The sequence below is a fragment of the Homo sapiens genome, chromosome 2, assembly GCF_000001405.40.
Source record: "Homo sapiens chromosome 2, GRCh38.p14 Primary Assembly".
NCBI lineage: Eukaryota > Metazoa > Chordata > Mammalia > Primates > Hominidae > Homo > Homo sapiens.
In genome coordinates this window covers 28,955,134-29,076,808 of record NC_000002.12, presented here as the reverse complement: position 1 = coordinate 29,076,808, position 121,675 = coordinate 28,955,134, and the positions used below count along the sequence as shown (strand labels likewise).

At 49.6% G+C, this 121,675-nt stretch overlaps 2 protein-coding genes across 17 annotated transcripts, besides 8 other annotated features; one reads left to right on the top strand and one right to left on the bottom strand.

Moving 5' to 3' along the window:
• Positions 2,286 to 15,114, top strand: PCARE (photoreceptor cilium actin regulator). Its single transcript, NM_001029883.3, has 2 exons — positions 2,286 to 6,215; positions 11,742 to 15,114. Exons 1-2 carry the CDS (start codon positions 2,548 to 2,550, stop codon positions 11,938 to 11,940), a joined length of 3,867 nt encoding a protein of 1,288 aa, NP_001025054.1. The 5' UTR covers positions 2,286 to 2,547; the 3' UTR covers positions 11,941 to 15,114.
• Positions 9,196 to 9,696: an enhancer, noted in NCBI's record as "H3K27ac hESC enhancer chr2:29289979-29290479 (GRCh37/hg19 assembly coordinates)". NCBI's record gives its function as "activates a minimal SCP1, AML or CMV promoter by ChIP-STARR-seq in naive H9 embryonic stem cells {active_cell/tissue: H9 hESC(naive)}" and the evidence as "EXISTENCE:reporter gene assay evidence [ECO:0000049][PMID:30033119]".
• Positions 10,998 to 11,680: an enhancer, noted in NCBI's record as "H3K4me1 hESC enhancer chr2:29287995-29288677 (GRCh37/hg19 assembly coordinates)". NCBI's record gives its function as "activates a minimal SCP1, AML or CMV promoter by ChIP-STARR-seq in naive H9 embryonic stem cells {active_cell/tissue: H9 hESC(naive)}" and the evidence as "EXISTENCE:reporter gene assay evidence [ECO:0000049][PMID:30033119]".
• Positions 13,024 to 13,938: an enhancer, noted in NCBI's record as "H3K4me1 hESC enhancer chr2:29285737-29286651 (GRCh37/hg19 assembly coordinates)". NCBI's record gives its function as "activates a minimal SCP1, AML or CMV promoter by ChIP-STARR-seq in naive H9 embryonic stem cells {active_cell/tissue: H9 hESC(naive)}" and the evidence as "EXISTENCE:reporter gene assay evidence [ECO:0000049][PMID:30033119]".
• Positions 23,344 to 23,854: an enhancer, noted in NCBI's record as "NANOG-H3K27ac-H3K4me1 hESC enhancer chr2:29275821-29276331 (GRCh37/hg19 assembly coordinates)". NCBI's record gives its function as "activates a minimal SCP1, AML or CMV promoter by ChIP-STARR-seq in primed H9 embryonic stem cells {active_cell/tissue: H9 hESC(primed)}" and the evidence as "EXISTENCE:reporter gene assay evidence [ECO:0000049][PMID:30033119]".
• Positions 24,579 to 120,291, bottom strand: TOGARAM2 (TOG array regulator of axonemal microtubules 2). 16 transcript variants are annotated; one of them, XM_047443568.1, is made up of 20 exons: positions 120,112 to 120,291; positions 81,947 to 82,084; positions 78,556 to 78,666; positions 77,341 to 77,628; positions 74,062 to 74,273; positions 73,127 to 73,317; positions 65,308 to 65,354; positions 62,248 to 62,414; positions 59,505 to 59,655; positions 58,853 to 59,017; positions 54,501 to 54,651; positions 53,618 to 53,723; positions 52,435 to 52,670; positions 49,798 to 49,956; positions 43,758 to 43,875; positions 43,246 to 43,340; positions 41,153 to 41,345; positions 40,052 to 40,268; positions 31,399 to 31,485; positions 24,579 to 25,053 (listed from the first exon to the last, which is right to left on the bottom strand). In XM_047443568.1, exons 2-20 carry the CDS (start codon positions 81,972 to 81,974, stop codon positions 24,716 to 24,718), a joined length of 3,060 nt encoding a protein of 1,019 aa, XP_047299524.1. In that variant the 5' UTR covers positions 81,975 to 82,084; positions 120,112 to 120,291; the 3' UTR covers positions 24,579 to 24,715. The 16 variants fall into 16 exon arrangements, 15 of the variants coding, with proteins under 15 accessions (XP_047299524.1, NP_954974.2, NP_001308467.1 ...); NM_199280.4 differs by lacking the exon at positions 120,112 to 120,291 and adding an exon at positions 95,271 to 95,511; XM_047443566.1 differs by lacking the exons at positions 24,579 to 25,053; positions 120,112 to 120,291 and adding exons at positions 28,974 to 30,162; positions 95,271 to 95,511.
• Positions 34,273 to 34,894: an enhancer, noted in NCBI's record as "H3K27ac-H3K4me1 hESC enhancer chr2:29264781-29265402 (GRCh37/hg19 assembly coordinates)". NCBI's record gives its function as "activates a minimal SCP1, AML or CMV promoter by ChIP-STARR-seq in primed H9 embryonic stem cells {active_cell/tissue: H9 hESC(primed)}" and the evidence as "EXISTENCE:reporter gene assay evidence [ECO:0000049][PMID:30033119]".
• Positions 52,581 to 53,082: an enhancer, noted in NCBI's record as "H3K4me1 hESC enhancer chr2:29246593-29247094 (GRCh37/hg19 assembly coordinates)". NCBI's record gives its function as "activates a minimal SCP1, AML or CMV promoter by ChIP-STARR-seq in primed H9 embryonic stem cells {active_cell/tissue: H9 hESC(primed)}" and the evidence as "EXISTENCE:reporter gene assay evidence [ECO:0000049][PMID:30033119]".
• Positions 61,442 to 61,491: an enhancer, noted in NCBI's record as "active region_15530". NCBI's record gives its function as "activates an Ori minimal core promoter by ATAC-STARR-seq in GM12878 lymphoblastoid cells {active_cell/tissue: GM12878}" and the evidence as "EXISTENCE:reporter gene assay evidence [ECO:0000049][PMID:35858748]".
• Positions 65,518 to 65,647: an enhancer, noted in NCBI's record as "active region_15529". NCBI's record gives its function as "activates an Ori minimal core promoter by ATAC-STARR-seq in GM12878 lymphoblastoid cells {active_cell/tissue: GM12878}" and the evidence as "EXISTENCE:reporter gene assay evidence [ECO:0000049][PMID:35858748]".
• Positions 120,292 to 121,675: the final 1,384 nt, after the last annotated feature.

The window sequence follows — 121,675 nt, the reverse complement described above, 5'->3', positions numbered from 1 at the left end:
GCAAACACTTTGATTTTGATCATTGGTTTGGAAATAATTTTAGTCACTTAGATAAAAGTTTTTCACAAAGATGAGTCAAGCAGGGGCCCAAATCCCAAGAGAAGAAGAATTTACATAAAGCATCCTCCAGATGAGTTTTTCACTCTGTTAAATGGATGACCCGAAGGGAAAAGAAAGCCTTCCCACGTGGCACCCTTGTTTACTGGGCCAGCTCAGCACTGTGACAAATGAAGCAACGTCTTGATGCCTAACGCAGCTCGCCTGCAGGCACTGATTCGGCTTTGTGTCTCGCCTGAGTTCTGCTTCAAATAAACAGATCGGGGAAGTTTATTAATGATGCACTCTGGGGCATCGGGCTGTGATAGGCAGCAGGCGCTGCACACAGCCCCAGTGGCCAGTCTCCAGCTAGTACAAGAGGCAGCTCTAAGTCCTGCCTGTTTTGGAGACATCCTGACACCCATGGTGTTGTTTTCGTTGGTTGTATGAAGTGGGAAAAAATGAAGACTGGAAAGCCAGAATAGCAACTCCAATCTCAGCAACTTCAGGGGGATGCTCAGAGATGCTCAATGCAATGTTTTTCTATTTGGAAAATTTCGAAATTGGCAACAACCTAGATGCCCAAAAATAGGAAATGGTTAAATAAAAGCCCCTCTCCCTCCTGCAGACAGTGGGAATCATTGTGTTTGAGAGCCGAGAAATTAAACAATGAGGCCTTAGAAAAATCCTGAGGCAGCAGTGGATTGAGCACAGGGTGGGGGTGGGGGGCAAAAAGAACACCAGATTCAGAGGGCTCTAAGTGCATCATAGGCAATTATTTCCAGACCATTCAGGAATAAACCAACGCAAACCAATGAAATTCTTATGACTTTCATTATTATAAGTGCCCTAGCTTCCAGGGGGAAAGGAGTAAGAAACTTTTTTTTTTTTTTTTTTTTTGAAGACAGGGTCTCACTTCCAAAGTCCAGGCCAGCTTGCAATAGCACTATTACAGCTCACTGCAGTCTCAACTTCCTAGGCTCAGGTGATTCTCCCACCTCAGCCTCCGGAGTAGCTGGGATTACAGGTGGGTGCCAACATCCCCAGCTAATTTTTTGTATTTTTAGTAGAGACAGCCTCACCATGTTGCTCAGGCTGGTCTCAAACTCCTGAGCTCAAATGATAAGCCTGCCTCAACCTTCCAAAGTGCCGAGATTTATAGGCGTTGAGTCACCACACCTGGCTGAAACTGCATGTTTTTGAGTACCTACCTTGGGTCAAGCACTTACCAAGTATTAATTGACAATCCTCACAATGGCTCTGTGAGGTAAGTACCGTGGTCCTCATTTCAAAGATGAGCTCTGCCTCAGGAAAGCTTAAAAACTATCAGAAGTTTCCTCAACTAACAGGAGAAAGACTCAGGATTCAAACTCCAGTCTTTCTAGGCCAAGCTGTTGTTCTAGATTTTACTGACAGCAAATAAAGTTTAAAAGGAGGTTTTAAATGGGCAGCTGCTACCCTTAGCCACAGGCAGGAGCCCCATGCTCAGTTTGAGCAGAAAAATGGGCTTCCCCTTGAGTTCTCCTCTTAATAATGAAATGGCTCTCCACTGCCCAGTTTTTAGCTTGTTTTCCTATGAAGAAGTTTGAATAAGAAGCCTCTTCCCATGAAAGCATTGCCTTCCTGAGCGTAGTGACCAGCCTTGAGCTTTACATGGCAGTGACTTTTCCTGCTGTCCCCATCCAAACTGGGGGGGATAGCTTTCCTGCTACCTAACTCAATTTTCTAATGCAAAGGAAAAGCAACCTGCCTTCTTCATTCACTATCTTATTTAGAGACATTCTCTATACTAGAGTCCCGGGGTTTTTATAAGCCACACAAACAATAATGCATTACTTCAATTATTATCTATTGTGTGTTTTGGGGGCTTCTTGATAACAGCAGATTGGAGCACACTTGGCTGGTTTGCCCTTATTAAACCGTGAAGGTCACTTCTCTTCCAGGGCCTGTAATCAACGAGCCCTCTCTTCTCTTCCACAAATGCATCTCTTCCAGAGCCTTTGCAATTATGGCTCATTTCTCTAGGTTTCATATGGCAGGCGTCTGAACAGAATTAAAAGCATGAGCACGTGCAAAAATAATCCGCTTCCCAAGATAGTAAATGCTGAGAAGTTCTATATTAGAACACACTGTGAGTGCTGACTGGCTAGGGCATGATTAACCTAATAGGCTTAAGCTGCACTTGCTATCCACATCTGTCAGGACGCGAGCAAAACACAGGCCCGTAATCCACCAGGCTGGGAGCCTTCAGAATTGTCCCGCTGCTCACTAACAGCAGAGGGTTCCAAACTTAGAACAACAACAGGACGACAGGTACCACTCCCTCTTCACATTTGGACCAAGAAAATAAAGAAAGCTGGTTCCAAGTTTAGGATATTGTACCATGGACTTCAAAGAATTCTGGCCTGAAAATTGCCTGGATGGACTAGTAAGATTGCCTTTTGTTCCTATTTCAAATATGATTCTTGGAAAATTGTGAAGGTGGGTGGAAGATGACTACAAGCTGAAATCATGGGGTGTACACCTTCACACAGTGACCTTGTAAACAGCGTTGCAAAGAGTGGCATTCAGTTCTTGAAAAAGCCCAAAGCAATTCGGCCAGGATGTCAGGGCGGAAGTGAAAGAGGTTCCATCCCTTTGCTGGTTAAAAACTCCACCTGCTATGACGCTGGGGAGGGCCTGGCAGAGGAGCAGCCAAGTCCCAGGAGGAACCAAACCACAGCTAAAGGTCTTTGTCAGCTCATGGGAGATCCTGCTTCAGGCAAAAGGAAAGATATGGAAGGACTGATCCCAGGAACCAAAACCTCTTCATCCCAGCTGAACAAATCACAAAGCCACATGGCTAAGGATATTCCGTTCAAGACACAGGGTTCCCATGGATCACAAGGGGCAGACTTTTCTGGAGATGAGAGTGAGGAAAGTAGTACCCAAGATACTTCCAAATGGAAAAGGACAGCAAAATGTCACACGTCAAGCACACAGAGCCACTGCTACCAAACCATCCACCCTGCTCATGAGCCTGAAGGCAAAGTGGACTTCCCGGAGCCTCTGGTAAAGGCCCACCAGCAGGCTTACACCTATCTACACTCCAGCCTCTCCAAATATGAAGCAATTCTGTGCATCATCCATCAGGCCACCCAGACCCGGGAGCTGCTGCAGCCCATGGTCAGCTTCTTGCTGCTGTGCTTTGAGGAGATCAGCCAGCTGTTGGGGGAGATCTCCAAGGATGGAGAAGTGCTCCTGCAGGAAGTCAGGGAGGATCTGGCTTGGCCTTTGAAGAAAAGAGAGCCCCAGGAGCAGCCAAATCTCCTGCAACAGCTGCTACAGTACACAGTCAGCAAGCTGCAGGTGCTCAATGGCACAGTGGCCTCGCTCACCGGCAGCTTCCTGGAGGGCTCCAGCAGCTACCTCCACTCCACTGCAACCCACTTGGAAAATAAGCTGAGCACAAAAAGGAATGTGGATGAACGCCTCCTGAGGGCTCTGAGGCAGCTAGAGAGCCTGGCGAGTGGCTGTGGCGACCCTGGGGTGCAGGGTCTCCCCTTATGCTCTGAGGACAGTGGCATTGGTGCTGACAATGAGTCCGTGCAGTCGGTGGACAAGCTGGGCAAGCAAACCAGCTGGGACCTTGCACCAGAGCCCGAAGAATGGAAGTCGGTGACTTCACCCCACACAGAGGCCAGGCAGTCAGGACACACCTGGCAGCAAAGTCCATTCTGTTTGGGCTCAGGCAGACCCCAGGACTGCCTGCTCTCAGGGGCTCCTATGGCAAAGGTTCAGCCACGAGCACAGGACGAAGCAAGGAGCCCATGCCTCTCCAGTACAAGCCCAGAAAATATCACCTCCCCACCTTTGAAGCTGGGGACAAGCACCCCATGTGATTCCTTTGGGATTGGGGTCTCTGTGGAACCACACCTTTCCAAAACCTCCAGGCCGATGGACGCTTCATCTCTTAGTGACAGCGAGGACAGCAGCCCAGAGGAGGAGGAGGAAGACAAAATGAGCAGCATGAGTCTGTGTGCCTGGCAGGAAAAAACTCCACATTCAAGGCCACAATCTTCACCTGCTGACCGGGAAAGCCCATTTCAGGCCCGCACCAGGAGGCTTAGGAGCCTCCAGGCCCAGGAAATGATTCTGAAGATGAAGGAGTCAATCAGCGAAAGGATCAAGTTTGTCCCTGTGCCCTGTGGGCACCAGGACTGGTCTGAGGAGGAGGAGGGGAGGACAGTGGTCCCCCCAAGACCTAGCACGGTAAGTGGCAGCAGGAGGGCCCCTGAGAGGCAGACGAGGTCCCAGTCAGAGTCGTGTCTCCAGAGTCACGTGGAGGACCCCACCTTTCAGGAGCTGCGAAGGGTCCAGAGGGACCTCAGTCAGAAGCTGGAGGCATTTTATGCCCTGGGTGCCAAAGGGCAGGGGCAGAGCCAGGAGCAAATTCTGCAGCCCAGAGCAGCCGCCGTGTGGCCCAATGGCACCTGCAGGGTCAGTCCAAGCAACACCACCAGCAGGCTCAAGGCATCCCTCACCAAGAACTTCAGTATTTTGCCTAGTCAGGACAAGAGCATCTTGCAGAAATGCAATCCCCATCCTGAGGACGAACAAGGCAAAGCTGGGAAGCTTCCAAATGCCATCCCATCAGGAGAGGTCAGTGAGGCTGCCAAGGCCACAGACTGGAATGTCAGAGGCTGTCCCACCAGAACATCCGTCAAGAAGCTTATTGAAACTTTCAGTCCCACGGAGAGTCTGAGGATGCTGGGGGACTCTAAGGACGCTGGGGCAAGTCCCTGCCTCAGGAATTGCATCATGCCCCCCAGATTTCCCAAGTACACAGGGCTTGCCCCTTTGTATCCGAAGCCCCAAATTTCTCCAGCATCAGGCAGAGAATCTCTCAAAATGGGCATAGGCTGGAAGCCCTTAGCACCTATCTTTCCCCCTCTGCCTAAAGCAGAAGCAGCCAAGAGTGAGGAGCTCAGCTGTGAAATGGAGGGGAACCTCGAGCACCTCCCTCCACCGCCTATGGAAGTTCTGATGGACAAATCATTCGCTTCTCTGGAGTCCCCAGAAAGCAGCAAGTCCACAGAGAACTCCCCCAAGGAAACCCAGGAGCCAGGGCCGGGAGAGGCTGGCCCCACCAGGAGAACATGGGCTTCCCCAAAGCTGAGGGCCTCTGTGAGCCCCCTGGACTTGCTGCCCAGCAAGAGCACCGCCAGCCTGACCAAGCCTCACAGCACAGGGCCAGGGAGTGGCAGGAGCAGCTGCCAGCCCAGGAAGCCAGCCCTGGACCTGAGCAGCCCACCAGCCACCAGCCAAAGCCCCGAGGTGAAGGGTGGGACTTGGAGTCAGGCAGAGAAGGCCACCAGCCTCTACAGGCAGCCCCGGAAGGCCATCGCCTGGCACCACTCCGGCCCTCCATCTGGACAAAACAGGACCTCAGAGTCCAGCCTGGCCAGACCAAGGCAGAGCCGAGAGAGAAGCCCCCCTGTGGGCAGAAAGGCCTCTCCCACGAGGACACACTGGGTGCCTCAAGCAGACAAGAGGCGCCGGAGCCTTCCCTCCTCTTACAGACCTGCCCAGCCAAGCCCCTCTGCTGTGCAGACGCCCCCCAGCCCACCTGTGAGCCCCAGGGTGCTAAGCCCACCCACCACAAAGCGGCGAACTTCCCCACCGCACCAGCCCAAGTTGCCCAACCCTCCCCCCGAGAGTGCACCTGCTCAGTGCAAGGTCCCCAGCCCCCCAACCCAGCACCCAGAAGCAAGCCCCCCTTTCTCGATTCCCTCCCCATCACCCCCAATGTCCCCTTCTCAGGAGCACAAGGAAACAAGAGACTCTGAAGACAGCCAAGCAGTCATAGCCAAAGTGTCTGGGAACACACATTCCATATTCTGCCCAGCTACCTCCTCTCTGTTTGAAGCTAAACCGCCACTCTCAACAGCCCACCCACTGACCCCACCATCGCTGCCGCCAGAGGCTGGGGGCCCTCTCGGGAACCCAGCAGAATGCTGGAAGAACAGCTCAGGGCCTTGGCTGAGAGCAGACTCGCAGCGGAGAGCAGCTCTGTGTGCCCTCAACCCTCTGCCTTTCCTCAGGAGGACAGCTTCTGACCGCCAGCCAGGTGGCCGACCGCAGCCTCCCACCTTGGACCCCACCAGCACCTCTTATGAATCCCAGCTCGGCCAGAACAGGTAAGGAGTGTCCTGGGGTCACTGCCCTTCAGCGGCTTGGACTAGAGAGGAACAGAGCGAATGGGCCAAAAGATCTTCTGGGTCTCAGTAGTTTTCAAACTGTGCTCCAAGAGAAGAGGCAGTTGGGAAAAAGGTGTAGGGGGCAGTTCCAGCTCCCCCACTCTCCAACCTTGAGTTACTGTGCTCTTATCTGTTACACATTCCAGCTGCCTAGGAAATATTTTAATTGAAAAGAGGCCCTGCTGTATTAAAAAAAATCAAGTTCAAATGAGAACACATGGACACAGGAAGGGCACACACCGGGGCCTGTTGGAGGGTAGGGAACAAGGGGAGGGAGAGCCTTAGGACAAATACCTAATGCATGCGGGGCTTAAAACCTGGATGATGGGTTGATAGGTGCAGGAAACCACCATGAAACAAATATATCTATGTAACAAACCTGCACGTTCTGCACATGTATCCCAGAACTTAAAAATATATATATATATCTCAAAAAAATAAAATAGTAAAGTTCAAAACACTCAAGTTAGTTCAACCCCACACACCCCATGTTTTACAGCTGGGGAAACTGAGATGAAAAGGCTTGCCCCTGTGGCTGGCTCACTGGTGCCGTGTCTCAAACCAGCAGCCTGGCTCCCCATGTTTCTGGTTCCCCGCAGGAGACCAGCATCTAGTTGGGAGGTTCTCAAGCTATTTGGTCCCAGGATGGCTTTAAACCCTTTAAAGTTATTAAGAGCCCAAAAGAGCCTTTGCGTGTGGAGGCTATATCTATCAATGTTTACTGTATTGGAAGTTAAAACTGAGAAATATGTAAAATATTTATTATTTTTTTAAAAAATACGTTAACACAAATAATATACTCTTATAAAAAGTGTGTATTTTCTTGTGTCCACTTTTTTTAAAGCTTTTATTTTAGGTTCATGGGTACATGTGCAGGTTTGTGATGTAGGTAAACTTGTGTCACAAGGGGTTTATTGTACAGATAGTTTCATCACCCAGGTACTAATAATACACAATAGTTATTTTTTCTGCTCTCTCCCTCCTCCCACCTTCCACCCTCAAGGAGGCCCCAGTGTCTACTGTTCCCCTCTTTGTGCCCATGAGTTCTCATCATTTAGCTCCCACTTATAAGTAAGAACATGCAGTATTTGGTTAGTTTGCTAAGGATAATTAATGGCCTCTAGCTCCATCCATGTGCCTGCAAAAGACATGATCTTGTTCTTTATTATGGCTGCATAGCACTCCATGGTATATATATGCATTACATTTTCTTTATCCAATCTGTCATTGATGGGCATTTGGGTTGACTCCATATCTTTGCTATTGTGAATAGTGCTGCAATGAACATTTGCATGCATGTGTCTTTATGAAAAGAGTATCTTCTACAACAACAAAAAATTTAGGGAGAAGAGTAGCACTGTCTTACATTTTTTCAAACCTTTTTAGCATCTGGCTTAATATAAGATGACCGGATTCTCAGCTCTGCTTCCATTGTCAACCTGTTGGGATCTCACACCTCATGTAGACGCGGGGCTCTCCACCCTGCATTCACAAAAGAATGAGTGAGAAAGAGAAGTGACATCTTAGTATTATGATGAAAATAGTTTTGACATCGTGGGCCCCCTATAAGTGTCTCAGGAATAACCAGGGGCCCCCAGACTACACTTTGAGAATGGCTAGTCCTGGAGGCATAGAATATAAATGTGTGGCTTCCCATATCCCCAAGGACCTAGCTCCACTTCTCCTCTAACTTCAAAAGTTTGTAGAGTGAGAACAAGAGTCTTCATGAGTGCTGAGCACCAGAATCCAGGGGTGGGGCTGCTACCTCTCCCCCGGGCAGGCTGAGTTCCAAGTGTGCCTTTCTCATCAGGGCAATGGACGTGCATGTCATTGGTCCAGCCGTGCAGACAGGCCCAGGCATGCAGCCGCAATGGGGCGTGAGTCAAAGTGTAGCCATTACTGGACACTGAAAGAAGAACTCGTATGCTCAAGTGGTTATTTTACAGAATACACGGGGAAATGTGCCTTTTCCCAACCTGGCATAGAAACAAAAAAAAAATGTCTGAGGTCTATTAGAGAAGAACTCTTATTAATGTGTCTATCAAGATCAGACAAAGCTCAACTAACATCGGTCCTTGCTATCTTTGCATAGCCCACGATTGTGTAAATCAGCAGTTAATTTCTGCCAGAGTGATACGTTTTGCAGACTTCACAATCTGTCCAGGCACAAATGGTAATTTTTTACAAAGTACTCGGCAGTCAATGTAAAATAAAGATATTATCTTGGGAAAGTTGTGCATTATTACAGTTAGATAAACTTCCCCAGCCACTTGAAAGAAATGAAATATTGATTATTTTTGCAAGAATCTTAATGTAACATTGCTCTTTTCTTAAATCTAAAATGAGCTTCCTACAGTACAGTGGTTTTCATCTGAGAATCTCTATAAATGTTAATGCATTATTCCTCACTCCCGCCACTTATTCAGTTATTAGATTTCTAGAACTGTGCCCTTCAGCAGAAGAGCTTGAGAGAACAGGGACAATAAAATGGCATTAATTAAAAACACTAACATTTTAAAACAGCAGGAGCAATAATAAAGTAACATAAAATTGTTCAAGAAGAAAATGATGCCCTTCTCTCAGCCTTCTCCTCAGAATAGGGCAGCCTAAAAGGTTGTTTTGTGTCCTGAATCTCAATACTTGGGGCAGGGGCGGCAGGGAGGTAACAGTGGCTTGAAAGAGAGAGGACGGTCAGGTGCAGTGGCTCACGCCAGTAATCCCAGCACTTTGGGAGGCTGAGGTGGGTGAATCACCTGAGGTCAGGAGTTTCAGACCAGCCTGGCCACCATGGTAAAACCCCGTCTCTACTAAAAATACAAAAATTAGCAGGGTATGGTGGCACGCACCTGTAGTCCCAGCTACTCGGGAGGCTGAGGCACAAGAATTGCTTGAACCTGGGAAGTGGCAGTTACAGTGAGCCAAGATCGTGCCATTGCACTCCAGCTTGAGTGACAGAGTGAGACCTCATCTAGAGAAAAATGTAAAAAAAGAGAGAGAGGGGAGGGTTCATAAACAGGACGCTTCCCAAGGTCACGTGGAAGGTTGTATAATGACTCGCAACCATTCCCCCGCCTCTTATGACACCACACAGCTGTAAGCCTTCCCACACTGTGAGCATGTGATGGGAAAGTGCTCATTCCCCAGCACCCCTGCCCCCAGGTATAAAGTTGGCATCTGGGAGCAGAAGTGCACCTGCTGTAAGCATATCAAGCCTTTGCCACCCTGTGAATGGCAAGCATTTTTTTCTGCCATCCTGCATATGGGGAAACACCACCAGGGACTAGGCATGATTTCCCCAAGATCATGCAACAAGCCAGTGCCAGGAAGCCAGAGGCTGCTCAGAACGGGCTGTTTCCCCAAGCACGGACATGCAGGGACACAACCACACCCATGATGTCTTGCAGCTGAGGCAGGCCTGCAAGCTGAACCAGCCTGCCCTTCCAGTCACTCCGTGCAGGCAGAAGCCCCCTTTTTAGAAAAATGGATGATGTTTATATCTCCTGATCTTGGGGACCTGGGGATTGGGAACAGCCCTTGGAGGCTTACCCAGGAAGCTCAATTACTGAGCTTCAACTGTTATTTCTGTGCCAAATCCCCCAGCAGAGCTACCAGCCTCTAGGTCTCAGGATGTTGGGGCACTGTGTGCATTTGAGAAGGCTCCAGACTTTCTCCCCTCAATGTGGTGTTTTCAGTCTTCACCTGGCCTGGACTGCCCAGGCATGCACGCTCTGCCGCCCTTACTCAGTCTCCTGGATCAGATACCCAGTGGGCCCTGGGCCCTGAACTCCTGTAGGGACCTGTGATGGGGCCGGAGGCCAACACAGATGAGATTGGCTCCATGGCACAGTGAGTTGGGTTCCTTCCTGTCTGACAACCATAGCTGTGTGCTGGTCTTAGCGCCCACCCCACTTACCCACGACTCCTACCACCCACCTCGATCTTGTTCAGATCCAAATGCAAACATATTCTCCACTGGTTTGGCATCCCATGTAAGCCTGACCTCACAGAGCTGAGCACATTGTGCAATAAAGCTCACAGATCAGGCAAGAATGTGCTGTCGCGAGCAGAGAGAAGGGCCTTCTTGCCTGTGCATGTGGGGAACTAGGGTCCTGTCCTGGCCCTGAGGCAACTGATTGAGAGCTCTGACCAAGGCCTCATAGTCCCTGTAGTAGGATAGTGTGGTCCCTAGAGTCCTTTCCTAGTGTGACTTCCTGTTCATTCAACAATGCAGCTCCATAGTGTCACTACCCACCTATGGGGCACTTATGCTATTAATACAATAGTATGCCAAGGGTCTTCCATGCTTCACCCAGTATTGATACCTATGAGTGCCTGATGAGCTGGGTACTATTATTACTTCCTTTTTTAATTTTTATTTTTATTTTAAGACAGAGTTTCACTCTTGTTGCCCAGACTGGAGTGCTATGGCGCAATCTCGGCTCACTGCAACCTCTGCCTCCCGGGTTCAAGCGATTCTCCTGTCTCAGCCTCCTGAGTAGCTGGGATTACAGGTGTCCACCACTATGCCCGGCTAATTTTTGCTATTTTTAGTAGAGATGGGGTTTCACCATGTTAGCCAAGCTGGTCTCAAACTCCTGACCCCAGGTGATCCGCCCTCCTAGGACTCTCAAAGTGCTGGGATTACAGGTGTGAGCCAGCACGCCCGGCCTATTACTTCCATTTTATAAGGAAGGAAGCAAAGATTCAGAGGGGTGAACTAATAAGCCAGAGAGTCAGGACTTGAAACCAGGCAGTCAGCCTCTAATTCCCACTCTGGGAAGCCTCAGGCTGTCCTGCCAGCAGACGGCCAGTGTGGTTTCCTGGGCAGGTCCCCTGCTAGCCAAAGCTTGCTCCATGCTCAGGGCCACCCTCCATTCTGCACTCCCAAGGCACTCCCAAATCCCACTCAGGCTCCTGTGGGGGTCCTCTCCCCATGCAAAGCCCCTCTTAGCTGTGTCACTTGGCAGCTGAGAATCTCTGTTCCAGCCAAATGCGGGGCCTGCGCTGGGCCAAGCTGTTTGCATTTTTCTCTATTCGGGAAAAGGGTGGCAGCTGAGCGAAGCCGGTTTTTTCCTTGTTGTTGTTGTTGTCTTTAATTCAACTGGCTAAGCCTAACCCTTATTAAACAAGAAGTGCTTTAAAAACAAAAACAAAATAAAGGCCCAGCTCCCAGAGCTTCTGAGGGAGTTGCTTTGTTCAGAGCAGCAGGATCCAGGGCTTCAGGGGAAAGAACAGGACTCAGCCAGTCACCCCAGCTCCCACAGCGCCCACCCCTGCAGGCACACGGCAATGGCGGCACCAGCCTGGCAAGCCTGGTACAGAGGGCAGAGGCCTGGCACCCAGGGTGAACAGGCTTGTGGGAGAGGGCTGGGGAGGGACAGAAAGGGAGAATGGAGGACAGGGGTGGGGCAGGAAGGAGCAGCAGAGGAGGAGTGTCTGACCTGCACTTGTCCTTTCTCTCGGCAGCAGCAGCGAGGAGAGCCCTAAGAAGGACACAGAGCCGGGGAGCAGCCCCTGTTCCCCTGAACTGCAGGGCGGCACCAGGCGTGCATCTCCCCCAGAGTTCTGTGTGCTGGGCCACGGGCTGCAACCGGAGCCTCGGACCGGCCACATCCAGGACAAATCCCAGCCAGAGGCGCAGCCCCAGCAAGAGGAGGTGTCCTGACAGGCTGACGAGGGGGCCACACTCACGCAGTCACCCCAGAAGGCCAAGTGTGACAGCCAAGTGTCCAGCCTGACCCAGAGATGATGGGCAAACCAAACTCCTACTGAGGTGTCCTGGAAAGGCCTGGAAGGTGCACTGCCCAGTGGGTCTGCTGAATTTTAAACAATCGCCGTTTTCAGTCCCAGATCTTGCTCTGCCTTGGGGTTCAAAGGTTAACCAGAACTTTTAGACCCCACAATGACAGTATTTAATGCTTCAAGTGCTGGCCTTAATTTGGGGTGGGGTGGGGGGTGGAGAATGTATAGTTGCATGCTTGATAGGGTTTTAACTGGGTTCATTCCTTGAGATCACTTAAGCCTCACAACAGTGAATGAAGCACATAGCATTCTTCAGTTTTGCGCATATGAAAACCGAAGGTGTGGGGAGAGGCCCCCTCAAGTGTCTGGCTGAAGGTCATACAGCTAAGAAGAGAATAGAGCAAAATTTTGCACAGATGAGTCTGGTGTTAGAATCTCTCTGCTCTTTTTATTACATTCCATTGCCCGTAACTATTGCGTCACTCCACCTGCCTAAAGCAGACATGGGTGCGCAAATGGTCGCAAAGCTTCTTTGTTGTAAGGTTAAGTAGCGGCACAGCATTGACAAAGTCCCTATTGAGAGCTTTGTTTAGAAGTGCATGGCTCCCAAAATGAGAAGGCTGAGTGAGCCAGGATTAAAACACACAGCCCCACCCGTCCTCTGTCCTCTCCTCCTTCCCAAGCTCAGTTTCAATGCTGTAAACTTAAAGCTGACAGCTCACAATACCAGCCACGCTGCCTCTCGGCCTAAGCATGTAGCAAATGCTCTCACTGCCCTACGCATTACATGCTTCTCGACGGAGTAGGGTAAACCAAGCCTCCCAAACAAGGCAGCCCATTCTCCACATGCCGTGGGTGCTGGAGCTCAGAAGATAGCGTGGGTGAGGCATACGTACTCACACGCCGATCTCCCCTCGGAGGCTTCTTGGCCAACTTTATTCCCAGGTCATCTTGCAGAACTTCTGCTGGAGTCGAAATCAAAGTGAAAAACAGTTGTTCATGCCAAAAACCTGCTTCTGCCAATGAGCTAGATATTTGCTGCAGATCTTGGAATGCTTCCACTGGAGGCTGTGGTGTGCGTTCTATTTAGAAAAGATTTTGCAGTAATTGAGTGATTCAATGCCGGCTCAATGGGTTGGCAAAAGACAAGAATTCTTACCCACTGGGGTACAGCAAAGGGACGATCCTCCAGATCTGCTGCAAAGCTGATTTTTAAAGTTTGGGGTAATTATAGACCTCAAACCCATTCTTGCTGGGACTGTGGGCTCAAAAACTTGTTAAACTGGGTCCCTAGGGACTATAGCAACCTCCCCCAGAGAGAGGCTATGACTCTGAGTAAATGAATCCCACCTTGACTTGTCCAATTATTATTCAAAGGCACCCAAAGAACAGCTGATTAAACTACCAAGAGGGGCCACAACCCACCCCTCTGCTGGAAAGGGACACACCCAGCTGTCTGCTCGCATTTGCTCCTGTTGCCGCCCTCATCTCAGAGAAGTGCTCAGGCAGTGCCCAGGCCAGCCGATTCTAGAGCCAAGCCACACCCACTGCTGGGTGGACACTTAGGAGCTGCCTGGACTGCAGGCAACGCAGGGAAGTCCAGCCACCCAGGCAGGGCAGGGGCCAAGGTAAGCACGTGAGGATGGACCAGGTTCAGCAAACTTGCCCGACAGAGATCTGGGCATTCTCCCTAAATGGTTGGGCAGACCAACCATTGGGTCACCATGGGGTGAGCCTTAGGTAAGCTGGGCACTGAGCTGAGTGAGCAGGAGACACACAGTGTGAGCGGCCTTTGAGGTCTAGCTCACAAGTAAGTGGCTTCAGGTGGGACTGCTCAGAAAGTGGGCCCTGCCTGGGCTCAGATTTAGGGGCAGGATTCCTGGAGGTCCGAGGAAACGAAGCTGTTCCCCAGCTGCAGGGAGACTGGAGTGGGACACAGTGGGTGAAACTGGGGTACCATGAGGGGTGGAACCCCAGGAATTATACACATTTTCATTACTGGAACCGGGATATGAAGTGGAGCCACTCCAGCAGTGAGGGGAAGCAAGGCTGAGTCTCCAGCCCAGGCCTCCTTCCGTAAAGGGCCTCATCTTAAAAGTCCAGGGCTGGGTAGAAAGTGGAAAGGGTGGCCGAGTGCCCCCTGCTGTGGCCATGCAAGCTAGCGGCAGCAGGGAGCCAGGCAGATTATTCCACCACAGAAGGGGTCAGTATCATGGAGAACACGCAGGAAGGGTCCGGAATGAACAACGGTGCTTTCCGTGAGCATGCATGGCAGGAGGCTGTCTGAGACTAGAGGTTGTCCCTCGCCAGGCTAGGCTGGCAAGCAGCAGGAAGTGCCCACCCACCATATTGCAGGCAGCAGACGAAGGGGTACAGGGCACCCGGGATCCTGCCATCAGCTGTGGAGATGCCCATGATGCCTCCTTGTCCCTCTGGAGGACCTCCACGTTTGCTTGGGGCCAACGTGTGCCAGGACAGGGCGAGGCTCCTGCCATAGGTCCCCACACACGATGTCATAAAAGCCCCCAGCTGCCACCAGACCCAGGCAGCCGGGACAGTGAGCTGGTGACACCATTGTGTTGCCCAGTAACCTTAGGCTACTGGAATTCCAAGTCAGCTTCCCCCACTCCAGGGAAGATGGGGAGGGGTTGCCAAGGTGCTGGGGGCTGGGGGTCAATTAGGTCAAAGGTGAAGCAGTGCTGAGCCGACATAGGAGCAGGCGGGTCAAAGATGTGTTTTTGGCTACCATACCAACTACCAGACTTAGCTCAAATTACATGTGAATTAGACTTTGTACAAAAGGAATTAAATCCACAATGGAACAGTTTTGTGGCATCTGGTCAGTTTTGCCTCCTAGAGACCAGGTCTTCCACAAACTTGAGTCTGCCTTGGAGCACGCATTGCTGGTGGCAGGAGGGGCAAACCCAGCTGTACAGCTTCTCAGACAAGGGCTGCTCACGCCCACCATCTCCCTTCTACCCAAGAATGGTATCCTTGCTGGGCCAAATCCACTTCCTTTGCCCAAGGGGGAAGGGAGGACAGTTTTTCTTTGTTCTGCTTTTTGTTTTAATAAAAATTATTAAGCCAATGAACCCAACTCATTGAAGACCCATGAGTCTATACTTTTTCTTCATAGAGTTAGAAACCAAGGACTGTCCGGGATGCAGAGAAGGAGGAACCCACCACAGATCAATCTAAGGGGTACATGTCATACCCATCTTCTCACTCGGGCCAGCTCCACTCTGGAGGAGCACAGCTTTCATCTTCCCGACCATGGAGACCCCAGAGCTGTGGAGAGGGAGGTACTGAGCCCAGCCCTTTACCCAACACTTTAGTGACACTGTAAACAGTTCCACCCCAGGGAAAAAAACAGAATTTTCTGCTCCCATCAAAAGGATTCATGGAGAAAAAAAAAAAAAGTAAACATCATATTCTGGCAGAACAGTGATAGCTTTTTGCAAGTATAAATACAATCTTCAAAATGAAATATAACCTCCCTCCGTGGCTGGGGTCTGAGCTGCTGTTTACTTTAAGCCGTATCTATTCTCCTTCCTCACATCGTATGCCCAGTTCAGAGCCTAAAATAATCCATGTTGTAGGAAACGCAGGGCAGACAGACCAAAGAGACTTTTCTTTCATTGTGAAGGGCCTAGGATTGACAAGACTTGCCTCATAAACCTTACAATGTGAATGAAAGGGATTTTGAGAAATATATTCTTTTTCTGAAATAAACCAGTGTTTTGCATGTATCAGGGGAGCCGCTGCAGTGAATTATAAGTGCTGACGTGTTTGTCAATTGATCGTCTGGCTGACGGCTTACAGGCTGCTAAAGCACCCACTCTATCTTTCAAAGGAAATCTTTTCAAAGGTAATATATTTTTAAGTAGCCCTACATCAAAGATTCAGTTGAACTGCCATAAAGTACATGTGTTCTGAGCCTGTATTAACAGAACATGTTATACTGCACCATCGTCTACTCCCCCTGCCTACCTGAAGTTTAACTAAAGCTCCATCAATCCATCCAGACGTTTTTATGAAATGTAATTAAAAATGCATCACACAAGAAGAGGAGCAAACAGTTAATTCACTCAGCACTCTAATTCAATTTTAGGAAGGACCCTGGACACTGCAGGCTTGATCGCACTCCTGGACTTCACAAAGTAACTTTGTGAATGGTCGGTGGGCCCTGCATCAGGTGGCTCTAGGATTCCACTGATCTAGTCACCCGCTTCTGAACGCTGTCACTGCAGACAGCCTTGAAGTCTAGCACACGAGGCAGCAATCGGTTTTGGCTGGAGTGATAGCACTGGCGGGGCTCAGTTAATGCCCATAGATAAAGCTGACTGGCCTAAATTGGAGGAAGAAGAAAAAGAGGAGGAAGAGAGCAGGAGGGGAAAGAAACAAGGGGTATGGTAAATGGGCCACGCATTCTCAGGAGCCAGAGGGTATCACGCTCCTGAGAGTTGGAATTAGAACACCAGAGCCTGAGTCATGACACCTCCATCCCCTGGCTCTGTGACCTGGCATCTCTGAGCCCGTGTCTTCATCTGCAAAGCAGTGATAATAATGTCAGCCTATTTATCCTGCCATCTGCACAACAGGGGCAAACCTGTCTTTTCTAAGGCATCTTTTTGAGCCACCTCGGGGAACGGAACTCATAATCCTGGCCATTTTGGTCTTTAGTGTTCATCTCTGCTGCCTCCGCACTTTAAGATCCCGATTGAGAAAAGAAGCCAATATCATTTCCCCCTCATTCCTGGGCTGCGCTTTGATCTTTGGAGAAACTTAAAAACAGCTGTCAAACTCAGCAAGAATTGACTTCCTTCTTTGAAGGTTTTCATGTCTTTCAAAGTGAAGAGAAAAGACTTTACAATATTTGCTTGCAATTGCAAGTACATATGTCAAATATACCACATGGAAAAAAACAAATTAAGCCTCTGAATCTCTCATCTTTCCCATGTTGAGTCATGAGGCTTGTCAGTCAGTCAGATAGATGACTGGCAATTACTCTGAACACTGCTAAACAGCAGGCTTTGCACACAGTGTGGGATGAGGCTCCAGTTAATAATTCTACCTTTCTTTGTATGTAACACTCTACTTTTTCAAAATGCAATCATGTACATTGTTTCATTAAATCTTTAGAGGAAAAAAGACGCTATGAGATGGACAAAGCAAGTGTTTTTTCAATACCTTTTACACATGAAAAAAAGATCTCACTCCAAAGATACATTGCCAGTGAGGGCAGAGCAGGCCTCTTACCCTGGCCAGCCTTCCTCCTGATACCTGCTGAAAGCAAGATCTAGATTATTCCATAGAGGCAGTACTGGAAGGAGACAGCATACCTTTCTATGGAAGAAATTCTCCATTTTCTCCAACATTTACAAATAGGAAATTATTTTTCTTTTTAAAGATACAGGGTCTCACTCAATGTCGCCCAGGCTGGAGTGAAGTGACACAATCATAGCTCACTGTAGCTCAGTGCAGCCTCGAACTCCTAAGCTCAAGTGATCCTCCCACCTCAGTCTCCTGATTAACTGGCACTGCAGGCATGCACCACCATTCCCAGCTACGATTTTTTATTTTTTTGTAGAGATGGGGTCTTGCTCTGTTGCCCAGACTGGTCTCAAACTCCTAGACTCAAGCAATCCTCCCACCTCAGCCTCCCAAAGTGCTGGGTTTACGGGTGTGAGCTGCCACACCTAGCCCAGGACATTACTTTTCATATCTAATCAAAGTTCAGCTGAAATTCTAGCCATTCCTCAAACTAGCTTGGATGAAAACTCAAAACAATGTTTCCAAGAGTTTTTAAAATAATTCCCTCTATGAACCTCAACCACTCCCATCATTTTCCACACACACACACACACACACACACACACACACACACACACACACACAACTGCTGCTAGCATTAAGAGAAAAAGAAAAGTCTTTTCCAAAAATCTTTGCTTCTCATTGCCATGAACCCTGAAGTGGGCTTCCAGATGAAAATTGGCAGGAGCAGACGTGGCCTCCTTCTTGAGACAGCTCTTTATTGCCAGTGCCCCACAGCGGCAAAAACCAGTGGATGAGACAGAAAATAATATAGACCCTGGGAAACAAATTGCCTTCATGAAAATTATTTATCTAGCAATTTTTTTTCCTCCTTTGGAAGGGGACAGTATTGGCTATGTTTACAAAACCTGGTGACATTTTAGAGCGATTATTTAGTTAACGGCTTCTGACTTCAGCTGCAGAAGTGCCGCATCACTTTAAGGATGTAAAAATTCTCAAGGAGAACCCAAGGTGATGTTAATAACAGCTGTCAACTCACAGCGAGGTAATTATAAAGATGTGATTAAAATAAAGCAAAGCCTTCAAATGTTACAGCCAGCTTCACTGAAACACCAGGGGACGGAATATGGCGAAACCAGCACGCCCCCTGAATAAACCCCAGTAATCATAAGGACCAAACCTGAGCCCCCAAGAGGTCCCTGACTCAGAAACACCCACCAGGGAGCATCTGTGCACACAGTGATGCTGCCGTGCTGTCTGGAACCCGGCTGGGAGCAGGCAGTTAGGACGCTGCTTCCCAGGCTTCCTGATCCTCAGAATCAGCTGCTTGATAATTTGCAGATTCCCAGGCCTTCCCCCCAGTAACAGATCTACAGCTGAGACTAAGAGTCTGAGTTTTTAAAAAGCACTTGTTCCCGTCTCTCTCTCCCCGTTCTCCTCCCGCAAGCAATTCTTTTCATCAACCACATTTGGTAAAGACTGATTTAGGGATGCTGACTCCCAGGTGTGGGCTAGCCTGGGAACCTAATAACCACTGAAAGCTTTGAGATTGTGACAGAGGTTCTCAACTTTGAGTGATCAAGGCTCTGATTCGGTAGGTCTGCAGTACAACCCAGGGATCTGTACTTTAACAAGCACCGTGGGTGATACTGTAACAAGCAAGCCACAGTCCACACTTCGTGCCTACAGCGTCCCCAGGCCAACAGCTTCCAATCAGGGCATACCTGAAGTCTCCCCTTTTTCCACTATGAAGCTGCAGCATTACCTCTGCTTGCATATGAGTCTCTGCCAAAACTCAGGTCGTCATGGCAGGCTCCCTTGCTATAGCAAGCTCTGAATAGGCTACACTTTGCTCATGTAGCCTTCATTTGTGTCCACAAATCCCGTCCCCACCAGAGGCCAAGTGTTCACAGCATGTCCTAATGATCAGAGCTGACCAAGCAGACCCTCTCTGCCCTGAAGCTTTTGGGAGCAAAACTCTGGGACCAGACTAACTCCAGAAATCCATGGGGTTTCCGTGGCTTATTTCAAAGGGCTCAAACTGACCCAAGGGGAGGTAAATGTCTTGGAGCCATAAAACATCCTGGAACAGAAAGTCAGGGGCTTTGGAGTCAAACAGGCCTGGACACACACCCAAGTTTCAGCCACTTTCTTGCTGTCTTAGGACCTGACGCCTCAAAGTGTGGTCCCTGCCAGACTCACAGGATTGACCTCACCTGGGAATTGAACACTACAGACTCTCAGGCCCCACCCAGACCTGCTGAAGCAGAATCTGAACTTTACCAAGATTCCCAGGTGATTCCTGTGCACTGGCTGCGGTTATTCATTAAGCATCGCTGAGGCCCAGTTTCCTCATCAGGAAATGGAAGAAATAATATCTTCCTTATAAGATGTCAAGAAGAATGGCAGACCTGGAACACTGCAGAATTTAATGAGGAGGTTGGCTCTTCCTCTCGGCTTCCCTTTCTGGGCCCCCATCTTCCTCCCTCCATCACAAGGAGAGCAGGAGACTTATGGTCATTTCCCCCTTTCTTTTCCTAATGGCAGAACCAAGTTATAATAAGAGGAAAATGCTTTAGGCAAGAAAGCACTCTGCTCCCCTGCAAATCATCCCCTCTCCAGTCTCAAGAGTCAGAAGAGTGGAGGGGAAGGAACAGCCACAAGGAGAGAAGAGCTTCTGGGTTTTCTTCTCTGGGGGGAGGGATGGTTCTGAGGGCGTCTGGAGAAAGGGTAAGACAGCTGGAGAAATGGCAGGCCCCAAGCAGAACAGCTCCCTGTTTTCGTGGCCTTATGCTAAATGCTTTATGAGAATGTTCTCAGTCATCGTCACCACAGCCAGGTGTAGGTGGGCATTGATGTCATCCACACACTAGATTGATATGGAAAGATCAGAGAGGTTGATAGATGGGTCCCAAGCCACACGCCAGCAGGCCACAGGCCTGACTCCAGAGCCTGGACTCAGTTTCTACCGTCAACCCCAGAATACTCTAGGGCTGTGAGGTAAGGGGAGCTGGCAGGCCAGGAGCCCACAGGGCCTAAGCCATGGCCAGTTTCCTTTTTTATCTGATATTTTATTGTGGTTTTTGAATTCACCCAGCCATTAGAATCACCTGGAGTTAAAAGAAAAAAAAATACAGCTGCCTAGGCTTCACCTCAGACCAAGTGAATCAAAATCCCTGTGGGGTGGGGGTAGACCTCAGTATTTTTTAAGTCTTGCCAGATGATTCCGAAGCACAGTGAGAGGGTAGAAACGTTTATTATCTCAGCAGGTAGGAGATAATAAAGGGAGGAGAAAACAAGATGAGAGATTTTGTTCCTGGACCAAACTGAGGGTTGGGCTGCTATTTCTCGTGGCCCAGTAACAAGATGCAGATGAACTGGGGAGGAAGAGAGTTTTTTATTTCCATAACCGGTTACAGGGAGAAGGCCTGGAAAATATCGCCAGACCAACTCAAATTACAAAGTTTTCCAGAGCTTGCATATCTTCTAAGCTACATGTCTATGTGTAAGTGTGCACTCATCTAAAGACATAAGCGATTAATTTCTTTTAATCTGTAGCTAACATCTAAGTCCTGAAGACCTTCCTCTGGAGCCTCAATAGATTTACTTAATCTAAATGGGTCCAGGTGCTGGGGTGATTACCCTTATCTTGTCTCCTGCTAAATCCTGAAGGTTTGGGGAGTTCCTTCAGACCTCCAATAAACTTGTTTTTGGAGGCCTGGGGAGTTTCTTCAGACACCCAGTAAAGCTTGTTTAATCCTAAACAGGTCCCACTAAGAATTCCTTCATTATCTCATCATGCTTCAAGGCCCAGCAAAGGCCTAGGCAAACTCTTGGTGGGCTTTTGTTACATTCCAGCCTTTGTATAAGGCCACCAGCTCTCTCAGCTTTTAATGTTTAACTTAACCACTCAGTCAGTATTGAAACAGTTGTTATGGATGCCTGCATTAGTGATACCTGGCCTGCCACAATGGGACCTATAGGAAAAGTTTCCTAAAATCTCAAAAAAATTCTCCTTGATGTAAAAGGGAATCCTGGCAGTTACAGCTCTCAGACAAGTCTTCTGTCTATGAGTCTCACTCTGAACTGAGTACACTCATTTTTCTAAGAAAACGAGTTTTTAAAATTATTTCTCTTCTCTTTTCCCCATTTCCCCTTGTTCCCCACTTCCTACTTAGCCCTTTAGAAATGCAACTATACGGCACTACTCACAATAGCAAAGACTTGGAACCAACCCAAATGTCCAACAATGATAGACTGGATTAAGAAAATGTGGCACATATACACCATGGAATATTATGCAGCCATACAAAATGATGAGTTCATGTCCTTTGTAGGGACATGGATGAAGCGGGAAACCATCATTCTCAGCAAACTATCGCAAGGACAAAAAACCAAACACCGCATGTTCTCACTCATAGGTGGGAATTGAGCAATGAGAACACTTGGACGCAGGAAGGGGAACATCACACACCGGGGCCTGTTGTGGGGTGGGGGAGGGGGGAGGGATAGCATTAGGAGATATACCTAATGTAAATGACGAGTTAAGGGTGCAGCACACCAACATGGCACATGTATACATATGTAACAAACCTGCACGTTGTGCACATGTACCCTAGAACTTAAAGTATAATAAATAAATAAACAAATAAACATATATATAAAAGAAATGCAACTATAACCTTTTACCTCCCCTTTACCAGACACTCCCTCCAGGGCAGGCTCATCTAACTGTGTGCTTAGAAGCTCTAGAGCAGAACTTGCACCCACCAGGAAACTGCCTGGAGACACAACAGTCAATTAATAACCCAAAATATGCCCACTATGAAACTCCCTCCCACCCGGAGAGCTTCAGCCACTTTACAACCTAGTTCTGCCCACGAAGATGCCAACTTGACCACCCGTTACATAAGTCATCAAAGCAAGTATGTGGACTCCCCCACCTGCCCGCTTCCTCTCCTGCATGCCATTCGTGCCAGCACCCCCCCCCCCGCCCCTTTAAAAGTGCCCACTTTCTGCTCCAAAAACGACACAGTACCCTTCAAGGCAGCTTCTTCCCCTAAACTAGCTTTGGAATAAAAAGTCAGTTTCTTTATACCAGGCCTCCCTTTTGTTCACTGGAGTCTGCAAGCAGTGAGTGACTGCACCTGCATTTTTGTTACATGGAGAGAGAGATTGAGAGAAAGAGAATCTTCCATCATTAGAGGCTGTATTCCCACCCCCAAGAGCATCTCATGTAAGTGGAGTTCCTGGCCACACACAGAACCAAGCAAAGTATGTGTGGGCTTAGCTCCAGCCCCAGCTCTTAGGAAAATCTTCATGTCCCATGACAGGCCGTCCCATTAGATTCCCACAGGTATTCCCAACAGGCCCAGGGCCAGGTTACCAACATGCTGTCTTCCCTTCATTTTAAAAGTAATGAGGTAAGGAAGTCTTTGGAGATGGAAATTTCTCAAGGTACACCAGAGCCACCCAGTGCCTCCCAGCAGCGTCACACCACAGGTGTGGTTAATAAAACCTGAAATAATGAGGGAAAAGAGAACAGTGCAAAGATGTATTCTGCACTTTTCCACTGTTTTCAGCTGTTTTCAATGCCTCCGCCCCTGAGAGTGGGTGGAGGCCCATGGGATGGGAAGCTTCCTGTGTGAGAACACACATGGAAGGCAGGAAGACAGGACAGTACTGCTAAGCTTCATTTCTGCCGTCAAAATCCTTGCCAGACTCTACGTCCCTGGCCTCCTAGGGATCTAAAAAACCCTGAAATGTTCTGATACATTCTAGGATAAAAGCAGAAAATGCAAGTCTCCTCACCAAACCAAAAACATTTGCTCAGATGACAGGCAAATGCAATTCATTAAATTGTTCAACACTTAAAACATTTACTGTCAGCCTCTTGGGCATTTTTGGATGGCTGCCTGTCTAGCAGGCCTTTAACCTGGTTCAATCAGAATCAACAAAGAGCTAGATGGTCGCAGGGAAGCCCCTGCTGGGGTCACAATCAGGTGAGAAGCAGCTCACTGGGCTAGAATTACCCAAAGTCACTCTTAAGCCGCCTATGACAAGCCCAAGGCCCGGGATGACTCGCAGGCCCAACCTCACCCCAGGGCGTAAGGAGGGGCCGGACTAACTACACCTGCCACAGAGGCAAGATGGGAAAGTGGCTTCCTCAGCCTGGTGGGGTATGGAAATACATAAGTGAGTAGATTCGGGGCTTTCCAGAGCCAGACTCCCCAGGAGAGGCTCAGAACAGGGATGTGGAATGGATGTTAGGCCTGGGGGGCAGATGACAGTGGAAAGAGGTTCCACTGGGGAAGGGCAGGGGAGGGGGGTGTCTGCCAGAAAACTTGCTGGCATGAGGCTGGGCCCTCAGGGCCTCGGTCGTCTGGATCTGCCCCAGCACGTGGCTGCAGGCTGGGCTCCCCTGCAAGAGCTGGGATGCTGCCTCTTCAGCCTTTGCCTTACCAGGCCTGCCTTGCCTGTGCATTTGAGGTCATGGCCTTAGCTCTAACTCTTTCTGGTCACACAGTTGTTAACCTGCCACTGGCCCCAGCCAAGGCAGAGCCACTCCTACCTAAAGTGTCCAGAGCCTGAGCCCCAGACTTCCCTCTCCACTGCCGGGACTTCATTTCACTGGCTGTTCCCCCAGGGGCCAACACCTTCCCTGCTTCCACAAGTCCTGGCCCGTGCTGTGCCCACTCGCCCCTCCAGCCTTGTGATGTGGCCCACAATTGCAGCCTGTGCAGTTTCAGAGACTCGGCAGCATCTGCACACTGGTAGCACTTTACGCTCCACATGCATCTCCATTTAGGGTGTTTCAATGGCAAAGCATTGTCTAGTCCTCTTCAGAACTAGCCAGAACTCCAACTTCTAGAGAAGGCTTTTAGTGATGCAAATCTCAAATTCCCCTTGTCTTTTGATAAGCTGGGCCGATCAGAAGGTTCCCACAGGACCAACAGACACGTGCTGCAGCTTTTGCAGGGCAGAAGCACGATGTCCCTGAACACGTTTGTTACACTCACCTCCAATCAGGCCCATAACAAATGGACTGGATTCGATGACCAACTCAGGCTGCGGGTTTCAGGAGGGCTTGCCCAGCAGCTCACAGATGGGCAACTATCGTCTCGAGCGGGCTGCAGCTTGCAGGGCTGTGCTACCCTTTTTCTTCCTAACTCTTTGTCTCAACATTGTCTGCAACTGGTTTTGCTGCTGTCACATTTCATTTCGTTCATCACAAACCTAGTTACTGGAAAATTCTCTGTGATTAAAAAAGTACAAGATAATAAAACCTTAGAAAAATAAGTAATTCTTTTATTTCTACTTCAAAATATACCATGTACATCTGGAACTCTAAGGGGGAAAGTAACCAGGAGAATAGTCCATCAAAAAAATAAGATAAATAATAATTGCCCATTTCAGATCCATCTTTAATCCAGCTGAAAAGGGTATGAGCTGCCAGTTGTCTTGCTGTCAGGGGCCACCCCTCTGTCAGTGGCCTTGCGGCTGCCTCCCAAGGACTCTGAGTCTAAGAGTTCCTGGAGCGTCTTGAGGACGTGCTTTGGCTGGCTGGCGGCAAAGTCCAGCAGGCGGGAGCCCATGTGCTCCTGGAGGCTCCTGGACAGCCGGCACACCACCCCGCGGATGTTCCCGCTGGGTCCAGGCAGGGTGCCATTCCTGGTGGCGGTGTTCAGGAAGTGCCAGAGGATGGGAAGGACATGCCGCTCTACAGCTTGAGGCTTCCGGGGGTAAACTGAGGCCACCAGCACTGTCAGGCAGAAAAGGAGAGTCACTTGAGCCAGGCACTCTCTCCCTCTCCCACTTCCCTCTCTTGGGACACCAACTTTGTCCCCCAAAGGGCTGGCAGCCCAGCAGGCACAGCAACTAAGGATCATGACACATTTAGCAGCCTATGAAAATGTGTTAGCTTCTTTTAACATTAGTAGAAAATATATGAATATGTCCAACCTGGTTTATATCTGTGCTTATACCAACCAGTCAGAAACTATAATTTTTAAATATTTTTTATGGAGAAAGGGGCACGCAAAGGCAGAAATATGCAGAATCTCTGACAATCATAATGGTTCCTCCAGCCCAGGGAACAGGAAAGAGGCAGGCACGCCTGGTTACAATCCTGCCCCCATCAACTGTGTCAGCATGAGGAAGCCACCCGACCTTTCTGAGCCTTTTCCAAACCCATAAAGTAAGGATAAAAATGCTGAACCAACCTCTCCAGATTGTTAGAAATTCGATAATATACATAAAGTGCCTACCTGTAGGCAGGCAGGTGACAAATAGTAACTATAGTAATACTGCATTTATCCACATCACCACCTATGGAAGTCCACACAAATACAGAGAAAAACTACTGGGGAGGGAAATCAAGACCCTCTCACATGAAGCATGCTGGCAGACAAGACAGCTGGCAGGGGAGAAGCCTAGCACAGCCTCCCCGGTGCCCGGATGCCAAACCTCAGGACGAGACCAGCAGCAGAGGCATGAACGTGCTTGTGAACCAGCAAGCTCTGCACAGACCATTCCAGTGATAAGCCCCCATATCTGGTTTCCCAAGGCCCCCAACCCTCTCTAAACCCCGGAAAACCCAGAAGCCAGCTGAATCTGCCAACCAGCTCTTCATCACCTGAGTAAATGCCAGGGCTGTGGCCACATTAAAACCACATCAAGGGCTCTCCTGGGTCCCCAGAGGGGCTGCTCAGGCCTTCAGCTGTGGCCGCATTATCCTAAGCGCATTAGCACTATCGAAGCTGGCTTTGCGATTCACATGCTCTGCCTGTCATCCAGCCGAAGGATAAGTGCTGGGGCAGGCAAACAACACTAACAGCAGCGCTTTATTGATTCTGTGGGCCGGGAATTCTGTGGAAAACAGTTTCCATATCCTGGAAACTGCCTGAGCCCAGGGCTCAGAGCTTCACATCACAGCTCCATTTCATGCTCACAGCACCCCTGAGAGGCAGGATGCTTGTCCGTTTTCCAGAGGAGGAAAGCAAGACTCAAATCAAGGCAAAGGGCAAAGCAGAGGACAAAGGCCTAATCTGCCTGGACTCCAAAGTCCACACTCTTTCTACCGCATGCTGTCCCCAAATTTCTAGGGATTCCATATTTCAGAGGTGATCTGGAGCTTTATTTTTTGTTTTATTTATTTATTGAGACAGTGTCTTGCTCTGTCACCCAGGCTGGAGTAGAGTGGCACGATCACGGTTCACTGCAGTCTCGACCTCCTAGGCTCAAGTAATTCTCCTGCCTCAGCCTCCCCAGTAGCTGGGACCACAGGCATGCGCCTCCACGCTCAGTTATTTTTTTAAAAATTTTTTTTGTAGAGATGGGGGTCTCATTATGTTACCCAGGCTGGTCTTGAACTCCTGGTCTTAAGCAATCTGCCCATCTTGACCTCCCAAAGTGCTGGGATCATAGGTGAGCCACCTTGTTTTATTTTTCATGAAACTGCAATTTGTCCTTCCTTCATCAGGACCACATCATCTAATCCCCTAGGATACCTTCCCCTTAGAGCCCCACGGGTCCCTCTGATTTCAAAGCCAGCCTGGAATAAGGAGGAACCAGGGAAGATGCCCTGGGCCACCCTCTGGTCAGCCTGACACTCTCTTGGTGACATTTATCAAGGAATGTTGGCTTTGAGGCTGCACCCTTGGGGCTCTTGCAGGGAACCTCCGAGGGTCACAGGATCCTCAGAGGTGAAGGTGGTCCTGATAACTGGAAGGGCAGGACTGCACCTTTTGGGTCACCCCAGCATTCCCCAGGAAAGGATCCTGGGGTAAAGGGCTTGGAGGAGCTTTCTAAAGTGGAGCAAAGAGGTACACTGGTTGGAAAGAGTTGAGAGTTCTATTCCTTGTGCTTGAAACAGGCTGAGTAGGAAGAGAACAGGTGACAAGAAAGCAGTCCCTGTCAGCCCCAGGGTGGGAGATGAGGGGAAACTAGAAGGGGGACAGTGAGAGGGAACCAAAAGAAAACGAATGACCCTGAGTAGCCGCCTACACTGAATAACGATAACTCAAAAGTATCCTGAATCCCTATGGAATGCAAAAATAGGTGAGAACACAGAGATTTCTATGCCCGTGTTTATACCAACCTTTTTCACAATCGCCAAAAGGCAGAAGCAGCCCAGTGTCCATTGAGGAATGGATAAACAAAATGTGGTATATACATTTAATGGAATGTTTTTCAGCCTTCAAAAGGAAGGGAATTCTGGCCAGGTGCTGTGGTTCATGACTATAATCCCAGCACTGTGGGGGTCCCAGGTGGGTGGATCACTTGAGGTCAAGAGTTCAAGACCAGCCTGGCCAACATGGCAAAACCCTGTCTCTACTAAAACTACAAAAATCGGGCCAGGCGCAGTGGCTCACGCCTGTAATCCCAGCACTTTGGGAGGCCAAGGCGGGTGGATCACGAGGTCAGGAGTTCAAGACCAGCCTGGCCAACATGGAGAAACCCCATCTCTACTAAAAAAAAAAAAAAAATACAAAAATTAGCTGGGCATAGTGGTGCGTGACTGTAATCCCAGCTACTTGGGAGGCTGAGGAAGGAGAATTGCTTGAACCGGGACCAGGGAGGCAGGGGTAGCAGTGAGCTGAGATCGCGCCACTACACCCCAGCCTGGGCAACAAAGCAAGACTCTGTCTAAAAAAAAAAAAAAAAAAAAAAATTAGCTGGGTGTTGTGGTGGGCGCCTGTAATCCCAGTTACTTGGGAGCCTGAAGCATGAGAATGGCTTGACCCTAGGAGACAGAGGTTGCAGTGAGCTGAGATCTCATCACTGCACTCCAGCCTGGGTGACAGAACGAGAATCTCTCTGAAAAAAAAAAAAAAAAAAGGAAGGAAATTCTGACACCCGCTACAACATGGATAAATCTTGAGGACATTCTGCTGTGTGAATTAAGCCAGACACAAAAAGACAAACTGTACAGTTCCATTTATATGACATACCTAGAATAGCCAAAATCGTAGAGACAGAAAGTAGTTGGTGGTTGCCAGGGACTGGGGAAGGGAGGAATGGGGAGCTAGTGCCTAATGGGGACGTAGTTTCTGTTTTGCAAGGTAACAGTTCGGAAGATGACTGCAAAAATCATGGACACTACCACTGAACTGTACAACTAAAAATGGTTAAGGTGGTACATTTTATGTTGTGTATTTTAACACAATTCTTTTAATGGGGGGTGATATAGTTTGGCTGTGTCCCCACCCAAATCTCATCTTGAATTGTAGCTCCCACAATTCCTACGTGTCATGGGAGGGAGCCGGTAGGAAGTAATTGAATCATGGGGGCAGGTCTTTCCGGTGTACTTCTTGTGATAGTAAGTCTCATGAGATCTGATGGTTTTAAAAGGTTATAAGGGGGAATTTTCCTGCACAAATTCTGTCTTCCTTGCCACCATGTAAGATGAGTGGCATGATTGTGAGGCCTCCCCAGCAACATGGAACTGTTCGTCCATTAAACCTCTTTTTCTTTATAAATTACCCAGTCTCGGATATGTCTTTATCAGCAGCATGAGAACAGGCTAATACAGCAGGGAAAAGTGAGAACTATCTCAAGAGCCAAACCCAGGCACGCACCCTCCACCCCCACCCCCACCAAAGGCTGGGGGGGCTCTACCTGCCCCCCAACAGAGCCTCCTTCCCCATCCTGCTACATTTTATCCACTCTTGCTCCTTGAATTCTCTTCCACAGAGTGAGGCGTGTTTACACTTCAGCCCCCAGGAAGCTCACTCCACAGGAAGAGTAGCAGTCCCCACCCAAACTCAATTCCACAGCCCAGGCCACCTTCTCTGATCACGTCTTGGCTAATAGAACTCAGGCTACTTCAGAGCCACATTCCCCAGGTGCAAGGATGTGGCAGTCGCCTGGCTGGCAGGTGTTGACTCTTAAGCTGGCAAAGATGGTGAGGCCCTTCTGGGGGCCAGCATGCGGGAGCAAGCCCCATTAAACTCAAGCTTAGAAGCAGCTGAAGTAATTAGCAGAAGATTTACTCCTATTAAGCTGTGCTATTATTAGGCCTCGCCTGTGTCAATAAAAATTTTCTTCTGTGTTCCTGGTGGACACAGAGTTAACAGAAGACCTATGGAGAAGCTCTTCTTTTGAGGTCTCTTGGAAATAGACAAGAAAAAATTACAGTAAGTGGATAAGGTGAAGATACTTGCCCACCTCTGGGCCCCGTAAATTACCCAGACAAGGACAGGTAAACCTTTCATGCAGAAAATGCTGACTTTGAGCAATGGCAAAGGGTTCCTTGTCTGGTGTCTAGGACCATCTTACTTACATACCCTGTTCTCCCCCAGCTCACCTGCAGCCAGCCCTGCCTCACTCGCACCTGCCTTCCCGTAAGGTAAGAGGCCACTCCAGGAATGCTGGAAGGACAGAACCTGCATAGAGGCAAGGCCAGGCGCAAGAGATGGGGCAGGGGAGAAGCTGAAAGGGCAGCTGGTGCCAAGGTCCTCAGCCATGCAGCATGTGCCAGGCCCCTCTCTGGATGCTCACAGCTGGGCTAGGAGGGGAGGGCAGTAGACAGACCAGTGATACCATGTGGGATGCAGTCTTGAGAAGCACACAGGGAGAAGGTAATGCCAGAGCCAAGCAGGCATCCCCCAGGTAGAGGAAGAAGAATGGAGAAGGCTTTCCGGGCAGGGCAGCCACAAGTGGGCAGAGCAAGAAGTTGAGAGACCGGCCACTGCATGCAGGCACCCAGGAGGCAGAGTGCCAGGGGGAAGCAGCACAGCACAGGGTTGGGGTCTTGGCCCTTCAGCCAGGCTCCCAGGACACATCCTGGGCTCCTCACCAAGAGACCTTGTGCATTTCACTTTTCTGAGCTCCATTCTCCTTTTCTCCACCAAGTGGAATCTACATCCTCCTGTGGGGTGGTCATGAGGATTCAATGAGCATAGAGCTGGGGTGGGAGGAAGGCGGCACATCCTAGAGCAGCAGTGACAGCTGTGGGCCACTCCAGGGGGCCTGGACACTATCCTGAAGACAGCTCAGGAGTCTCACAAAGATTAAAGCAGGGCTGGTGCATGATCTGTCTGCATTTCAGGGGGACCATCGGGAGTCTAGGGAACAGAGTCCCTCTGCCCCCCTCCCTAGATGGGACCTTCCCAAGGCAGGGGAGGAGGCTTTGTGCAAGCAAAAATGATCATGAAACCAAGATAAGTAACCTGCCCAAGGTCAGGGCTGGTGGTGGCAGATGGGTGTGTGGACACCAAAGCCTGTGTCCTTTCTGTGTTGCCACCTCAAGGACCACAAGAACAGATTTCAGCCCTGGAATGAAGTCACTTGGACTTCTCCTGCAGACTCAAAGCAGAAACAGGATTGGAGCAACCCTTCACCAGCTGAAGCTTGAGCAAGGCTGAGTAGACTCAGGCTAAGGCCCCGTCTCCACATAATACAGTCCCAGCACTGGCCAAGGGGTCCTGAGGGGTTGAAACCCAGCTGGTGCCTGCTTGCCAGGCTGCACATGCTAAAGTTGTACATGGCAACTTTTTCTAATTCTCTTGATGGTGCTGTCAACTGACCAAGCCATATGCACCCACTAGGCATGGTCTGTCTGAAAAAGGAGGCTTTTTTCTGACTCACACAAAGGTACTCTATAGGCTAGAAGCAGCCTTGTTTGCAAGGAGGAAGAAACGCACACAGGTTGAGTGTCCCTTATCTAAAATGTTTGGTACCAGAAGTACTTCGGCTTTTTTTCTGATTTTGGAATATTTTCATGATACCAGTTCTGCATCCCTAATCCAAAAATCTGAAATCGGAAATGCCCCAATGTACATTTTCTTTTAATGTCATGTCAGCGCTCAAAAAGTTTCAGGTTTTGGAGCATTTCTAATTTTCTGATTAGGGAGATTCAACCTGTAACAGTTTTTTAAAAACACTTTTGCTTTTGTACAAACCTACTTCATTTTGATCAAAAACAAAGATTGTCTTCTGGCAATATGGAGATTGTCACACACAAAAAAAGCAGATTTTCAAAATTTTAAATGATTGGGGGGGATTATTTCAGGTCTAAGATAACTGGGTGAATGGTTCAACCACAGACCAGGAGAGAACAGAAATCTGCCAGGAGATGGGGTGGGGTGGGGCTGGGGGTGCTCACCTGCCAGGCGATCTGTGACATCCAGCACCGCACGGCCACTCAGGAAACGCACTCGCCCAGCAAGCGCTGGTAGAAGGCAAAGGTTGTCTGAAAGAGAAGGGGGATGTCAGTGGCCACACTGCTGGGGGCTGAGTGACAGCACTAGGGGTTTGCAGGGCCACATACCCACAGTACCTGCAAGGGGATGAGGCCTTTGGGGGAGCTGAATTAATTTTTCCAGGTCACAAAGGGGCCACTTAAAGTGAATGTATGTAGCGTGTTTGGGAAAGAATCAGTGGCCTGAAAGAGTTAAACTGGCTCCCAAACAGGCCTCATTTATTCCCACAGATCTGGTTCATATTGCCTGTGCGTCTCAAAATTGACAGGAGTTTTGGGGCAAAGCAAAGTAGACAGGTAGGTAGGTAGGTAGATAGATGACAGAAGATGGATGGATGGATGGATGATGGAGAGAAGATGTTGGAGGATGGATAGATAGAAGATAGATAATAGAGATGGATGGATGGATATACAGATATGTTTTAGGGGAAACAGAATCACTGAGCCATGATTACACAAAGGTCAGTGAAGGGTTAGGATTAAAATTCAGAAAGTATAGCTCTTCTCAAAGCCTGAATTTGTGCTCTACCCACCAAGATGTACCCACAGCTGGTGGTGGTTCATTTCTACACTGAACACATACTGATATCATCTATGTAACAGGCATAGAGCTAGGAGCCAAGTAAAACCCAGTACTCCCATCCCCCTCAAGAGGCTCCTCTGACAAGCAGACAGACGCTTAGACATGAACCCTGACACCAGGTGAGAAGCACTGTGCTCTTGTAACCAAAAGCCTGCAGGTCTGAGGCCAGGGTGACTGACTGGTCCTGGTGGGCCCGGGCTCTCCCCATTTCAGCACTGTCAGTCCCGAGTCCCGGGAACCCAGGATGCTTGGTCATCCTATCCAGAGCAGAAGCACCCGGCTGGCTCTGGCAGGGTCAGAGGAGGGAGTTTGTGGGCTGAGGAGCACATATTATCATCAATGGTTTATATATGACCTCACTGCCCTGGCCTGATTTTCTCCTTACTTGTAAACTCCAGGTGGTCTGAGTCTCAGACCCAGCATGAATGTACTTGCAAAGATGGCTGAGTTTATCGTCTATATGCCCCAATATGCCTTTCGGGAGGTTTGGGAAAAGAGGTGTTTTAAACCTTTTTGAAAAAATTGTCCCAGTGTGCCCGCCCCCAATCCCAGCTCCACCAACCATCCAGCCACACCCAGCTGCGAGGCGCAGCTCCCTGGCTGCCCAGCCATGCCCATGGGTAAAGTTCTGGGGACTGAGCACCACCCCATTTGTATCTTGAAAGAACTGAAATAGTATGAGTGTTTATTACAGAGATGAGCCACTAATGGTGAAAACACAAGCAAATGGGGTGGGGACATTTCCGGAATAAATTGGCTGTCTGGCTCCTTCATATTCCCGAAGTCGACTGCAGCAGGACTCCGTATCTACTGAATTTAGAAGCTGCTTGTTCCTCTCCATTCTAGCTGACACCTCCTGGTTTCTCAAACTATTAAACTTGAAGAGATGCATTTCTCACAAAGACACACAACGTGAGAAAAATGGGCCTGTCCTAGAAAGGTGTGCTAAGCTGAGAAATACACACCATCATCAGAACCTTCTCCTTGTGGACTGCAGAGAAACCAGCATGCCAAGCTCCCAGCATTTTGCAACCACACTAGTCACAACTTAATTCAGTAGGAAGTTGGGCAAGTAACAAAATGCATTTTTCAGAGATGTGGCTTTGTGTCTTGCCTGCACCTGTCAGGTAGGTGAGGGCAGGTGGCCTATGTGGTGTTACCACAGCAGCCCAGCACGTGTATCCTGGGACCCAGGAGCTGACCTTCTCCAGGCCAGACTTCTCTTTACAGGGGACAGAGTTTTTAGAGTTCTGCACGAGGAAGTCTTTCCAGTCTCACTTTTTCCAAGTTCCTTCAATACCTCAGCACAGAGCCCCTGCATTCCTGGAGAGGGGCACTCAGTGCTTTGTTTTTCTCATCAGGCACAAGTTTATCTAAGAGCTCATCCCTGCTTCCCTTGCTGTCCTCCTGAGGGATACAGAGGAGAAAATGTACCCAGGTACATCTCTGCTGTTTGCAAAAGCTCCATCCGCAAATCAAGCGGCTTTAAAATAATTTGCCCTGGGAGATAAATGAGATGCCAGCTTCTAGAATATAGTAATTAGCAAGATAAGGTCTCGGGGTGCATTGGTAAAGCTGTCAATTGCGTTAAGAATAGATTTTCATATGAATGGCACCTGTTTGTTTCCAGGTGTTTCTATTTGTCCCACCCCATCATTTACCTGGGCTCAGATTTGAAGACAAGGACTTCTTCCTCCGTCACCTCCCACAATGCTCAGCCTAGAACATTCTCTAATGTAAGGAACATGGCTGTGCTTTGGTCAAGGATAGGCCAAGGTAAACATCCAGAGTGACTCAGCAAGTTTAGAGCACAGACGTATAACTCCACTTGTTATCACAGTCGTAACATGGGAAGGCCATGCCTTGGCCCTGTGCCACTATGGTCTGTAAAAGGCATAATTGCCCTGCTGACACTGTGCAGGCTTGTGTGTGCCCAGAGAGAGAGTGAAGCTACTGCCCCCTGTAAGAGAGAATGCCCGTCTGGCAGTCGGACACGGAGCTAGGAAACGGCTTGTGCCCAGAGGGAAAGAGTTAAGCTGCTGACCCTGAAGGCAAGGGAGAGCCGGCGCAGCTGTGTGTGGGAGCCAACAGACTAAGCAGCTGAGACAGGGCAGATGGTGTGAGAGTAAGCTGCTGCAGAGAGCTGCTGCTGAATAAAATCATCTTTCACCTGCCTGTAGCCCCCCCGAGTGTTCTTTCTGCTCATCCACCCACTCCCTTCAGACCTCAGCATGAGCTGGAACCTGACCCTAGACACATCTAGACCTGACATCTAGACACAGCAGGGGCTCCCGCCTCTGGCCCCAAACATCCCCTCTCCCCAGAGCCAGAAAGAAGTGAATTTGGGGAACACTTAAAAATGCATATCCAGCAGAGACCTGTGCCAGACCATGCTCCCACGGTGCACAGCACACTGCAGGTGCTGAATAAATGCTTGTAGCTGCAGGGCAATGTCAAAACAAGACACAGTGTGCCTGGGCTGGTTTATGAACCCCAGAGCACTATGCCCAGGCATTTGGCCTGTCTTTCCGCTGGCCACTTTTAGAGTGAAGGCTCACCTTTCAGGTTACCTCCAGGTTCAATAAGACACACTAAAGCATAGCAGTTGTAAGAGCTCTGAATACAGATTGCCTGGGTTTGAATCCTGGTTCTTCCATATTTTACTGTGGAACATTGGACAAGCCACTTATCTGCTCTATGACTCAGTTTACCCAACTATAAAATGGGGATGATACTAATAGCTTTCTCATAAAGTTGCTGTAAGGGTTCAATGAATAAACAGTGCTTAGGATAATGCCTACAGCATATAATTACTATGCAAGTATCAGCTATTATTGTTACTATTATTACCTTAAAACTCTGAGAGCCCAGCAACCACAATGGTAGAGAGACCAATGAAGAGGCTAGAATCTAATTTTTAAAAGCTGAAAATCTACACTCCATTAGCCTAACCTGGTGCTTTCCTAGGCTCCTTTTCTGCCTCACAAGGAGGCAAAGACTGGCCTTGAATTGGAGAGAAAACAGCCACTAGCCGCAGCCCAGAGACTGTCCTTCCTAGGCTCAGACTCCCCTCTCTACAATGAGGTGGAGGTCTAAGGGGCCTTACACCTGTCCCATTCAGCCAAGCCCTGAGGCTACCAGGCCACATCATCCTCCAGCTACTGGGAAGCCAGATAAGAGCTTTTAAGAAAGCGTAGAAAACATGGTAGCAAGGAAACTGGAGTCGGACTGGAGTCCCCTAAATAAGCACAAGACTTGGTAAGTTATGACGCGCTGGTTTTACCAGATTCACCATGGCTACCAGCACTAGGGATGTTCATCTAAAGAAAAAACTGTGACTGATTCACTTGCACAGAAACATGCAAGTTATGATGCAGTCACGTGATGGAGCTGTTAAAAGTGACTCAAGGCCGGGCGCAATGGCTCACACCTGTCATCCCAGCACTTTGGGAGGCCGAGGTGAGCAGATCACCTGAGGTCAGGAGTTTGAGACTAGCCTGGCCAACATGGTGAAACCCCATCTCTACTAAAAGACAAAAATTGGCCGGGTGTGGTGACATGCACCTGTAATCCCAGCTACTCGGGAGGCTGAGGCAGAAGCATCGCTTGAGCCCAGGAGGCGGAGGTTGCAGTGCGCCCAGATTGTGCCACTGCACTCCAGCCTGGGTGACAGAGCCAGACTCCATCTCAAAAAAAAAAAAAAAAAGTGACTCAAGAGTATAATCATCTGCAAATGCTTATGCTATGATTTTTTTAAAAGCAGGATGCGAATCCAAATGTATAACACCACAACTGCTGTGCTGAACCCCTATTAACCCCTATTAATAGGAAGGGTATCTGGTTCAAGAGGCCAAAAAAGAGACTCAAAGCCAACAAACGAGACACGGGGTTTTATTAGGGGCTTACCTACAGGGGAGAGAGTCTAGTGGCAGCAGGCTGAATGGGAGAGCCTTATGGCGCAGTGGCGGAGGGCTGGGCAGGAAAATCGCAACTGCCTGCAAACAGCATGCAATTTACATAGCACTTTCACTTAACACCTTCCACCTGGCAACCTTCATTTACCCCAAAATTCAGGGCCTCAATCCCCTGTATGGCTCATGTTCCAAGGGAAGGTCGGGAGCTCAGATGTGCCTCATAAACAAGGAATGAATCTCCAAGTTGGCCACTCCCAGATACCCTAGCTCAGAACACACACTCATTGTGTCTGCCATTCAGGATCATTCTAAGGGGATGCTAAAGTTATTGCTATCAGGTGGATTTACCCTACAACAACCATGTACACAAATGTGCACAGGAAAAAACTCAAAAAAATGCCAAATGTTAATAATGGTTTCTCTGAAGAGTTGGGACTATGAGTGAGGGATTTTTTTCCCCTTTCAAATGCTTTGTATCTTCATTTATTCAAAATAAGTATGACTTCTTTACAGTGGTAGAAGTGAACTTTCGGTTTTCTAATTAACTAGAAAGACTGCCCAGTAGCATGTGAAACTGGGTAGTGTTAAATGAAAGAAGCAAAATCAAAACTATATTTACATTATGATTTTTAACAAGGGAAATTTGTATATAGACAAAAATAGAAGAGATATTTTTAAGCAGTTGGTATATTGGAGGAGCACCATGGATGCATTTTTAAATTCCATTAACATTATAATGTTGATATGATTTATATAAGGTAATAAATTTAAAGTCAGAGAGCAAAATAGCAAAAGTAGACCTGAAGCCACCCGCATTCCAAGCTTATCTGCCCTCTCCAGTACTGACCAGGGGCTGGAGTAAATTAAGAAAGTTCCTTTTGGCACAGAGAAGCTTGAATGCTGAGGTCTGATCGGGAGGGGATGAGCTGTCAGCAGCCTGATGTTTTCATTAGCGAAGTTTCTTCTGTAACTAACCCAATAAGAGCCCAAAGACAGAGCCAACCAGTTCTACTCAGGAACTTCCTTGATCCCAGAATAATTCCCCTGAAATCAGAAGGTCTTGGTGCTGAGTAGGAAGAATGCCACTTGAGCCCCAATCCCAGAGAGGCCTCAAGGCTGGCAGTGAGAGATGGCAGAGGTCAGGGAGCAAGCTGCAAACATGTCTCATTCCTTACTACCTCCCATGAAAAGGACATGGGCAGAAATCCCCACCTGCTCTGCCAACCAATACTCCATTCAACCCCACCCAGCCTGGGGAAACCAAGGGATTAGAAGCGATGATACTGGCTTCTTTATCACTGAATTCTAGAATTAGTGAGTTCTAGAAGGTCCCCCCAAGAAGGCCATCCTCCCGACTTGGCTGTGCCATCTGGACTTTATGCCAGAAGGCATCCTAGCTTGGCATTATTCTTGATCCCCTTGACCTCCAGTTTAGCAGGAAATAAACAGTAACCTGCTGAGCTGTTGCTTTGTGACTTTCCACATTTAAATATTTCACAGCATTCAACAGTCGTCTCCAGCCTGGAGCCCAGAATTTCTTATGGAGCATGAAGAAGGAGGTTTGGGGAAAAGCTCCTTCCCATCAAAGAAACTGGATCATGTCCGATCCAAGCCACTTCCAAGAGGGGCCTCAGGTGTTAAAGGTCCCCCAAGAAACCACTAGAACCACCAGGCTCAGCTTGGGTGATTTGGGAAGACTTCATACCCCTTCTCTTCCGTCCGATTTGATGCACTCTCTGCTGCTATCACCCAATCCCCTGGGACAGCGGGAAATTTAGTTACTTCCATCTGCAGGCCAGGCTCAGACCATGACAGGCAGATAAGAACCATTCCCAGAGGCAGATTCTACCCTAGGTACTCCCTGGCAATGAGTCCCCCTTGTTGGTAACCTACTCCCTCCAGTTCTGACCTACATGGATGTGGAAATCAGCTGGTCACTTCAAAGTTAGGAACACTTTCAAAACCTGTTTTGCTGGCTGGGCTAAGAGGGTATGGCTTGCAGCAAAGCCATCAGGCCCAGATAGCCCATGCTTCACCTGCTCAAAAATTACCTGGATCCAAAACAGCATATTTGGCCTGACACGGTGGCTCACACCTGTAATCCCAGCACTTTGGGAGGCCGAGGCAGATGGATCGCCTGAGGTCAGGAGTTCAAGACCAGCCTGGCCAACATACTGAAACCCCATCTCTACTAAAAATACAAAAAATTAGCCAGGCGTGGTGGCACACACCTGTAATCCCAGCTACTTAGGAGGCAGAGATTGCAATGAGCTGAGATCATGCCATTGCATTCCAGCCTGGGTAACAACAGCAAAAATTCCATCTCGAAAAAACAAAAACAAAAACAAAAACCAGTATATTTTACCCTTTGGGCTCCACCTGAGCCTTTTGCCAGGGATTTACTGGACTCCATTCATCCCTTTGAGGGCCACACCATTCCATTCCAGCCTAAGCCCTGACCTATGGATTAGAGAGGAAGAGAGCCAACCCTTCCCATTGCACCAAAGCCTCTGGATGATGAACCAGAGGGTACATTATCAGCCGTACCCAAGGAGGCCCTGTCCCAGAAGGGAGAACATAGGCATCTTCCTAGTAGCTACAATCCTGCTACCAGGTGAGTTCAGATCACAAAAGCAGGCCACCCCCAGGCTCTCCTTTCCAGGATGCCCAGTCTAGTAGGGGTACAACAGGGCCCCAAATAAGAGGGACCTGAATCTTGTGACAGTATGAGACACTAGATTTTTTGCCCAAAGCGCCACAATTCCAGAGCTCAAGGAGGCTGGCCTGATGGCAAAAAGTGGAAACTAAAACACCTGGAGGGGGAAGAGTTAAAAATTCCTCTCCCTAGACAAGGGTACTTATCCTCTTCAAATAGCTAAAGCCTATTTTGCTTGGTACAGGTTTTCCCAATAAATCCAAGGCCCATGGTGATTTACCAAGAGCCTTGGTTATTGGCAAGAGCAATCTCACTTACCCAGAGCAATGCTGAGAACAAGCCGTAATTTAGAGCTGGATTTATATTGTTTGTTCTACAGCAACAAACTCAGCAAATCATAAATTCCCTCTGAGATGAAGAGTGGAAATTGACAATATTTATGAACTCAAGAGGCAGAGAGGGACCTGACCAGGCCTTTGATTTGTAACTGAAACTTTTCCTGGAGCCTCCAGCCAAGGACACGGTGCCTGTCCCAGCCCCAGGGAGCTGGGCTCAGGCCAGGAAGTGGGGTGGGGTCGGGGGGAGGGGGACAGCAAGTGTATCAGGAGGGGTGTCCAGCCTCTCTAAAGGATGGTCTTTGGATGCTAAAGGCAAGACGTTGCTCTATGCTCATGAGGACACACAGCAACAAGGCAAACACAGGTGGTTTTCAGACCATGGCTTCCTCGTACTGAAGCAAGGCTTGTTTGGGAAAGCTCGTCCTTGTACTGGGCTGGCCATAAGTCTACTCATGTGCTACTTTCTCCACACACCTAAAGTTTGGAATTTGCACTTTGGTCCACGTACTGGGTACACCAAACATCACCTTTTAGCATCCATGAGAGGAATAAGAAAACACAAGCAGATGCACCAACATTTCCCTTAACGTTCCAGAAGCAAGATGTCATACCTAGAAGCTCTCACCTTTCCTGATGGCTCTTCCATAGCTCCCACCGTTTTTTCTTCTATCCTTTTTCCCCTCCCTCCACTTTCCCTCCCTGCCCATCACCACAAACCCCACGCCAAGCCCCAGCCCAGCTTAAGCCTTCCCAGCACTCCTGACTCACCCACTGGGGTGCTTTGTGACCCTGGGGGGTCATTTCCCTCATGTGTCTATGAGGAGGCTGGACTGGATCATCTCCACATCACCTCCACTTCCAGCCGTCCAGAGGTGTGGGTGGCTGTGACATAGAAAAGCCCACTGGCCAAGAGCCTTGGAGGCCCTGGGCTCCACCTCTGCCCTACACAGCCTCTGGTGAAACATCTGGCCTGGGAACCAACCAAGGCCTTATCCACCTTGCAGATTTCCAAGCAGGAGGGTGGACATGGTGACCAGAGCCACACAGGCCCACGTGGGACACTCACCCAGGCTCTCAACCATCGCATCCAGCACAGCCACGGCAGCAGCGTAAATCCCTGAGTTCTTGGAGTTGAGGTTGTCTGCAACAGTGATGATGATGGAGAGCAGCATGGGGTGTAAGCTCTCTCTGAGGAGGGGGATCATCTTGGCGAAGGACTCCAGCGCCCACTGGTTCACTTTCTTGTTGGAATCCTGAAGCCTTGGGGTGAAAGCATCAAAGACCTATTGAAGAAACAGAAACCAAGAGCCCATGGGAACCCAGGCTGGGCAGGACTCCCACAGTGCAGGCAGCTTGGAGCTCACCTGGCCCAACTGAGCGACCTCAGCAGAGACTCCTCCTGCGTCCCTGACCTATGCCACAGCACTCTCAAAAATGAAGAGCTCACCTCAAAAGGGTGGGAAGAGGGGAGGAACCAACAGGTATTGAGCACTCATTGCATGCCAAGTGTCCAGGGCGTCTTGTTAGTTGCTGTGCAATCATTTTTACTGAATGATCTTAACAACCCATGGAGCACATTTTCACCCCCACTTTCCCATAAACAACAACAACTGGGGCTCCAAGAGGTTCAATGATTTGCCTGAGATCACACAGCTAGTAAGAAGCTTGGATGGAAACCCAGGTCTGCTGACTCTGAGCTGTGTCTTTGCTCAGCTGTGTAACTGACTGTCAGCAGCCTCAGTCCACCAAGAAGCAGGCACCCACCTGAGTGTTCAGCCTATGAAGGGCTTGTACCTACTCCTAACACACCTGTCCAGCCATCACAGCCAAGTCACCTGTCCAGCCACATGCTCTGCCCCCAAACATGATGCACCTAGCTCCCCAGAAGCAACCCAAGGCCTCACCACAGTATCCTCCACCTCTACCTCCTACCCTCCTCACTGTAAATCTGCTAGAAGGACAAGAGACATCTCTGAGCATTTCCAAGCTGCCGGCAGGAGGCGGTGCCCTTGCCCACTCAGCCACTTCCAGGTAGTCTCCATGTTACAAAGGCCAACTGCATAGCAAGGGGTCTGACACATGTCCAACGCCATTCAGAGTTTTCAAACTTCAAGTTGCACCCCCCAGAGGAGAGACAGGTGGGAGAGTAAAAGCAAGCGGTGCTCACCTGGACCAGGTGGGCAGTGACAAGCTCCGTCTTGGCCTTGCAGAGCTCCAGGAGCTGCCCCACGCCTTCCATCCGGGACCGGAAGTCCTTGGCCTCCAGCAGCCGTGTCAGCTCCCGTAGCTGCTCCACCATCTCCCCGCGGCCCTGCAGTGTGGAGCGCAGCCCCACCAGCCTTGGGCCATTGCAGCTGAGCCTAGGTAAGGAGCGTGGCGTCTGAACCCCCCAGGGAAGAGCCCGGGGGAATGAACCCACTTCTGGTCCCATGCCACCTCCTACAGGCAGGTGGGGCAGAGACAAGAGTGTCACCTGCAGGTTAGTCCACCCCCAGCTTCCCCTCCACCTACAGCTTGTTGCCCAGGGCTCCATCCCCTTGTCAGGGGCCAGGGCTCTCTCTTCCTACCTTTTTCTCTTTTCAGAAGATATGTAAGCAATGGGGGAAGTCAGAGTGAGGAAGTGGCTATCCACAAAAGAATGACTGGTACACATTTTTTTTTTTTTTTTTTTTTGAGGCAGAGTCTCGCTCTTGCTGCCCAGGCTAGAGTTTAATGGCCCAATCTCAGCTCACTGCAACCTCCACCTCCTGGGTTCAAACGATTCTCCTGCCTCGGCCTCCCAAGTAGCTTGTATTACAGGCATGTGTCACCATGCCCGGCTAATTTTTGTATGTTTAGTAGAGACAGGGTTTCAGTATGTTGGCCAGGCCGGTCTCAAACTCCTGACCTCATGATCCACCCACCTTGGCCTCCCAAAGTGCTGGAATTATAAGTGTGAGCCACTGCACCTGGCCAACTGGTGCACATTTAATGTAAGAGTGGGGAAAGACCTTGGAGGTCATCACAGCCAACCTTCTGCCCAGCTCCTATATCCTGATCCCTGGCTGGCTAGGCTCTGCTCACACTCCCCCAGCAACTGGGGACATTGTAAAAAGCCCCATTTTCTTACACTGGGATCACATGCCCATCACAGCCCCCTAGCCCCTTCCAGCCAGCATAAGAACAGCTCTGTGCAGAACTACTGTCTCCCACCTTCAGCTCCAAGCCTGGGTCACTGGCTCATGCCCTACACCCAGGTCCCATCCAGCAGAGCCCACTGTCCCTCATTCTGTGATTCACTCCTGCATTCCACACTCATTGTCTACTGAGAGCCAAGAGCTGTGCTGGGCACTGAGAACCGTGAGATGAGAGCACAGCCTTTGCCGTTAGGAGCTCACAGACCAAGGGAAGATAGATACATCAACGGGGCTGACAGAGGTATGAAGAACAGGCCAGCCTGTCACCCTGAGGACATGAGGACACAGAGTGGTAGAGCTTCCTGGAGAAAGTGACAGGTGAGCTGAATCTTGCAGAACCAATAGACATGTTCTAGGTGCAGATGGTGTCTAGGATAAGCAAAGGCACAGCAGGGAGAGAGGATGTGGAGGGGCATGAATACCAGCTGCTCTCATGTTTTGCTTATCCCAGGTGCTGCTCTGGTCAGGCCGAGACAGGAAGAGTGGGAGAGTAGGCAGGAAGTTACCTTTGAAGAAGTGGGCATGGGGCTTCCCTAGTGCCCTGCTAAGGAGTTCAGATGGGATCAGCCCAGGACATTACAGAAGGGCTTCAGTTTTAAGCACAGGCGTGACCATCAGACTCCTGCTTGGTTTCTAACTGCTCCCAGCAACCCCACACCCCCTCCTCCCAGCCCCTCAGTCCATGTCTTCTCATCTGCCTTAGTTCAGGCTGGGCCTCTGAACTAGTCCCAGGCTGGCCACTCTGGTGGTTAAAGGATCTGCTGGTCTAAGCGAACGAGGAAACACTGAGCTCACACAGAGAGTCCAACCACCGATGCTAGTGGAACCCCGCCCACTCAGCTGGGACTGCAGGAACCAACTTCTACTGGCAGATGCTCCCAAGCCCAGGATTTGGTCTCCCTGGGATTTGGGTTGGGGGGAACACATCCTGCAAATTCATCTATTAGTATTGCAGCCCCAACTAGGTCTCAGCGATACCCCAGATCCATATGTCCACCCCAGAGCCACCCCTGGCCATGGACAAGCAGGATGCCTCTGTCAGAAGTCTTAGATGTGAAGCCCAGAGATACAGGAGCAGCCATACCCCTCCTTGATGGGCAGCCCGTTCTCACACACCACCAGACTCCTCAACACCTTGCGGCCTTTGGCAGAGGGAAGTTCATCATTATCTTCTATTCCCTTGAAAAAATACACACAGAGCATGAGCCAAAAGGAGTGGCCCTCCAGGGAAATGCCAGACATTCCAGTGGAGACATAACAATGGCAATAATCCCTTCCACCTAGGAGAGCTTCAGATGTCACAGTTGAGCCTTCCAGAGCCCTGAAAGCAGCTGGGGCAGAGATCAAGATCCCTGGTTAACAGATGAAGGCATGGAGGCCCAGGGAGGCTCAAGGAACATGGGTAGTGTGAGGTTAGAACCAGGTGTGAGCACAGAGGACAGAAATCACATCTATCTCACCTATCAGGAGTAGTGGATGAAATCAACATCTCTGGAATCCACTCCCCACTCCCCTGACCCACATGAAGGCTACCAGGCTCAGCACTGTCACCCCCACCCCCAAAAGGCCATGACCCACTTATGCCCCACAGCTCACCTGCTGTTTAATGGCCGCCATGACCTTCTGCAAGTCGTAAGATGGGAGAGATTGCTTCAGAAATGCATCAAACTTAGTGTTCGCCATCAAGATATTCACCATCTTCCGGCCATAAAATCTGCCACAGGAGAGAGAGCAAGATAAAGAAACAGCCTCTGAAATGCAAAATAAATTTGCTTTACAGCTTTACATAATCTTCCTAATTAAAGAGAGTTTTTAATACTTTTTCTAATTACAAAAGCAATCCCTACCCAGTTAAAAAATAGATTAATAAAATAAACATCATCTATAATCCCATTACCAAGAGAAAATCCCTATTAAATTTTTACATATTTTCCTATAGTCTTTTTTCTGTGGCATTTACTTTCTAGTTGATATCAGAATGTATATACAAGTTGTATTCAGCTTTTTCACTTTATCATTCATTAATCATCTTCCCAAGTCCCTTAAAACTCTCCATAAACATCCTTTTTAATGGCTACAAAATATTCCGTTGAATGGCTATACCAAAGTGTACTCAATTTTGTTCTAATATGGAACATTTAGAAGTCCCAGAAAGGGTAAAGCGGGACAATATAGGAGGGTGTAGTCAATCTACCTGATGAACAGTGGTGGCAGGTGAGGGAATCAAGGAGGGCTTCATAGAAGAGGTGACCCTTGCGTTGGGGCTCAACAGATAAGTAGGAGTTCACAAGTTGGGTGGGATTTGGGATACGTCGGAGGAACAGGGTTATTTAGGTCTATAACACAGTGTGACATGTCAGCAGGGGGATATATTGGAGAATAGTGAGCAGAGGTTGGACACAGGAAGCAGACAGGCCAGAGGAGAACACAGGACCCTGTTTAGGGAGACATGAAGGAGTTAGGCTTCAGTTTGCATGCAATAGGAAGCTGAAGAATGATTCAATTTGTACATCAGTCAAAATGTCTCTAGCAGCAGTGTGGAGGATGGATTGGTGGAGACAAGGCTAGGGGCCAGGAGACTTATTAGGAGGCCACCATAATAGTCCAGGAAAAAGATGGTGCAGGCCTGAAATCAGGCAGTACAGTGAGGATAAGGAAGCACAGTCAGATCCAAGAGCTGCTGAGAAGATGGAAACCACAGGATTTGGTAGCTGGTGGGAAGTGAAGCAGGAAGCATCTAAAATCTTAAATCATATTTCATTCAAACTTAAGACTCCATTAATTGTAAAAGGTGCCCTTACTTTATTTTCCACTAAGGAAAATCAGAAAAATAAAAACTGGTGATTTCCATAGCCTCCAATGACACTGCCCCATGTGTGAGGGCAATCTTTCTATGTGCTATCTCAGAAACAGAAGATAGCATTGCTTGTCGGTATTTTTCTTCCTTAGGTCAGGTAAAGTTCTTAGTGATTGCTTTGCAAAAAATGTGGGACTTGGTCATTCCTTCCACAGTGAGAGTTTGCTTCATTGATATCTAATGGATATCCACTGACGTTGCCATGCCTTTTCTCATATACAATAATTATTCATTTCAATTGCAAATAATAGTGTAATATTTCTAAGAAACTTTAAACAGATTAAACTCAATGATTCTCCAGAGAGCATCCAAAAATCACTTCTGAAAATAAATTTAAAAATTTACAAAGAAAGGCTCATAGTGTAGTTCCTACAATGGAAAATTTAATTCAGAAAATAATACTCTGAGCAACACTGACTAAGTTTGTGAAGGTGCAGATAGTATAACTACATCATAAACTGGGCACAGTGGTGCACACCTATTGTCTCAGCTATTTGGGAGGCTGAGTCAGGAGGATTACATGAGCCCAGGAGTTCAAGGCTGTAGTGTGCAATGATCACACCTGTGAATAGCCACTGCACTCCAACCTGGGCAACATAGCAAGACCCCATCTCTTAAAACTACAAAAACACCTATGTCCTAATCACTGCCTAGCCCAACTGAAGCCCAACAGCAACTGTGAAATGCCTGTCATTGTAAGATACATGCCAATTTTAAAAATATTAAAACCAGGGAAGGATGTGTGTCTTGAAATCAATGAAGTATGGGAGTCCCCATTGTGCCTCTTGGGTGGCTCAGTAAATAACAGTCACTTTTAATGATAGAGAGAACACAGAGAGGCAGACTTGGAGAGGAGGCAATGAGTTCATTTAGGGACACTCAGCACTGCAGATGGCAGTAGGACATCAGATGGTGGGTCCCATGGAGGCTTTAGAAATGGGGACTGATGCTCGAAGAAGGGTCTGGAGTGGAGGGCAAGAATTGAGAAGCCTCCAACTTTGCTGGTGGCTGGAGCCACCAGAAGTAAAAGCCAGGAGAGGGAGATGAGGACTAAAGACACCTTGGCAGCACCTACACTCAGGTGGCAGTCAGGGGCAGAATGGTCACAGAGGGACAAGGAGAATCCCCGGAGTACAGTGCCATGGAAACCAGGAAGGACAGAGTTCTAGGAAGGAAAAGGAAATGTAGTCACCATCATCTAGTGTAAGGGATGGGTCAGAATGGAGAGGAGTAGCAGATCTGGAGAGACTTTAGACCTTGATTTCCATCCCTCTAACAACCATTTAAAACCAACAAGCAAACCAAAACCTTCTACGTCCTTTTTTTTTTCGTTGCATGGCAGAGTTACACAACACTTTATTATATAGTAGATGCTCTAGTAGATGCTACACAAAGAATAGCTGTTTATAGACATTTCATCCCATTCTTCCAGTCCCCCTAAACTCACTCTTCAAAGTATTTGCTCCAAGTTTAATGGCTATGTGATTTGTGATTTTTTTATTTATTTATTTTTTTGAGACAGGGTCTCACCCTGTTGCCCAGGCGGGAGTGTAATGGCCCTATTTCAGCTCACCGCAACCAGTGCCTCCTGGCCTCAAGCGATCCTCTTATCTCAGCCTCTCAAGTAGCTGGGACCACAGGCACGTGCTACCATGCCCGGCTAATATTTTGGTATTTTTTGTAGAGACAGGATTTCACTGTGTTGCCCAGGCTGATCTCAAACTCCTGGGCTTAAGAGATCCACCTGCCTTGGGTTCCCAAAGTGCTGGAATTACAGATGTGAGCCACTGCACCCAGCCAGGCAATGTTTTGTTTGCCTGTTTTTGTTTTAATTTTTTATTTCCATAGGTCATTGGGGAACAGGTGGTGGTTGGTTCCATGAGTAAGTTCTTTAGTAGTGATTCGTGAGATTTTGGTGCACCCATCACCCGAGCAGTATACATTGAACCCTATTTGCAGCCTTTCATCCCTCACCCCCTTGCCACTAGTTCCTCCTGAGTCCCTAAAGTCCATTATGTCATTCTTTTTTTTTTTTTAGACAGAGCCTTGTTCTGTCGCCCAGGCTGGAGTGCAGTGGCGCGATCTCGGTTCACTGCAAGCTCCGCCTCCCGGGTTCACGCCATTCTCCTGCCTCAGCCTCCTGAGTAGCTGGGACTACAGGCACCCGCCACCACACCTGGCTAATTTTTTGTATTTTTAGTAGAGACGGGGTTTCACCGTATTAGCCAGGATGGTCTCGATCTCCTGACCTTGTGATCTGCCAGCCTCGGCCTCCCAAAGTGCTGGGATTACAGGCGTGAGCCACCGCACCCGGCCCATTATGTCATTCTTATGCCCTTGCATCCTCATAGCTTAGCTCCCACTTATGAGTGACAACATACGATGTTTGGTTTTCCATTCCTGAGTTATTTCACTTAGAGTAATAGTCTCCAATCTCATCCAGGTCACTGCAAATGCCATTAATTCATTCCTATTTATGACTAAGTATTCCAGTGTGTGTGTGTGTGTGTGTGTGTGTGTGTGTGTATACACACATACATACATACATATCACAGTTTCTTTAGCCACTCGTTGATTGATGATGAGGCATTTGGGCTGTTTTCGCATTTTTGCAGCTGAGAATTGTGCTGCTATAAACATGCGTGAACAAGTATCTTTTTCATATGATGATACCCAATGGATACCCAGTAGTGGGATTGCAGGATCGAATGGTAGTTCTACCTTTACTTCTTTAAGGAATCTCCACACTGTTTTCCACAGTGGCTGTGCTAGTTTGCATTCCCACCAGCAGTGTAGAAGTGTTCCCTTTCACCACATCCACGCCAACATCTATTATTTTTTGGTTTTTTGATTATGGCCATTCTTGCAGGAGTAAGCAAAACCTTCCACTTCTCCACTGATATTCCTCATTTCAGCAAATGGCACTATTATTCACCATTGTTCAGGGTAAAAACTTAAGAGCATCTTCAGTTCGTCTTTGAAACCCTTACCACCTGCATCCTGTTGGCTCTGCCATCCTGTTGGCTGTTGGCCGAAGCCACCCACCACTCTCCAGTCTGAGCCTCCAGCCCCTCTTGCCTGGACTGTGGGGCAGCCATCATCTGCTGTTCCTCCTGCCTTTCTCTCTCACTACCAGTCCTGCGGCAGCCAGAGAGGCTTTTTTTTTTAATTATAAAGGCTAACACGCATGTAAAGAAACACTCAAACTCATTATTAATAAGCAGGGGGTCAAAGCACTCTAAAACAATGATGAGCTATCATTTTTACCCATTAGATGGATAAAAATTAGAAATCTAGAAATTGCCACATGCTGAGAGGCTGTGCAGGAGGGAGGCAGATGTGGACCCCAGGCAGGGCGGGGCTGCTGGAGCACACACATGCATCTGACCCACGGTCCTGCTCCTGGGCACGTCCGAGGAGGTGCCATGCAGCACAGTTTGCAGCAGGGGAGAATGGGAGGAACCGCAGGCACTACATCCCTCAGGGAGCACCCTCAGACGTGGGTACCCTACGAGAATGTCTGGCCTGGAGCTCACCCATCCAGGGTGGGCATGGCCTCTGGAGCCCTGACAGGTGCCACATGGTCTCCAGTTGGGGCGAGGATGGAGTGAGGGGTGGAGACCTACACACTCATCCAAATGGATGTGGTAGTAATAAGCCCTGAACTGAGGAGTGTGAGGAACTGGGCTCCAGCCCTAGCTTTTGAAGACAGTCAACCAGATCCTCTCGCTCTCCTGCTTAAAATCCTCCAACACCTCCTCATACTCCCACTAAGAAAACACTCCAATGACTTCCAATCACACACCATCCAAAATCCCAACTCCTGACCTTGGCCTAGGAGAACGTCTCTGACCTGGGCCTGCTGCCCACCCTCACCCCCACCCCTCACTCACTGTGCTCCACCAGGCTGGCCGTCCCCACCCTTGGACACCAAGCTTGTTCCCATCCAGTGGCCTCTGTGACATTTGCTTTGCCTGATCCTCAAAGAGCTGGCTCCGTGTAGCCGTTCAGCTCTCAACTCAAATGTCACTCTTAAAAAAGGTTCTCTGAACCCTCAGTCTAAAGCAGCCCCCCCACCAACTCCATTGCATTGCAGCCTTTACCTCCTGGGCTCAAGAGATCCTCCCACCTCAGCCCCTCAGTAGCTGGGACTACAAGTGTGCAACACCACCCCTAGCATTTTTTTTTTTTTTAAGTAGAGACAGGATCTTACTATGTTGCCCAGTCTCAACTCCTGGCCTCAAGCAATCCTCCTGCCTTGGCCTCCCAAAGTGCTGGGATTACAGGTATGAACAACCACATCCGGCCTATTTTTTCTTTATATCCCTGATATGTATCTAAAATTACCATAATTATTTATTTATTATCTGTCTCCCTCGACTAGGAAGTAAGCTCCAATACAATAGGGACTTCATTTTTCTTATTCACTGCTGTGTCCTTAATAAGAAAAAGAGTGATCATTAAATATCTCCAGAAAAAAAGGCCTGAATGTTCTTACAGAGAATGGTGCTGCGGTGAGGTAGAAACAAGAGCAACACTCAATGGGTAAGAGGGGAAATGGAAGACCAGAAAGTGGAGGCAGGGAGTAAGGACCCCTCCCTGAATGGGCTTGGCTTGATGGAAGGGATGGGACAAGAGCTGAAAGGAAAGGACATAGCTTCCGCCTACCTGCCTGTCCCTCTGCAGGATCCCAGGGAAGCTGAAGCTGTGTGCCCCAGGCCCCTCAGGGCTGGCTGGTTGGTTGCCTTCTCTGCCCCCAGGCCCCTGGCCCTGCCCTACCTGGTGTCCTGGTTGGAGTCCTGTGCCAGCCTCACCAGGTTGTGCACCAACATGTCTGTGCTGTCTCTGGTGCCCGAGAGAAGCTTCTCAGCGCCGATCTGCTCCAGCACAGCTGAGAGGTGCTCAGCCGCGTATTTCCGGATCAAGGGGTTCCGGTGGCTGAAAGGAAATCATGGCCCAGGGGTCAGTCTCAGGATAGTGGTGTGGGAGTCCCCAGGCTGGCAAACATGGATCTACCATTGCAGACCCATGCTTCATGCCAGCCAGGGGCTCCAAAAATACCTGTCCCCATGTGAGCTGAGGGGAATCTTTGAGGAAAGAGCACTCACTTTCTACGAACAGGGTGACAGCAACAACGGGAGAGGGAAGGAAAGTGACATGAAGCTACACGAGGTTCCCCAATACACCGTATGCATACCGTTCTTGGGAGCTTCCTGCACACACATCCTTCCTTTTGTCTAAGTACTCTTCTCCATCTTCCCTCCACCTAGAAAAGTCCTACCTAACCAGTGTCTCTTCTTCCTTCTTTCCCCAGCCCCACAGGCAGAATTAGACATCCCACCCACTGCCCAAGGTAGCGCTGTCTTTGTCCCCGGGGAAGTACAGTTGCACCCTTAGGGCCCCCATCAGGCTGCCAGCTCCCTGTGGGCGGGGACCAGGTTATCTGTCTCCCTTGACTAGGAAGTAACTCCAAAACAACAGGGGCTTCATTTTTCTTTTTCACTGCTGTATCCATAATGACGAAAAGAGTGATCATTAAGTATCTCCAGAAAAAAAAGGCCTGAATGTACAGAGAACAGTACTGGGGTGAGGCAGAAACAAGAGCAACACTCGATGGGCAGAGGGGAAATGGAAGGCAAGAAAGTGGAGGCAGGGAGTAAGGACTCCTTGCTGAATGGGCTTGGCTTGACGGAAGGGATGGGACTAGAGCTGAAGGACATAGCTTTCATCCACCTGCCTGTCCCTCTGCAGAATCCCAGGGAAGCTGAGCTGCATGTTCCAGGCCCCTCGGGGCTGGCTGGTTGCCTTCTCCGCCCCAGGCCCCTGGTGCTTCCCTACCTAGTGTCCTGGCTGGAGTCCTGATTCCCTCTCTGTGGCAACCCCACTGCCCTGCTGTGCCTGACACATCCCTGGTGCTTGGCAGGAGCTTAATGCATGTTTGCTGAACTGAACTGAGACAGGAGGGAGAAGAGGGATTCATGGGTGAGTTGGTGACCATAACAAGTGGAACCTGAGCTCTATAAGAGAAACCTGTCAGAATGGCACCTCTTTCTAAGGGCCTCTGTGTCCACACTCCATCAGGAAGCACTGACCCTTTTGTCCCCTAGAGTCTCACCCCAGTGGAACACAGTGGGGGACATCAGAACTCTCCCTACTCAGCATGGTCCATGGACCAGCAGCACTGACATCTGAACCAGAATCTGCATTTCAGCAAGATCCCAGCGGACTCAGATGCACAAGCCATGACCCTGGTTCTTGTTGACAGTGATCAATTGCCTGTCCCTCCATGCCAGCACCTTTTATCCATTATCTCACATCTACCTCATTAGCTACTATTATCATCACTATTCTGCAGGTGAGGAAGCTGAGCCAAAGGGAGGCATCCAGAAAAAAAAAATACAATTCATTTCTCCTAAGTTAATTATAGACACAGTAAGCACTCAGTGAATGTCAGGAATGGGCAGGCACCTTTCTAAGTGCGCTTTCGTGAGTCAATTCAATTACCTCTCATAACAACCTCATGAGGTAGACACCATTATTATCTCCATTTTACAGATGAGTCAACTGAGACACAGAGAAGTGAAGTGACAATCAGGATGTGAACCCAGGCAATGTGGCTGGGCAGGATCTCACCCTTTGCAGTATGCTATGGTGCAATTACTAAAGGTCTCCCAGCTGGTCCAACAGGCCCCTGGGGCTACTGAGAAACCTCACGCATCAGTGTAATGATCCACTTATGGGGTGGAGAGGCCTTTTGCTGTGCGGGAGAAGCAGCTTGGGAAATGCTTTTGGTTTTGCTTTTAGTGTGGGTGTTTAATGACAGGGAAAACAAATCTGCAGAAAGGCTCCAACAGGAACCCAATACCTTCCCCTCCCCAGGAGCAGGTCCAGTGGGGCAAGCTGGAGAATGAAATTTTGCGACTTTCTCTTCTCACTGGCCCACATTTCATCAGAAAGCAACACTGCTCCTGGGGGTGACAGGAGCTCCAGGGCCCATGCTCAGGCTGCCTCTGCAGCCCTGTCTCCCGGGGCGCTCCCACAGCCACGGTGTGCTCCCCAGCCTTGGAGTGCAACGGCCCCCTCCTCTTCCAGCCAGAGGTCCCTGCATTCCCCCGGCCTGGCCGATGAAAGGTTGGGAGAGAAGCCGGATGCCCGGCACAGGGAAGCAGGGGTCTTCCTCCCCCAGCTAAGTGGGAAGCACCTGCTGTGAAGTCTGAGATGGGCCCCTTCTTCACTCAGAACCTCTGACCCATCACCCTGTCCTCTAGCATCTCAAGGGACCCCCTGCAGCCTCACTTGCCTGCTTCCCTCCCTCCCTCCCTGCACCCTTCCCTCCTTCTTTCACATCCCAGGGCCTCTCCCCTTGCCTTACCTTCCCTGACTTCCCCGCCCCTCAGACAACAGGCAGCCACATACTAGACACCCGCCGAGGTGAGGACCACCAGGGAGCGGGCAAGGGTCACATTCTCCACCATAGCCCTCAGAGACTGGCCGGCTGCTCTCTGGATGAACTCGTTGGTGTCCGCCATCTTCTGCAGCAAGCAGCGGGCGATCTCCTCGGCCTCCTGGTCCATATTCTTCTTCAAGGCCTGGAAGAGGTCTCCCAAGGTGCTGATGGCCAGGTGAGACACCTTGGACCGCAGGTTGGTGACCTTGGAGAGAGGAGAGAGGCCCTCCAGGGTGCTGGACCCTGCCAAGGGCTCTGGGACGCATGGAAAATGGGCCCTGCACCACCCTCTTCCTCCACCCCCACCCTTCCCCTGACCTAGGCCTTGCCACGCTGGAAACAAAAACCCTGCAGCCACTCTGAGCAAAACTGTCCCATTTTGTTATCATCTCAATTATTAATCCCATCATTATCATGACCATAGGAAATGTGTACACTCTGTCTTCAAAGCACTTTTACAAAGAATGTCTGATTTGATCTTTGCAACTACCAAGTGAGAAATAGGTACCATGAGAAGCACAGTAGTGCTGACTGAGGCTCTAATTAACCTGGGAGAATGTAACTGTATTTTTTCTGGATGCCTCACTTTGCAGAGGAAACAGAGACCCCAGGCCACATGCAGGAAGGCAGATGCTCCCCACACAGCCCAGGCCCCTGTGTTAACAAAACAGCGTCCTCCGTATTCATCCCCACCCCACCCCCACTGGAGCAGCCCACTCCCAAGGGCAGGGCACAGCCTCCACATGAGAACAAATGTAGCCTCCTGCCTCTCTGGACCCAGCTAGACCAAGCCACAGAGCCATGAAAGAAACGCTTTGGGAAATACTACCACTGCCCTGGAGTTGGGGATCTGGCCCTGGACGCTCCATCCCTCCTTAGGCATTTTGAGTACAGAGGACCATGCAGGCCGACACATGGGCATGTGGGATTCTAATTGTTTCCATTCTCAAAGATTACAAATAAGGAAACCCTAGGCCTCAGTTTTCCAATCTGAGAAATGGGTGGCTACCTCCTACCTCAGTGGCTGAAGGCTGAGAAATAAGCAGGGATCCCCATGTCCCTGAAGCCACAGCCCCTCCACAGCTGCTAGCGGACTGCATCCAGCAGCTGCAGTGGGGCCAAATGCACAGCACACAGGCTGGGGGGCCTCACCTCCCCAGTCACCACCAAGCACACGTCGTGCAGCTTCCCGGTGAGGACCTCTGAGTGACAGGCTGCCAAGCGCTGGATGCTCACCAGACCCTTCTCCTTCATCTGCCTGAGAAGCAAGGCCAGGCCCTGTTGCAGAAGGGTGGAGAGGGAGGAGCCCCACCCCTCTGCAGACTAGGGGCCCCACATCACACACCATCACGGTCCACCGTCACCCGCAGCAGGGTGCCATTCCATGGCCTCAGAGCAGGGTTTCCCGGGGTAACACCCTGGCCTGGAATCCTAACCACTCAGTAAAAGCCAGTTTTATGTGGCCTCTGGCCAGCCCTCAGCTCTGACAGTGCTGTATGGAAGCCCACCCCCCTCCAGGACCTGTCTGGGTCCTTGACACAAAGCCAACACCTTCAATAAAAGGCACTTGAACAGGGAGGACTGAAGGCAGGGAGGGCTTCTCACAAATGTTCTGGAGGCCGAGGCATTGCTTTGCTCATGACTACGGTCCTGCATCCCCACAGTGGGAGGAGCGCTCGGAGCAGATTCAATTTCATTCAGAGAAATAAAGGGCTGCGGCCTTCCTGGGCCCCATGGTGTGGAATCAAATGCATCCTTGCCATGCCTGGCTTTGGTACACCACAGAGCCATGCATAGGCTGCTTGGAGGGTCGCAGGGCACACACATAAAGCCAGGAACACCACACACTCATGCACACACGCACATAAACACACATATCTATATGCATGCACAGTCCTCCCTCCAAACTGGCTTTTATGCTCCATGGTGCTGGAACCCCAGAGTGGGAGAGGAGGGAAGTTGAGGGGCAGAAGCTATTCTGCAACAGCCCCTGCTTCCGGCCAGAACACAGCACGTGGTGGAAGCATCTCCTCACCAGTCACTGCTGTTGAGGCACTGGAGTGCATCCCTCAGCCCCAGCTCCGGGTTCGAGAAAGGCCTCAACTCCTTACAGGCTCTAAGATCCATCTCCTCCTCTTCTTCCCATTCAGGAGACCCCAACGTGAGCACCGCAGGTAATGAGTTAGCTGCATTCACAAGAAAGAAACAGCAGGCTTCACGCAGCAGGACAGGCAAGAGCCCGAGTGGCCGCTCCTGCCACCGCTCACCATGGGAGGCCGTGCCACCACCCTGAGCCCACCTAACAGGGAGGGTGTACAAGTGGAAGTGCCTGGTGAGGCTAAGAACCCAGCGCCTGGGCCTCCCTCCCCAGGAGCCATGAAGACCTCCTAACTCTACCTTTGGCTGACTTTTCCCCTTCCTGCCCTTGCCAATGCGATTCTTATAAACAGATTTGTGATAAGCCACATGATGTCATGGGACTAAACCCCCCAGTCAGGGGGACACCTCCAAACCTGCCCCATCTGTGGTGGGGTGGGGCCCCCTGAGCCATCAATGAATGATCTCCCTACTCACTTTGGTGGCGGTCTAACCTCATTCCCAACCAGAGGCCTGTATGGTCAGCGCCTCTTCCTTCCCTCTTGCTATCCAGCCTTTTGTGAGGTTGCCCACAAGCAGGGAAGAGTCCAAGAGCAGATGGCTAGAGGAAGACAATGTAGCTAACTGGCACCCACACAGTCCAGATGCAGCCACACACACAGGGACCCACAACAAACAGGTTGTCGTGTTTTCTAGGCTCTCCTTCCCAGGAGACAGATGCTGAAATCATAAACTCCTAGGACAGGAAGGAGTCTTACAGGGCCTCTGTCTAGCCAAATGCCCTGATCACACAGTTGAGGTCCCAGAGGCCCAGAGAGGGTGGGGGACCCTCCACAGCCCCTCGGCTCCTCTGTCAGCACAGCCAGGACAAGAAGATCCCCCTCCCAGTCCAGAGCTCTCACTACCACATCTTCCTTCCTGGCGAGTTTTCTCCCGAGCTTCACCTCCACCAGGATGATTTTCACCACAGTACATCTGGAGGTCCTAGGCAAGTCTGAGTGGAGAGGAAGCCCTTTACTGAAAGTGGACGCACAGCCGGGCACAGTGGCTCACATCTGTAATCCCAGCACTTTGGGAGGCCAAGGCAGGCAGATCACCTGAGATCAGGAGTTCAAGACCAGCCTGCCCAACATGGTGAAACCCTGTCTTTACTAAAAATACAAAAATTAGCTGGGCATAGTGGTACATGCCTGTAATCCCAGATACTCGGGAGGCTGAGGCAGGAGAATCGCTTGAACTCGGGAAGCGTAGGTTGCAGTGAGCCGAGATCATGTCACTGCACTCCAGCCTGGGCGACAGAGTGAGACTCAGTCTCAGGGATTAAAAAAACAAACAAACAAAAAAAGCGGAGACACAAAGCCCTCACTCTTGGACTCTTTTTCAGCACTGCCCTTGGCAGGTGGAACAGTCTCTTAATCAGTTATTTCAGTCACTCTCTGAAAGGCAGGAGGTAATATCCAACCTCCCCATCCTTCCCTGGGCAGCACGGACGTGAATGACATGCTGTCTGCAACGCTCTCAAAAAGAGGCTCAGTCTTCTGGAGCGAGCAATACAGCCACCTGCCCTGCTGCCCCCCTTCCTCGCCTTCACCGCACCCCACAGGGGCATTTAGCATCCACTGGATTTAAAAACAAACCCACAAAAGGCACTGGCAGGGGGATTCCAGCCTCCAGTGTCTTGAGGGCTTGTGTGGCCTCCCCCTTTGCCCTACCTCTGACAGCTTTCCAGTCATGTTCGTATTTGTGCCTTCTGGTTCAGTCATTTCTATTTTTCACACACACAACAGAAGAAGTTGAACAGATCCTGAGCTGAGCTCACCTAAACTAACCCAGTCTCCCAAGAAAGGCCAGCTCCTTGTTGGAAACAGTGAGTTCCTCTTCAAAGGTCCCGCTTGTCCTCTATTTTCAAAGCTTAACTTCCTTGCCTCCTTGCCCCTAGTTACAATAAACAACTTTCCAGCCACTCCCAATCTGTAACCCACATCCATTCCCAATCTGTAACCCACATCAGTTCCCAATCTGTAACAACCCACATCTGTTCCTTATTTGAGGCCCTTAGTTCCAAAACTGCTCTTCCCACCGCTAGAGCCCCTGATCCATTTGAAGTAGCCAGTCGGGATCAGCTTAGATTGTGCTGTCCAACCCCAGCCAATGGGGACCGGACACAGTAGTAGGGACTGACTGCATTAGGGATAAAAACCCCTTCCCTCCTTTGTTGGGTGTGCTCTCGCAGTGACCAGAAGAATGAGCAGCAGCCTTCTGCGGAAGTAAATTTGCCTCGCTGAGAAATCCTTTATTTGAGTGCTCGTTTTCTTTGTGACTCCTAGCTCTTATTTCCAACACTCTCACAGGACATATTAGGAGAATCAGGAGGACAAGCAGGTTTACAATCCTGAAATACTATCATTTCCAGCCAAACTAAAAACCCAAACTATACAGCAAGTTAAGGGATTATTTGTTCACTGTGAGGAGAGAGGAAGAAGAGGAGGATTCAAATACAGCTTCCAGGATGGTTGTAAGAGGAGAATGTTGGCTTTTTTTCCTAACTCCAACAACATAACCTACTTGATTTTATTTCTACCTACCCGCTCACCTGCCAAACATAAACAGTTCAAATAAAGAGGGACAACAGACTATCCTGGGTCAAGCATCACTAGCCAAAGTCTCAGTCTAGTGATCTTTAGATGGTGGTACTATGGGGCACCATGACCTTGAGTGATCTTGGGTGGCTTTTACATCACTAGGTCTCAGTTCTGCTGCTATAAAATGAGTGGGTTGGCCAGGCATGGTGGCTCACACCTGTAATCCCAGCAATTTGGGAGGCTGAGGTGGGCGAATCACTTGAGGTCGAGAGTTCGAGACCAGCCTGGCCAATATGGTGAAACCCCATCTCTACTAAAATACAGAAATTAATCGGGCCATGGTGGCATGCACCCAGCTACTCAGGAGGCTGAGGCAAGATCACTTGAACCCAGGAGGCAGAGGTTGCAGTGAGCAGAGATCGCACCACTGCACTCCAGCCTGGGCGACAGAGTGAGACTCTGTCATAAAAAAAAAAAAAAAAAAAAAGAGTCAGTTGGGTTATATACATCAATAGTTCTCAGTATCAATCATATTATTCAATTACCACTTTCATGATTTTTGCCATATCTCTCAATAGCCTGTCCTTTCATTTACATTGCACTTCAAATCACAAAAGAATTTCAAATCCTAAAGAATTTAACTTTAAAGGGAACTTTCTGTCACTACCATAAACTAACATTGTTTGTCATAGAATATGATAAATATTTACAATGAAAGTAAAACAATGTTAAAACTCTAGCTAAAAAATTTGTAGGCAGCTTCTGTCTTTGAGCCTGAAAGAGGATCTCCTTGTTTAAAGAGAGAGGTGCCACCATGATTGCAAGTTTCCTGAGGCCTCCCCAGCAGCAGAAGCAACTATGGTTCCTGTACAGCCTGTGGAACTATGAACCAATTAAACCTCTTTTCTTTATAAAAAATAATAAAAATAAAAAAAGAGGTGCTAAAGACTAGCACCAAATTCAGACTTTCTACTTGAGACAATTGAAAGGATAGAAAGAGGATTGAAAAGGGAGATGAGCTGGCATTATTTACAGCATGGAAATTATGCTCTAGTCCATGATCATTTACCATCACATCCCACACTTACAGAAACTCTGAACCAAGCTGACTGTTTTTAAGTTTTTTTCAGTAGCAAAATCTTTCCAAATGAAATCTCACATGAATGCCCAGTATACAAAAAAAAAAAATGAGGCAACATAGAAGCTCCTCTGGTAGAATGGGGACAGAGCGTCCCCATGTCCCAGGCACGATTCCTGAGGTGCCCTGGTAGAAGCTCTGGACCCTCTGATTCCTGTCTGTAGCCAGTGCTGTCCAGCCCTGACATTTTATGAAGCAACAGGAAAGAAACCGAGGTCTTCCCCAATCCTCTCATCCTCTTTCTGCTGTTCACAGCTGCTTCCTTGGGTGCTATTGTCTAGTGTCTTTGGCCCTCGTGCACTGGTCACTCCTCCGGACATGTCACACAGGCTGAGGACATCACAACTCCAGTTGTGACATCCTGGGTCCCAAGCCCAGCCTGTAGACAATGATGAGTCCCTGACACTGTTTCTCTCTCTGGCAAGGCAACCACCACCCCAGGCTGCCTCCTGGTCTAACATGGACAAGGGGCGGAAGCAAAGCCACCGAGGTCACCTCTGCCATGCCTCAGGGCATCCTGAGGCAGCATGGGCAGAGGGACACGTGTGCCTGCCAGTCGGGCCTGCCCACCTGAGGCGTGGCGGGCAAAGCGGGGCTCCTGCCGGCTGATGGGGATGCTGGGCAGGGAGGCCCGGCTGGCCCACTTCCTCAGGATGATGCTGACGTCGTTTCTGCATGGGCCGCTCAGCCTAGTGGGCACAGACAGTGTCCCGCTGCCCCGGAGGGGAAGGAGGCCTGTGGACACAGAGAAAGTCCTAGGACTAGGCAGGTCTGTTTTCCCCTGGCCTCAATGTCCTCCTTTGAAAATGGACCCATGGCTGGCCAAAGTAGCTCATGCCAGTACCCCCAACATGTTGGGAGTCCGAGGTAGGAGGATGGCTTGAGGCCAGGAGTTCAAGACCAGCCTGGGCAACATAGGGAGATGCCCATCTCTACAGAAAATTTAAAAGAAATTAGCCAAGCATGGTAGCACACGTCTGTATTTCCCACTACTTGGGAGGCTGAGGTGGGAGGATCCCTTGAGCCCAAGAGTTTGAGGCTGTGGTGAGCTGTGATTGTGTCACTGCCCTTTAGCCTGGGCCACAGAGTGAGGCTCCATCTCTAAATAAATACATAAATACTAATAAAAATTTTAAAAAAGAAAATGGGCCCATCAGCAGGCTATGAGAGAGTGGACTCAGCTCCCCAGGCCTGAGCAAATCCCACACCAGGCACCCAGTACCTTCCTTCATGAAGGCTCTCTGGGAGCCCAGGCACTGGGAAGTGAGCTCCTGCCCTGTCCTGGGCTCCTCCAGCCTCCGAAGCAGCTCCATCTCCTTCATCTGCTTCAGCTGCATCTTCTCCCGGGCAGACTTGGAGATGGTGACTTGGATCTGGCACAAGGTCAAGGCAAACTCTATTAACCTCCCATTCATTCAATCATCAACATTCAATCATCAAAAATGTTTCTACTGTGTGCCAATTGCTGTCCTGGAAGTGAACAAAAAAGACAAACTCCTTGCACCTTAAGAGCTTTGAAGTGTGGGGGAGAGACAACAAACAGACCAAATGCTGATATCAGGCAGTATGTGCTGAAAGAAAAGTAAGGAGACAGAGATGATAGTGGCTTTTAGCCTAGAAGGTCCCTAGGGACTCCCCGAGGAGGTGAAGCTTAAGTGGAGACAGAAATAAAGGAAGGAGACCAGCCCCACAGATTTCTAGGAGAGAAGTGTTTGAAGCAGAGGGAGTGAGTGCAAAAGCTCTGAGGCCGGGTGTGCTTGGCTGGTTGGGGACAGTCAGGGGGTGGACACTGGCTGAACTCTCTGAGTCAGAGAAGTGACAGGACACAAGATCAGGCAGGGGGCAGGATCCACATCACCCGGGCCAAGGAAAGGACTGGGCTTCTCCTCTGAAGGACACAGGAAGCCGTTTAAGGTTTTGAGCAGAGGAGTGACATGATCTGCCTTCCACTGGTGGGGGCTGTCTCTAAGTGTTGTTTTTTATAATTTTTTATTTTGAAATAGTTTAAGACGCAAGAACAACTCGTAAGTTGTCAAAATAGAACCAAGACTTCCTGTGTTCCCTTCACCCTTCCCCAGTGATAATATCTTCCACATCCACAGAACGTTCTAACTTCCATTTCTCTAAGGCTCATGCCAGCTGCTGCACGGGAAGGGTCTGGAGCTAGCCTCACACTGGAAGCAGGAAGAGTGTTTAGGAGGCAGCTGAACATCCAATCAAGAGGTGGTGGGGCTTGGACGGCGATGGGGATGGTGGGGTGGGCAGATTCTGGACATGCTTCTCAGGTGCAGCTCACTCTCTTCGCTGATATATGAGGTGCGGGGCGAGAGAGGAAGAGAGGAGCCAAGGACGCCCGAGGTGGTTGACCTGAGCCACTGGAAGGCTGGAGTTGAGTGGGCCCCTGGGGAGAGAGGAGGTTTTCTGAGGTGAGCATTCAAGGGTTGAGTTTTAGACACAGTCAGTTGGAAGTATAATTAGGCACTTAAGCAGAGATATTGAGCAGCAGCTAAACATGTTAGTCTGGAGGTCAAGGGAAGGTCTAGGCTGGCGAGGGAGGTGTGGGAGTCCTCAGCATAGAGATGGTACTTAATGTCTGGACTGGATGAGGACCTAGCGGGTCAGTATAAATAGACGAGAGGCCAGAGGGCTGAGCGCTGGGGGAGTTCCAGCATCCAGAGGCCGGGGAGATGAGGAGGAGGCAGCCAAGAAGGGCTGGGAAGGAGCTGCCTTTCACGTAGGCAGGACCAAAAAAGAGCCACCCCTCACCCCTATCCCTGGCTGGAGAATTCAAGGATGAGACACAAGTCGTATCAAAAGCTGCGATGGGGTCAAGGTAGACAAGGACTAACCGTGGCTGCATTTGGGAAGATGAAGGTCATTGGCAACTCCAATGTGGGCAGTTTCAGTGGGGAGTGTGGACTAATGCCTGTCAGGAGTGGACAAAGGAGAGAAGAGAGACACGGCAATCATTTTCTCTTGGTTTTGTTCCGCTTTCTTAAAATGAAAGAGGTAACAGAGAGCTAACATGCTGATAGCAATGATCCTGTTTCAAGGAGAATATTGTTGATGCCAGAGAGGGAACAAGTGTTGGAACTGAAGGATTAGCTGGATTGAGCAGAACAGCAGGAGAAGGTGGTGAGCCAATGGGATGCTTGAAATTGAGACCATGGTGGGGGGACACACTTTAGAATGCCAAGGCCTACGATGTGGCCACAGGAGGGAGCGCAGAAGTGGGGTGGAGGATCAGCTCGTTTCGCTGCACTGAATCATTGTTTGTGTTTCCTGTTCTGTGGTCCTCTCTACAGTGGGAGGGTTGTGGTGCTGATTTAACAGTCACCCAGTCTCTAACAGAGAATATGCACCCAGGAGGCCTTCAAGATATGCTTCTTGACCTGGAATGTTCTGTCTCAAAGAATGAGCACAGGCTCCTCACTACAGTGACTCCCCAAGCTTCACTAAATTCGTTCCAACCAGGGAAGAGACCACCTTCCAAGGTCACCTGAGAAGTGTGAGGTATTCGCCAGTCCCTGGAGCACAGCCCGTGGCTGATCAGCCCTGAGTCAGCTGCCTCTCATTTGCTATCTTGGGTGTTAGTTCAAACCACGCAGCGCAGTTCACCTAAGGCTTCCTGCTCTCTCCCCACGTCCGGCTTCCTCGTGAGCCCTGTGCAACCTCCCCGTCCTCCTTCCTTCCTCCCTCCTACCCCTTCAGCAACCCTCTGCAGTCTTCCCTGCACCTAGTTCCCCACCCCGCTTCTGACCCCCATCCTTTCTCTTCCTTTCTTCAGCCTTCACCCCAACCCCGTCTGCAGGTTCTGGCCTTTAGTACTTGGGTGGCTGCCTCGGGCTCTCCTTGCTCTGCTCTGTGGCTGGTCCCACTCTTGAATACTTCAGACACTTGCTTGCCTTCCTGCAGCCTGCGGTCCACTCCAGCCCCACTTCCTCCTCCTCCCGCTCCCCAGGTACCTTGGTGCCGATCTCCTTCTGGTCCTCTTCTTTCAGCGGAGGGCAGGCTTCTCTGGCACAGTCAAAGGAGAAGGCTGTCAGCGTGGGAGCAGACTGAGAAAAAGGCAGGGCAGGCTTCTTGGCAGCGGCAGGCCTGTCTCTGATGGGTGAGGCCAAAGGTTTTGGCTCTGAGGGGTTGAGAACAGGGGTGGAGCTGAAGACACCCAGGTCACTGCTGAGCTCACTGACCCTGTGGCTGGCTCAATTCTACTGCTAAGCCCCACACCCTCAATTCTTCCTCAATGGAGCAAGACCTGAGTTAGGTTTACTGTACAGGGCAGCACTGGCAGGCATGAGACAGACTACCTGTGGACCAGCATCACCCTCCATTCGTTCATTCACTGCACACTTTATTCCAAGATAGGTGTGGGATTGGGGAGGCTGGGCGGGAAACAGGGCCAGATGTGTTATCCAGGAGATGTAAGACATTTCCTGAGAATATAAGTAAGTGTATCTGTCCTGGGAGGTACGTACGGCAGGAAAAGAAAAAGCAAAATGGGCCCACCAATCCTTTCATATGACCATGGGCTTGCCTGAAAGCATGACGCAGCAGGAAAGGGCAGAGTTGCCAGGACCAGAGATCTAACACTAGTCCAGTCTCATTTCACAGACGGAAAAGCTGAGAGCCAGTGTGATGGTTAATGTTAGGTGCCATCTGGATTGGATGCTTACATAGCTGGTCAAGTATTGTTTCTGGGTGTGTCTGTGAAGGAGCTGCCAGAGGAGATCGACCTTTGAGTCAGTGGACTGGGAGAGGAGGACCCATCCTCAGTGTGGGTGGGCACCATCCAATCAGCTGCTAGCTGCCATCGCAGCTAGAACTAAGCAGGTGGAAGAAGGTGGGATCACCTTGCTTGCCGGGTCTTCTGGCTGCCTGCTTTCTCCCCTGCTGGACGCTTCCTTCTACTCCTCCTGCCCTTAAACATCAGACTCCAGGTTCTTTGGCCTTTGGACTCTGAGACTTGCACCAGTGGCTTGCCAGGGGCTCTCGGACTTTTGGTCACAGACTGAAGGCTGCACTGTTGGCGTCCCTGGTTTGAGGCTTTCGAACTTGGACTGAGCCACTACCAGCCTCTCTCTTCCCCAGCTTGCAGATGGCCGCCTGTGGGACTTCACCTTGTAATCGTGTGAGCCAATTCTCCCTAATAAACTCCTTTATATACAGACATATATCCTACTAGTTCTGTCCCTCTGGAGAACCCTGACTAATACAGCCAGTAACCTTCGAATGCTCTTGGGATGGATAAAATACCCGTTCACTTCCACTTGATGGCATCAAATCCACAGTATTGCTTTGTCATTCATATCTTCCCCATCAGCGGATTTTAAAGGTACATTTCTCATTATGAAGGCAGGGCTCAAACAGGTTCATTCATTTTCTGCCACCCACAGGGTTTGGAGCTCACTGTCCTTGGGTGAACCTGCAAGTCAGGGGTCTGCTGAGATGGGGCCACCAGCTGAGGCTGCCTGAGGCTGGAAAAGGCATCTTACCTCTGGGGCCCGTGCAGAGCTCCCAGGTCACCCAGGTCCTCTGCCCAGGCCATGTCTTCTGCAAAGGATTCCTCTGCTTGGTGCAGGGAGAAGGATCAAGGGCCAAGGGGGAAGAGGGGCTTTGAAGCCTCATCTGCCCAGAGGTAAGAGGCAGAGCAGAGGGCACATGTGGTAGGCACCACCTGGCCAGGGCAAGGACTGCAGGAATGCCACAGATGTGAGGAAGCCCCCAGCTTCAGACAAGACCCTGTGAGCCCCTACCATGTGCTAGGCATGTTGCACACAGAGGGCAGTGTCAGCCCAGTTGCCAGCTGGAGGGCAGAGAGCCCTTTAAGGACTTAACTATTTTTTATGTCACTTCTTCACCTCCACCCCAAAGGGATGCCCTGGAAAGCCCTGTCTGAGCAGCCTGCCCCTGCCACAGGTCCCTGGTGACCTGGTTCTCAAGCAGCAAGCTGGAGAGCCAGGGGAGGAAGTGGTTACTGACTGGGGTCTCCTGGCCCAACCCCCACACCAGCGTCCTCCGGGTTAGCTCTTAAGGTCACTCAGGGTGCCGGTGCATTTCGCCACAGACTGCCTGAGCTCACCCTGCTGCAGCCTGGCCCGGGAGCAGGGGAGAAGCAGCTGCCGCAGAGGTTTCTTGTGCCAGGTCCAGCTTTGTGTCTTGATCCCAGGGCCTCTTGGGCAACAGCCACCCCCCTTCGCCAACTGCCCCACCAGCTGAGCTGATTAGCAGAGTGACCTGCCAGGAAGCTGGTCCTGGGGAGGCCACCCCTCCTGCCGGGCAGTAGAGCGGCTGCCTCCAACTCCTCCCCACCCTGGCCTGGGTTCGGGGTGTTCTGCTCCCCAACCCTGCAGCAGAGGCTCAGCTTCCATCCACCCGTCCCACCTCCCCATAGAGTTCAATCCAGGAAGGATCCCTCCTCCCTCTTTAAAGGCCTCCTACCCTGCCCTGTCCCCTCTCCTCGCCTCAATCCTGTGCTGGCCCTATATCCTGACAGCTAAAGCTCCTGGGGCCAGCTGGCTGAGGTTTGTGGGCTCTGGTTTACCCTCTCATTCTCTAGGTGAGGAATACTCTCTCTACTTGCTTAACACACCGCAAGGGGCAGCTGCTTGATGTGTCAAGACCCCAGCTTTGGAGCCGTGGAAACTTGGCTGCAAGCCTGATGGGGCTCAGCGACCAGGGAGGACATCCTGCTCACAGAGCCTTCGTGTGCCAGCTCGTCTGTCACACACGGCCAGAATTGTCTCTCTTATCGAGGCCGTGGCAAGCTGCACAAGCTGGTGTACGTCATCACACCTGACGTACCAGAGCAGGTGTCAATAAATGTCACTTCTCTTCCACACCTCGCCCGGGCCCGCTGCCACCCTCCGGTTAGACCTCCGGTGACTTCAGCTTCCTGCTGTGAAATGAAGGGCCCAGACACAAGAGCTCTCAGATCTCCTCTGGCCCTAATTCTGTTTCCCTGACCCAGCCCAGGAATGTAGAGAGTCAAATAACAAAGGGAGGTGTGCATGGAAGATACGTACCCAGAGATGCAGGGGTCTTCTCCCGAGGCCCACTCCCCCGAGCCAATCTTAAAAGAACGGGGGAGAGAAAAGCATCATGAGGGATGGCCAGCCAGAGACACTGCTGGGGGAGCCCAGGGTGGCTCCAGGATGGGGCAATGGCCGAGATGGGGGACAGAGGGGACGGCACTGTTATCCCTGCAGAGGCTCTTGGCCCAGGATTCAAGCTGCAGGAGATACAGCTCCCTCTGCAAACACAAGGGCAGGCTGACCACCAGGCCAGGTTCAGCCCCATTTCCTGGCAGTGCAGCTCGCGCATTCCCCAGGAGGCTGACACCCACACAGAAACTGCTGACTTAAAGGAAGCCCCCACCCTCCCGCTGTGCTGCTTGGGCCTGTGGAGTTGACAGCAGCTGCAGTAAACAAGGGTAAACTGCCTCCCAGCTTAGACAGCACTGAGCTCAAGTTCTCCAAGCTGCCCCAACCCCGTGAGAGCTCAGTGACCCCTAAATAGTCCCACTCGTGATTGTAATCCCCATCCCAGGGCCTGGGGGGCGGAGCTGATCCCCTTTGCTGTGGCAGGAAGTCACCACTGTTTTGTACCAGAAGCTCAATCCCAATTACCCACAGGAGGGGGAAGACAGTGGCATCCCTGGCACTGGTTTTAATTGTAATTTCTTAAGTTGGAAGCACCATTTACTTATTCAACAGATATTTACTGAAGACCTACTATGTGTCAAGCACTATTCTAGACACTGGGAATGGAGCATCAATAAGACATGACACTCCCCGCCCTCCGGGAGCTCAGGTTCCCATGGAGACCAGCCCTGCAGCGTCCTACATGGCTTTCCCTTCTCGGTGGACATCAGGACCCACTGGGGGGCTGACAGAGTAACAAGCCACAGCAACAGGTCAGGAACACAATATCCCACACACTGGCCTCAGAGGATCACAGTCCAGGCCGGGCTGCAGGAGGGGCGGTAGGACAGCCCCCCTCAGTGCCTGCCTGGATGCAGGGGAACCCTGATCCTTGGGGACTGTGGAGGTCAGGGGAGTCCACAGGAGGAGCGGAGCTTCAACCTGGGCGTAGATCAGCCGGGATTCGCCATTGCTCCCAGGGCCAGGCCCAGCCTCTTGGGTCTGGACCCACAGGGAGGGATCGTGTGGGCTGGAGATAGTAAGCGAATGCTCCAGGGCACCCCTGACCTGGGGAGCTCGCCCACTAGGCCTTTGCCATTGTAACCCACCACTGCTTAACCACTGCCCAACGGCACTAAGAGGATTGGAGGCGGGCGGGGAGGGGAAGTGGAGCATCAAAGTCCACACAGTTGCCCTTGGCTTCTATGAGCTCATGGAGGTCCCAGGCTGCCTGAGGTGAGCACAGGATGCCAAAAACCCCAATGCTTATGCCTCGGCTTTGCCCCTGGGGCCCTGAGCTGCAGCCTCCCCCGCTCTGCGCCCCCCCAACACACACACACACACACACACACACACCTGCTCTGAGCAAGGGATTTGGCCTCAGAGGACTTGGCGCAGCTTCTCTTAAGCTGTGGACCCTGGGGAAGCCTCTTGCCCTCCCCTTCTCTAGCGACCCCACAGCAGAAAGGACTGAGGCCAAGACAGGCCATGCCGATCAGGGCCCCTGCCTTCCTGCACGTGGCAGCCCCGCCCCACCCTGTGCGAACCTCACAGAAAACCCACCACCGCTCAGGCTCCTCCGCAGGCCCCAAGGAGGTGGGTGGAGCAGGAGCAGCAAAGCCCTGTTTCCAGCAAGAGCCCCTCCCGGCTCCAACCCAAACGTCTAAGCATGTCCAAGAGTGGCCTCAGCACTGTCCCCAGCACCTGCCTCTTCTCCTATGCCCTGTCTCCAAGAAGGGTGCCAGTATCTGTCCAGTGGCTGAAGCCAGGAACCCCGGCATGGTCTCAGCTCCCCCATCTTCAGCCCACATCTACCCCGTGGCTTAGCCCTGCCATTCATCCCGCCCCGCCCCCACCTCTGCATCCTCAGCCCACAGACTCCCTGCCTCTGCCCTGCTCAGCCACCCTTTGCCTTCTCCCCGGATTCCTGCAGCAGCCCCACCTCCATCTACACGGTCCATGCCACTCTGAGGTTGCCAACATGGCCTTTCTAAGTCACAGCAGATGCCACTTTCACACCCGAAAGCCTTTGGTGGCACCTCCTTACAGGAGGATGAAGCTCCCACTTCTCAGTTGGCACACAGGCCCTTCACCCCCACCCCGCAGGCTGTCACGCAAGGATGCAGGGGCTCACTCCTCCTTCCGTCTCTCCCTCTTCCACCTCCATCTCCATCTCGCAAGTGTGCCCTCATCCTGCCCTGAGAAGTCTGCCTGGCATGATTCAGATCTCTTTCTCCTGGGTCACCAACATGACAGGCAGCCTTCGCCTACGCACCCACCTCTCTGAACTTCACCTTGATGACTTCCTGGCTGGAGCACACAGATTGTGACCTATGCACCTGGCACATAGTAGGTGCTTAACAGCTTTTAGGTGAGTAAACGGACAGATGGATGACTGAAATGGTAATAGAGCCTCCATCCCCTCCATTGGCTAGAGAGCCCCACATTGTCAACAAAGGGAAATCCATGTCACAAACCAAACAGGAAAGGACAGATATTTATTACGGAACTAATCCATGCCAGGTACCAATCCTGGCCCCACAGAAGCCACAGAGGTTTTTGACATATGGCCCCTGCCCTGTGGTGCTCCAAGTTAAAGAACAGAATGAGGTTTAAATAAAATAGGCTGGCCAGGTGCGGTGGCTTCTACCTGTAATCCCAGCACTTTGGGAGGCCGAGGTGGGCAGATCACCTGAGATCAGGAGTTCAGGACAAGCCTGGGCAACATGGTGAAAGCCCAGCTCTACTAAAAATACAAAAATTAGCCGGGCCTGGTGGTGCATGTCTGTAATCCTAGCTACTTGGGAGGCTGAGGCAGAAGAATTACTAGAACCAGGGAGGCAGAGGTTACAATAAGCAGAGATCGTGCCACTGCACTCCAGCCTGGGTAACAGAGCAAGACTCCATCTCAAAAAAATATATATATTTTTAATTGGCTGGGTGCAGTGGCTCACGCCTGTAATCCCAGCACTTTGGGAAGCCAAAGTGGGCAGATCACCTAAGGTCAGGAGTTCAAGACCAGCCTAACCAATGTGATGAAACTGCAGCTCTACTAAAATTACAAAATGTAGCCAGGCATGGTGGCATGCTCCTGTAGTCTCAGCTACTCGGGAGGCTGCGACAGAAGAATTGCTTGAACCCAGGAGGCAGAGGTTGCAGTGAGCCAAGATCGTGCCACTGCACTCCAGCCTGGGTGACAGAGTGAGACTCCATCTCAAAAAATAATAACAATAAAAAATAAAAAACAAATAAATAAAACAAAATAAATAAACAAAATAAATTTAAATAATCAAGATTTGCTTATTTTGTTTAATGGAAGGGAGGGGCTGAGGCAGTCCCTGGGCTGGATGCCTGTGGACAATGCAGAGAAGACCACTTCCCCTCCTTGCCGCCCTTTAAAGGGAGAGTAGGTAGACATGGAACAGTGGAGATGAAATGAATGGGTGGGGAAAGGGGTGAGAGGCTGTTGGGGTTGCAGAGATGGACGAGGGGAAGCACCATGTCCCCTCGTAAATGGATGGATGGATGAGTGAAATGGTAATAGGTCCTCAGGGTCTGGAGGGGTAAGAAGGCCCCACAGAACAAGCACTGGGGGACAGCGGGGAGGAACTGTGGGGTCGTGGGCTGGATGGACCCTGATTGTCAGGCCAAGGAGACTCAGCATTATGCGCCTGGGTCCTTGACACAAAGGACCCGCCATTCATTCAATCAGGAATGTCAATACAGGCAAAGGGCCTGCAAGAGGTGTGCAAGGTGGCGGGGGAAGCAGGAAAATGAAAGATGGGGATGGAGCGCACAGGGCTGCAAGGATACTGGCTAGGCACTATTAGGGGAGGTCAAGAAGGAAGCGGAAGTACAAACCAAGAGGGAAAGGCAGGGGCAAGAAAGGGGTGGAGCTTTCATGGCTGTTAAGAAAGACTTGGGGGCTATGGAAATGTGTTGGAGCAGGAGGCACTAGGAGCAAGGGTCAAAGATGACACTGAGACTTGAAGGCCAAGAAGAAGGTCTGCACCTTGACAGCAATGAGGAGGTCTTGGGAGGGGGTGGTTTGGGGAAACACGAGGTGGTCCTTGTTGCCATGATGGTGGCACAACCTCCCTGTCTCTCCCTCTGGTGCTGGATCACATCAGCCAGGAGAAACTGGAGATGCCCAACAGAAAGATGGAAACCCGGAGCCTGACCTGTGGATGGTTCCAGGGCTAGAGCAGGAGATGTGAACTCACCCACATTCCACCATCTGGAAGACTTGGGCACACATAAGGGCCCCAGGAGAAAACAGGAGATGGGGGCAAACAGTCCTGGAACAATTTTGGGAATGGCAGAACTTAGAAATGGAAGAGGGCACACAGGAAGCTGCCTGGAAGGTCGAGAAGCAGGTATAAAGTCAGGATGCAGAAAAAGAAGAAAAATTCAAGGGCCATCCATGGTTCAAATGATGCAAAAAAGTCAAGAGTAAAGAGATAAGAGGAAAGGCCACAGGTCTGGGGCCAGTGAGTCATGAGAGGCACAGATAAGGCTGCTCCGAGGGGAGGAAGAGGCCAGCGTCTGAGTGGGAAAGGGGAGGACGTGTGCAATGGTGAGGAGGCGGAGGTCAGTGGAGCAAGCTGCTGTCTGAGGAGGCTGACGGTGAAAACTGAATAGAGAACTCGAATCCAGGAGCAGGTACATGGACGGGTCTCTATAACCCACAGGGTCGGAGAAAGACATGAATATGTGTGTGCACAGAGGGAAGGCACCAGGGAGATGGAGGGAATGAGGAAGTGTGAGAAAAATGGAAGAATCCAAGTCATCAGGCCCCAAGAAACGGGAGGGAAGCAGTCACAGCAGGAACTGGATTGTGACTCTACTGAAGGAGCCAGGCCCATAGGCCCTGAGCACACGCACACACACTCCACACACATGCACTCACACATACACATGCACTCACACACAGATACACATGCACACACATGCACACACACAGATACACATGAACACACATGCACTCACACACACGCACTCACACACATACACATGCACACACATGCACTCACACATACACACATACACACACATGCACACACTCCACACACAGGCACTCACACACACACATGCACACATACATGCACACATATACACTCCACACACATGCACACACACTCCACAAATGGCTTCACACACAGTCACACACACAAACACATGCACTCACACACATGCACACACATGTGGTCACACATGCTCACACATGTACTTACGCACATGCATGCTCTCACACACATGCACACACATATGCACTCCACACACATGCACCCCACACACACACACGTGCTCTCACACATACACATACACACACACTCCACACATGCACTCACATACATATGGTCTCACACACACACGCACACATACACACCCTACACATGCACTCATACGGTCTCACACACAAATACACATATGCACACATACCCCACACACACACTCCACACACATGCACTTACACACACGCACTCACACACATACACATGCACTCACAACATGCACTGACACATATGCACACACATGCACTGACACATACACATGCACACACATGCACTCACACACATGCACTCATACACATGCACACACAGATACTCCACACATGTACTCACACACACACATACACACATATATGTGCTCACACACATGCACACATGCACTCACACATGCACGCACTCCACACATGCACTCACATGCATGCTCACACATGCATGCCCTCACACACATACACACATGCACACACACTCCACACATGCACTCACATGCATGCTCACACATGCATGCCCTCACACACATACACACATGCACACACACTCCACACACATGAACACACACCACACATGGCTTCACACACGTAGTTACACAAACACATGCACTCACACACATGCACACATGCACACACATGCAGTCACACATGCTCTCACATACATGCACTCACGCACATGCATGCTCTCACACACGCACACACACACTCCACATACATGCACCCACATACATGCACGTTCTCACACATACGCTCCACACATGCACACACACGGTCTCACACACACATGCACACATACCCCACACACACACATGCACACACACACATATGCACACACACTCCACACACATGCACTCACACACATGGTCCCACACACATATACACACATGCACACATACCCACACACATGCACACACACACTGCACACATATGCCCTTACACATGCACTCACACACAACATGCACTCACACACATACACATGCACACACACCCATACACATGCACTCACAACATGCACTCACACATACACATGCACACACATGCACTCACACACATACACATGCACACACATGCACTCACATACATGCACTCACACATACACATGCACACACATGCACTCACACACATACACACATGCACTCACACACATACACATGCACACACATGCACACACATGCACTCACACACGTACACATGCACACACATGCACTCACACATGTACACATACACTCCACACACATGCACACACAACTCCACACAGATGCACTCATACACATACATGCACACACATACTCCACACATGCACTCAGACACACTCAGACACATACTCTTGCACTCATGCACACACACACTCAGACACACACACACATGCATGCACTCACACATATACACATACTCAGACACACACACTCTTGTACTCACATACATGCATATACTCACATATACATGCACACATACACACTCATACACATACACTCACACATACCTGCAGGCACTCATACATGTGTGCACACACAAAGACACTCAGACACACTCACTCTCACACACACGTGCTCTGACATCACTCTGGACTGACCACGGGGATGTTGCTGGCCATCTAGAGCACTGTCTTACTTACAAGCCATAACCCGATTTATGCCAACACAAAGATCCTCTTCCCCACTTGTTTGTGGGATATGAAGACCCCTTTTCAAGTCCAAAAGTTTGTGGACTGTCCCCCATACACATGATACTGGTTGTATTTTTAGTATCCATCAATTAAGAAAATATTTAATTACAAAGAGCTGCCATGAACTCAATCATGCTTTAAAATAGTGTTTTATTCATAGCCGGGCACGGTGTCTCACACCTATAATCCCAGCACTTTGGGAGGCCAAGGAGGGCAGATCACCTGAGGTCAGGAGTTTCAAGACCAGCCTGGCCAACATGCTGAAACCCGTCTCTACTAAAAATACAAAAATTAGCAGGGCATGGTGGTGGGTGCCTGTAATCCCAGCTACTCAGGAGAATCGCTTGAACCCGGGAGGCGGAGGTTGCAGTGAGTTGAGATCACACCACTGCACTCCAGCCTGGGCGACAGAGTGAGACTCCATCTCAAAATTATATATATGAGATAAAATAATTAGTGTTTTATTCATTACTCCGGCAACCTCATCCACTAAGGCACTGGGAGAAGACAGAGGCTGGAGACATTGTTCGTGATGCCATTGACCCAGCCTGCCGGAGCCAAGAGGCAGAGAAGCCCCGGCAACCATGCTGGGACCTCCCTAGGTCTGTGGCTCATGGGTGGAGCCCCCAGCCCTTTCCCTGCCTGGTGTCCCAAGAACTCTGCCACAGCATGGAGGGTCAGCCACAAGGAGCCCCAGTGGATCTCAGGGGGACAGAGGGAGAGAAGTCAGCAAGGAAGGTTTGACTTGGAGCTCTTACCGCGTGCGTGGGGCCCTCAGGCCTGTGAGGACTCCCTGGCCTGGAGGTAACGGGCTGGGAAGGGAGCCAGGCACACGGGAGGGGGTCGCTGCAACCGTCCTGGCCTTTGGGATGGGTGGGATCACGATGGCGCCCAGGGACTTCTGCATCTTCTCATCATTGCAGTGCAGGTATTGCCAGGAGATCTGCGCCTGGGAGCAGAGGCGGGACAGGGGTCTGGCCTATGGCAACATCCCATGGTGAATGCTCACCTCCAGGCACCTCACACAGTGTGGGACCTGCTGTCTCTTTTCAGCCACACCACCCTGGGACCCCCAGAAGCCTGACTGCTTCCTTACCACTCCTGGTGAGGAGACTGGCAAGCCCTTTTGTGACTATTATTATTCGTTTTTCTGTTCTCATTTCAGAAAAATCCTAGAACATCAGAGCTGGAAGGACCTTCAAACACATCTGGGCCAAACCTCTATTTTCATAGATGTGCAAACTGGGGCCCAAAGAGGGGTGTGACTTGCACAAGGTCACACAGCCAGTGAGGGGCAAACAGAAACCAAGGCCCAAATCTGAGTCCTAGCCCAGCATTCTTTGCCACACTCTTGCTTAAAATGGAGAGGGCCAGAAAGCAGGAGGAATTCTGGAACATTTAGACCAGAGAAGGCCTAGGGGACCACCAGTTCTAGGACAAAGGTCATGCAGCCTCTGGCACAGCCACCCAGAGCCCCCAGGCCAGCTATGGAGGTTTGAGATGCTGGGGGAGGTGGTGAAATGAGCACCTTGAGCCTCTCCCAGTGCTGTCCCTATCCTCACTGCAGACCTCAAGACACCTCCAGGGATGCTCAGGGCATGGAGTCAGGGGTTGGTGGAGGCTAGAAAGAAAGGCAGGAGGAAGGGAGGGCAAGAAGCTGAGGACCAGACTCACAGCAGTCGAACCACCTTACCTCCTGAGCACCGGGTCTCAACTCGTGAGGACCCGGAATGCTCCCCGGTAGGTCCAGGCCCTTCTCTTTGACTCCGCTGGCCTCAGGGGTGGTAGGGATGCTCTGGATGAGAGGCATCGGCCTGGGCACCCTCAGCAGCCTCTGAGAGGTGGCTCGGGGGATGGTGCTGTGCAGGGGAACTCCTTGGGGGCCTCCCCCTGGATCCAGAGAGGCTGTACAGGGATGGGGATGGGAAATCAGTTAGTCCCAGAAGAACAGGGAGTGGAAGGTGGATTCAGACCCCAGCAACGGGGCCTTCTGCCCTGGGAAGGACTGGGATGGCGAGGAGAGAGATCAGATCTGTCCCCAACCCCACCACTGGTAGACTGAGCAAGCAGCCACTTCTGAGTGTCTGTGCCATTCCAGAAAGGGCCAATCCAAGTTACCTGTTTAGAATTCAGAGGCAGCGTGGGAAGGAAGGGAAATAAAAGCAGTGCCAGATCAGGAGGAAGCATGGCAGGTCCTGGCCGTGGGTAGAAGCTATGTGACCTCGAGCAAGGCACTGTCTCTCTGAACCCCATTACACTTCTGTGAAATGGGGTGATTCAATAACATCACTTATATAAGATGCCAGGCAAGTACCTGCCACTGTTTCCCCTTCCTTTTCGGCTGGTGATGTGGGGCGTAGCTGTTTTGACACAGCTAACATAGTCTAAGACAGACCGCCACACTTCCAGCTCCCCTCTGAATGCTTTAGGTGCCCAACAGACATCTTCAGCGCCCTGTGCCCCACCCCATCTCACCCCACAGCCATGCCTCAGGCAAAGGCACAGGGCAAGAAGCACTGGGTTGGGCCAAGAGCTCAGGGTTATCTTTGTAAATATCAGTGATGAGGAATAAAAAAAAAAAAAAGACTAGCATTTTAACTTTCATTCTGGCCTCAACAAAACCACTGCATCAAAACAGCCAAGTCAGGCCAGGCGCAGTGGCTCACGCCTGTAATCCCACACACTTTGGGAGGCCGAGAACGGGAGGATCACTGGAGGTCAGAAGTTCAAGACCAGCCTGGCCAACATGGTGAAACCCCATCTCTACTAAAAATTAGCCGGGCGTGGTGGCACATGCCTGTAGTCCCAGCTACCGGGGAGGCTGAGGCAGGAGAATCGCTTGAACCTGGGAGGTGGAGGTTGCGGTGAGCCGAGATCGCACCACTGCACTCTAGACTGGGCAACAGAGCAAGACTCGGTCTCAAAAAAAAAAAAAAGATTAGCTGGGCCTAGTGGTGGTTGTCTGTAATCCCAGCAACTCAGGAGACTGAGGCAGGAGAATCACTTGAACCCAGAGGTTGCAGTGAGCCAAAATCGCACCACTGCACTCCAGCCTGGGTGACAGAGCGAGACTCTGTTCCAGAAAAAAAAAATTAAAAAAAAATAAACCAGCCAAGTCAAAATATCATCTCTGTTCCTGCACACTCGCTCCCCTCCTGGCTTCCGGTGCTGGTTCTGTTCTGTCTTGGAGCACTGTTGTGTTGTGGTTAGCCTGTGGGGAGCTGAAAGGATGGAAAAGAAGGGGTGTGGTCAAGTGGAGACTGTGCCACTTGCCGGGCCACCTTGAGCCCCAGCTGGGTCAGGGCACAGAGGAGTCAACTCAGCCTCAATGCAGGGGCCAGAGCAGCCCCAGCACTGCCCGGGGGCCAGAGATCCCCGGCCCTCCATGCTTGCTGAGGGGCCTGATAAGTCTATAGGTCACTGCCCATCAGAACATTAGGTAGAACAACTCCATTCTTTTTTTCCCTATGCTGGAACTTTGTAAAAAAGAAATGAAATATCTAGAAAAGGGCTTCAAGCCCCTAAGGGAGAGAGTTGTTGGTCTGGCAGCTCTAGGAGTTGTACCTACTGGAAGTTCTAAGGAAGCTTCTCGGGCATTCCAACCCCACCTTCTGCCTCCATAATGTGCAGCCAGGACAATTCCTCCCAGAGGCTCCCTGGCATTGTCCTGGGCTCCCCGGGAGCTGGAGACACCCCACGGCTCCAGGGAGAGGCTCAGCAGGTGGAGCAGTCTGCACAGGGGAGGGGAAGAACAGCCAACCACAACCCCAGGCTTGACGGCAGCAACCACGTGCCTCTTGAGAGCACTTCCCCTTTCTTCCTAAGACCTCAAGACTTCTTATTGCTCTTGTTACCCAAGAGTTCATTCCGCTGAAAAGAGCCCGTATGATTCACCCAGAAGAGGAGAGAAGGAAGGAAAATAGTAACAATGTATTAAGTTCTTCCCATATGCCAGGTGTTGAGAATTCTGTGTACAAGTTTTCATTAAACCCCCACAGTAACACAGAAGTATTATTAATAGTGTCCCCATTCCACAGAGGAGGAAATCGAGGCCTGAAATGTTACCGACCTGCCCAAGGCCCCAGAGCCAGTGAGTATCGGGGCTAAGATTTGAACTTGGCTTGTCCACCACACAGATGAGAGACAGTATAAAGTGCCTGCTGTTGAATCCCTTGTTCATCTGCTCAACAAACGTTTCTTGAGAGCCTCCTAGCTGCCAAGCGACTGTGCCTCACACCGAGATCTCAGTCACTGCCCTCTTGGAGCTGACAATTACATGCAAGATTCAGGTTTTAAATAGTCACAAAAGTAAAAATATAAATGCAAACCATGAAAAGAACTGAAGGAAAAAAATGATAGGGCATTATTGGAGAGCATCCTAAGGGGCAAACTCACATTGGGGAGTCAAGGAGGCCTCTTTGAGGAGGGCTTTGAAGCCAAGAAGGGAGGCTGGGTGGGGATTTTCTGAGTGGGAAACGGAGGAGGGGTGGGGGAGGAGCAGTGGCTCTAAACCTCAGGCAGGAAAGAGCCCACAAGCCCCAGGCCCTGGACAGCAGAGACCGAAGGCAGAGAGTGACACAGTTGGGGTGAGGCCAGGGCCAGAAGGTCTTGTGCATAAGGGAACATTTGGGATCTTAGTCTAAGCACATCCAAAACCTACTGGCTGATTTTGAGCATAGTTGGTGGAAATGGGAAGAACATTTGCTTAAAAGGATCCTTCTGGAGCAAGACTAGAAGGCGCAAGGGTGGGAATGAAGAGGCCAGTCGGGAAGCACTGCAGAGCCCGGGAGGGAGGCTCAGCTCCAAGGAGGTCGCTGAAGCCATAGAGAAGGTACCTGGTATGTACCCACCGATCACCCCCAGGGCATCCCAGCATGCCACCTGGAAGCCTGCTGACCCTCACAGCCCTGGAGGCCTGCGGCCCTTGACCTGGAAGTGGGTGGGTGAGGGGTGGGCAGGGGCCAGTGCTCACCTCGGGAAGACGCTGCCAAGCCCTCTGAGAGCCTCCTTTTCTTGAGCTTGTCCTTAATCTGGATGGTGTCCCTGGCCACGCTGTTGGCCTCTGACTCCGGAGAAGGGAGGAGCACCAGGGGCTGGTCCCCCAAAGACAAGGCCCTGAGGTTCCTGGGGTGACCATTCCTTGCCTGCCAGCCCTTGGAAGGGGTGTCCAGCTTGAGGCCACCCAGCTGTCCGAGTCCACGCAGGAGCTGTGACGGTTCCTCGTTGTTCAGCAGGGCTCTTGGCTCAGGCTGGAGAGAACCTGAGGGGGACAGAGGTGTGAATGGCTTGGCACGCAGTACCCAGGGTGGCACCAGGCACCAGCAAGCTCCTTGACATTGCTTCCTTCTAACAGGCAGCCACTTGCCTGGTGAAACCCAGTCATTTAATGTTTCAGTCACTCCTGGGGACGAGTCATTCATTCGACAGTGTCTCTGAAGCACCTAATCTTCACAAGACCCATGCCACAAGGTGCTCAGGACAAAAGGGGGAATCCACAGGCAGTCCTATGGCAGCACAGACAAGAGGCCGTGAATCATAGGGAAGGTCGTCTGCCCAGGGACCACCATCCACCAATCTCCAGGGTCCAACAAAGTCATCAGATCCCCGAGCACTGACCTATGCCAAGCACAGACTACAAGGAGGAACTCAGGCATCTCAGAGCAAATCACCCCCACCCCCAGCAGACACACCAGATGGGAGAGAAACAAAATACTCTGCACATTTAGAGGAGGTAAGAGGTTCTAGAAGACCTTCAGGAAGTGGTGCTCTTCACCTGGGCCCTGGGGGAGCATTCAGACAGGTGGGCTCTCAGAAGCTTGGCCACAACCCAGCCCCTCCAGAGACCCAGGCTGCAGATGCTGGACAAGTGGCAGAGACGCTGAGTGGACATCTTGAGAGGGGCCCCCTCCCCATTGCCAACCTGGGTGCTGAGTGCACTCCCAGGTCCAGGCGCATGCAGAGAGCCCTGCTCCCTATTCCTGCGGGTCCCCCTCTGCACACCTCCAACCTCTGAGGCACAGGATCAAAAGAACCTGCCTTTGAAAGAATCAAAGGGTATTTTCAGCAGGAGCCACAGGAAAAATAACACCTGCTGGTAGCTCGAGAACACAGCCGGCATCTACCACACTCACTCCCCGCTCCAGGATGAGGCCAGGGGCCCTGACCAGGTGAGGTCTTCCCATCTCACCTTCTCCATGAGGCAGACTGGAGTTGATGCTTCCAGGCGGGAGCACCCGGGGCCCAGCACTGGTCCGAGGGATGCTCCCGCAGTACACGGCCACGGGGACCAGGACCTTGGCTGGAGACAGAAGCACAGGAGAGCAGCACCTGAGAGTCCTCCAAGGCCAAGACTGGGAGCAAACCAAGAACACCCGGCCGTAACCCTGAGCACTCCACCCCGCAGGGTCCCTGCCCAAAAAACCAAGGCATGTGGTGGCCCCACCCCCAACACCAGAGCCTGGCAGGGCCAGGCAGGGTGCCTGTGATCTCCACCAAATCCCTCCAACCCCGCTTGCCCCAGCCTCTCAGCCTGGCTGCCTCCTCCCTCCTCGCATCCTGGCTTTGTTCCAAACCCCCCTCCATGCCTTTTCATCTCCTTCATGGGCACCCCTCTTCCATCACCCAACATCATTGACCGATGGAGTGCCCATCCCCAACCTCTGTCCACCAGCTGCTCTCCCCAGGACACTTCCTCACTGCCACACCCTGCAGATAATCCCCTACCCTACGGCTTCCGCCCTGACCAATCCCACCCGTTACAGAGCATCCAATTACCTTGCCAATTCCTTTTTGGAAGTCCCCAGGCACCTCATCAGCATGTCCTACACTGATCTTCCCTCTTCTCTCCTAACGTCCCTCGGCTCAGCAAAAGACACCCTCTATCCGCGACACAGAGATTTGTGAACACTCTCTGTGCAGTGAGACAGTAGTGGGCAAGGCTGACTCAGTCCTCAGTGAGACTTGAAGTCTGGCGGAGAACACAATGATTAAGAAGCAATGACAGTGCGGGGCCTGGGAGCCCGGCCAGAGATGGGGACAGAAAAAGCTTCCCAGAGGGAGGGACCACTGAGCTGAGAGCATACAGGGAGCAGGAGTCAGGAAAGAGGAGGGGAAGTTCAGCTAAGGCATGCGCTCCTTTAAGAAGCCTTCCATCTTTTGCCAGTTTTTAAAGCAGATTCTCTGTTTTTGTTACTGAGTTGTTTGAGTTCCTTATATATTCTGGTTATTAATCCTTTGTCGGATGGATAGTTTGCAAATATTTTCTCCTATTCTTCACTCTATTGACTGTTTCCTTGTGTCTACAGAAGCTTTTTAACTTGATGGAATCCCATTTGTCTATTTTTGCTTTTGTTGCCTGTGCTTTTGAGGTCACTGCTGGATGAATATCCAACAGAAAGTAAATCAGTACATTGAAGAGCTATCTGCACTCTCATGTTTATTACATTATTCACAATAGCCAAGACATGGAATCAGCCTAAGTGTCCATCAATGGATGAATGGATAAAGAAAATGTGGCACATATACACAATGGGATACTATTAGGCCATAAAAAAGAATAAAAAAAGAATCAAATCCTGCCACTTGCAGCAACATGGATGGAACTGGAGGTCATTATCTTTTTTTTTTTTTTTTTTTTTTTTTGAGATGGAGTCTCAGTGGTGCGATCTCGGCTCACTGCAACCTCCGCCTCCTGGGTTCAAGTGATTCTCCTGCCTCAGCTCCCCCTAGTAGCTGGGATTACAGGCACCTGCCACCATGCCCAGCTAATTTTTTTGTATTTTCATAGAGACAGGGTTTCACCATGTTGCCCAGGCTGGTCTCGAAATCCTGAGCTCATGCAATCTGCCCGCCTCTGCCTCCCAAAGTGCTAGGATTACAGATGTGAGCCACCACTCCCAGCCTGGCAGTCATTATCTTAAGTGAAGTAAGCCAGGCACAGAGAGACAAATTCTACTTGTTTTCATTCATATATGGGAGCTTAAAAAGTCAGTCTCACAGAGGCAGAGAACAGAATGGTGGTTACCAGAGACTGGGAAGAGAAGGGGGTGGAATGAAGAGAGGTTGGTTAATGGGTACAAAAATACAGTTAGATAGAAGGAATGAGAGCTATTGTTTGATAGTATAGTAGGGTGACTATAGCTCATAATAATGTATTGTATAATTCAAAATAGCTAGAATTGGAATGTTCCCAACATCAAGAAATGGCCAGTGGTTGAGGTGCTGGAAATCCCAATTACCCTAATTTGATCATTACTCATTGAATGCCTGTATCCAAATATCACATGTACACCCAGAAAATATGTACAACTATTATGTGTCAATATTTTTAAAAGAGAAAGAGAAGCCCTCCCTCTCCTGTGTTCCCACAGCCCCAGGCACAGCCCTGTGTTACTCTCTCTTCCCCATGCCTCTCTCTGTTCCTGCCCTGCAGCTTCCCTAGGAACAGTCACTGTGTCTTACTCATCTCTGTAGTACTGTACCTGCTGCTAAGTAGGCACTTCACAAACGTGGGTCCCACACCCTCCTGGCTCAGCCCTTCCCGAGCCCACCTCAGGACCATCCATGGGGACCTAAGCCACCACCTGGAGAAGCCACCACGCAGGTGGAAACCCAGCTCGTCCATCCCCAGGCTGCAAGACTCCTAGTCTGGAACTCAGGAGCCTGGGTTCCCACTTTTTCCACCTGTGTGACCTTGAGGAAATAAGCTAACTTCTCTGAGTCTCAGTTCCCACATCAGTAAAGCAAAGGAGTTGACAGCACTAAAGGTTCATACAACATCTTTATCCTATTTCTAGATTTGTAGATTTTTCTTTCTAAGATCTCAGCACCTCCCACTTCTCCACTGGAATCTACATTCAGGTGGGATCTGCTTTAGCACTAAAGTAAGCAGGTCTTTTCCGATTCATATGTCGAAGCCCCGGGGAGTTCTGCCGTGTGCATCATGCGCTGTCTCCTGAACCGCTGCTCTGGCCATCCTGCTTCTCTGCCTTCCTTCCAAATGGCCATCTGGCCCCTGCTCCAGCCCATGCAGGATGAAGCAGCTCTGCACCTTGCTAGCACCCATTTCATCTGGGGCAGAACCAATCCCCTCACTTTCCAGGGGAAACTGAGGCTCACCCAGCCAGCTCCCAAAAGCAGAGCCAGGCCTCAAGGCCCATCTCCTGATGCTAACTGGCCACACACTGCTCCCACTACCCCACTTGGTTGGCTAAGGAAACAGAGTCGTTCACCCTCCCTGAGGGCCCGGCCCATATCCCCTGCCCATCCACATAACCTTGACCACAGAACAGAATTAGCCCCTCAAGGAACCAACCACCCTGCTGCAGAGAGTGGAGATAAAGCTCAGGCCAAGGCCCTGGAACACCAAGCACCTCCTTAGGCCAGGGAGCCACCCAGACAGCCAGCTGAGCGGCAGCATGTGGGGAGCTGGCCAGGGCTGGAAAGGCACGGCCACCTGGCTGTTATCTCCCAGCAGCCCTTTATCCCCACATCTCCCTTTTTCTGGCCCTTGGGAGTGTCCGAGGCAGGTCCCCTAGCCTGGAAAACACCAGCAGCAGGCCTCCCATGGTGCCCCTTACCTTCGGGGACATCGTCACGGGTGCCCATGTCCTGGGTGGAGAAGGTGCCTACAAGGTTGCCCAGAGGCAGCAGCTATTTCTGGGCAGTGAGTACAGTCCTTGGGGGTCTGGAGGGCTCTGACCTGTAACATCCGGGACCTAAGGGTGAGAGGAGAAAGGAGAAGTCAGTAAAAGCAAATTAACACTTTTAAACTACTTCACAAAAAGCCCTTCAGGGGCTAAAGCATTATTGTCATGAAGAAATCGGCCACTAAACCAAAGGATGCCATTTTTCTGACATTGGACTCACAAATGTTTCAGTTCCCAAGTGCGAGGCCGTGTGGTTTTGGGAAGAGTTCGTTATGAAGAGTGTCAACAAAACCCATCAACCTGCCATCCCTTGTCACTGAGACATGGACACCTTTAGGGTCGCGGGGAAAGATGATTTTTTTCAAGGTAGTGTCTGACACTGTGTTTCTCCATCAGTTTCAATTTGCTTCAGATGCCCCTGAGTCCGCCAGCTGCCCTGAAAGCCCATGGCGATGTTGGCCTCTGCAACCACTGATCACACAGGTGTTGGCGGGGCCTCTCGGACACCAGTTCTCCAGTCTCTCTCAGGATGCGCGGTCATGACCTCCATGACGTCCTTGGTGCTCCTTCTCACCTGACTGAACAAGCCACACCTGTGACCCCCCTCAGCCACCGCATTGCCCACACCTTGATCCCTCCAGCCCTCCCTTCAGCCTCTGGGTCAGCCCTCAGCTCTTGCCCTTGACCTAACTTCATTTTATTTCCATGTGACAGGGTCTCACTGCACACTCTGCAGCTTCACACAATTCTATGAATCCTTTGCTGCGATAATGGTGACCCGTTTTCCCCTGACAGGTAACAGAGGTGCTTCCAGAGCTGATCTGTGGTAAGACCAGGGGTGAAGCCCACAGCTCCTAATTTCTACCCCAGAGAGGAGTTCTCGTCCACAAAGCGTCTGGGGACAGGGCAGGAACCTGTGCCAACTCCCTTTTCTGAGCAACAAATCCCAACTCAGGAACTGAGAAACTTGCCTTCTGTCTGGAAGCCAGCCAGCCACTGCCCCACCCAGGCCCCAGAAGGCAGAGTAGCTCCTAGCAACCCTCAACCCAAACACAGGTGTCCAGCCCAGTGCCCGGCCCAGCACAGCACCCAGCCCAGCACCCAGCCCAGCTTGGCCCCAGCCTGGTCTCACTGCTTAGAACCTCAAGACATGAGTTCCCTGTCTGAGGAGAATTTTCCTCACAACCAGGGAGAGGGGAACTCTCTGTTTAATATCTACTGGGATAAGGATGTGGCCACACGGTGGTGAAAAGCAGTCCTGAACCCCTGTGAGACACAGCACCTCTCCTAGACAAGGCGAGGGAAGATTCTATTCCACAGGCACCAACACCCCAAACTTCACCCCCTGAGCTAGGGAAGAGGCTCAAGAGATTGGCCAGGCAGCTGGTTTCCAGACAAAGTCCAGCAGGAATGTGGCAGGCTGGCACAGACCTTCCATGGCTGAATTATAGCAAACAAGCTGGGGTCCTGGGATTTGGGGGCTGTGAGAGTTGCAAGCCCCACCTGTTCCCCATATCTCTAACCAGAGGATACACTTTCTACGAAAATTATATGCAGAAAAGCAATATTTAGCTACAGTCTTTGTTCTCCTTAACTGCAGATTACAATAGCCTGGAAACCAATTAAAATTACAGATTTCCACGCCCCACCTCCAGCCCCTGCTGAATTAGGTCTAGGAAATAGGCCACAGGGATTTTTTTTTCTTTAACTTCTGATTTTTTTTTTTTTTTTTTTGAGACAGAATCTCTCTCTGCCACCCAGGCTGGAGTGCAGTGGCATGATCTTGGCTCACTGCAACCTCCACTTCCCGGATTCAAGCCATTCTCCTGCCTCAGCCTCCCAAGTAGCTGGGATTACAGGCATACATCACCATGGCCAGCTAATTTTTGTATTTTTAGCAGAGATGGGGTTTCACCATGTTGGCGAGGCTGGTCTCAAACTTCTGGCCTCAAGTAATCTGCCTGCCTCGGCCTCCCAAAGTGCTGGGATTACAGGCATGAGCCACCACACCCAGCCTTAACTTCTGATTTTGATGTTCAGACAGGATCAAAAAATCACTGGTCTGTAGTTCAGATTCACTTTATAATAAGATCTCGGCCCTATTTCTTACCCTAGGCTGTCAGAATGGTCATTGCTGCTTCAGTTTCCCCAAAGTGATCACTCTCTAGGAGGCTAAAAAGAAGACTCGAGCCGCCTGAGGTTACGGGATGCTTAAGTTTCAACAGCCACCCCTACTGCAGTGGGCCTTCTGAACAAGACAGTTTTCCCACCGTAGCCTCCTCAGTGGTCAGAGGTCAACATGCCAAGGCAGCCCAGGTTCCCCCTGGTCCCAGGACACCAGCAGTATGGAAAGGAAATCTGGAGCCATTCCATGGCTCGCCAAAGCATCCCCTCCAGCAGAGCCCCTTTGAGACCCTCTCAGGGTCTACACCTTCGACCCTTCAGGCCCCAGGGTCTAGTGCAGGATCTCCTAGGTGCCCGCCCAAGAGGAGGTGGCCAAAGCTGCTATGGACAAACAAGCCTGACTAACGTGAGCGCAGTGAGAGGCACCACCCCAGGAAATCACTTTGGCCCAGGGACCTGTAGGAACTGAATGATCCATATCCAAACTATAAAAATCAGAATCAGGAAGTCCAGCACAAGTGTGGACAGGGCAGACACCACTGAGCACCTGACCCCCAAGGCACAATTCACCGAGGCCCCATCACACCCAGCACTGCTCTGGACACTAAGGCGCTACTCTCCCCTGTTAGAACAGCCAGCCCCTGACCCAAAGGGCTAAATGAGCCAGTGGATTCTGGTGACCAGGATCTTGTCCTCACTTCCTGATGCTCTGAATTGCTCTGCCTGGCTGGCTTCTCCCCTCTCAGCCTCCGTTTCCCAGCCCAGGGAATGGGGCGACCCGGGGTAAGTAACCGTTGTCCCCTCCTCCCATTAATGCTATGGCTACAGAGGTTCCATAGTGACCGGGGCCATAGGAATGAAGAAAGGTGACACAGGGGACTCAAGTGTCAAGTGGAAAGGGAACAAAAGCTAGCTAGGGCTGGCCCAGTAAAGAAGTTCAGTCCCAAGCACAAAACCCCAACCACCCGGGCCTCGCACAGTCCACAGGGAGCGTGCAGCTCCACGCCCACTCTGCTCCCAAGGAGCTGGGCAGACTCATCCCACCCACCACAGCCCTGGGGCTGCCGCTCCCACAGCTTCTCTTTCTGTCATGACACCACCCGCTCCGACTTTCAGAGACCTCTGAGACGTCTCCAGCCAGAGTTCTCATCTCCTCAGACAAAGCTGGTGGGAACAGTAGAGCCCACACCAAGGTGACAGAGAAAGGAAGGAGGGGTGAGCCAGGCTGAGGGGAAAGGTGGCAGCGTTTACAAACTCTCATTCTGGAACCAAAAACATGGCCCCCACTGACACACTCTCGGAAGAGAGGCCTCAGATCTAGGCCCCCCTCCCGTCTCACACCCCACAAGCCAGTATGCACCCAGTGTCCAACTCAGAACTCCCAGAACACTGGCTGTGGGCTCAGACACAGTGGGGCTGGAATCCTGCCCCGGGCCCTCTTGTGTAAACTTGGCAAGCTGATTTAATTCCTCTGAGCTTCAGTTTCTTCATCTGAAAAAAATGTCCTAACAAGGGGTTTTGTTAGGAATAAATGAAGTAATGTTAGAAATAACAGTCCTATTGCCGGCATATAGTAATTGCTCAATAATGTCAGGTGTGAATCTTCCTTCTTTTTCCCTGGGGAAAAGCCACACACACACACACACACACACACACACACACACACACACACACACACCCTTCACACACACACACACTCGCATGTCCATACACCCACACTGTCTTTAAAGTTATGACAGGCCGGCCCTCCATTCCTATAAGACAGACCCAGGTGACAGAGACGCCTCTCATGCGGAGGAGACAGATATGTCTATAGAATAAGAGGCTCAAACTAGATGTTGCCTTCGACCCCCTCCAGCTCTCACCCATGAGCCCACATTTCTAAGCGAATGCTGTCTGTAATGCCAAGCAGAGAAGGTGAACGTTCACTGTCACGCCCGACAGGACAAAGTAACCCTGCTACAGAGATGAGCACTCAGGGATACCCTCCATACTGTCTGACTAGGGCACCGGAGAGGCTCCACAGAAAAGCAGCATCCGTGCTGGGCCTGGAAGTAGGATCAAAACGGGTAGGAAATGGGGTCTAAACGGGTAGGAAGGAGGAATGGCATTCCAGGCCGAGGAGGCGGCCTAAGGCAAGCGTGGAGGAGATGCGCCTGTGAGTCTGGGGTCTGGCAAGAGGATCCAGGCCCGGGGAGCGGGATGAGGGCCATCGGGGGAGACCCAGAATGCTCTGTGAGAGGGTCGGGGCTTGCTCTGCAGCCCCGGGAAACTCTGAAGACTGTGCAAGGAGAGGAATGGCATTATCTGACCTGCAGTTTCATGCAGACCCCTCAAGTGGGGCCTTGGAAGGACTTCCTAAGGAAGGGGAGCCTCGGAGAGAATTACAGCACTGACATGTAGAGATGTCAGCCCAGCCTCTGGACCAGGCACAGAAAATAAACAACTTAACCAGGATTTCACACTGATTATACGCAGGGTTTAGACTGGACAGAACATGCCTTCCTGTATCTCGTGCTGTCTCCCTGTGGACAAGAAACAGCTACCCATGCTTCCAATCACCATACACATACATCTCACCCCTCCACCCACCTCTGCTCCCCTCATGGGAGGCAGCCCAGGCCGTAGACCTGCAGGGAGGACTCTGGATGTTGTCAGGTGACCAACTTATGAGACTCTGACCTCCAGAGTTCGGCCTGCCACTGAAAATGTGAGATTCACTCATTCATTCAAACATGCCATAGGTACTAAGATATGAAGGGGAATAAGACTAAAATCCAGCACCTGCAAGCTGTGTGACTGAAGGCACGTTGCTAAACTTCTCTGAGCCCCAGCTCTTTTAACTGCAAAGTGGAAATACTGCTGTAATCCTGGCACTTTGGGAGGCCAAGGCTGTCTGATCGCTTGAGTTCGAGACCAGCCTGGCCAACATAGTAAAACCTCGTCTCTATAAAATACAAAAATTGGCTGGGCATGGTGGCTCACACCTGTAATCCTGGCACTTTGGGAGGCCAAGGCTGGCAGATCGCTTGAGTTCAAGACCAGCCTGGGCAACACAGTACTGGGCAACACAGTAAAACCTCATCTCTACAAAAATACAAAAATTAGCCAGGCGTGGTGGCCTGTGCCTGTAGTCTCAGTTACTTGGGGGTGCTGAGGCAGGAGGATCACTTGAGCGCAGGAGGTTGAGGCTGCAGTGAGCTGAGATTGTGCCACCGCACTCCAGTCTGGGCGACAAAGACCCTGTCTCAAAAAAGAAAAAAAAAGGAGATAATGCTTATCTCACTTCAATATTGCATTCAATAAAATATGAAAAGCGGGCCCGGTATGGCGGCTTACACCTGTAATCCCAGCACTTTGGGAGGCCAAGGTGGGCAGATCACTTGAGGTCAGGAGTTAGAGACCAGCCTGGCCAACATGGCAAAACCCCATCTCTACCAAAAAATACAAAAATTAGCTGGGTGTGGTAGCACAAGTCTTTAATCCTACCTACTCAAGAGGCTGAGGCAGGAGAATCACTTGAACATGGGAGGCAGAGGTTGCAGTGAGCTGAGATCACACCACTGCACTCCAGCCTGGGCGACAGAGCAAGACTCCAGCTCAAAAAATAAAAATACAAAAACCTGACCACAAGAGAGTGCCCAGAGCTAAGGAACATCCCAGGGAGCAGCAGCATTGAGCAGAGATGGGTAGAGAAGGGGAGACCCTAAGGGGGTCTGATCAAGGACAGCCAGGGAGGCCAGGGGAGTTGGCGCCAGGAGAGCCAGATGAGCAGAGAGTGGTTAGAGGTGTCAGCTCAGCCAATTGGATGTGACCATTATGGAATCATCGGGAGCTTAGTGAGAGCAAGGTCTGTGCCTGTGGAGGCATGCGGGTCACAGAAAATTGCTGAGGTCTGAGGCGTGAGTGGAAGGTATAGAGATGGTGAGTCCAAACAACGCTGGAGAATTTGGATGAGAAAGGCAGGAGAGAGGTTGGAGAGTAGCTGGAGGGGAATGAAGGGTGGATGAAGCTGTGTTGTTTGCTTGTTTGTTCTCTGTATTTTTTGTTTGCTTGTTTGTTCTCTGTATTTTTCAGGGTAGGAGATTCTAGAGCGTGTTCACAGGAGGAGGAGAAAGAGTCAGAAGGAAAAGGCTGAAGACACAGGGGAGGGAGGGGAGCTGATGGAGCGGGAGCCCAGTGCTAACAGCTGAGGGAGAAGGGCACAGGCTGGGCCAGATGGGAGCACCAGTCCTCGGACCCTGGAGGAAGAGCCAAGGGTCCTACAGAGGGAGAGGTCAGGAAGAGAGAAAGGGCACGTAGAACGGCCTTGATATTGGCAGTGAAGAGGGAGGTGAGTCTGCTGCACATGAGAGCTGGACTCAGGAGTGTGAAGTTCTGAACAGTCACGGAGACATATTCTGACTTTAGAAGAACCAAACCATTCCTTTCCTTTCCTCTCCCAGATGCCTCCATCTTTATTAGGAGGGCTTCTTACAGGCAGCACCTACCCTTGTGATTTCAATTGCCATCTGATTATCGGGACTTCCAAGCCTACCGTAGAGCCCAGACCTCCCTCTCTGGAGCTGCAGACAAGCTGCAAGGAGGCCTGGATGGCTCCACCTGCATGTCCATCTTTATTAGCTTGGGGCAGGGCTGGTTTCCACACTGACCCTCAACTCGGCCACTCCTAGAGCTGGCAGTCCCAAGAGCCACTTCACCCCCAACTGCGAGACTGATGTCCACACCCATCAGACCCCCTGTGGGGGCATCCAAGGCCCCCCGCCACTCAGGCCCCTGACTCCAGCTGTGACTGGCATGTGGGGGCCAGCAGAAAGGCCGTTCGCAGATGAGAAGCCCCCCACCACAACTCTTTACCAGCTCTGGGTCTACCACCACTGCTGCAGATGGCGTCTCCTCTCCCATCGTGAGATCAGGTGGGGTTAATACTCCTGTAGCCACTCTGTTCTCAGACAATATAGGGTGCAGCCAGCCAGCAATTCCACAGAATGCAGACAAAGGGACAAACAGTGCCAGGTTCATGGCAATAATGCAGTAACTGTAGTGTGACTGAATGAATGAATTCAAAACTAAAGCACATTGGCCGGGTGTGGTGGCTCACACCTGTAATCCCAGCACTTTGAGAGGCCGAGGTGGGCGGATCACGAGGTCAGGAGATCGAGACTATCCTGGCTAACATGGTGAAACCCCATGTCTACTAAAAATACAAAAAATTAGCTGGGCGTGGTGGTGGATGCCTGCGGTCCCAGCTACTCGGGAGGCTGAGGCAGGAGAATGGCGTGAACCTGGGAGGCGGAGTTTGCAGTGAACCGAGATCATGCCACTGCACTCCAGCCTAGGTGACAAAGCAAGACTCCGTCTCATAAAAAAACACTAAAGCACATCTTCCAGACAGTCTTATTGAGAAGAACCTAAGTGAAGGAATTAACATTTCTTAGTTCCATTTTGCTTTGCGCCCGGGGCAATGTACTACAGTGTGCTTCCAAATACTATGTCATTGAGCTTTGGAAATAGAGAAAGAAAGTATGTATTTTCATCTTCATTTTATAGACAAGATGATTGAGGTTCAGAGAGGTTAAGTAACTAGGTTGAGGCCACAGAGCTACTAAGTAGAAGAGTCGGGGCTGATGGTTTCTGTTCACGGAGGTGGCAGTATTTCAGGGCATTCATTCAGGAGTCAACAGGGTTAAATTCCATCACCTGCTAGCTGTGTGACTTCAGGCACATGATTAAAGTTCTCTGAGTCTCCATTTAACTGCGAAATGGAAATAATAATATCTATCTCCAAGGTTATTGAGAATATTCCACAAAATATGAGAAACATTTAATAGGCTGATTGGGCCCAAGGGCTCGATCCACAGTGGCTATTAATAGTATTGGTTGTTTAGTAACTGTTTTGCTGTGTTCAGATGTTCAGGAAGAGGGGAAATGTCCCTTTTGAAAGCCTTTGGGCCAAGAAGCTACAGAGGCCTGGCTGAGGCTGGACAGCAACACGGAGGTGCCACCTTGTGCAGCAGGAGGTCCTTCCATTTCCTGAGCTGTCCAGGGTGAGCAGGAAGCAGTGGGCAGGCTGGGGCGGGACACTTACAACAGGGGTCAAGTAGCACGTTGCTGGGAAGAACCTTTCTTAACAGAACAGTCTGTTCAGGAGGCAGTTCACACCTGAATCTAATGACCTCCCAGGACAGGGCAGAGGAAGTGGTCAGAAACCCAAAGCAGCACTTCCCAACTGTTTTATGCCCAACGCAGCCGAGGAATGTGGCCATCCATTTGTAATAGCAGCTCAGTGTGGGTATCTCGGGTTGGGGGTGGATGGGCCGCAGCATTTAAAACATCCCCCCTCCACAACCCCAGGAAATTCTGATGTGAGAATTAACAGTCTAAAAGACATAGGAAAGCCTAGGGGGAGAGAAAGTTTTATTTAGGCTGTTTTTGAAAAACAATGAGATAAGTGACAAGCAGGGCTGCCATGTTTGATTGTCTAGGTTGGGCACTGCACGAGGGCATCCTAATTAAGGAGACATCTCTCACACTACATCTTTTTTTTTTTTTTTTTTGAGACACAGTTTCACTCTGTCGGCCAGGCTGGAGGTCAGTGTCATGATCTCAGCTCACTGCAACCTCCACCTCCCAGGTTCAAGCAACTCTCCTGCCTCAGCCTTGCAAGTAGCTGGGATTACAGGCATGTGCCACCATGCCCAGCTAGTTATTTTTTTGTGTGTATTATTAGTAGTGACGGGGTTTTGCCATGTTGGCCAGGCTGGTCTCGAACTCCTGACCTCAAGTGATCCACCCACCTCAGCCTCCCAAAATGCTGGGATTACAGGCATAAGCCTCACACTACATCTTCTCCAAAGTCCTGGCAATGTTGTTTTAGACGATGACTGTACATATTTGTACATTCATTTCAGTCTTTTTCTGATGAATAGAAGAAAAGTGTCTTGAGAAAGAGACATCTTTTTCTAATTCACAAAGGAACCATATGAGTGGGCTGTGGTCCTAGTAACAAAGCGTATGTAACTTATACACAAATTTACAAAATTCAAAATCTTCTGAACCTGCCCCCACCTTTGTGTATCGTGTTGGTGCAAATATAAATTAGAGATTAATCAGAACTTGGTCTAGTAATTTAACAGAATTTCCCATGCCTTTCTTCTGTTACTAAATTTCAAGCTGGAAGGGGCCTTGGAGGTCAGCTAGTTTCCTCCCTTGTAAATGAGGGGTTAATGAGCCGAGATCACACCATTGCACTCCAGCCTGGGCAACAAGAGCAAAACTCCGACTTAAAACAAAAACAAAAACAAAACAAAAAAATGAAAAGCAAAACAAAAAAAAAACCCCAGCAATTTAGTTCTGGAGGCTGGGAAGTCCAAGATCAAGGTGCCAGCTGATTCCACTCCTGGTGAGGACTCACTTCCTGGATTGCAGGTAGCTGTCTTCCCTTTGTCCTCACATGGCAGAGAGAGAGACAGAGAGCAAGCTCTCTGGTCTCTTCTTCTAAGGGCACTAACCCATCATGAGACAACCACCCTCACGACCTCATCTGAATCTAATTACCTCCCGAAGGCCCCACCTCCTAATACCAACACATGGGGGGTTAGGCTTTAACATTTGCATTTGTGGGACGCATGCATTCAGTCTATAACACCTACATAAGGCCATCAGGAGCCAATACCTATCCCAGGGCCCATACCCCTATAGGCATCACACTGGCTGCCAGCTGGCAAGGCCTTCAGCAGGACTGGGAGGAAAGCTTCCTTTTCCAGCTTCCCATCAAGGCCTCCCCAAAATGGTCACCTTGCCACTACAGTGCCTGGTCAGAGCCTGTGTAGTGTGCTCCCAAGGATTAAGGTTTTGGGAGGGGTAGGATACCACCGCATCAATCCTGCCTGAAATCACACAGCCATTGGCTGGGGCTTGGAAGTCTTCTGCTGGCCCTGAGATTTCCACCATCAAGGTAAGAGTTATCCTAGCACTTGATCATAGTCCTGGAGTCTCGAATGAAAAATGGCTTGGTCCACTGCCCCAGGAATGCCTTCTGCAGGGTTTGGCTGATCAGTTGAGGATTCCTGCCCAGTAGCAGGAGCTTGAATCTTCAAACTGTAGACTGTAAACAAGCACATGTACTCAGAGGATCAGAAGGGACTAGGAAGCAAGAAAGCATCTTGTCCAAAGTCTCAGCAAAGGTGTATTGGCATGACTCTAGCATCTGAATGTCTGTCACACCCCAGGAAAGGGCTCTTGGCAAAGGCCTCCCTGCAAGAAGCTCAGAAGACTTCAGACCCCGGCCCTGTCCCTTCCCAATGGCCCATGAGAAAGCCGACTTTCTTGAATAGGAGCCAGAGTTTTGTGTGTGCCTCTCCAGGACATACACCAGGTTTTGCCTGGGAAATATAAATGGCTTCTGTGGAGGGACATTTTTTTTTCTGTCTTTGTTTTGTTGAAGAGAAATCCAAGACCCAGGAAGGGATGTGAGTTGGGCCAAGAACCAGAGGTTTTAAAACACGAAATGGGAAACTCAGACTTCCAGACAGTGGCTCTGGAGCCTGGGTCTGTAATTCAAACACTAAGAAGTATGTGGAATAGTGATTGGTTCTCCAAGAAGAAGAATGGAGGAGAGGGATGGAGGAGTGGGGAGGGCAGAGAGAAAAATGGGGCTCAAAAGCCTGAGCACCATGAGGGGCTGAGATCACAGAGAGCAGAGGAAGGGAGGCACCCAACAGAGGAGGAAAGAGGTGAGGAAGAATGGCTGGGGGCAGATGCTCAACCCCCTGGTAATCAAGAAAATGCAAATGAGATGCTACCACCATCCCACAAAGATGGGCAAAAATTGAGATGGGCGGCAATGCCAAGTGCTAGTGAGAGCACAGAGCAATGGGAGCACTCATGACAGCTGGCAGGTGAGATGCAAATGGGCACAAACCCTTGGGAAAGTGGTCTGGCTTTACCTGATAAAGCTAAAAATGCACAAACCTAATGTTCAGCAATTCCACTCCTAGGAACCCACCCTTGAGAAAGTCTTGCACAGGTGATCCAGGAAAGGAGCTCGAGAGTGTCCAGAGCAGTGCCATGGATAATGGCCAAAATCTGGAAAAAATCTAAATGTCCAACAGGAAAATGAAGGACTAAATCATGGTGCACTCACAACATAGAATATTACAGAGCAATGAAACAAACGACTGCCCCACTCAACACTATGGACGATGCCACAGCGTAATGTTTAGTGAAAGAAGACAGACCCAAGAGACCACACAGGGTATGCCCCTACTTCTATAAAGTTCAAAGAAAGACAAAATTACATCGAGTGTTTAGAAATGCATACATAGGCCCAGCGTGGTGGCTCACACCTGTGATCCCAGCACTTTGGGAGGCCAAGGCAGGCATATCACCTGAGCCAGGAATTCGAGACCAGGCTGAGCAACATGGAAAAAACCCATCTCTACAAAAAAAAAAAAAAAAAAAAAAAAAAAATATATATATATATATATATATTTATATATACACACACACAAAGATTAGCCGGGCATGGTGGTGTGCACCTGTACACCCAGCTACTTGGGAAGCTGAGGTGGGAGGAACACTTGAGCCTAGGAGGCAGAGGTTGCAGTGAGCTGAGATCATGCCACTGTACTCCCACCTGGGGGACAGAGTGAAACCTTGTCTCAAAAAATGAAGCGAAATTAAATTAAAATAAAAATGCAGACATAGATGGAAAACTTGATAGAAAATCAAGGAAAAATTAGTAGCATGATTAACCCTAAGGGGAAGGGAGGCAGCTGTGATAAGGACAGGGCCCACGGGGGTGGGTTCTGGGAGGCGGCCAGTTTTTCTGTTTCTTGGCCTGGGAGGTGGCTACATGGACATTCACTTTATAATTATTCCTCACACTGCATGCATTTTATGCATTCTTCTGTCTGCAATAATAAACTTCCAGCCTCTGTGCTAGTGAGCAGAGTCTGGTGCCTCTGAGGTAGCCGTGGGGTCAATGGGAGGATGCGCTGCCCTCAGAGGCAGGTCTCTCCAGAGCTCAGGTTGACATCTCCCCATCCCTTGCCCCCAACTACCTCCCCCTTTCTTCAAATCTGTTAGTCTCAGGCTCCATGGGCTGAAACTGAGCCAGTCCTGGGAGCCAGCCTGTGGCTAGAAGGCTGCAGGGCCGTCTCCTGCAGGGCATTGGTGAGAAGAGCGAGGGACTGCCCAGTTCAGGATAGAAGCGATTATGGGCCCCTCACACCACTTCCTGGGGCCAGGCACCAATGCCCTGTGGCCTGCCTCAGTGATGCTCCGACAGAGTACGGGCCCCAGTCCCTCCCCTCCCAGCGCTCCTGAGGAAATGGCAGCCCTCTGAGGTCCCCCGCCAGCACCAGCCCTTGTCCTGGAGAAGTGACTGGCAAAACCTTAGTTTCAGGAGACTGAAATGTGCTCCAGAAAGGAACATGCCAATCTCCACCTAACAACAGCATCAACAACAAACAGTAACTTCCATTCTGCGCATGGGCTAACGTGCCAGCTGCCCTCCTGACTGTCTCCATGCTCACAGACAGCACCAAGGGGGCTTTTTTTAAACCCTTCTTCACAGATGAGAAACCTGAGGCTCAGAGAGGCAAAGAGCTCAAGTCCACACAGCCAGAAAGAGGGGGGGTTAGAATTCAAACCCAGAGCAGAGCCCCTCCAAGGCCTATGCTCTCACGGGGTGCCCCAGCACCCCTAAGCACGGGTGCCATCCCCACAGCATGCCCCCACCCTTCCCGGCACCATCGCCCACAGCACCCCAGGGAGCTGTTGCCCTGTGAAGGGTTCACCCTGAGGTAGAGAGCACTGCCCACAGAGGCCATGACTCGGGGAAGGGGTCAGCCCAGGCCAGCCCCTCCTTCCTTGGCTCCCAGTGCTCAGAGAACAGTGAGTCCAACCTCCTCCCCTAGAGCTGCCACATGAAGGCCCAGAAAGGGTCAGAGACATCCCCACGGTCACACAGCCTCCAAGTCACAGCAGGATGCTTTTTCTTTCTCTGTGTGTTTGTGCTTGCTCCAGTTCAGGTCTTTATCCCTCCCTCCAGGGACTTCAGGGGTCCTGACCCAGCCTCCCATTCACCACCTACAATAGATGGCTTGGTGGACCTATCGTCTCTCACCTCTCTGTCCAGAGGCCAAACCCCTGTCACTGGAGGAATCCAGGGTCCTTGGTCTCTATAGAGACGTTGATGCTCATGGGCCCAGGGAGGCAAGGACGGGGCAGCCCCAGGCCTGGCCCACCCTGGCCCCCACCAGCCACACAGTCCTGGGCCGCAGCCTCCTGTCTGAGCAGGGGCTGGGTGGCCACGAGCTCCACTGCTGGCGTGCTCCAGCTCTCAGCAAAGCTCTCCTTGAATAAACAAGGCTGCATAGCAACCACTCGCTGAAGGAGCCCATAGCTCCCTGCGCGGGGGAGAGACCGAGCCGAGAGATTTTCCCCTTGGTCTCATTGCCTCTGTGGCTCACCGGAGCACAGGCACTACCAAGTGGCCGACCTGTCCTCTAGGGTCATGGACACCACAGAAAGAGAGAGCACTGGGCCCCCCTGCCTGGTGACTGCAGCCAGGAAGTGCATAGCTGGCTTGGTGCAGGGATGTTGTTGGTAGAACTCCTGGTTTTGCTCACATGGCCTCTGGGCTCAATCTGCTTCTGTTTACTAACTCTCCTAGAGGCAGAAAGACAGAGTGAGCATCCAGGCCTTGGCAGCAGGCAGCTGGGTTTGAATCCTGATCCTGCTACTTCCAGCTGTGTGCCCTCTGGTCAGAACTTTACCTTTCTTGACCTCAGTTTCCTCATCTATAAAATGGGTACACCAATAGTACTGACTTGATAGGGTTGCTGTAAGGATTTCAAAGGTGCATGTAACAGCTTGTAATTTTGTCTAGCACTTGGTAGGCTCTCCATCACTTCCCCAGAAATCCTTGCAGAGCAGAAAGCCTGTGGCCTTCGTCCCAACCAGATTTCTCCACCTTAACTTTTGGAAAATGTGAATCCTAGCAGCCCATGTGTACTTTCTCACTGAACCCAGGCTCTTGGGCGGAAATCCCAGGCTGGCATCCTCTCTCTGGAATGACAGCCAGTCCCACTCCTCATGCTACCCCCTTCTAGCCCTCACCATCCAGGGGGCACACAGTGGAAGCCAAGGACTCAATTTGTATGCAGGCTTGCAAACAGCCACTCGCCCAAAGATACTATGAATTTTCCCAGGCAGCTCCTCCCCATATTCTGTACAAAGGAATCAGCAGGTGTGTGGAACACACAGGGATGGCTGGTGGGAGGCCAACTACACCCCACGAGGCCTGGGCTGCTGAAATGCTTGCACACGGGGTAGCTCCTTCCTGGGACTCTCTCCTCTTCCCTGAGATGGCCAGGGAGGGCAGGCCTTGGGAGTAGCTGCTGTCATTTACCAAGATCCAGGAGGGAGCAAGGAGGGCCAGCCAATTATGACTGAGAACAAGGTCCCTCTGGGGCAGGTGCTGGCCCCAAGCCAGAGGTCACAGCTGACAAGGCGAACGGAACTCCTGAACTCCCTGTAGCAGAGGCCCAGAAAGGAGACTCTTCCTCCAAACCAGGAACAGTGGCTGTGCGGATTCCCCTTGGGAGACAGGTATGAAGATGCCCAGGTGGGGAAAGAGAGGCCTGGCAAGTTAAGCCCTTGCCCCAAGCCACACAGCTTGTGAGTGAGAGCGACTCAACCATGGGAACCCAGGGCGGGGACGTGACAAGGCAGGTTTTGGTGTCCCTCAGCTCTGGCAGGGAGATGGTGTGTGTGCAGCTCCCCCAAAGCCCATCTGCATGTCGCTGCTTGAGTCGGAGCTTCTAGAACACAGATCCGATGGCCGTGCCCTGCTGGACACCCCTCATGGCCCCTGCTGTCCTTGGTGTAAGGGCCAGACTTAGCACCATGGCTGCCAAGCCCCTCTAATCAGGCCCCACTGCATCCTCCTTCAGCTCCTGGGCTCTCCACACTCTGCCTCCACTGGATGGCCGAGCATTATGTGTTCCCAAGGTGGGCTGGCCATGCTCTGTGCCAAATGCTAGAGACACAGGAGGCAGCACAGCCTGCCCTCAGGAGCTGAGTGATGGAGAGAGGCCCCAGCAGGTAACCCCCTGCTTGTTCCTGTGTTACCTGCAATAAGGGAGGATGGATAACACAGCACAGCCCTTAAGAACCAGGGCTCTGAAGCCCCTGGATTCCAGACTGGATTCTGATCCCAGCAATGACATCTTAGGCAAGAAACAAACTCTCTGAGTCTTGGTTCTTTCATATGCCTAGCAGGAAGACTGCAGATCCTCCCTCCCTGGGGTGGCTCCAGTGACCCTCAGTGTGCCCGCCAGGCACAGAGCACGCACTCACCCTCACTGTGACCATGGACAGAGAGCGAATCCCAGGGGCAGTGAGGTGTGACATCCACATGAAATCCCCGAGGTAAGGAGCAGGCCAGTCGAGGAGCATGGGTGGAAACCGCTGAGGCAAACACAACCTGAGCCCCGGGCCTCTGGGGGAGCCAGGAGCTGCCTGGAAGGATTGGGGCACTCCAGGTGGGGAGGGCAGCCAGGCTGCCACCTGGAAGCTCTCTGGAACTCCCCTGAAGAGACCTCAGAAAGAAAGGGACACGAATCCAGCCCTCAGTCATTTGTTGTGACTTCTTTTCTCATTCTAAAAAAATATTTTCATACTTAATTTTGTTTTCTTTCTTAAAGAAGCCCCCAAATTGTTTAAGCCTCGAGTCTCACAAAGCCTGTATCGACCCCTGGTGGAAGGGCGGCCAGACCCTCGGAAGAGGGTCAACAGCTATGAAGGAAACCAGATGTCACCTGTCTCCTCCAGTGCCCAGTGTTCCCAGTCATTGCCCCGACTCTCCTGGGTGTGCTCACACTGGCCTGCTCCCACCCCCAGAACCGATGAACAAATACTTGATGTGAATGAATTAAACTGACTCACAATACAGAATCACAAGCTGGGAAGAGGGCTCTTGAAAGTACCAAATAAGTAGCCCCCTCCACATCCACAGGGGATAGCCCCCATCTACCCCAGAAATCTACTCAAGATTTCAGAAACCAACATTCTATAACTTTCCATGCTGATGGATTTGGTCAGTGGAAGACTACTAAATTCTGATCCTGTTCCCTCAGTAAAAATGTCACCAAGAGTCCTCTTGGCCCTTGTTGATTTGTAAAGTGAACAAAGCTGTTTCTATGTCTAGCAACAAGAAGGACTAGATACCCTGAACACACTTCCCATTGCAAATGACCTGAGCATCCTATATCCAAATAGTCTCCTGAACACGTAGCTGGGCTATTAGCAGGGACTTCACTGAGGGGTCTTCTCCCCTTGCTCTGGGATGTAGCTGTCATGCTCCTCTCCTCTCCTGGCCTTTGTTCATGCTGTTCCCTCCACCCCAAAAGCCTTTCCCATATCCCTTCCTACCCCTTACTTATACCCATCTCCGGCCGGGCACGGTGGCTCACGCCTGTCATCCCAGCACTTTAGGAGGCCAAAGCAGGCAGATCACCTGAGGCCAGGGGTTCGAGACCAGCCTGGGCAACATGGTAAAACCCCGTCTCTACCAAAAATACAAAAATTAGCTGGGCATGGTGGCGCATGCCTGTAATCTCAGCTACTCAGGAGGCTGAGACAGGAGAATTGCTTGAGCCCAGGAGGCAGAAGTTGCAATGAGTCGAGATTGTGCCACTGCACTCCAGCCTGGATGACAGAATGAGACTCCATCTCAAAACAAAAACAACCAAAAAAAAAACACTTTATACCTATCTCCCTTGGCCAATTCCCACCCACGTGCTCCCAAGGGGAGTCCTTACTGACTCTCTAGAAAAGAGGTGCCTCTCATCTGCCTTTCTAGGGCCAGCACTTCCCTATCACAGCACCACTCATCCGCTGACTGTAACTGCCCGCCCCTCTCCTGGCCCACCAGCCAGCCACACAGACCTAGACTGTGAGCTCCTTGGGGGCAGGATTCATGCCTTATATCTCTGGAACCAGCGCCAGCCAGGTTCCACATGGGTGTTGAGAGAGCGACACCAACCTGACTGCACGTGGGGAGAGGAAGTGGCTGGCGGCATAAGAAGCCCCCGCCCCTGCAACATTCACCGCTTCTTCCAGGACCAGACCTGAGATCCAAGCTGCAGACCAGAGTCTCAGCCCCATACATTGTATGGCAGGGAACAGGTAGGGGGAGTTCTGACCCCCTGGGCTGGTGTTGCCCCCTTATAAACCAGGACCATCCCAGGCCTAGCTGGAGGTCAGATCCCAGGGAGCATGGGGAGCAAGGGCCCCTGGTAGGGACCCTAGGAGGTGGTATGCTCAGGCGCCTCCCCCATCTCTGTCTCAGGTACCCATCCCTCAGGATAAGGTGCCCCCAGGCTAAAGATGGTTAGCATAGGGCATGGCCAAGGGTTCCAGGCAAGTGGACAGAGAGTTGGTTCCAGTCCTGACTTTGTCACCATTACTGTGTGCCCTCCAACAAGTCCCTGCCCTCCTTGGGCTTCCAAACTGTCATTTGTGATCAGACACTGGGTGACCTCCTGGTCCCTTAGAGCCCTGATGCCCTGTGTCCTGGGCCCTGGCCCAGGCTGAGGAGAAAGGCTGGAAGCCCCCCATCCCTTCACAGGCCACGCCCCCCCAGGTAGAAAAGCGGATAATGGAGGCAAGCTGGCACTGCCTCCAGACTGACACTGTGCTGGCTTATCTCCCAAAATACCACTGCCCCACCCCCTCCAAGGCCAGCCCCAGCCTGGAGAGCCTGAAAGGCCCTGTCAGTACCACAGGCTGGGTGGGGGTGCTCAGACACTGCCAAGGACACAGAACAGGCCCCTCCCAACCAGCACCTGCCACTGGGCTGACGTGTTCCCTGGGAAGTTCCTGGGAAACTCTAGAATAATGTATGCAACCTAAGCACAGGATCAGAGAGAGGACTAGGCCAAGCCCCTCTTATCGCAGATGATGGAGTCACACAGGAATTCAGTGGTAATGACAGGATGGGGACTAACGCCTTCTGGTTATGCTGCTTCTGGCCCCAGCTGCCCTTCAGGGCTTCTCCCAACAGAAGCCAACCCCTCATCTCACATGGGGTGTGCCTCTCCCTCCTTTCTCCCCATTCCACAAAAGGACGTGTCAGAGAAGAGCAGCTCCCTGCCCCACAGCCACAGGAAAGCTCGAGAGATGGAGGGCAGGGGGAGGGGAGGAGTTAATAGGTGAGTAAATAACTCCAGAAGCTAATGGCAAAAAAGAATTTGATGGGTTTTTGTTGTTGTTGTTGTTGTTGTTTTTGAGATGGAGTCTCACTCTGTCGCCCAGGCTGGAGTGCAGTGGTGTGATCTCAGCTCACTGCAAGCTCCGCCTTCCAGGTTCACGCCATTCTCCTGCCTCAGCCTCCTGAGTAGCTGGGACTACAGGCACCCGCCACCACGTCCGGCTAATTATTTTGTATTTTTAGTAGAGACGGGGTTTCACCATGTTAGCCAGGATGGTCTCGATCTCCTGACCTCGTGATCCATCCACCTCGGCCTCCCAAAGTGCTGGGATTACAGGCGTGAGCCGCCACACCTGGCCCAGAATTTGATATGTTTTTATAAGAACATGCAAAGAAATAGGAAAATGTGTAAAATGCTCCTAAACTTCCACTTTGTAAAAATTAAGCATATGTTTCACATACTTATAATATGTACATATTCCTGTACATATATTGTCATTTTTTTAAAAAGCCTCCACCAGCAGGGCCCAGTGGGGAGCTGAAATTCCATCCCATCATCAGCAATGAGGAAAGGCATAGGGGTGTGAGGCAATATCCTGCTTTTGCTGAGATGGTATCAGCAAGGCCCAGTGGTGAAGCGAACATCCAATCCCACCTAGATCTGTGTGCTAGACCTAAACAGGATAAATGCCCTGCAAAAAAAGAAGACAGAAGAGGACCTAGAATCTCACAACACAATACCCAAAATGTCTAGGAGACAACTGAAAACCACTCATTATACCAAGAACAGGTAAAATAACTTGAATGAGAAGAGGCAATCAATGATGCAGCGCCCAGATGACACAGATTTGAGGATTCTCTAACAAGGATTTCTAAATAGTCATCATAAAAATGCTTCAATTTGCAATTATGAACGTGCTTAAAACACATTAAAAAATAAAATGTCTCGGCCGGGCGCAGTGGCTCGCACACTGGCTCACACCTGTAATCCCAGCACTTTGGGAGGCCGAGGCGGGCAGATCACGAGGTCAGGAGATCGAGACCATCCTGGCAAACACAGTGAAACCCCGTCTCTACTAAAAACACAAAAACATAGCCGGGCGTGGTGGCGGGCACCTGTAGTCCCAACTACTCAGGAGGCTGAGGCAGGAGAATGGCATGAACCTGGGAGGTGGAGCTTGCAGTGAGCCAAGATCGCACCACTGCACTCCAGCCTGGGTGACAGAGTGAGACTCTGTCTCAAAAAATAATAACAATAAAAATTAAAAAAATAAAACGTCTCAGCAAAGAAACACAAGACACAAAGAAAAACAACTGGAAGTTTTAAAACTAAAAAATACATAATCTGTCACAGGAGTAAAGGGAAAAAAAAAATTTAAGAAAGAAAAATACAATATAAATAACAGCATTAATATGACTATGATAGAGGAAAAAAATCAGTGAACTTGAACATAAAACCATAGAAATTACTCGATAGCAACCAACAGAAAAAATATAGACTGAAAAGAAATGAACAAGGCCGGGCACAGTGGCTCATGGCTGTAATCCCAACAATTTGGGAGGCCAAGGTGGGAGGATCACTTGAGGTCAGGAGTTCAAGACCAGACTGGCCAATATAGTGAAACCCTGTCTCTATTAAAAAAATAATAATAATAATAATACAAAAATTAGCCAGGCATAGTGGTCCATGCCTATAATCCCAGCTACTCAAGAGGCTGAGGCAGGAGAATCACTTGAACCAGGGAGGCAGAGGCTTTAGTGAGCCAAGATCAAGCCACTGCACCCCAGCCTGGGTGACACAGCAAGACCCTGTCTCAAAAAATAAAAATAAAAAAGAAATGAACAGAGCCCCAGGGACCGTGGGACTACAACAAAATATCTAACATTTGTATGACTGGAGTTCAAGGAGAGGAGAAAGGGTGTGGGTCTGAAAAAGAATTCAAAGAAATAATGGCTGGAAACTCTCCAAATATGGTAAAAGATACTAATCTACAGATCCAAGAAGCCAAGCACCCCCACATAGGATGAATCCAAAGAAATCCACATCAAGACACATCGTTAAGAGGCCGAGGCATGTGGATCACTTGAGGTCAGGGGTTCAAGACCAGCCTGACCAACATGGTGAAACCCTGTTTCTACTGAAAACAAAAAAATTAGCTGGGCGTGGTGGTGCACACCTGTAATCCCAGCTACTCAGGAGGCTGAGGCAGGAGAATCACTTGAACCCAGGAGGCAGAGGTTGCAGTGAGCTGAGATTGTGCCACTGCACTCCAGCCTGGGTGACAGAGAGAGACTTCGCCTCAGAAAAAAAAAAAAAAAAGGATATATTATAATCAAAGTTCAGAAAACTAAAGACAAAGAGAAAGTCTTGAAAGCAGCTAGAGATAAACATCCCATTGTCTACAGAGAAACACAATACAAGTGAGAATGGATTTCTCATCAGAAAGCATGGACAACCAAGAGAATGGCAGATTTTTCAAATATTGAAAGAAAAACAAATCTATTAACCCAGGATTCTACATTTTTCAAAAATAAAGACGAAATCAAGACATCGTTAGATAAAGAAAACTAAGAGAATTTGTCACAGTCAGACCTACCCGCAAAGAATGGCTAAGGGCAGGTCAGTCAAAGTGGCTCATTCCTGTAATCCTAGCACTTAAGGGAAGCTGAGGCAGGATGATACCTTGAGGCCAGGAGTTTGAGACCAGCCTGGGCAACATAATGAGACTCTGAGCTCTACAAAAACATTTTTTTTTAATTAGCTGGATGTGGTGATGCATGCCTTTGGTCGCAGCTACTTGGGAGGCTGAGGTAGGAGGATTGCTTGAGCCTAGGAGTTTGAGGCTACAATGAGCCATGATCACACCACTGCACTCCAGCTTGGGTAACAAAGCGAGACTGTGACAAAGGAAAGAAGGCAGGAAGGCAGGAAGGAGGGAAGGAGGGAGGGAGAAGAACGAAGGAGGGAGGGAGGGAGGGAGGAAGGAAGGAAGGAAGGAAGGAAGGGGAAGGGAAGGAAGGGAGGAAAGAAGGAAAGGAGGAAGGAAGGAAGGGAGGAAAGAAGGAAGGAAGGGAAGGAAGGAGGAAAGAAGGAAGGGAAGGAAGGGAGGGGCTAAGCAAAGTTCTTCAAACAGAAAGGCAATCATAAAGGAAGGGAACCATAGAGTTGCTGTCCAAGGAATAAGGCAGGCAGGTGAGGACAGGCTTGAGCCATCTGGATAGAGCCTCGGGGGAGGTGCTGCTCCAGGCCCTGCAGGGAAATGCCAAATCTGTGTTGAAATCTGCTTCTCCTCATCACCCTGTGGGAAGGATGTCAGCCAATCACAGCCCACACAGAGGAAAGAGGATGTGAAGGTGCAGGACTCTAGACCACATCACATGAGCAACAGCGAAGACAAAAAGAGGACTCGGAGGCAAACAAGAGGGCTCCATTCTGCCAGTGGTTGGATAACCAGCCACGAGGGATTGGGCTTGGCCACGTGGCTCGGACACTAATTAACAGGAGTGTAGGAGGACAGACTTCTTAAGAAATGGCTCTAACAAAAGGCTTTCCATTCTTAGAGGTGTTCAAAAAGCCAGACAGCAACTTTCCAGGATGTTTCATAGGAAGCAGGCTCTTTCCACCCCAATATCCCAGCTCCCAGCCCTACCAAGAACCTTTCTAGCTCAGGGACCCTGGAATATGGAGGACATGTAAGACACAGTCCCCTACATGCAAGGTGGAGCCTACGTTCTATTCCAGCTGTGGTCTGGAATCATGCCTTTGGCCAGACTTGCCCCAGAGCCAGTGGGAATCTCCAGCCCAGCCATTCTCCAAGTGTGTTTTGTGGAACAAATGAAGACTGTGGAAAGAAATACAGAACAAAGAAGAAAAAAATATTCTATGGTAAGGGAAGTTTGGGAAACATGGACTTAAATAATGCTGAGGCTGCGTCTGAAGGTGATGAGTTATCTCCATTATAACAGAGTCAGTTACACATAAAACTCGTCCTCCTCTTTCCTCTCTTCTCACTACTCCACTTGACTAGTCTAAATAAATAATACTGACCCGGGGCAGTGGCTCACACCTGTAATCCCAGCACTTTGAAAGGCCAAGGTGGGCAGATTGCCTGAGCTCAGGAGTTCAGTGACGAAAGAGCAAAACCACCCTAGGCAACATGGTGAAACCCCATCTCTACTAACATCAAAAAAATTAGCCACGCGTGCTGGCACGTGCCTATAATCCCAGTTACTCAGGAGGCTGAGGCAGGAGAATCGCTTGAGCCCAGGAGGCAGAGGTTGCAGTGAGCTGAGATCACACCACTGCACTCCAGCTTGGGCGACAGAGTGAGACCCTGTCTCAAAAAATAAAATGTGAATAAATAAATAAATAATACTGAACTCATTTCTTACCTATCCCATGTCTCAGGGCCTTTAATATACACTGTGTATTACGACGTTCCAATAAGGGATAGAGTATGAAGCAATTTCCAAATCTATATGACCATATAGACCTGTTGGTTCATAAAATATCTCTTAAGATCAGAGTTTTCAAGAACAGACATTGCAAAACTCTGCTATAATCTGTTTCAAAGTTTCCAAAGCAACTAGCCCAGAACTTGAGCACAGTCAAATAACAAATTTATCATTCGATTCAAATAATATTTTACTCCTTAGAACCATCAAGAAAAATCAGACCTCAAGAAAGTTGTCCAAGCCAGGTAAGGTGTAGATCTCTCTCCCCAGCTGGTACAGGCACATCCTCATGACTGCCCTTCAGAAAAGCCATCAGAACGAAAAAGGAAGAAAAACCACTCAGGAAAAAATATCTCAGAGAAGAAACAAAACCAGCCTCAGGAGTCAGAAGCAAGAGAACGTGGCTTCCCACCTCAAAAAACCTGATTGAGGATCCCTCCCACACCCCCACCAATCCTTTCTCTAGAGACTATACATTACCGGCTGGTCGTGGTGACCCACGCCTATAATCCCAGCACTTTGGGAGGCCGAGGCAGGAGGATTGCTTGAGCTGGGGAGTTCGAGAACAGCCTGGGCAACACGGGGAGACCCCATCTCTACAAAAAATCTAAAAATTAGTCAGGCATGATGGCGCACACCTGTAGACCCAGCTACTCCGAAAGCTGAGGTGGGAGGATCGCTTGAGCCTGGGAGGTTGAGGCTGCAGTGAGCTGTGATCATACCACTGCACTCTAGCCTGGGCAACAGAGCAAGACCCTGACTCATAAAAAAAAAAGAAAAGAAACTAAACTCCCACCAAACACAAGCGTTTGTGAGCAGTTTCAACCCCCCTCTGGAATGTGATTGACAAATACTTTCCAGAGATTCCCACTCCATACCTGAGGAGCCAGGCTTCAGGGGAGCTCTCAAAAGCAACAAGTCCCAGTCCAGGGTCTGCAGCCTCCAGGCCTGCTGGCTCCAGCTGTGAGCCAGGGCTCCCCAGGAAGGAGAGGCGTGCAGGAGAGGACACACACTTCCTCCTCAAGGAGATGAGCCAGGGCCAGCCGGAGTGAAAGCCAGGCCCAGAGGTCTCTGGGCACTGGCTCTGTTTGATGTGAATGGAAGAAAAGATTTCTTGTTTTTCACAGTTCCCCTGGGTGACAGTTACCATGGATATAAATCAATTTTTGGTATCTGTCAGTAGCCAAATGAATAGAAAGAGTGCACTCCCTCGGAGCCACAGTCAGACAGAGACATGCATGGGGACAGAGTTTGACAGCAAGCTCAGGTCAGCCAATAGAGTGGGCGCAGGTGGGTGCGTTGCTCCTGGGAGTCCACCCTGGGCTTTTAACAGGGTGCACACACAGCCCCATGGCCCTCACCGCCAGGGAGAAGCAACTTGATATAGGTGGATAGTGATTTCCCCACATTAATAGGCAGGACACCCAGAACTCTGAAAGACATTCCCTAGAATACCCAAAGAAAATGTTCAAAGACAAGCCCCAGAGAGCAGGCCAGGATCCTAATGGCTCATTTAACAATCAGAGCTACCACTTATTATTTGCCAGTCTAAGCGCTTTATATATTAGATCATTTATCTTCAAAACAATCCTTTGGATAGGTACTCTTATTATCCCCACTTTATAGATGAGGAAACTGAGGCTCAGAGAGGTCACTCAACTAGCAGTGGTCACAAAAGGATTAAAACCCAGCTTATCTAATTCTGTAGCAGCTCTACTCTATTCTCAAGACTTCTGGGATGCAGACCCAGCTCTGTCCCTGGGGCCTCATGCAAATCATTAAACTTCTCTGAAACCCATTTTCTCATCTCAAAAATAGGGGAAAAATATTGTTCCTGCCTATGTCCTAGGACTTTTGTAAGAATTGTATACAAGACAACCGATGTCGGGCACGGTGGCTCATGCCTGTAATCCTAGCACTTTGGGAGGCCAAGGCGGGCGGATCACGAGGTCAAGAGTTCGAGACCAGCCTGACCAACATGGTGAAACCCCATCTCTACTAAAAATACAAAAATTAGCCGGGCGTGGTGGTGTGCACCTGTAATCTCAGCTACTTGGGAGGCTCAGGCGGGAGCATTGCTTGAACCCGGGATGCAGAGGTTGTGGTGAGCTGAGATTGTGCCATTGCACCCCAGCCTGGGCAATAAGAGCGAAACTCCGTCTCAAAAAAAAAAAAAAAAAGGAAGACAACCGAAATTTAGGGAAGGGAAGATAAAAAGAAAGAAAATTAACATTCATTAGGCATCTATTGTGTGTCAGAGCAGTTACATTGTTACTTATAAGAGTTATCTCTCATTCCAAGGTGGCTTTCTGAAACTTCTCTCTCATTCCAAGGTCAAAGACCTTGTCAGAGGCCTTGTAGTCAGGAAGCTGGAGTCTAGATTCCAACAGAGGTCTGTCTGGTGCCAAACTTTTTGTTTGGGCGTTTTTGTTTTTCTTCTTGTACTCCAAGATGTCATAGGTACAAAAGTTAATGACCCATTGGTGTGAGTGACCCAAGTCCCATTGGGCCTCCTGTCTTCTGGAATCCTCATTTGTTCTGCCAGTGTAGCTTCCAACTTCTGCATTTGGGAAAGCTGCCCACCCGGGACCAAAGCCCCCTGCCTCTGACTCCACTGTAGCACTCACGACTGCTGCCCCACATTCTGCCAGGCAGCTACAAATGCTGTGTGGCCTTGGGCAAAGCCCTTGACCTCTCAGACCCTAATAATCTCACATTTCAATGTGGCTAAAACCAGAACTGAAAACCTCCATGGCAAATTTCAATCCCCCAGAGATGGCCTGCACTGCAAACCTTGCAAATCTCCTGACGCCCAGCTAGAATCCTCCCGAAACCTCTCTGCACGGCCTATCACGGTGCTCCATCCTAAAATACATGTGGACCTTTGTCCTTCTCTCTGTGAATAATGGATGGCATATTCTTCTGGTGAGACCAAAGAGAAATATCCTGTCTTCCTCTCATGCTGATCTTCCTGGCACTCAGACTGCCTGCACCAATGGCCTCATTCATCCTAGATGCAGAGAGAGCCAGCTTCTGAAATACTGACAGCGATCACAGCAGAGGCAATGGCTCTTTAAGGACCCTTTAAGGGTAATACAGGGGAGTACTTCACTCAGAAGCACGTTCGGCATGCGCTTTTTTCTTTTTCCTTGTTTTTTTTTTTTTTTTTTTTTTTTTGACAGAGTCTCACTCTGTCACCCTGGCTGGAGTGCAGTGATGCAATCTCCAATCACTGTAATCTCCACCTGCTGGGCTCAGTGATCCTCCTACCTCAGCCTCCTAAGTAGCTGGGACTACAGGCACATGCCACCATGCTCAGCTAATATTTTTTGTATTTTTTGTATTTTCAATAGAGACGGAGTTTTGCCATGTTGCCCAGGCTGGTCTCGATCTCCTGGACTCATGCAATCCACCCACCTTGGCCTCCCAAAGTCATGCACACTTTTCCTAGGGTGCATATGGGTGCGAGGAAAAGGACAAAGGTGTAAAGGACCAAGATGGCCTCATTGCAACCAACAGACACACTGAGGAAATGGACAACCTCCGCTGCGGGGAGTGGAGAAGGGCAGGGAGAGAGGGAGCGAGGAGGGAAGAGGGGAGAGAGAGAATATGAGAGCAGAACATACCCATGAATCTAGAAACCAAGGTGGCCAAATGTAGAATTTGCTGTGTTATAAAAACAATAATAATTTAACCATTAAAAAGAGAAGACCTAGCTGGAAAAGAAATAAAGATAATGGGAATAAATGGAAGGTGTGATTTTATACCTATCGCTCTATTGACTCTATTTAAGCTAGTTTTGTAACATTGCTGAGATTTTTTTACTGAACACCTGAGGGTCCTTGTCCCCAGACACATTAAAGACCATCTTATTGGCCCAGCGTGGTGGCTCAGGCTTATAATCCCAACACTTTTGGAGGCCAAGGCGGGCGGATCACCTGACGTCAGGAGTTCAAGACCAGCCTGGCCAACATGACAAAACCCTGTCTCTACTAAAAACACAAAAATTAGCCAGGTGTGGTGGCATATGCCTTTAATCCCAGCTACCCGGGAGGCTGAGACAGGAGAATCGCTTGAACCCAGGAGGGGGAGGTTGCAGTGTCAGTGAGCCGACATTGAGCCACTGCACTCCAGCCTGGGCAATAGAGCGACAGAGCAAGACTCCATCTAAAAAAAAAAAAAAAAAAAAAAAAAGACCATCTTATTTCATCTTCATGCTCACCCTTTGAATTGCTCTTATCTTTGCTTTGTAGATGAGGAAATTGACACTCGTGGAAGGTAAGCAGTTTGCCAAAGGTCACGGAGTAAGCGCTGGAAACTGGATCCTCACCCCTCTAATCAGTGCTTTTTCAATACTTAATTTCTTTATAGGAAAAGTCACGCTAGGTCAGCCCATGGCCACCTCAGCTAGGGCCAGTGGAGGACATTTCATGATAAGAGTTCCAGAGCTTTAATTTCTACATTTTTTAAGCAGAGTGGCCTGTTTGATTTTGTTTTGTTCTTGTTGTTTTGTTTTTTGAGACAGGATCTCTCTCTGTCACCCAGGCAGGAGTGCAGTGGTGCGATCACAGCTCACTACAGCCTCAAGTGCCTGGGCTCAAGGGATCCTCCCACCTCATCTTCCTGAGTAGCTGGGACCACAGGTGCACTCCACCATGCATGGCTATTTTTTTTATTATTTGTAGAGACAAGGTCTCACTATGTTGCCCAGGTTGGTCTCAAACTCCTGGGCTCAAGAAATCCTCCTGTTTTGGCCTCCCAAAGTGCAGGGTTTTTTTAATTTTTACAAGATCCAAATTAATAAAGTCTAGACTTTGGCAAATTTCTTGAAATCTGATCATCTATTTTGGAAATGTTATCTATTTATGCCCATTCACTTGTACAATGCATTTGATGTTGAGCACCTTGGGAGCCTAAAAATGTAATGTAAAAGCTGCCGCTTTCCTTTTTTCTAATGAAATAAAATTCTTCCTCTTGAAACTTTTTACATTTGCAGACTTGCAGACTTTAAAAAATAAAACCTATATGGCTTTCTTTTACATATGAAATTTCTCAAGTCCAGAGTCTTACAAACATCTCTGAAATGCAGTAGGCTTTCCTATGAAACTCATGAGCTGTCATAATACACATGAAAAATGGGTGCCATTTCTCCTGTGCTCTTGGGGAGTAGGCAGCCATTATAAACCATCATGTGGTGCAGATGATATGGTCTTATTTTTATATTTATAGATACATATACACATTAAAAAGGTCTGGAAGGATATATGCTAAAACATTAATTTTGCCTACATTGGGATGCAGGGAATTGTGGGTAATTCTTGCTGCAATTGTTATTTCAAGATTTTCTACTGTAAACATGGATTATTTATATACATTCTTAAATTATTACAATAATTTGGCCAGGCACGGTGGCTCACACCTGTAATCCCAGCACTTTGGGAGGCTGAGGTGGGCAGATCATGAAGTCAGGAGATCAAGACCATCCTGGCCAACATGGTGAAACCCCATCTCTACTAAAAATACAAAAATTAGCTGGCCATGGTGGTGTGCGCCTGTAGTCCCAGCTACTCAGGAGGCTGAGGCAGGAGAATCGCTTGAACGCCGGAGGTGGAGATTGCAGTGAGCTGAGATCACACCACTGAACTCCAGCCTGGTGACAGAGCGAGACTCCATCTCAAAAATAAATAAATAAATAAAAAGGAAAAAAATTAAATAAGCTCACGCCTGTAATCCTGGCACCTTGGGACACCAAGGCAGGCGGATCACCTGAGGTCAGGAGTTTGAGACCAGCCTGGCCAACATGGTGAAACCCTGTCTCTAATAAAAATACAAAAACTAGCCAGGCGTGGTGGCGCACACCTGTAATCCCAGCTACTTGGGAGGCAAAGGTTGCATTGAGCCAAAAATCGTGCCACTGCACTCCAGCCTGGGAGGCAGAGGGAGACTCTGTCTCAAAAAAAAAAAAATAAGCTAAGTGAGCCCTCTGTTTCTGACATGATGGAATAACATGGACCAAATACCCTCTCAGAAGAAACAATGAGAAAACTGGACAAAGTGTGAAACAATTATTTTCAGACACTGGACTACAGGCAGCCCTGCAATTCCTAAGAGAAGGGTAACAGAGGAAGCAAGGCCTCCAGGAATCAGGCATTCTAGACCATGAAGCAGGGAAGGGGCATCCCAATCTAGTGGTACTGAGGAGACAGATATTGGAATCCAGAACAGTTGAGGCAGTGGAAGTCATACGGCAGAGCTCTTAGAGAAGAGGGAGGTAGGCAGAAAGCCTTTGCTTAAAAAACACCAAAAGTCTGCATGGGAGTCCTCTTGAGTCTTTACTCCACACTAAGATGTGCACAAGAGGGTACAATTCCAGGAAGCCAGGCAAAGAGCTGCTGAGAAGCAGTGAGCTAAAGGGTTCCCAGGGCTTACACGGCATCTGAGTCCCAACTATTCAGAAAGACGGATCCCTGTTGATAACTTGGGGCCCTCACTAGGGAACGGGAAAGGCCATGCACATGGCGACGCACATGATAAACCCCAGAGCCATCACTAAAACAACAATACAAAGGAGCAGGGCTAACAACAAGCCAATAGTGAAGATGCAGTGAAATTTTAAAATTATTCAATCCAAAAGTCATGAGAAGAAGGGGGAAAAGGGCAATAAAAACAGATGAGACGAATAGAAAAGAAATAGCAGAGTGGCACACTTAATCCCAATCAAACTGGTAACTAAACTACATGAAAATACTCTAAACATTCCAATTAACAGGAAGAGTTCAATTGGATAAAAAAACAAAACCCCACCAGTCAGAACAGCAAATATTAAAAAGTCAAGAAACAACAGACGCTGGTGAGGTTGTGGAGAAATAGGAAAGCTTTTACACTGTCGGTGGGAATGTAAATTAGTTCAACCATTGTGGAAGAGGGTGTGGGGATTCCTCAAAGATCTAGAACCGGAAATACCATTGGACCCAGCAATCCCATTACTGGGTATATACCCAAAGGAATATAAATCATTCTATTATAAAGATACATACACGCATATGTTCATTGCAGCACTATTCACAATAGCAAAGACATGGAATCAACCCAAATGCCCATCCGTGATAGACTGGATAAAGAAAAGGTGGTACACATACACCATGGAATACTATGCAGCCATAAAAAGGAATGAGATAATGTTCTTTGCAGGGAAATGGATGAAGCCAGAAGCCATTATCCTCAGCAAACCAATGCAGGAACAGAAAACCAACCACCACATGTTCTCACTTATAAGTGGGAGGTGAACAATGAGAACACATGGACACAGGGAAGGGAACAACACATGGAAGGGGCCTGCTGGGGGGTTGGGTGGGGGGAGGGAGAGCTTTAGGAAAAATAGCTAATGCATTCTGGGCTTAATATCTAGGTGATGGGTTGATCTGGGCAGCAAACCACCGTGGCACACGTTTACCTATGTAACAAACCTGCACATCCTCCAGATGTAACCCAGAACTAAAAATTAAAATTAAAAAAAAAAAAAAACAAGACCCAATTAGGTGCTATTTACAAGAAAAACACTTTGAAATTAAAAACACAGATAAAGAGGAAAAAAAAGAGATACATCATACAAATAAGAAGCCACTTGAAAAACCAGAGTGGCTACATTAGACAAAGTAGACATTAGAACAAGAAGCGTTCCCTGGTATAAAGATGGACATTTCATAATGTCAAAAGGGTCAATTCATCAAGAAGATGTAACAGTCTTAAATGTGAATATACCATAACAAAGCATAACATACATGCAGCAAGAACTGGCAGAATTGAAGGAAAAACAGACAAATGTATATTGAGATTTGAATACTTTAATAGGCCTATTTCAGTAATTAATGGGAGAAGTAGATACAAAAAGTAGAAAACCTGCATGACACTATCAAGCAATTTGATTCCATTGATATTTACAGACCATTGCACCCAACAATAGCAGATACACATTCTTCTCTTTTTAGATGGAGTTTTTGCTCTGTCACCCAGGCTGGAGTGCAATGGCGCGATCTTGGCTTACTGCAACCTCCACCTCCTGGGTTCAAGCAATTCTCCTTTCTCAACCTCCAAGCAGCTTGGACTACAGGCGCACACTACCATGCCCAGCTAATTTTTGTATTTTTAGTAGAGACAAGTTTTCACCATGTTGGCCAGGCTGGTCTTGAACTCTTGACCTCAGGTGATCCGCTCACCTCGGCCTCCCAAACTGCTGGGATTACAGGCATGAGCCACCGCATTCGGCCAGGTACACATTCTTTTCAAGTACATAAGAAACCTTCACCAGCTAGGTGCACTGCATGCCTTGGCTGTCATCCCAGCATGTTGGGAAGCCAAGGCGGGAGGACAGGAGGATCACTTGAAGCCAGTAGTTCAAGACCAGCCTGGGCAAATAAGCAAGACCTCATCTCTACAAAAAAACATTAAAAGTTAGCCAGGTGTGGTGGCATATGCCTGTAGTCCTAGCTACTTGGGAAGCTGAGGCAGGAGGATCATTTGAGACTAGAAGTTGGAGGCTGCAGTGAACTCTGACGGCACCACTGCAGTCTAGCCTGGGTTGACAGAGCAAGACCTCATCTCTAAAACGGAAGAAAAACAAAAACATTTGCCAAGATAGATCATACACTGAGTCATAAAACAAATCTCAATAAATATAAAGGATTAAATCCTATAAAATATGTTCTCTTAGAACAAAATTAATCAGAAATATCAAAAAGATCTTTGGAAAATCCTCATATATTTGGAAACTTAAAATCACACTTTTAAATAATCCAGGAGTCAAAGGAGAAAAACAAGAGGAGGAAAAATTAAATAATACTAAGAACTGAATTCTTAAAATGAAAACACCACAGGCTAGGGGCTCATGCCTGTAACTCAGCATTTTCAGAGGCTGAGGTGGGAAGATCACGTGAGCCCAGGAGTTCAAGACTAGCCTGGGCAACATAGGGAGACCCCAACTCTACAAAAAACAAAATTTAAAAATTAGCCAGGTGTGGTGGCTTACACCTGTAGTCTCAGCTACTCAGGAGGCTAAGGTGGGAGGATCACTTGAGCCCAGGAGATCCGGGCTTCAGAGAGCTGTCTGGGCAATGGAGTGAGACCCTGGAGACAGAGAAAAGGAAGGGAGGGAGGATGGGAGGGAGGAAAGGAGGGAAGGAGGGAAGGGGAGGGAAGGGGAGGAAAAGGGAGGGAAGGGGAGGGGAGGGAAGGGGAGGGGAGGGAAGGGAAGGGAAAGGGAGACAGAGAGGCAGAGGGAGAGGGAATCAAAATTTATGGGGTGCAACTAAAGCAGTGTATAGAGGGAAAGTCTACCTTTTAATGCTAAACTGGAAACAATGCAGATCTCCACCAGCAGAAGGGATAAACAACTTGTGGCATATCCATACCAACACATACCACTTGGCAATAAGGACAAACTACAGACACATGCAACATCAATCAATCTCAAAAACATGGAGGATCCGTCATTGGAAAACCAGAATCACGAGTAAATATGTAGGCTGGGCACGGTGGTTCACGCCTATAATCCCAGAACTTTGGGAGCCCAAGGTGGGTGCATTATGAGGTCAGGAGTTTGAGACCAGCCTCGCCAACATGCTGAAACTCCGTCTCTACCAAACATACAAAAATTAGCTGGGCATGGTGGCACATGCCTGTAATCTGAGCTACTTGGGAGGCTGAGGCAGGAGAATTGCTTGAACCCGGGAGATGGAGGTTACAGTGAGCCGAGATCATGACAGTGCACTCCAGCCTGGGTGACAGAGCGAGACTCTGTCTCAAAAAAAAAAAAAAACTATGTATGTATATATAGTGTATATAGCAATATCCGCAAATTCTCCAACTGTGAGACTTACGTGTCCCAAAAAGATGATATAAATCTTTCTCTTCCTTAATGATGATTTTTTTTAATTTCTGGAAGAATAATAGGCCCAACTTCCCTTCTGACTATAGTCATATTAAACAAGCAAATCCCATCAATGATAAATGTCACTACTGTAAAAACTACTTAAGTTGTAAGGAAATATTGTTTCAGAGACTTAAAGTAATTGTAGTTGGAGAAAAAACAAAGAGTATCTTTGTATGATGTTATTTATATGAAGCTGAAGCAAAGACACTTATTCCATAATGATAGAAAGTATATCACTGGTTTCCTCAGACTTGTGGAAAAGAGGGACATTTGGGATTAATTGGGAAGCTGCACAAGGGAATCTTTGGGATAACAGAAATCTTCTGTATCTGGATTGTGTTGTGACTATACAGGTGTAGACATTTGTTGAAACTCATTGACCTTTACACTTAAAATATTGTTATTGATTATAAATTACACCTCATGCCGGGTGCAGTGGCTCATGCCTGTAATCCCAGCACTTTGGGAGGCCAAGGCGGGCAGATCACTTGAGATCAGGAGTTCGAGACCAGCCTGGCCAACATGGTAAAACCCCATCTCTACTAAAATACAAAAATTAGCCGGGCATGGTGGCGGGCGCCTATAATCCCAGGTACTTGGGAGGCTGAGGTGGGAGAATCGCTTGAATCTAGGAGGCGGAGGTTGCTGTGAGCCGAGTTTGCGTTACTACACTCCAGCCTGGGTGGCAGAGTGAGAAAGATTCTGCCTCCAAAAAAATTAAAAATTAAATAATAAATTATACCTCAAAGCTTTTTTTAAACAAAAGCCTTTGTCTACTGCTCTGATGGCTGGGGCCAGTCTCTTGTCACTCTGGAAACTGAGGACACTTGGATTCTACCCAAGCCTCCAAGCAGTGGCATATCAGTCTCGGAGCTTCTAGCTGGTGATGTGCAGAGGGCCTCAGAGGACTCAGGACAGCAGGGTCAATTTTTTTGACCCTAGGCTGCTAACTCACTGACTAGAACTGAATCTGGTTCTCTTCAGTTTTGCACCAACTCTGCCAAGCCACTCTATCTTATACTAAACATCATACTCAAACCAAAAAAAAGAAAAAGAAAGACTTTGTCATTATCTTGCCTCTTGGTGTGTTCCGGTATGAAGTATACAGCATCACCTTTGATGTCTTGTCAAATCGAATCAAGCTTAAGACCTGTGCTGTTTCAGACCATAGCCACTAGCTACATGTGGCTATTTAAACGTAAATTAGTGAGAATGACATAAAATTAACAATTCTGTCACTCAGCCACATGGATACATGTTAGGTGCTCACTGGCCACCTGCGGTGAATGACTTCCATTTTGGACAGCACAGAGAACATTTCTGTCATCACAGAAAGTTGTACTGGGTAGTTCCGAGGTACAACTTCCAGATGATAGAAAATACAGAGGGTACAGGAATGAGTTAAACTCACTTAGGGAAATGATCTAATCCAGCATGTGGCTCATTCTGCAAGACAACTGGCCTGGTCTCCTCGGTGTGTGATTGTTACAGATAAAACTAAGGGGGCAAGAGGGTAAGAGACCGTTTTAGAGCAAAAGTAACTAAAGAAGACTTGACAAACAAACCCAGTGAGTGAGTGTGGATTGGATCCTGATTTGAAAAGAAACTGAATATTAACGTGCTGCTGCTACACTCCAGCCTGGGTGACAGAGTGAGCAAGATTCTGCCTCAAAAAAAATTAAAAATTAAATAATATTAAATAATTAGACAGGAGGATGGTATTAGGGGATTACGGTTTGGAGCTTCAGAGATATAAGAATGGTATTGTAGTTATTGCAGGAGTCATAATCTGTAGGCACGTCACCCTGAAGTAGTTAAGAATAAAGTGTGATGATGCCTTCAGTTTACTTTCTAGTAGATCAGCAAAAATAAATATATGCACACAAATACAGATGAAGAAAAATATAGCCAAATATAGTCATGGACTGCATAATGACATTTTGGTCAATGTTGGACCACATATACAACGGTGGTCCCATAAGATTATAATACAATAGCGTATTACTTGGCTTTTTCTATGTTTAGATACACACATCTCTCTGTGTTCCAACTGCCTACAGTACTCAGTCCAGGAACATGCTGTCCAGGTTTGTAGCCTAGAAACAATGTAGGCTACATAAGATAGCCCACATGTGTAGCGGGCTGTGCCGCCCAGGTTTATGTCAGTGCACTCTTTGATTCTCACAATGACACAATTTCACCTAACAACATCTTTCAGAACATATCCCCGTTGTTAAGGGTCATATGACTATATCAACAGTGTTTTACTTTAAGTGGCGTGTATATACAGATCATCATACTATTCTTTTTTTTCTTTTTTTTGAGCCAGAGTCTCACTCTGTCGCCCAGGCTGGAGTGCAGTGGCACGATCTCAGCTCACTGCAAGCTCCGCCTCCCAGGTTCACTGCCTCAGCCTCCTGAGTAGCTGGGACTACAGGCGCCCGCCACTACGCCCGGCTAATTTTTTGTATTTTTAGTAGAGATGGGGTTTCAGCATGTTAGCCAGGATGGTCATGATTTCCTGACCTTGTGATCCGCCCCCCTCGGCCTTCCAAAGTGCTGGGATTACAGGCATGAGCCACCGCACCCGGCCTATACTATTCTTTTAACTTTTCTGTATATTTGAAATTTTCCTAAGTTGGGAAAAGAAGTGAAAAACCATATTCTTCTCCCTCTTCCCCACTATCATTGACATATGTAAACTCCTGGATTTCATGGACAAAGTCTATGGGGAAATTGATGCAGTTGGTGTATGATGTGGTTAATTTCTTTCTTATTTTGGCTATTACTTCACTATTTAAGGACATGAGGGGGAAACATCAATTCAAGCTTCCTATGCTCAGCAACTGTGTCAGACTAAAGAGCTGCTGCAGCTTCTCTTGACAGCTGGGCACTTTTTCGGGTTAGCATCTGTAGCCCGGTGGGGAGTTTGGTCAGGTCCAGGGAGGGTACAGCCAGGCCAGGGAAACTGGAGGTGCAGCCACCACCTGGAGACTCGATCTCCTCCCATCAGGATTCCCTCCAGGCCCCTCTCATCACGCCTGCTGCTGGGCTACAGTCATTCAGGTTCCGCTTCAGGACTTGGACACCAGAAAAGAGCTGCAAGCACTTTGGAGATTCTCTCAGCCAATCCCAGAGGGCTGGCGCGCAGAAAGCTCACATCCCCACCCTCCACGGGAGTTTAGACAGGAGGCGGCCAGAACCAACTGCTCTCCCAGAAGGCTGGGATAAAAAGAAATTTGCACAAAGCAAGACTGGCACCTAGTGGATGCTTTTTATATTGACGTTTGTATTATACTTCTAACCAGAGAAAGTAACCTGGACAATCCCGACAAGCCTGGTGAAGATGAGAAAAAATACAATTGTAGCAACCTGGTCGTGCTTCCCCTGAATTCACCAAATCCAAGGAACAGCAAAAAGCCAATACACACGTGTGCACTCCAAAATCCAAAAATGGAATGTCAGCCCGCTGTAGTGGCTCACGCCTGTAATCCCAGCATTTGGGGAGGCCAAGGAGGGAGGATTGCTTAAGCCCAGGAGTTCAAAATCTGGGCAACTTAGCAAGACCCCAACTCTACAAAAAATTTAAAAACTAGCCAGGCATGGTGGTGCATGCCCATAGTCCCAGCTACTCGGGAGGCTGAAGCAGGAGGATCACTTGAGCCTGGGAGTCCGAGGCTGCAGTGAGCCATGATCATGCCACTGCACTCCAGCCTGAAAAACAGGGCAAGACCCTGTCCCAAAAGAAAAGGAAAAAAAAAAAAAACAAGGTCTAGTGAGGGAGAAAGGATCATTTGGAGACACCTGAAAAGAATTTGCCATACGCTCTCCACTCATTCAAACTCATTTTGGTTGCTTACCACTAGATAATCTCTTACACCTGATTTCCAACCAATCAAGGACCTCAGTTCTAAAATGCTCAAGTTGCAAATTTCTAGAACGGACCTATTTGTCTTTCACTTTCATCACTCTTGCTTCCTAGAAGGCCCTCCCTCAAATCCTAAAATCATTTAAATCCCTGGCTCTTAATAGATCAATTTCTTTTTTGTCATGACTGTAATGGCTTCACTGGTGAAAGTTAATGACTCATTCTACCTCACATCCTAATTAGTTGCTCAACTGTGTCTCCCTACTCATCCCTATGCCATAGTCCCCCTCCTAGGGACATTCAACACTGTGTCAAATGCAGGGCCCTGAACACCCAGCTGTGAGAGAGTGGCAAAAAAACAAAAACAAAAAAACACCTCTCCTATTGAAGATACCCTCCCCACCCTTGTAGACCCCCTACTCCTTCCCTATCCTATGAAACTGAAGTTCGAAATAAACACACAAAATCATTCATTCATGAGGTAAGAGTGTGGTAAGTATCATGTGAACAAACCTTATCAATGTTGCCCAAACTGGAATGTTCAGATATACACACTCCTAAAGGAGCAATGAGATCATTTCTTCCAGCGTCATGACTCCAGCCAGAGGGAGAAGAGCCACAATTTCCCAATTTTAAAAAATCATCATCATTGTATTACTATCATGTGAGAAAGGTACATTTTAATGTTATAATATTCCGTAATGAAATCAATTCTTGGCCAGGCGCAGTGGCTTATGCCTGTAATTCCAGCACTTTGGGAGGTCGAGGCAGGCGGATCACCTGAGGTCAGGAGTTGGAGACTAGCCTGGCCAACATGGCGAAACCCCGTCTCTACTAAAAATACAAAAATGAGCCAGGCGTGGTGGCGGGCGCCTGTAATCCCGGCTACAGGAGAATTGCTTGAATCCGGGAGAAGAAAGTTGCAGTGAGCCGAAATCACGCCACTACACTCCATACTGGGCAACAAGAGCAAAACTCCATCTCAAACAAACAAACAAAAAGAAATCAATTGTAAATTAACCTATTGGCTTATCACAAGCCCAATCAAAATTCCCATAGGATTTGTTTTTCGTTTTTTGTTTTTTGTTTTTTGAGACAAAGTCTCCCTCTTGTGGCCCAGGCTGGAGTGTAGTGGCGCGATCTCGGCTCACTGCAACCTCCGCCTCCCGGATTCAAGCAATTCTCCTGGGATTACAGATGCCCTCCACCATTCCCGGCCAATTTTTGTACTTTTAGTAGAGACAGGGGTTCGCCATGTTGGCTAGGCTAGTCTCGAACTCCTGACCTCAGGTGATCCGCCCGCCTCGGCCTCCCAAAGTGTTGGGATTACAGGCATGAGCCACCATACCCGGCCAGGATTTATTTTTAACTTGGGTAAAATATTGTGTGGAAGCTCATCTATAAATTGTTACAGCCATACTGAGAGGCAATTTGACGGAATCTATTGAAATTTAAGGTACATGTAGCCTGTGACCAGAATTCCACCTCTCCTTACCCACCTGAGAAAGATGCTGGCACAGGTGCACATAAGGCAGGCACGAGGTCGCCGCAACTTCACTTTACTGAGAAACAGGAAGCACCCCAAGCATCTATCGATCAGGGAATGGCAGCAGTGGTTCTCCGAAGCGCAGCCGTAACACAGCAGCAGCAGCAGCATCACGTGGGACGCATTCTTTGGCCCCCATCTGGCTGAATGAGAAACTCCAGGGTAGGGCAAAGCAGCCTGTGTTTTAACCAGCCCTCCCTCTGATCCTGCTGCAGTTAAAATGAACGTAGTCCTATGTTATTAATTTGGAAAGTCCTCCAAAATATATTGGGTTTAAAAAAAAAAGCAAGCTCAAGTTGCAGAATGCTGCATACAGTATACCATTTATGTGGGGGAAAAGAAATCACTTATTTTCTGAGAGCACATCTGTATGTAGATTCACAGAAATCACAGATTCACAGAAATGATTTGGAGTCCAAAACTCTAAAGTAACAATGGTAGCCTCTGCACGTAATCACTAAGCCAGGTGACGGGCAGTTAGTCTAGCCTTAGGTGTCATGTTTCCATCTTTTTTACAAGAATGTATTTCTATAATACTTGTCTAATTAATATGCATTTTTTAATGAGCTTCCTAGAATAGTCAGTCATAGAGCAGGAAAGAAGAATGGTGGTTACCGGGGGCTGGAGGGAGAGTTTACTGTTTAATGGATACAGAGTTTCAGTGTGGGAGGATGAGAAAGTTCTGGAGATGGATGGTGGTGATACACAGCGTGAATGTGCTCACTGCCACTGAACTGCGTACTTTTTTTAAATGGTTAAAATGGTAGATTTTATATTTTACAACATTAAAAAATAAAAATGTGTGTTTTTTAAATGTTAACAGCTATCTGTCCAGCTCAGTTCCCAATGAACCAGACTTCTAGCATGAAAACTGCCCTCTTCACAAGGCTCCTGGCAGTGTGACCCCAGCCCAGGCAGGGGTGATTGGGCTAGGATGAACACCTGAACCAAAATGCAGCCAATCAGATGTTCCTCCCAGGAAGTGGGAGTACGGACTGGCTCAGGTTCCCAGCAAGAAACAAACACTGTTAAGCAGGGCTAAGAGATTTTTTATAAAGGGACTACAGTACTTAAAACGGTGTGAGTGGAGTTAAGGGAGCCTACGAGGAAGAGTGAGGCATTCTGGGACAGGCGGAAAGCGACCAACAGGAGGAAATTGTCACTAGACTTCCAGCCAGAGTGAAGGGCACAACCAGATGACCAGGGAGGACCCCACCAAACCATAGCCCTGCAGAGTTCAGCAGGGGAATGTAGACTCTGACCGTGTGGCCTCCCACACTCCAATCTCCAGCAAGGGAGTTGAGCTGATGCCATCGGTGGTACTCAGCCTCCAAAGGCATGGAGCAGATGGAGAAAGGTGTGGGGAGAGGGCTGGATCTAAGGGAGCAGAGAATGCCCAGCTCTCCTAAGAATCAGCAAGTGGCTGGATGATAACATCATAACCTCAGGAACAGTCAGGCAGCCAAACAACAGCACGAACTCCAAGGCAGCAGTTAAGAGACCACACAGCACTTTGG

What these genes read in the sequence shown, in the direction of transcription:
- TOGARAM2 (XM_047443566.1), bottom strand. Translation starts at nt 81,974, where the DNA reads ATGGGCACCCGTGACGATGTCCCCGAAG. An exon ending in CAGTCTGCCTCATGGAGAAG is followed by an intron (nt 77,629 to 78,555) that starts GTGAGATGGGAA and finishes TGTCCCCCTCAG; the next exon opens with GTTCTCTCCAGCCTGAGCCA. An exon ending in TGCCTCAACAGCAGTGACTG is followed by an intron (nt 53,724 to 54,500) that starts GTGAGGAGATGC and finishes CTTGCTTCTCAG; the next exon opens with GCAGATGAAGGAGAAGGGTC.
- PCARE (NM_001029883.3), top strand. Translation starts at nt 2,548, where the DNA reads ATGGGGTGTACACCTTCACACAGTGACCTTGTAAACAGCGTTGCAAAG. An exon ending in TCCCAGCTCGGCCAGAACAG is followed by an intron (nt 6,216 to 11,741) that starts GTAAGGAGTGTC and finishes TTCTCTCGGCAG; the next exon opens with CAGCAGCGAGGAGAGCCCTA.